Source organism: Dipodomys merriami, unplaced genomic scaffold (genome assembly GCF_024711535.1).
Source record: "Dipodomys merriami isolate MVZ:Mamm:240054 unplaced genomic scaffold, mDipMer1.0.p SCAF_4, whole genome shotgun sequence".
Taxonomy (NCBI): Eukaryota; Metazoa; Chordata; class Mammalia; order Rodentia; family Heteromyidae; genus Dipodomys; species Dipodomys merriami.
The window spans coordinates 34,345,409-34,489,587 of NW_027205603.1; the positions used below are offsets into that span (position 1 = coordinate 34,345,409).

The 144,179-nt window shown below is 40.3% G+C and overlaps 1 protein-coding gene across 1 annotated transcript; it reads left to right on the plus strand.

Moving 5' to 3' along the window:
- The first annotated feature begins 20,553 nt into the window (after positions 1 to 20,553).
- Rab2a (RAB2A, member RAS oncogene family) lies at positions 20,554 to 102,101 on the plus strand. Its single transcript, XM_069990779.1, has 8 exons — positions 20,554 to 20,832; positions 48,160 to 48,231; positions 55,635 to 55,702; positions 68,640 to 68,722; positions 69,371 to 69,463; positions 73,281 to 73,392; positions 98,302 to 98,370; positions 100,787 to 102,101. Exons 1-8 carry the CDS (start codon positions 20,787 to 20,789, stop codon positions 100,880 to 100,882), a joined length of 639 nt encoding a protein of 212 aa, XP_069846880.1. The 5' UTR covers positions 20,554 to 20,786; the 3' UTR covers positions 100,883 to 102,101.
- The last annotated feature ends 42,078 nt before the right edge of the window (positions 102,102 to 144,179 follow it).

A 144,179-nucleotide genomic window follows, 5' to 3' on the forward strand; every position in this document is an offset into this window, starting at 1 on the left:
TTAAGCAATAATTATAGGAGGCACTTCTTTTGGACTAAGCCCCTGCAGTGGGCCCCAGGAGACCAGGCTACCAACCAACATGGAGTCCCTCATGCTAAAACTGCACATTACCAACTGCTCAACACCTCTTCAGGGAAATCAGGGTTAGAAAGACAATAGCCAAATTCCCAAGCAGCCCAGCTGGAATTGTCTTGATAAGAATGTTTCCTCTACTTTAATCTTTATATAGAAGTAATCTGAAAAAAAAAAGAAACAGTTATTTTCTATTGTTCTTTCTCCTTGCTCTATGGTAAAAGGAAAGTAACTTTGAAATGATCAGTTGGTTTTTTGGGGGGGAAGAGGAGGAGGTTCTTTGATTTTATGGTGCTTTGTAAAGTTAGGTTGTCTATCACTTGAGCCATATAACCAGTTCTTTCTACTCTGGCTATTTTTGAGATAAGGTCTTGAGTTTATGCCCAGATTGACCTGGATTGTGAAACTCCTGTTTATGTCTCCTTCATAGCTGGGATGATAGGTATGTATGTACCAACGCACCCAGCTATTTCTATTAAGATGGATCTCTGTTTCCTGTAAAGTGTAAGGTCCTGTGTTCCATCCTCAGCTCTGGAAATAAAAAAAAATAGATATCTGAAATTTTCCAGGTATTTTTCTTGTTGCTTTTTGTTTAGGCTTGTCTGGAAACCCTGATCCTTCCAAGTATAGAATTGCAGGTGTGAGCCATGACACCTGGCTCTAATCAAGCCTTTGACTATCAAATCAACCTTTCATGCTTGGCTCACATTTGTGTCACCAAAACAAAGGAAATAAGGTAAATAAAACTAGGAAGTTTGAAGGAAAGATACATGATTAACTGATTGCTATATCACAAAAGACGCTTCTAGAACCACAAGCCTGCTCAGAGGACACCACAACCTTATATAAAAAGTACTTCTGCAAGAGCATCTACCCAGTCACTGTTCAACCTCAGACTACAATCATCCTTGTTAATAACCAATGTGACCAAAGATTGCTATTTCAAAATATCTGACGTTCATTGTGTCTTTAAAACCTTCCCCTAGGCTAAGGTAATGACTCAGTGGTAAAGTGTTTGCCCAGCATGCACCAGGCCCTGTATCTAATCCTCAGAAAAACACACATACACAAGTATATATATTATGCTGAGACAAAATTTTGTGTTTCTAACCTTTTGATTATTTGAATATAACTTGTCTTGTAATATTCTGGTTTTATTTGGAACCTTAATTATTCTGAGAAGATATCCAGGAACTTCACCAGATTGCCAAAGGATCTGTTGTTAAAAGGTGGGAAATGAAATAAACAAAAGTATTGCCTAGTGTTTTCTGCTTTGTGTTTTCTTTTGGTGCTGGGGGTAGAAATCAGGTCTTTGCATGATATGCTTATCTTTACCACTAGGCTACACCCAACTCTACTGCCTAATCTTTTTTTTTGGGGGGGGGGGAATCCGGTCGTGGGGCCTGAACTCTGGGCCTGGGCACTATCCCTCAGCTCTTCAGCTCAAGGCTAGCACTCTACCACTTGAGCCACAGCACCACTTCCAGCTTTTTTCTTTTTGCTTATGTGGTGCTGAGGAATCGAACCCAGGGCCTCAGGCATGCAAGGCAAGAGCCCTACCACTGAGCCACCTTCCCAGCCCCCTGCCTAATCTTTTAAAACAATGTTTTCTTGGATTACTCCTTCTCAATCCAGTGTTTGTTTTGTTGCATGTTTTGAGACAGGGTCTCATCATGTAATGAATGGGGCCTGGAGCTATTCTTATTCCTGCCTAAGCCTCTTAAGTGCTGCAATTACAAGTGTGCACCACTACACCCAACTACTTCTTCCAATTTTTAATATTTGAATATGGGACCACTTACCCCTTACCTCTCCATGGGTGTGTGTGTGTGTGTGTGTGTGTGTGTGTGTGTGTGTGTGTGTGTGTGTGTCTGTGTGTGTGTGTCAGTTCTGGGCTTGAATTCAGGGCCTTCATCTCTCACTCTAGTTTGCATTTTTTGCTTGTTAACTGGAGATAAGAATCTTTCAGGCTTGTTTACCTGGGCTGGCTTCAAACCTTGATCCTCAGATGTCAGCCTCAGATGTAGCTAGGATTACAGGTGAGAAGCATCAAGGCTGAGTTCCTCCCCATCATTTTTAAATGTTCAAAAACACCTGGGACTGATGATATAGTCATTGTATTTTACAACGATGTTTGGGCTAAGAACTTGAAAAAAGTTTGTATGCTCAGAATTAATGTTACAAAGCAGCATATGTGTATAGACATATGTGTATGTGTATACACATATGGATATTATGTAATGTCAGATATATGTGATAACTGCAGACCAGTGCTGCATGCTTCCCACATCCTGGGCAACGAATAGAAATCTTACCACTGATAGGATTTTGAAGGTTAAGAAACTGAGATACAAGCTGGGTACTGTTGGCTCATGCCTGTAATCCCACCTGCTCAGGAGGCTGAGATCTGAGGATTGCAATTTGAAGCCAGCCCAGGCAGGAAAGTCCAACTTACCAGCAAGAAGTCAAAAGTATAGGTATGGCTTATGTGTTAGGTAGAGGGCCAGCCTTAAGCAGAAAAGCCAAACAAGAGTGTGAGGCCCTGATTCAAGCCCTAGTACTGGCACCAAAACAAACCAACAAACCCTGAGGTACAGATGCATGGCAGGTCATTTGGTCAGTAATTAATGAAGTTAAGCTCTTAAAAGACAGCAAAATGAAGTTATGAGAATGACTAAGTTCCAGACTGGCTCCCAAGGCTAGAACTTGAGGGTAACTGGACTGAACTTTTTAAGATATCTTAAGTGTCCATTCAATAGTAATGAAGTTGTTCAGCCTTAGTGCTTACAAAAAAAGATCTGAAGCCAGGTGCCAGTGGCTCATACCTCTAACCCTAGCTACTCAGGAGGCTGAGAGATCTGAGGATCAGGGTACAAAGCCAGCTTGGGCAGGAAAATCCCTAAGACTCTTATCTCCAATTAACCACCAAAAAGTTGGAAGTGGAGTTGTTGCTTGTGTTCAAGAACACTCTAGCTTTGAGCTTAAGCTCAGGAAGAGTGCCCAGGCCCTGAGATCAAGCCACAGGACTGGCACTACTACTACTGCTACTGCTACTGCTACTGCTACTACTACTACTACTGCTGCTGATACCAAGAATTAGTATACTAAGAGTGTAGCTCAATATAGAGCACTTATTTAGCATGTTCAATGCCCTGAGTTCCATCCTTGGCATAGAAAAACAAAATTGGTATTACCTATTGAAACACAAGTCAGAGGAGGGCCTTTTCTCTTCCTTCTTGGCTCTGGGGATAGAAACTCTGAGCTTCACCTGTAGCTCAGGAAAGTATTTTATTCATCCACCTATTGGGTTCTGGATACATCTATAGGGCCAAAGTTATAAATGTTTTCTAAGGCCAAAAGAGTCAAAGTGAGATAATCAGGGTTACTCAATACTGATGAAATAAGAAAACAAATGAGCCAGTTAAAGGCATTGGTTTCTTAGATTTTCTTCCCTACAAAGGTCATCCCAAAAGGACAATGGAGCCAAGCATTGTGGTACATTCTTCTAATCCCTAGCACCTGGGAGGCTGAGTCAGAAGACTTGAGTTTAAGACAAGCCTGGGCTACATAGCAAGACCTAGTCGCAAAAATAAATAAACAAATAGATACATAACTCTTATTCTCTGCATTTATGTTTATTAAATATTCCATAGACTCTACTCTTCTCCAAAACAGAAAGAAAGGAAGGAAGGAAGGAAGGAAGGAAGGAAGGAAGGAAGGAAGGAAAGAAGGAAGGAAGGAAGGAAGGAAGGAAGGAAGGAAGGAAGGAAGGAAGGAAGGAAGGAAGGAAGGAAGGAAAAGAGAAAAACTGGTTTATGCATTTTGCCTATCTCTGTTTCTGGAACAGTGATTTCTTATTACAATTTGACCTTCTGTATTGAAGATGCAGTCTCATAAAATAGGCTAATGTAAGTCCATTCCTGAAAGATGGATTTGCTTCTACTGCACAGAGAAATCCAGTTTCTAAGCCTGATTTACTGCATGTACCATCCTGTGAATTCTCTTGAGAGACCCAAATACGGCCTTCTTTTCCAACACAAAGCATACATTACTTCCTTCTGGAGGACAAGTATGCTCTTCTGCACTATGTGCAGATAATCCAAATACGTCTGTGGAAGTCAGAAGTCTCATTAAACTTACAGATCCAGCCTCAAGTGCTGTCACATACTAGCTGTCCTGACATGAGAAATTATTTAACCTCCTTTAGCCTCAGTCTTTCTATACAATGAAGATTGTTTTTAATGCATTAGGTTTGCTGTGGAGATTAGATGATTTGAAGTGATTTCTTACACATTTTAAACTATATTAAATTTTTTTGGGAATTTCTGGCATGGCTCAAGTGGTAGAGCAAATTCTTAGCAGGCACAAGGCCCTGTGTGCCAAGTGTTTACCCCAGTACCACAAAGAAAAAAATCTGTACAGGGAATTTTAAGAATAATTATCAGAGAGCCGGGCGCTGGTGGCTCATGCCTGTAATCCTAGCTACTCAGGAGGCTGAGATCTGAGGATCTCGGTTCAAAGCCAGCCCGGGCAGGAAAGACCGTGAGACTCCTATCTCCAATAAACCACCAGAAAACCGGAAGTGGCGCTGTAGCTCAAGTGGTAGAACGCTCGCCTTGAGCTGAAGAGCTGAGGGACAGCGTCCAGGCCCAGAGTTCAAGCCCCATGACCAACAAAAAAAAAAAAAAAAAAAAAGAATAATTATCAGAGGCTCAATAGAATACACAAACACATAATCTGTAATTGAGGAACTGTAAACATCTACCACAAAAACAAAAACAAAAACAGCTTTCTATAGCTTCAACACTCTCTCTTGCTGCCTTTCAGCTACTTCTGAGGTCTTTCTTTTCTTTTGTTACTTCTGTGTCCTATCACATTTATTTATTTTTAATTAAAAAAATTAGGTAGGGGCTGGGAATGCGGCTTAGTTCAATTCCTCAGCACCACATAAACAGAAAAAGTTTAAGTGGTGCTGTTGCTCCAGTGGTAGAGTGCTAGCCTTGAGCAAGAAGAAGCTCAGGGATGGGGCTTAGGCCCCAGGACTGGCAAAAAAAAAAAAAAACTAAACTAAAATTAAACAAAAAGAATTAGGTAGTACCGGGATTTGAACACAGTGCCTGTGCTTTCTAAGCCTGCACTCTGCCCCTTGAGCAATATCCCCAATGGCAGAGCCAGGAAAGGTCTCACAGCTGTCAGGATGTCAAATCTGACCATATGCCAACAATCTCCATATATTTAAATGAAAATGTCGACATGAGGGTGGTTACCATAAAGACTGTCTTTCACATTGCCAGTGCGCTATGTCAGTCTTTTACAATGTTCTAACAATGTGTAACTCCAACCTTAATGCCTCAGGGAGCGTGGGGTCCTTACCACCTGTCTCAGTAGAACATAATCTAAGCAGGTGTGAGGCTCTAGCACCAAAGCCCAAACAAAAACAATAATTAACAACAACAACTAATGGGTAATGGGGCTTAAAATATTAGTGTTACCAGAAATTTGGGGCAGTTAAATTGACTTTGGTCCATGTGTCTGGTAAGAGAAGAATTCATGCAAGTCAAGAACATAGTAAAAGTGATAGAAATATAGGAATGTTTATTAGAAAAGCAATATGTCACAGAAAGAGAGCACTGGATACAGACATGCCAAAAGTCAGCACTTCTGGCCATCTCAGCCATCTTGTATCAACTTTTTGGTTACAGAGATTGGCTTTGAGTTGAACTGGAAGAACTGTGCCCTTGAAGATGGCACTCTGATTGATGGGTCTCCTTTCTGTTCCCTATAAGTACTCGGCACCAAAGCTTAGTGCTCTGTCTTTATGTAAGGAATATCTTACTTCCTTATTCTTTTGTAGTGCCCTGACCACATTTCCATAACGGGCACGACAGGTTTTGGTTTATCAGCTTATCCTGCCATCTGCAAGTCTGATAGGCCTGACTGCCTGATTGTCTACTAACTCCTATCATTTGTAAGGTCAGGTTCCTGCTGACAAAGATAATCAGCAGTGTAGATAGCAAAATACCACTGATATTATATGGCTCTGTATAAGTCAGTGTTTCTATGTGGTTGTGTTTTTTTTTGCTGTTGTTATTATTTGATTTTAAACAACAACAACAACAATAAATCCATAACTTCTTGCAATGTAGCTCAGGCTAGCTTGAAATCTATAACTCTCAGCCTCAGCCTCCTTGTAGGACAGCAAAGATGGCGCTGAGAGGAGTTGAGTGGGCAGAGCCCGAGTTGTTTATGTTAAAATCTGACTATATACTACAACCAGGCGAAGTGGCGTTAGTGCGTGAACAGCTCTCGGACAGCAGGAAAAGTATAGAAAGCTTAGGCGCATGATAGGGTGACCTCTACAATGGTTGGTTGTTTCCTTTTCCTACCCTTCCATGCCACGAGGGTTTTTTGCTTTTTAAAGTGCTTGCTGAGTGGTAATAAATGAGTTCCTACTTGACTTGACTCCCGGCTGTGCCTGACTGTCTCGGGACTAAGGGAGGCTGGGGAACTTTCCTCGGACCCCATCTGTCTTCCACAGGATGGACGGAGACCTAAGTGCTGTGAAGAAGTCTGTCTTTAATGTACGCAGATATAATTGAGAATCCTATACACTATAACTTAGTGTATATGTTTTCTCCTAGCATATAGACATCACATAATTATATTATGTAAGCCTCTAGAATTCCTATCTCTACTGAGTAGATGATAAAAAGTTTGAAGAAGATATTTTCAAGGTCAGTTAGTGGTAAGAAAGAGACTTCAATCCAGGCCTCCAAGAATCCAATATTGGGCCTTTCTTCCAATCACTTTTCCACAGAGAGCCTAGGCAAATTGTAAGAATTCAGACAAAAATAGTTTAAGAATACTTTTTTTTTTTTTTTTTGGCCTGTTCCAGAGCTTGAACTATGGGCTTGAGCACTGTCCCTGAGCTTTTGTGCTCAAGGCTAGCACTCTACCACTTGAGCCACAGCTCTACTTCTGGCTCTGTGGGGGGGGGGGGATGGGGGGAGTGATATTAATTGGAGATAAGTCTCACAGACTTTCCTGCCCAGGCTGGCTTTGAACAGAGATCATCAGATCTCTCTAGCTAACTCCTGAGTAGGTAGGATTATAGGTATCAGCCACTGACACCCAGCACAGTTCTGGTTTTTTAATTTATGTCTAAGTTTTAAAAATTATCACTTAAAAACATTTGGGCTGGGAAGGTAGCTCAATGGTAGAGTGCTTTTCTAGTATGCATGAAGCCCTGGGTTTGATTCCTCAGTACCACATAAACAGAAAAAGCTGGAAATGGCACTGTGGATCAAGTGGTAGAGCACTAGCCTTGAGCTGAAGAGCTGAGGGACAGTGCCCAGGCCCAGAGTTCAAGCCCCACAAACAAGCAAAAAAAAAAAAAAAATTGATGAGGGCTGGTGTTAGGTTTTTAATTTATGTTAGGTTTTTAAAAAGAGGTAGCCGAGTAAGAACATCACCACGCACGTGGTATTCAGGTAAGGGGTAGGTTTATTCACCGTTCTGGCTGGCACTAGGCCATGATGGCCCTTCACGTGGCTGGGAAAGAGAGAGCCAGGAAAGAGAGCTGGGACAGAGAAGACAGCTAGAAAAAGAGAGCGTCTGGGTCTGGTCTAGGCCTTATCTAGGGTATGGGCGGAGAAAGGTGTAGCCACATCAAATTCAGATGTGACCTCAGCAGATGCAGATGTGACCTCTTCCAGGTGTCCCAGTTGCCTAGGTAATGCAGGTACTGGGTGGAGACTTTGCTGGAGGAGGGTGGAGTCTGCTAGCCATCCAGGAGCAGACCTTACAGCTGGGAAGGTGGCTCAGTGGTAGAGTGCTTGCCTTGCATGCATGAGGCCCTGGGTTTGATTCCTCAGTACCACATAAGCAAAAAGCCTGGAAGTGGTGCTATGGCTCAAGTGGTAGAACACTAGCCTTGAGCTGAAGAGCTGAGGGACAGTGTCCAGGACCAAAGTTCAGGCCCTACAACTGGCAAAAAAAAAAAAAATGATGAGTTACATTTTCAAACACATTTTCATACAAGAGAGCTTCTTGTTATTATTAATTTCTCTTATTTCTCAATATTAATTTCTCTTCAGAGCACCTAAGTCCTTTTGAACAACTTTCTAATGGTTACTTTATTACAAAAAGAATAGCCAACATTGAAGTTTCTATATACTGACCAAGGACATGAATTTGCTAGCATTGATTTTTATCTCTTCAAGTAAGCTTTCAAAGGAAGAGTAGAGTGGAAAAGAGAAAAGTCTTTTCTGGCTTTGATGACAGGTCACAAATAGGTCAGGAAAAGAGATTTAAAGCATGGAATGGTGCAAATGGAATGCTGCCCAACTACAACAGAAACTGGCAGATAAGGTGGATAGTTAAGGGAAACAAAGCATACCAAGAGGGTGTTGATGTGCTTAGAAAGACTCGTGAAAGCCATTGTTATAAAAAAGAATGCTCCAGAGGCGCAGTGTAATTGGTTCTCCCTCTGTAAAACAACCCTTATTTCCCAAACAAAAATTCTTTCCTCTAAAATAATAAAGCACATCTTCAGTGATCTGCATCTGGCCCAAACTATTCACCACCCAACACAATGAAACTAATCTCCTTTAAGTTGGGGTCTTTGTTGGGCTCATTTCACTTGTCTGAGATTTTAGGAACACAGGGTGAGTGGAGGACCTGGAGTGGGGACATAAGAACAAAGGAACTGCCATCAATGTGAAAGACCCCCGACTTCGGGTGTCCCCCATATCAGGACCTCCCTGCCCCAAGCACCAGTCAGACGACACCAGATGCAAAAGGCAAGAGGGTTTTATTTGGGCATGCCCAGGTTCCCAGGTGCACGTGACCTCGAGATCCGCAAGGTTCGGGTCAGTGGCTGGGAACCCCGAGCAGTCCCGGGGATGGTCCTTTTATGGGACCCCTCTGTCCGTTACAGGAGTGCCCGCGCTTTTTCAGCCAGTAAATTTAAAGTGTTACAACCTGGTCTGCACGCAGGCAGCCAATCCTTTTAAAACAAATCATGTGTTTTGGCCAATCACTGTTCGAGGGGGTCCCTCGGTGTACGTGCCGAGTTGTGTGTCTCCGGCCCTTGGTATGAGGAAGTGACCTTTGTCCGAGTCGACGCCTAATCGTTCGCTCACACCAGGGGGCTGACTGCGGGGTGGGGTTAGTTATCAAAAGGGGGAATATGGGGGTAATATAATTTTCTTAGCAAAGCATGTTACAGAAGCCAGAAATAGCGTGGTTAGATACAAAACTCTGTTCCCCTAAAAAAAGGAGGCTCAGGGCCTGGTTGGTTAGGGAGGGGGTCTTTCATTCCCCCATTTCTTTTGTTAGTGCCTCTAACCTTAGAGGCTTTGTCCTTTTTTTTATTTTAACTACCAGTTCCCTGTTGTCTGAGGGCTTGATATTGTTGGGTCAAAACTAGGGCCTGTACTACCGATAGGCAGTCTTTTACAAATTGTATCAAGCGGTTCACAATGCAAGGGCCTAAAGTAAGGATTAGCATTAGTAGTATAAGTGGTCCCATTAAGGAGGATAATAGGGTAGTGAACCAGGAGACTTGTTCCATAATCCTTCATACCAGCTCTGTTGGGACTCAAATTCCCGCTTTCTTTTATCTAGCCTCTCTTTGAGTTTGTCTAGGGTCTCGATTATTACTCCTGTTTTGTTAGCGTAAAAACAACACTCTTCTTTTAAGGCTGCACATAGGCCCCCTTCCTTTAGAAAAAGCAAGTCTAACCCCCTTCGATTTTGGAGGACTACCTCAGCTAAGGAGCTTATGGAGTCTGTCAACGCCCGGACAGACTTTTCTAGGGTCTTTAAGTCTTTATTTACAGCCTGATGTAGGAGCATGTATTGATCTGCCTTCATCAGGGCTGTGGTTCCTGTGGCGATTCCGGCCATTATTCCTCCAAGGCCCAAAAGAACAGCTAGGGAGAGAGTTACAGGTTCTCTGTTGTCCCTGTATACAGGGTTCTCGAAATACTGGAGGACAAATTCATCGGGATGGTAGGTGATGCGGGGCCAAATTTGCACTAGTACACAATAATCCCTAGTTGGGTTAAAAACGGCTGTTGACACACACGGGGTAATTCCAGTGTTACAAGCCCAATTTTCCTTTGGCTTGCAGAACCTTTATCTTAGAACAGCCTTAAGGCACCACTGTGATGCAGAAGCTTGCTAGATTTTAAGGCTAAGAGTATTACCTCCATTGATAACACACTCAGGTTATTACCATACCAGAGCCAAACTAGGCTGTGACCATAGAGTGGATTTCCAGTCATTATGCACTGAAGTGCCTAAGACAAGCAAGCCAGTGATATCCTTGTCCCCAATATCCACTGTGGGAAGAGAAGGTTTCTGGATATCACCCAAAAGAATGTCCCACAAGATCTTAGATTTAGCAGCAGTCAACCAGGAAGCAGACTCAGGTGATGGAATCAAGCAGGAGTTCCTCCAAGTGACTGTCAGGCCGTCGTTGAACTTTACCCATTAGGGTATGCAGCAGCAGCAGCAACCGTAACAGCAGCAGCAGCAACAGCAGGATCTCTCAGTGGCTCCAAGGGACTGTCACACCTCATGCTTGGCTGTAAATTCCTACACAGACTGGTTAAGGATACATTGCATAGGCTTGGCAGGCTTTGATCCTGCTGGTTTTTAAGATCTTTTAAACAATAGCTCAGGACAATTTACCAAAATCACAACTTTTTACTAACCAGATATTTTAGTAAATAGACACAGAAGGCTTAGTCTTGTAACCATCTCTGACAAATGCAGTCTCCACACCTTGCACACCTACAAGAGTTAACACTATTTTTTATGCCCTTTTTTAAAAATTATTTTATCTATTTTGCCTCATTTTTCCAAAACTGACTCTGGACCCTTGATCTTAAAATGGGGGTAGAAGGGCGAAGGTCCATCTTCTGTAACTTCTTCAAGCTGACTTTAGGGGCGTTGATCTTACCTAGCCAGGATTAGATGTCATTAAGAACAATATTTAACTTTTGACAACTGCACAGACCTTTTCTCCAGCTATAGCAGTGTAGCTTGTTTAGCACTCTGGTTTGTAAAAGCATCTTTCTGGATGACTTAGGAATGTGATCTCTAGTGACCCTAACACAATGCCTGAGTTACCTTTGCAGGCCTTTAGACAGATATCAATAGAAACACACTCTCAGGTTTACAAACTTTTTCCTGAGAAGATGAATTTCATGTAACTGGTGTCAGCTCAATATTACTGCCAATTAGAGCTTTTGGCACATAAAGGGGTTAAGATTTAAACTACCCCCCATATTTTATAACATTAGCTTTTTTACTATCACAGAGGACTGGCAAGTTCCTGTCCCTTACAAGGTAGTCATGAACATTAGGCATGCTTCCAAACTATCTTCCTATGACCTCCCGGTTCTGATCAGTTTTGAAGGGCCACGCACAAATGACTCTAGGATCTGACATTTCTGCCATCCAAGCAGTGGCTTACTGCCTCTGGATGTTCCTCCATTGTTTTTGTCCCAGGAGTGTCTTCTCTACACTGGATAAATGCCTCATTGGCATTTTCCTTAGCTGGTTGCTGGACTTGAACTCGGGGCCTGAGCACTGTCCCTCAGCTCTACAGCTCAAGGCTAGCACTCTGCCACTTTGAGTCCCAGACTCGGGGCTTGAATGCTGTCCCTTAACTCTTCAGTCCAGGGCTAGTACTCTGCCACTGTGAGTCCCAAAGCATCTCTGCTTGCTCTTTCAGCACTCTGCTGGCTGAGTAGAGGTGACAGTCTCACAGGGACCTTTTTCTGCCCGGGCTGGCTTTGAACCAGTTTGCAGATCAATGAGTCTTATAAAAGGCCACTTTACTCCAATTGAAAGCAACAAGGTGGTCAACATAGAAGTAGCTTTTAAGCATGCTCTTACCTGAAACTTATTAAGAGTCAAAGTTACATCTGACAAACTATAGGAATCCTCTGTGCTTTGCTCTGGACTTTGCTGGAAACTCGAAAAACCTATAAGAGCAAACTAGAATAGCAATTATTTTGGTAATCCTAATTTTTCCTTTGTGCACATTGAGGCCAATGTCAAGAACAATTTTACATTTAAACTTTATATCCAAAAATCCATTCCCTATTTTTTTAAACCTCTTATTAATCACCTTTAATATTTTATACTTTAGTTATTATTTGCGTTTTGAAAAGATCCCTTGAAATCTTGAGGCCAAGTGTCACTCATTGCCTCTTGGCTTCTTGTTTTAAAACAGACATACATTAAGATTTTTAAACTCAGATGACAATTTTTCCTTAATGAGAAAATAACAATCATCATAACTGAACCAAAAAGTTAGACTTAGCGTCTTTATGACTTTTAAAAACATCCTAATTGTAAACATTAAAAGCAAGTCACATTATACAAATAACTTTTTAACCCTCTTTTTAAGGCCTTCCTAATTTTAATGTTAACACATCCAAGGGGAAGTTTTAGCAATACTAATCAGATCATCACATCACTCATTTTAATCATGTTTTCAGTGGCTATCCACAGGGAAAAGAGACAGAACAACGATGGGCCACTTGGCCCCTCCTATGGAATAGGCAGGCACACACCCAATCCGACTCTTTAGGGTTAGATGAACTGCGTTTGTGCCAGCTTGCCTCACCATGGGTGGACTCCTCCCAGGGCCTGTCCCACCATGCATGACCAGCTGAACTGCACTTCTGCTTGTTCACCCCTTACCCCTAAAGATAGGTCTTCTGTTGGCTTCTAAGTTTTTCCCCCTGTCTCTTCTCTTGGTTCTCGAATGAAATACACAGTTTTAGACAGACAGAACAGGTAACATCTTTGACAGTGTTAAACTAACTTTTACATTTAAATTTTTATTATTTTTCCCCAAATTTTAGCCAAGGGAATTAAATGCCAAACTGCCAATGCATTTTGTTAAGCCAGATAACTTGATTACAGTATAAACAGACTTATGCATTTTAAAATATTAGCTTTTAAAATACCAGATTTTTTAATTTGCAAGTTAAAGAATCTTTAAAAAGCCATTTAAAACAATGTGAAGATTCTTTAAAATTTTTGGTAATGTCCAAACCTCATAATCTTTTGAATTTTAAATTTAAACTCACCCAATTGTTACAGCATGCTGACAATTCTCATCTTTGAACACGTTCACAGACACACACAAAACACTCACACAGATCTTAAAGTGCGCAAAAATCAAAATCAGTTGTATGTACGCCTTCTAAAGTTTTTAAACAAAAATTTAAGACAGTATTTCTTTTAGAACTAGGTACCTTTGTTGGGCTTCATTTTCACAGAGCTTGCTTGTTAGCAAGGCTTTTGAATCTCTTCTGAGTTGGAGGAGGGCTGGGGGAGGGAGTCACCTAAAACAAAACTGGCCTGATTTATTTATTTATTTATTTTACCCAATTTACGCCCTCGCCTGTCCTCCAGCAGCCTCCACTGGGAGAAGGTGCAGCCTGAGGCTTGAAGGGAACCAAACTAGCCCAGTAACCTTCCATGCCTCGCAGGGAGGGTGGGCATAGCAGGTCTGTGACCAAGCCCAGTTGGAACTTTTATTCCCTCAGAGATGTTTAAATAAATAAATAACAAAAACACAGATACACACAAAAACCAAGGATCCACATTTAAAACTGGTACCAATTTTAAAACAGAACTAGACAAGAACCAAAGGCTGAGTTGGGGACTAATGGGCCCCAGTTTATCCCTACCGGAACTCTGTGCTGTTCTCACTCAGCAAGCTGAATCCAGAGTCTGCTGGGTGAGCCTGCCACACTCACCCAGAACTTTCCTACCCCAGAAAACATAAAACAAACACACTAAAGTTAACAAGACAAACAAGTGGCCACAAAGACAAAATCAGGTCTCAGTGAATGGGGCGACATCTCACCACTTACCAGGGGACTCAACACCCCCTCTACTCATTCCAGAGAAATTTTTCTATTAGATTCCTGCAGACGTTGACCCAGGGGCCTTCCAAGGCAGAGGAGAATTCCCAGTCATCTTGGGGCAAGGGAAAGAAGTCCCTAGCGGCCGTCCCCTCAGACTGACAGGTTCTCCCCCACGCTCAGACCCCCTAAGCCAAGGCCTGAGGCTGAGATCTAACTGGGGCCACTCGCAGGTGGTCAGTGGCAATTTCATAATTGACAAACAAGCAAGTTCCCAAAACCTGACAATCTCGGCTCAGGCTGTAACTTCCAGTGATCTATAGTCAGACTTAAGGGGGTTGTTAGTTGCTGCCCCATCCCTTTAAGGGCAACAAAACAGACAACAGAGACAATTAACACTAAACAGAAACAGACAAAAACAGACAGGCGCCAAACAGAAAAAGCAACTTCAGATGGGAGTGGCCGACCACGGCAAAATCCCCGGGAAGGAGAGAGATTCCACGTTCCCTCCTTTCCCGGAGAAGGAGAGAGATTCCACGTTCCCTCCTTCCTCCAGGTCACCCTGGAGTAGGACTCCAGGGCGGGGCCAGGAAGAGAGAGTTTACTTCTCCAGTGGTCTAGGGTTAAAGACAGAGGAGTAACAACAGCCTGACCCATGTTAAAAAGAATAAGAGTTAAACCAACACTGAACACAAAAAGAACCAAAAACGGACGGGTTAAGACAAACGCTGCGCGGCTCCGGTCACGAACCGAAAGCAGATTTTCAGACGGGGAAGCAAAATCCCCGGGAAGGAGAGAGATTCCACGTTCCCTCCTTTCCCCGGGAAGGAGAGAGATTCCACGTTCCCTCCTTCCTCCAGACATGAGCTTCGAAAAATCGAGCCCCTCTAATCCCTGAGGCGTCCCCCAGGGTGGCGGGGGAGAAGTCCGAGCTCGTCAGCTCCTTCTCAAGCCGCCCAGATACAGAGCTATTACGCGTAATAGTACAGACGCTGCGCGGAGACAAACACCAGACAGACAGAGACAAAGACAAAGGCCGGCTTACCTCCTGGTGGGTCCGAGCTGGAGTGGGTCAGGGGGCGATCCCGGACGAGCCCCCAAGATGAAAGACCCCCGACTTCGGGTGTCCCCCATATCAGGACCTCCCTGCCCCAAGCACCAGTCAGACGACACCAGATGCAAAAGGCAAGAGGGTTTTATTTGGGCATGCCCAGGTTCCCAGGTGCACGTGACCTCGAGATCCGCAAGGTTCGGGTCAGTGGCTGGGAACCCCGAGCAGTCCCGGGGATGGTCCTTTTATGGGACCCCTCTGTCCGTTACAGGAGTGCCCGCGCTTTTTCAGCCAGTAAATTTAAAGTGTTACAACCTGGTCTGCACGCAGGCAGCCAATCCTTTTAAAACAAATCATGTGTTTTGGCCAATCACTGTTCGAGGGGGTCCCTCGGTGTACGTGCCGAGTTGTGTGTCTCCGGCCCTTGGTATGAGGAAGTGACCTTTGTCCGAGTCGACGCCTAATCGTTCGCTCACACCAGGGGGCTGACTGCGGGGTGGGGTTAGTTATCAAAAGGGGGAATATGGGGGTAATATAATTTTCTTAGCAAAGCATGTTACAGAAGCCAGAAATAGCGTGGTTAGATACAAAACTCTGTTCCCCTAAAAAAAGGAGGCTCAGGGCCTGGTTGGTTAGGGAGGGGGTCTTTCAAATGTTTATCATCTACTGTGCACACAACACAGTGCAAGTCACTTTACATATGCATCTCATGGGGTAGACCAAAGTTTAGAGACTTTAGTGACTTATCTAAGATCATCTAACTGGTAAGGTAGAAAAGTCAGGATTTGAATGTAATTCTTTCTACAGAGCTTCGATACAGACCTTATTAAGTAGTTACTGGAAAATGAGTCCTGTCTTGGTTCTTAGAAATGGCTGAAAGAAGGCATTTCACAATGGTTCTTCGTTATTTCCGGGTTAGGATCCTTAGCAAGAATCTCTCCCATAAAATCACACATACGCAATATCAAACATCATTTTGCGTACCATTTTGGGCAGACTGGTTACAGAACCATGTAGAAGAGGTAAGAAACTCAAAATTAAAAATCTTCCAACCTGGCATTCTCTCCCCTCTCACAATCTGAGAGTAATCAAGACCAGAAAAAAAAAAAGGAAATATATGAAAGTTCAATTGGAAATAGGAAGTTAAAGACTCTAATATAGTCTTGTAGTTTTGAAAGTCATAGAGAACTTGAACAAGAAACATTAGAAAATGTAGTCTTAGCAATCTTAAACTTCACAATTCTGACCATACACGATGTAAAACTGAGATGAGGTTACTGGAATTCAACCCCAAGAGAATGAAAAGTAATTGAAAACAGAATTCAGTGGAAAATCCCAGTAGGCATACTACCACTTAAGAAAAGAGGCATTTATTTCTGTCACTTCAGCTGGGGGATTTTTCCTGAAAAGTGTATTTGAATTTTATGGACTTAATAAAATGTTTTGTTGTTGTTATTGTGTTTTTTTGTTTTGTCAGTTGTGGAGCCTGAACTCTGGGCCTGGGCGCTGTGCCTGAGCTCTTCAGCTCAAGGCTAGTGTTCTACTTGAGCACAACGCCACTCCCAGCTTCTTCTGCTTATGTGGTGATGAATCAAACCCAGGGCCTCATGCAAGCAAGGCAAGCACTCTACCACTGAGCCACCTTCCCAGCCCTAATAAAATGTTTTAAATGGTGTTTATGTTTATATCCTCTATTGTTTCTAAGAGAATTTAAGAGAGTTTATAAGTTTAGAAGAAATATTATGAATTACATATTTTAAAAAGGAGGCAAAAATAGAGCCAGGAAGGGAGATGACTTTAAAACATGAACTTATACAATGATTACACATTACTCCCTTCAAAGTAATTTCAAAAAATTGTACAGCTTCAAGTTCTATGTATTAAGTATATATCTTTCATTGTTTGTAATAGACTTTCATATACGTTTACTTTATTTGATCCTACATTTTTCAGATAAGGAAACTGCAGCTTGGAGAAGATTTGAAAATGAAGTGTTGCTGTTTTCATTACATTAAACTGTGCAATTTGCCATTCTGGGCATAAAGAAATAAATCCGTGCAAGCACAGGGCACATTTGGTGTTTTTACATGAAAAGGATTTCCACCTTTGCTATAGGTAGCTTTAGATCTGGAGGGTTAAATAGACACAAATTAAAGGGATTCAGACTTGGGATAGGCTTTGTAAGTAATTACCATCTGTGTTTTACCTATGAGTGTATATAAGTTATGAGAGGCCAAATGACTTGTCAGAATCATCCAGTAGTAGAGCCAAGACCAGAAGCCAGATTTCCTATCCTTGCAACACATTGCTTCTGTAATCTGTATATCTATTTCTCCATGTGTGTATATTTATGTATGTGCCAGTCCTGGAGCTTGAACTTAAAGACTGTCCTTGAGCTCAAGACTAGCACTATACCACTTGAGCCACAGATCCACTTCAGACTTTTTGGGTGGTTAATTGAAGAGAAAAGAGTCTCATGAACTTTCTTTCCCAGGCTGGCTTCAAACCATGATCCTCAGATCTCAGCCTTTTGAGTTGCTAGGATTTCAGGCATGACCCCCTACCACTTGGCTTGTATATCTACTGCTATGATTTCTATATTCCCAATTTTGACCTTCTTTCCCTTTGGAATTTTCCCTTTGAGTTTCTATTGGGTAAAATGTTAGGTGCATGCCAACATGGCATACAAGGCCCTGCATGGCTCACCAGAGACCTGGCCAGCTAGTCATCTCCTTAGACAACAGGGGAATGCTTCAGATCCCTACAGATGCTCAGCTTCTGTGTAATATACAGGTGTCCTGTTGAGACTGTGATGATGATCAGACCCCTGCTAGTAAGGACTTGAGTTTCTGGCCCAACGTCCAAGAAGACCTGAGTGAAGTTACTTAGGTAGAAAGGACTAAGCTGACTATTGAACCTCGATGCCTTAAGCAAAGATCTCCTCTCCCTCAAATTAAAAGTGAACCAAAATTTGCAATTCTGAAGAAATTTCCATATCATATTCTTGTGTGCTATCCTTATCATATTCTTGTGTGCTATCCCTGAACCTTGAATAAAACTGACCACAAATATTCTAGGGAAAAAAACCTTGGCAAAACCATCCAAACCATGGAGCAACCAATCATACCTAGCCTAGTATGACAGTGTCAGCAATAACACAAAGACAGGTCCCCAAAGGGAGAACATTTTAGACAGCAGGAACTAGGGCTAATAAGTCACTCCTCAACCAGCAATGAGTCTCTTTCCACTGTTATCAGTAGATGATCCAGATAGTAAAATAGCTTCCACATTGCAACCTGTATTTGCCTGAGGGGCAAATTTATATGCATGTATGAAAATGGATTAATAAAATGAGAAAATTTGAGGGCCAGGTAACATGTCCCAATGGTAGAGCACCTGCCTAGTAAGCACAAAGCCCTGAGTTCAAACCCCAGTACCACAACAATAAGAAAAATGTTTAAAGAAAGTACTATATGTATGGACTGATCAAAGTACATTGTGTACATGTATGGAAAGATCACAACGCAACCTCTTTGCATAGTTTATAGTAATTTAAAAAAGAGAAGTAATTTTCTGGACAGACCTATGACTTTTGCCTTAATTCTCCTCATACATAATCCTTATCATTTCCCCCAACTTTTGACCAATTTGTATTCATATTTCTGGTTCAAAAATCATCTTCCCTAGGTAATTTTCAGACACAAAAAATTTATCTCCTACCTTTTCCAAAACTTGAGATTAAAAAAAAATTATCACCCATTAGTTGTACAAGGGGTTTCATTGTGACATTTCCACATATGTACATAATGTATCCAACTCAACCTGTCACTCTCTCCATCCCACTACCCTTTAAACATTTTTTAAAGATTTCATTGTTTTGTTTTCATATACCCAAATAAACTCCAACCATATTCATCCTCATTCACTTCTCTGTACATTCTGTCCATCCCTACATCCCACCTTAGTCCCCCTTTAATTCTCCTGACTTGCAAAACGTGCTTCTTTAGAGTAGGGTCTGCCTCTAGTTGCAGTAACTAGCAACACATGAAACAGTTTGTATTCGATCAATGTTAGTTGAATGCATAGGTATCACTCTTTTCCTTTACTATATTGAAGTTATTTGTGAAAACAGGAAAAGTTTTTGAGCTGCACATACAAAAATTAAATTAAGAAGTAGTTTTCCCTTCATTCTTAAATCAGTTGTTGCTCATGGTATTTCAGTGTTTTCCAATTATTTTAATTTTTGGCACTATTGGTTTGTTGCTGGTTATTCTGGATATGGTAGACGTTTCTGCCTGGGGTGGCTTTGAACTGAGATAAACTGGGATCCTCTGGATCTCAGCATCCCTGAGTAGCTAGAATTAGAGGCAGAGTCACTGGTACCCAGCTTATTTTTTTTTTCCACATAGTGAACATAGACATAAAATAAGGTATGTTAGACATAAAAATAGTTTGTATGATTGTTCTATGACATATAACATGCAAGTAAATTTGAGTATTTATAAACAGAACTGTCTTTTTTTTTTAATTTTTTTTTTGGTCCAGTTGTGGGGCCTGAACTCTGGGCCTGGGTGCTGTCCCTCAGCTCTTCAGCTCAAGGCTAGCACTCTACCACTTGAGCCACAAGTGCCACTTCTGGCTTTTTTCTTTTTGCTTATGTGGTGCTGAGGAATCGAACCCAGGGCCTCAGGCATGCAAGACAAACGCTCTACCACTAAGCCACCTTCCCAGCCCCAAACAGAACTGTCTTGTTCCTCCTGTGTTGTCAGGATTATTTATCTGTTGGGACTGGTGTTTGAACCAGGGCCCTCTACCTTGCTAGGCAAAAGTTCTACTACAGGAGCCACACTTCCCTCCCCCACCCAATGCTCTTTTTGCTTTTTCTTTTAGCTTTGATCTCCTGCTGACTTCCTCCTCCCAGCCCCCACTCACTCGGAGATCCTTCTACCTACTCCTCCCACCACGTAGGCCTGGCCTTTATTTAAGAGCAGCATAGTATTCCATCGTACAGACACGCCATTATTTTTCGCCGTCCGATTCGAATTTGCAAGAAACACTCAAGACTTCTAAGAAACCACGGGCCCAGCTGCCAATGCCACAGCCCTCACTCCCACCTCCACCCCCACCAGCCACCCCCTGCATCCCGGGCCCCCGCCGCCTTCTCACGATCCCCACCCACGCCCCGGTCCCCGGTTCCCGGTTCCCCATCGCAGGGCAGAGGGCCTCGGCGCCGGCGCGTGGGGCAGCGACGTAATCGAATCCCCATTCCTCCCCCACCTCCCCACGGTCATCCGGCCGCCCGGGCCGCCCGCTCAAACGTGCTAGAAGATCGGTGTGCGCCTCGCCCAGCCGGCGAGGCTCGGGGAGCACGGGGAGGACCCGGCACGGCAGGCTCTGCGCGGGGCGGGGCTCCGGCGGGGTGGGCGGAGCTCCGGGGCAGGCGGGCGCGGCCGGCGTGCGGGGCTCCTCCCCTTTCCTCCGGCTGCGCCAGCGGCTGCAGCACTTCCGGGTCGGCGCGGAGGCGGGGCGAAGGCGCCGCGGTGGCTGTTATTGTTCGGCTGGGCTCGGCCGGGCGCTGTCTCACTGCCCTCCGCGGTTGTCAGTTTGTCGTGCTTCCTCTCGGCCTCGGACTCCCGGCGACTGACGGCGACGGCGGCGGGCGGGGCCTGGTGTTTCGCGGCTGAGCGGCGCCGGGGCGAGGGGCGCGGAGGAGGAGCAGTAGCTGGAGGAGGAGCCGTGTGCCCTGGCACGGAGCGGCCGCGGCCATGGCGTACGCCTATCTCTTCAAGTACATCATCATCGGAGACACAGGTGAGGGCCCTGTGCGCGGCCGGGCGGGTGTCGGCGGCCCTCAGGTCCCGGCTGAGGGGCAAACGGCGCCGGGCGGCGGCGCGGGCGCGGACTCCGCCCGGCGCCTCCCGCCCGCCCGCCCGCCCGCGTCGCTCCATTTCCGCAGTGCTGGAGCTGGTGACGTGGGCGCTGCGAGCGGCCGCGGCCTGGCCAGGCCCGGCCTGCCACCTCCGCCCCGGCCGGGCCTGCAGCCCAGCCCCGGGGCTGCCGCTTTCCACCCCTTGTCGGGAGCCTGTGTGTGACCGCACGGGGGACCCGGCCCAGAGCCATCAGGGCTCGGACTCCGATGGCTGGCACCCTGTCCCCGGGGCCGTCACCTGGGTCTCTCGCTGCCCCCCCCCCTCCGAAAAGGAAGAGGGAGGCCGACCTAGTAGAGCAGGTGACAGGGCTGGGGTCCTGATTTCCCTGCACGGTCTCGCCTCTTTGCGACCTGCACGAATCCGACAAAGGCCTAGACCAGGCGCACCCCGATCGATGGGGGCCAGCCAGCCGAGAGAAACCTTTGAAATTCTCATTTTTAACCCCTTCAGCTCCCAAGTCAGGATAGGTCACATCACGTGACTTGACGGCTGAGCAATCCCTTTAAACCCGCTGTAGAGTTCTTCCACTTGCCACGTGTAACCTGGGGTTATTTGATTTGGTGGTAAGGCAAGGCCGAGCCGTGCAATGCTCTAAATGTGTTCGTATGTTGTGCATGTGCAGAGGTCGTTGATATTTTTAGTTGGTCAAGGTTGTGGTCACAAGCTTGAAGCGGAAACAAAAAAACCCTCAGAGAAGTAAATAAAGCAATTGTAAAATAATTTTAATACCTGTGATTTGGACATTACTTTGAATCTAATAATAAACCTAAGGCTTGTGCAGGTGTTACAACTATTAATATACCAGAGTCTGATTTCAGTGGTGACTCTTGCACAACTTTGGACCCTTTGCACAACTTGGGAAATGTAAGCAGCGGCTTGTGGTTGCACTAATGATGAAGCATGTTCTATAAGTAACTGTGGAAGCAAGTTGACCCCCTCCTAGAAGAAAACTTTTCTGCTGCAATTTAGTGTTTTTCAGGAGGATTTTTTTCTCTGTGTGTGTATGTGTGTGTGTGTGTCTGTCTGTCTGTGTCTGTCTCTGTGTGTGTCTCTGTCTCTGTCTCTGTGTGTCGGTGTGTGTGTCTGTGTGTATCTGTGTCTGTATCTGTCTCTGAGTGTTTTGGGAATAAGTGTTTTGTGAAATCCTGGATAAAGCAATGTTTTGCAAATGTAGCAGATTTATAAACTTTTTAAAATGTACTACATTTGGAAGGAGAAGGAAGAAGCATTCTAAATTCATTTAGGTTATTAAAATGGAGTTGGATAGAGATGTTGAAAAATAGAAGAGTGATTCTGGCCACTTGGTTATATGAGCAGCAGCGACCTTAGACTTCGCAGGTTGTCTTCCAGTGTCTCTACGATGGATAAATGAAGTATTGTTAGGGAGTATCTGGGTTCCATTTTCATGAAAAGTGCCCTATGTCATTCAAATGGAAGACACTCCTTTCTTGGCATTGCTGCTGTTATGACCTAGTTCTGACACTGAATACTTGACACTGGACTGTGTAGGGTAGCACTTCCTCCACTCCAGTTCAACCAGTACTCTTCACTCAGCTTAATCTTTCTGAAGATGGGTGTCAGGGTGCAGCTCCTGACATTTGTATAGTTTGCTCACTCACATTTTTCTAGTTTGACCTTCAGCGAACTCCATATTTTAGTCCCTGTCTACTTTCCCTGCTCCTCATCTTGCTTCTGCCAGGAAAGTCTAGCCATTGGTTTCTGGGGATTCTCCGGGCCCTGTTGCTCCCTCTACTTGGAATGCCTTCTGCCACAGTTCTTCCCATAAAATATTATCAGTCCTTAGAATTCTTACCCGAGGTAGGCAGATTGAACATACATCGAGCTATTGACTATGCCAAGATTTTCCTGATTTCCTGGTTGAAAGTGACTATTTCTTTTTTGAAGTTAATGTCTTTGAAGTTGTAGCATTCTTCTGCTGTAATACCCAGACTGCTTTATTTTGTGGAGGCCTACTTGTGTAGGCCTCCATATTTGATCATAGTCCTGTTAACTCTGTGTTTCAGAAAGAGCCAAACAAAAAGTAAACCATATACATGTAGTTAAATTAATAATCCGATGCCACTGTGTTCCTATTAATATACATGAATAAGTTAGATTTCTGTAGCACATGTCTGTTGTTTTCTTGCTTATTGATTGTGCTTAAAATCTTAGACTATATTTACTTAATTCAGAGAATACCCATAGTTATAATGTGGCCCTCCCCTGTAAAGATAATATTAAGTCAGTAGTTTGTGCCTGTAAAGATGGTATTAAGTCAGTAGTTTGTGTCCCATTTTGATTTAAAAAAATTATAATGTAAAAAAGATGCATCTTAGAATTGCTAATTTCCCTGTCACTCACTTTGCCTAGCCTTTAAATCAGTCATTCTTGGCTTTTCCTGCTATCAGTTGTATGTGTTGTAAAATAATAAATGTGTGAAAGTGCTTTGATTTTTTTTTTCCTAGAAGAAACTGCATTTTTCCTTATACAAGACCCATCTTTCAAAGCAGTTTTAAAATTTACAGGAACATAATGATAACTTTTTACTGTACAACTAAATATAGTTTTAAGGTAGCTTTTATTAGTGGTGTCTTAATAATTTATGGGAATACCATTTAAATCTAGACATATAAAGTAGAAAGTTGTTAAGCCTGACCTAAAGTGTAAAAAAATAAGAGAAAAATTGTTATTTATTTATTTATTTTCAGTTTGGGGCTTGAACTCAGGCCTGGGCACTGTCCCTGAGCTCTTCAGCTCAAGGCAAGCACTATACCACTTGAGCCACTGTACCATTTCCAGTTTTCTGGTGGTTAATTGAACAGTCTCACAGACTTTCCTGCCTGGGCTGGCTTTGAACAGTGATCCTCAACTCTTAGCCTCCTGAGTATTTAGGATTACAGGTGTGAGCCAGCAGTGCCTGGCAAACCTTTTATTTTTGCTCCTAAATTTCTGGCATGTGTGCACCATTTTAACTTCACCACTAACTCTTTTGCCTCTTAGCCAGGTTATGGATAGGCACAAACTTTACTTCTATCTGAAATGCCCTTGCCCTGCCTCAAAAAAGAAGAGTGTGCTAGTGGCCAGTTCAAAGCCAGCCCTGGCAGGAAAGTCTGTGAGACTCTATTTCCAGTTAACGACCAGAAAGCCAGAAGTGGCACTGTGGCTCAAGTGGTAGAGCTCTAGCCTTGAGCTGAAGAGTTCAGGGACAGCGCCCAGGCCTAGAGTTCAAGCCCCATGACTGACAAAAAAAAAAAAAAGAAAGATTGTAAAAATTTGTTACTGTTTTATTATGTTTGTGTTCTTTGGATTTTTTTCTTTTTGTTCTGTTTTGTTTTTCTTGATCGTAGACAAGACTGTCCTTGAAGGGGAGATTTTTCCTTCCCTAAGGGATGGAATTATAAGCTCTGGCCACACTGGCTCTCTTCTTACTTTTAAGATAATGAGAAACCCCACCTTTCTCTCTTGCATTAGTTCCTTCCTCTTTACACTTCATTCTCTGTTCCAGTGCTTTTCCTCCTCTGTTTCTGCTTGGATTTTAAATAATTTTTGTTAGAAATGTTGTTGACTGTATTTTATTTTTTTATTTTGTTTTATTTTTTTGGGTCCAGTAGTGGGGCCTGAACTCTGGGCCTGGGTGCTGTCCCTCAGCTCTTCAGCTCAAGTCTAGTACTCTATCACTTGAGCCACAGTGCCACTTCTGTTTTTTTTTTTTTTCTTTTTGCTTATGTGGTACTGAGGAATGGAACCCAGGGCCTCATGCATGCAAGGCAAGCACTCTACCACTGAGCCACCTTCCCAGCCCCTTGACTGTGTTTTAGATAACAATGGTAGGCATTCAGTGAGTTTTAATAAGCCTGTGTGCCCTTGGGGGAGGTGATGCCAAGCTTTATTGAAAAGGTGATGTTTGAGCTGAAATTAGAGCCATGAGATGAATTTGCCATATGGGCATGGGAGAAATCTTTAGCTCAGAGGAAGTATGCATTTGGAGCTAGGAGAGTAACCTGGATTAGAGATTTGGGTACTAATAAAAGGGAACACTCGGCTGGGAAGGTGGCTCAGTGGTAGAGTGCTTGCCTTGCATGCATAAGGCCGTGTGTTCCATTCCTTAGCACCACATAAACAAAAAGCTGAAGTGGCGCTGTGGCTTAAGTGATAGAGTGCTAGCTTTGAGCTGAAGAGCTGAGGGATAGCCCAGGCCCAGAGTTCAAGCCCCAGGACCAACAACAACAAAAAGGGATTACTAATTATCCAAGTGTTCATCATTGGAACTGTTGGAATTACAATGTAGGGAAATATAATTGCTTATAACAAGTGTTTATTAATAAATTTCTACTCTGAGAAATTTCTTCCCAGATTTACTTCTCTATCTGTCCTCTCCCTTGCTTTGGATAGAGGCTTGTTGATTTTAACGTGTTTCAAATAGCTGCAGAGTGAAATTATATATCATACTCCCATAAAGCAAGCTCTTGTTTATTTGATGAGAATAATTATGGAGCACATGCAAAATTATTGACAAATGGAGATCTGATGGAGTTTCTGAAATGAAGTAGGTGATGAATTTTGAAAGAGAAAGCTTGAGTGTGATGGTAGGGAATATTATCAGATGAAGAGACTTAGAAATATGAATCAAATAGAAAGATCTGGAATTACAGTATTGAGTCCACAGAAGAGACAAATCTCAGAAAAGATGGGGTCACAGTGTCAAATGCTCTAGAAACCAGAAGACATTTGGTTAAAATGGCAGGAGTACCATAGTATTTTGCCACACTGTTGGATTAAGCAGTGAATGACAAACTAGTGTGGTGGTTCACTTCAGTAATCCCAGCACTCACAAGGCTGAAGCAGGGGCTCTTCAGTGTGAGGTTAGCCTGGGCTATATAAGACCCTGTTTCATAAACAAAACAGAAAGAAGTGAATAGGGCGGGGCAAAGTAAGGTCCAGAAGTGTAACATATGGTTTCCTCTGTGTTTTTAAAAGAATTATGGATTTTTAAGTATACAGTATAAATGTGTAGAAAAAAATTCATAAGCTCTACAGTTAGTTACTTTTAGGGATGAAAAAATCTACTTGTAGGACAACTGGTGTTGGTGAGATGGGCCTTTCTCTATTGTGAAGTTTTTTTTCCTTTTTGTTTTGAAGTTTTTAAGGAGTATCAGATCTTTTTATAAGAGACTGGAAAATTAATATGCAAAGCATGGGCTATTTCACTGAAGAGTTTGTGTGAAATTTTAGAGTAGGAAGTTATAACGATTTGGTTGCAACATCAGGTTAGCTAGCAGTGTGTTTGTGTATGCACGGTTTTTTTTTTCTGTTTGTTTGTTTGTTTTGTCGGTCATGGGGCCTGAACTCTTCAGCTCAAGGCTAGCGCTCTACCACTTGAGCCACAGTGCCACTTCTGGCTTTTTCTGCTTATGTGGTGTTGAGGAATCAAACCCAGGGCCCCATGCTTGCAAGGCAAGCAGCCACCTTCCCAGCCCTATATGCATGTTATTTTAAGATAGAAAAGTCTTGAGATTGAAAGTTTGAAAGTAGATGAGTTGATGGAATGGGAGTAGATTACATAGTGGAGGGTGGGTTTTTTTTTAAATTGTTGTTAGTTTTTAAAAACTCTCTCCCTCCCTCCCTCCATTTTCTTTTGGTAGATAAAAGAATCTTTTGAATTTGGCTGGAGTGCTGGTGGCTCATGCCTATAATCCTAGCTACTCATGAGACTGAGATCTGAGGATCACTGTTCAGAGCCAGCTGTGCAGGCCCTTACCTCCATTTAGCCACCAGAAAACCAGAAGCATCAAAAGTGGCAAAGTGGCGCTGTGGCTCAAGTGGTAGAATGCTGGCCTTGAGCTGAATTGCTCAGGGACAACATTCAGGCCCGGAATTAAAGCCCCATGACCGACAAAACAAACAAACAAACAAGAGTCTTTTGAATTTGTTTGCCGGGGCTGGCTTTGAACTTCTGTCTCAGGATTACAAGTGTGAATTGCTAGCACCCCCCTATAGCTCAGTAGAATTTTTAAAGAAAAAACTTCTTGTGGAAGACCCAAATTTGAAATTTTGAAGGTTTTTTTGTTTGTGTGTTTTTTTAGATTTTGTGGGTTATCTGGAAAAATAATTCTGAGGTAAATGTTGGTGATGGTTGTACAACATCCTGAAGCACATATCACTTCTGAACTGTAGTCCTAAAAGTGGTTAAGATATTTAAACTTCGTTATACATATTTAACCACAATAAAAAATGTATTTTTAGACAGTTGGAAAAAATAAACTGGGAAGTTTAGAGCTGCAAACTATCCATTTTTTGTTCTAAGATGTATCATGCATATAAAAGAACAGTATAATATGCATTCATAGTCTTAATAGTTTTATAGAATAAAAATACTATGTTTAAGGAATATATATGTGAACATACCTCTTCCTTATTTTTGCTAGTTTAAATTTTATATTAATCCATCTAGGGCTTTTTATTTATTTATTTATTGCGGGGTATGGAGCTTCAATTCGGCCTGGGCACCGTCCCTTCTGTTCTTTAGCTCAAGATGAACTCTCTACCACTCAAGCCACGGCGCCACTTCCGGTTTCTGGTGGTTAATTAGAGATAAGAGTCTCACAGACTTTCCTGCCAGGGTGGCTTGGAACAGTGGTCCTCAGATCTCAACCCCCTGAGTAAGCTAAGATTACAGGTGTGAGCTACTGTCACCGCCTTTTTTTTTTTTTTTTTTTTTTTTTTTAAGCGATGAGGTTTGGAGATTAAATTCAGTGCCTTGTTTATGCTAAGTAAGCATGCTTGCACTGAGCTACATGCTCAGCCTTTGATTTTATAGATGGGGTTTCATTAAGTAGCTGTGGATGACATGGAATTCACTATGTAGAGAAAAGCTGGCTCTGGACTCAGACATCCTGTTGCCATTGCATCCTGAATGCAGAAATTGCGTGTGTACACTGGCAGTCTTAGCTCTATGATTTCCTTTTTATAGGAATTAAAGCATGCCTAAAATTATTTAGTTTTACCTTCATTTAGTGTATTTAGTTGTTTGGTCCATAGATAAAAATTGAAACATGCATAAAACACACCTCTTAATATCATCTAGAATTTAGATGATGGGCTTCTTTTATACTTGAATTTCTACTATGTGTATGTCATATGTATGTGAGGTTTTGTTGTTGAAGGTTTTTTTTTAATTACTCAGTTGTTTTGCTGCTTCCTTTCCATAATATTTGTTGCTTCTGCCATAAGGCTGTTGGCTCTTCTCATTTCTTTTTACCTTTCCTCCCATAGTGAGCCTCATTTCAAATAATGCCCCTCCCCTTCCTTGTTGGTGCTCTTGTTCTTTGTGTCCCACCTATTTCTGCTCCAGCAAGAAATTAATTTTCTCCTTTATCTCTTTCCATTCCCTTTTTAATCTCTCTAAGCTCTCTAATTTTGTTGTTATGTTTGGGTAGACCCTGATTTTCACAACTCAGCTGTTTTTTCTTTCCTTCTGGCCCAGCTGTGCTTGCTCCATTTTGTTATTCTCTGCTCATCCTCTTGCTGTGAGGCTATGTCCTTTTCTATCAGAGGCAGCCATATGTGGATTTCCTTGACTTTTTCTTATTTTTGGACTTCTACATAAAACATTCCCATTTGATTTCATCAACTTTTCTTATTTTCAAGTTTTAAAATGCCCTACATTTTAGCTGTTATTCTTCATTTACAAGCAAAGGGTATCTGTCAAAAAGATGATTGGTTTTCTGAGATACTATATGTAACTCGTTGTCCCCTTTTAGTTCCTGCTATGTTTCTCACTACCAACAACTTTGGTCTTCTCAGAGCTGCTCTTTTTGTAGCTCTAGACATCACTATTTTAAAATACATTTTTTTAAGCAAGCGTTTTTGTAATAGTACTATAACATTCTGTTATTGTCAGGTTTTTTTAACCTGTTTTTCTAAAAGTAGTCTTCCCTTTCCTAATGTCAAATTTTCTTCTTTCTGAGATTGTATTTAAGTAATCCCTAAGGTATACCAAGGTAGATTTATATGGAATTCTCCATCACAGTAGCTCTTGGCATGGTCTCACTAGTAGATTCTCATGAGAACTTGTTCACTTTTTATAGTTCTTTATATACTGTCAATGCTGGGGAAGTATTCTACTCTGGAGCTACATCCCTAGCCCTTGTTGGTTTTATGAGTTAGTCTTGAAATACTGTAGCCCAGCGTGGCAGGGAACTCCATCCACCTTGCCACTTATGGAATCACAGACATGTGCTTCCACACCCAGTGTTAAAGGCCATTTAAAATCCATTAATACTTCATGTATGAAGTTAGAATTTCATGGGTGAAAAAATTATTCTTACAAATTGGTAGAGTGAATGAAAAGTTAGGGCTGTTCATGCCAGGGTAGCCTGGCTCTATTTCCCTTTGTCTTCCTCATCCCTGTTTCCCACCTCATAGTTTTTAGTTTTGATAGCTGTGATGAAGCTTATGTTTCTCCCAGTTCTCTCTTTAAAAGGTTCCCATTTCAGGTATGGCTGACAGTTGCTGTATTTATGGCCAAATCTGAAGGAGAAAGGAAGAAATGAGTATTAATATCTGCATGCCTCAGCTAGCTCTTTGAAAGCAGCATAGTGCCTGGCATGGTTAATGCTTCAGAATGATGAATGTGTGCTAGGTAGGCTCTGCTGAGTAGGCTTACATGGCATTGACCAATTTATTTCCTCCTTATTTCCAGAAGGATTTAAGAGAAGAAAATTACAATTTTTATGTAAATTAGGGAAGGAGACATTAATTTTCTGTTACTATAATAGCAAACTATAAGAAAATGAGCAGCTCAAATGGCACTAAAATTAAGGTTTCAATAAGGTGGATTTTCCTTCTAATAATGAGTCACTGATTTCATGTTGTCGAAAGAGTTTACTTCCATATTGCTGTAAGGCTTTGATTTCTGTTTCTTTGCTAGCTATCATTTGAGGGCTGTTCCCACATGCACACACTTTTTTGGGGGTCACTGGGCCCCTTTCTCCACCTTCAAAGGCATGGTCCACATTGTTCTTATGTTTCATCTCTAACTCCTTTTAGGTCATCATCCTATTTTTCTTTAAGAAAGGTTCACTACGTCTAAGGATTAGATTGGACTCACCTGGATAGTCCAGGATACTCTTTATCTGAAGTTGTTTTTGTTGGGTTTGTTTTGGTTTGTTTTGGTTTTATTTGGTGGTTGGTGCTAGAAATGGAAGTGGAATCCACGGCCTCACTCATGCTAATCAAGTGCTTTGCCACTGAGCTATATACCCAGCTCCTCAAAGTCTAGTCATAGGGCAACATGTACATAGGTCCCCCTCTGTACTTTTTCATCCTTTTTTTCTTTTTCCTTCCATTTTTTAACTTGATTTTGATTGGGAAATAAACATTACAGAAGTGTACCTTTCACCTCTCTTCCCAAAGATGTGTCTTGAGATATTTATCAGTTGACTCTCACTCCCATCCTGACTAATCTGCCTCTTCCCCACCTTAGGGGCCTGTGTTCTTTTCTGTTGCTATATATGGGTCTCACTATATGGCTGAGGCTGGCCTTGAACTAGCTGTGTAGCCCAGGTTGGCCTGGATCTTGTTGTCTTCCTGCCTCAGCCTGTAAGGGCTGGGATTTGGGCAAGAACCAATACTTGAAGCTTCCATTGCTGTATTTCTTAAAAAATTAAATCAGAGTTTGTTTTTTGTTTTGTTTTTGCTGGTCCTGGAGCTTGAACCTCAGGGCCTATGCACTTGTTCCTAAGCCTTTTTGAGTAGTTTATTAGGGATAAGAGTCTCACAGACTTTTCTGCCCAAATTGGATTCAAGCCAAGATCCTCAGATCTCAGCCTCCTGAGTAGCTAGGATTACAGGTGTAAGCCCTCAGCACCCAGCTCAGAGTTTGCATTTTATTGAGAAAATTGAATGCTGTTGTATGCATTGTAATTATTAATAGAATAGGATTTCTACTATCAGATGACACTGTGGTTCAGTCAGATAGTCAGGGATCAAGCCATAGATTACAGGAAGGTGAAGTAAGCACATGTTCCACAGAGAAAGCAATATGATGGTCAAATTTTCCAAGATGTGCATTGTTCCTTTTAAGTTACTGTAGAAAGATTCTAATGGTTTGTAGAATTGAACAATTAATTTAAATTCTTGAGATTTATCTTTGAAATTCAAGTGTCAGTTTTCCTTCATTTACTTACAGTATATATGTCTGTGTAAGTAGTGTATTCATGCTTGCTTTGCTGCTCTCAACATTATTAAGATAGATGAATTTTAGATTTGCTCATCTTTAACAATGAATGATAAATATCTTAGTTAAAACAATATATTATTCCAAATCCTCTATGGTTATTTTCTTAGATAATGTTCTTGGATACTTTCCAAAAGTCTAGTATTTATAATTAGACTATGCTGATGAGTGTTATGGCTCTAGTGCTTATTTATGATCAATCCTCTTCATCTTCAATTTTCTCAAAGAAAAAAAAGCAATAGTAATGCCTGCCTTGGCTTACTTCACAGAGTTTTTGATAGCCTGGTGTTAACAATGTGTGCAGATATCTTGTAAGCTGCAAAATTCTTTATTTCCTGCTAATATTTATTTTTTCTTCCTGTTGAGCATCCTGAAATTTAGTGGGATAGGTTTTTTTTTTTTTTTTTTTTGTCGGTCGTGGGGCTTGAACTCTGGGCCTGGGCGCTGTCCCTCAGCTCTTCAGCTCAAGGCGAGCGCTCTACCACTTGAGCTACAGCACCACTTCCGGTTTTCTGGTGGTTTATTTGAGATAGGAGTCTCACGGTCTCTCCTGCCCGGGCTGGCTTTGAACCGCGATCCTCAGATCTCAGCCTCCTGAGTAGCTAGGATTACAGGTGTGAGCCACCAGCGCCCGGCTAGTGGGATAGGTTTTGACTATAGAAAAAGCTATTCACTTTGCTAACTTGGAACTTATTGCTTAAAGTGAAAGAAATAAGATCATGTGTAAATTACAAAATGACCAGCTGTTTGATTCTGATCTCACCCTGGACTCGGTAAAAGAAAAAAGTCCTTTCTATCTCAGATCTCTACATGAACCAATTGAAACCGAAAGGACTGTCAAGAAAATGAAGTGGTGCAGTTTTAGAAAAAATAGGATAAGGCCAATAGTCACCTTCTACCTTGATTTTGTCTATGCCTACTGTTGCTACTGTTTGATAGATATTGCTTAAGTGATCTCTCTCTCTCTCTCTTTCTCTCTCTCTCTCTCTCTCTCTCTCTCTCTCTCCATGTCTCCTTGCCTCCCCTCCCTCTTTTTTTCTTTCCCCTCTACTCTCTCCCCTCTCCCCTCTTTTTTTTTGTTTTGTGCAGATCCTGGGGCTTGAACTCAGGGCCTGGCACTGTCCCTGATATTTTGTACTCAAGGGTAGCACTCTTATCACTTACCACAGCTCTCCTTCCTGACTTTTTTAGTGGTTAATTGGAGATAAAAGTTTCATGATGGGGCTAGGAAGGTGGCTCAGTGGTAGTTGCCTTGCATGCATGAGGCCCTTGGTTCAATTCCTCAGCACCACATAAGCAGAAAAAGCCGGAAGTGGGGCTGAGGCTCAAGTGGTAGAGCGCTAGTCTACAGCTGAAGAACTGAGGGACAACGCCCAGGCCCAGAATTCAGGCCCCACGACTGACCAAAAAAAAAAAAAAATGTCTCATGAACTTTCCTGCCTGGGCTGGCTTCAAACTGTGATCATTAGATCTCATGCTCCTAAGTAATTAGTATTATAGGAGTGAGCCACTGGTATCTGGCTTCTCTCAATTTTGAACCCCTTTGGAAAAAGATAATTTTGTAGATCTGCAAAAGACAAATTTAGGGGCTGGGAAGGTGGCTCAGTGGTAGAATGCTTGCCTTGCATGAATGAGGCCTGGGTTTGATTCCTCAGCACCGCATAAGCAGAAATAGCGGGAAGTGGCACTGTGGCTTAAGTGGTAGAGTGCTAGCCTTGAGCTGAAGAGCTGAGGGACAGCACCCAGGCCCAGAGTTCAGGCCTCACAACTGACAAAAAAATTTATAGATCAATGGTTATCTTATGACTTCGGGTAATGTCTTTTTAGTTCAGCTTCAGAGACTAAAGTTCACATGTACCAAATTACTTAATGTGCAGAGCTCTACTTGATACAAGAATTAATAAAGAATGAAGACTAGCAGTGTGGCTCAAGTGCTAGAGTCCTTTCCTAGCACATGTGAGGTCCTGAGATGAATCCAGTCCCTTGTTAGATAAATAATCATTCATAATGTAAAATAATAATGATTATATGACTGGAGAGTTGATTTACCAGTCCTGTAAGTAAAGATATTAGTTACACTCTTTCAGGGTAACCTTGGATTTACGGTGAAGAAGTTCTACTGGTTTCACAGCTAAGCAGATATTTAACTGATTTAATAACAGTAGATAGTAGGCTGCCCATATAGGCAAGCTGGAGGAAGCTAGCTGCCATATGGAGTCCCAAATTTTTGCATTTAATAATGTAAGTTGGATAAAATCCAATTTGGGTGAAAGAAATAATGCATGATGTAGATTATCCAAAATGACAATGATACTCTGACTGACTGGCTAAATTTAGCAAGGTGGAATTAAATAAAAAATGAATACAAATAAAAGATGAATGGCTCCTGTTTACATAACAGTAAGCGTCTAAAACTTATTAAGGTCTAACATACCTGGATTCATATGAATCAGATTGGTAGTAAAACCAACAAAAAAATAAATGTGGGGGCTGGGAAGATGGCTCAGTGGTAGAGCGCTTGCCTTGCATGCATGAGGCCCTGGGTTCGATTCCTCAGCACCACATAAGCAAAAAGAAAAAAGCCGGAAGTGGTGCTGTGGCTCAAGTGGTAGAGCGCTAGCCTTGAGCTGAAGAGCTGAGGAACAGCGCCCAGGCCCAGAGTTCAGGCCCACGACTGGACCCCAAAAAAATAAAAATATAAAAAAATAAATGTGATGCTCAGTGAGTAAAAGTATGTTGCACATATAAGGCAAAGTAACAGATTTATCCTGCCAGGCCTAACTGCAAGTCAGTTATAGAAACTAAAGTTTCAGAGAGAAATCTATAAACTAGAGTCTGTTCAGGAGTCCAGTAAGGATAACATGATTGTATCAAGTACGACATTGTAAAAACTTAGTCACAAGTATTCCCAGCCATACCACTCCTAGGCATCTACCCTGAGCAACAGGAACCAAGATACAAGGACACATGCACCTCCATGTTCATTGCAGCACTGTTCACAATAGCCAAGATATGGAAACAACCCAGATGCCCCACAACAGATGAATGGATCCAAAAATTGTGATACCTATATACAATCGAATATTATGCAGCCATTAGATAGGACAAAATAATGGCATTTGCAGGGAAATAGATGGAACTAGAAATAATCATTTTGAGTGAGGTAAGCCAAGAGCAAAGAGACAAATGGCACGTGGTCTCCCTGATATGTGGATGGGCACATGTCTCTCTGATATGTGGATGTTAAATATAAAACGTAAGGAGATAGGACAAGTGACCAGGACTCCAGAAACAAAGGACCTCCACTCATCTTGTCGTATCATTACTAAATGACCCCATGCCGTTGACCACATATGGTATATATGCTCATATCTGAGGGAAACTAGGAGGAGGACACAGAATTAGAGGGAAACAGAGGAAAACACTGGGCATTGATGAAAATGAACCAAGCAACTCAAGGGCAGCGATGGGAGGGAGGGAATGAGAGAGATAGAGGGAACAGCTAACACTTGATGTGGAAGAAATAGCTGTATTGTCAAAGCTCATAGACTTCACAAACTTTATAGACCATACTAATGACAATTTGCCTCATGAAGGTTAGAATGTGTTTGTGACTTTAAGTATCACTATCTCACAATACTGTGAAATTTATGTAATGACTTAATCAAAATAAAAAATTATTTTTAAAAAACGTAGTCACAAGTATCTTAAAGAAGAATAAATGGCTTTCAGATACTTGGGAAACTGTCATATTAAAGAGAGTTTAGACTTACCCTTTATGGCTTTTTGTGGGCAGAACTAGGACCATGAGTAGAAGAAAGAAAGAGTATACACCTTGCGAAATGGAAAGAGCTTGTTAAGGGGTAAATTGGTTTATAGTAGAGCTTTGCAAGCAGGGGTTTTGTTATTGCTTAGTAGGACTTAAAGGTAGCATATACAAAATGTAGAGGGCTGGATTTGATTTCTAATACTTTAAAAATAAATTTAAAATCAATTCTAAGGGCTATTCATGAAGAAAAATCTTGATGAGTAGTGAAGGAATCACAACATGGAAGTCCTTTAGTAAAAACTTACTGACTTAAAAATTAAAAGATTCCTGTGGGTTAGAAAAATGAACAAGACTATAAAGGGAGAATGTTTCTCACAATAATTACAAGCAAATATGATAGCTATTTGAACAGAGTACTAAAGGATCATGAAGGATACTATTTCTAACTGTAAATGGCTCATAGTAGATTTAGATTTTAAGTAAACATTTACTGTGCACATGGTTAGTTTGTTGGAGACAGACTCTTGGTAGGTATCCCAGGCTGGCATAAAACCTAGTCTTCCTCCTTGGTTTCAAGTGCTGGGATTATTAGTGTGTGCCACAATGTCTGAATCCATTGAATATTTTTTGTATGCTGAGTACCACATACTGCGACTGATTCATATTCCCCAAGTAATCGTACTTACCCATTAACCCATCTTACAAGTGAAACATGCAGATTTGGTCATTCTTTTTTGAATAATTCTCTACCTAATAGTGCTATATGATTAGTTTGTATTCTTGCCCCTCTTCATGTTAATTAAGTGGTAGCAATTGAGCTGAGTTCCTCACACTTATTTTTCTTTGAAATTGTAATGAATTTAACAAGGGTTGTTATACAAAATAAGTAGTAAGAGTTAAGAGTTGGGGAAGTTGGAGGAACAGAAGTACAAAGACTAAAGGAATCTTGGAACTATATTATGAAGAGCATTGTGTGACACAGGCCAATGAGTTGGGTTTATCCTCTAAAAACCTTCAAAGCTTTATTCCTCATTTTCTAGAAAAGCACTAGAAATTTGTGTAAATTTTTAGTCTTTGCTATGGGTAAGTCTTGTTAAAAAGAATGGAGTAATAGTTTTCAGGGGCTTTTGGAGGAATAAAGGAAATAAAAATCTTCTGTGTGACTAGTTATTGGCTTCTTGGTAATTTTCTTAGCAGACCACCATTTAATGTAACCATTTTTTTTTTGTCACAGAGAAGTAGATATTGGTTATTTAAATGCCATGTCCAAAGGAGGTAGTTGGATGTGGTCAGAACAAGCATTGCTAATATACTTTCGGTGATAATAGATATTTTCCTTATATTTTATGTATGTAAAATTGGTAAACCAGGGCTTGTATATGTTCTTCCAGAATTTTTCTGTGCATATATAAGCCTAGAGTGTGAGGGAGATGAGTACATGTATGCACGTGTCCTAATCCCACCAATAAATTATACAAGTAATACTGTTCCATGATTTTATTTGTTCACTTCGGTAAGTTCTAGGTGACATACTAATCAACACATATAAATCTGTCTTGTTCTTTCCAACCATTTTTTTTCCTAACTGAGTCATAAATGATCAGTTTCTTATTCTGTTTGTCTGAGTTTGTGGATACCAACATTACAGAACAATTAAAGTTAAGCTGATTTTATTGAAAATGTGTAATGGTAACAGAACTGATAGGCAGGCAGTAGAATCAAGCTTGGAAATGAACAAAGTTACTGTTAAGGCATTAAGTTTGCAGTTAAGTTACTGTGTCAATATAGCTTACTTAAGATGACCCTGGGAATGTACTGTGCCATTGGATTCTGCTAGATCTTATCTCTTGAGGGACCCTGACATTGCAGCACCCTCTCAGGATTCCAAGTTCTGAACAGGAACTTCTGATTGGCTAATCATTGGTCCATGTTTCTAAACCCAACTACCAGGCAGTTCAAAGAAGATTATTCTAGTGCTTAGTTGCCATAAACAACAAATGTCTACTTGCATCTTTGGACAGATATTTTTATATCTGCTAACCACATTATGGTTAGCATTCTTGCATGTTTATGAAAGACATCAAATTTCTGGGTCAACTCCTATTTACACTTGAATTTTGATGATGCCAAATAGCCCTTCATTAAAAAACATACAGTTCAAATATATAAGTTTAGGTTACTTTTTTTATTTCATGTGCTTCAATTTAACAGACTAACCTTATGTTAACTGATACCTACTTTGTATAATTTAGCAGTTTAGTTTTGTCACTGTTAGCATATTACTGCTTTGGCTCTTACTAATTTAATCTGCCAATTACATGAAATCATTCTTTTGCTTACAGAGTTCAACGCTGACACAAATCATTTATATCATAATATACTACTTAGAAACCATGTACAATAGACTTAGTGTATAACGATATGTATGTATCTAAACATGGAGTCATTGGGAGAAAGGAATATGCTTTCTAAGCTACTTCAGAAAAATGTATTTCTCAGGTGCTATAGTTTGGTGGATGGGTGTTTCTTGAGACAACAATGTCTTACTATGGCTCAATCTGGCCTCCTGTTCACAGGCCTCCTGTGTGATGGATTTCAGGTTTGTACCACTGCACCTAGTGGAAATATTCTTCAAAAAAAAAAATCCTCCTCTGGGCTCTGGTTGCTCATACCTCTAATCCTAGCTGCTCAGGAGGCTGAGATCTAAGAATTACAGTTTGTAGTGTATATCTGTGAGGCTAGCTACTAAAGAGGTCATAGGTAGGAGGTCCTCAGACTGGTTCCTGGGAAAAACATTAGACCTTACCTGACAGTAAAAGGGCTGGGTCCTGAGTTCAGATCTCAGTACTGCACAAACCCCTTCAAGAAAAATGCTCATCTTTATTCTTCTGTCTCCTTTACTCATCCATCTCTAATACAATCATAGGTACTGGAGATTAGGAAGATGTTATGTAGTTACTGTGCTTGTCAAAAGAAGTAGTAGTAAGGCCCTTACCTAAGGTAACTGTAGTCAAAATGAAAAGATCATAATTAAGAGTTAGAATTAATGAAGGATTTTATAGGAAGTGAGGAAGAATTGAAAGTGAAAAGTTTTCAGGTGTTTTTCACTTTTAGAGTACATACTTCAAATGCAAGCTCTTATTTCTTAAATGTTATGCATACATGTGATAATACTAAAAATATGAAGGGCTAAAGGGCATATATGGGGATAGATGATGAGTCTGTACTAAAAGTAGTCAATCAGGTTTTTATGTTAAAACATTTAAAAAGATCATTATAAATGTGAGCTGCCTTGGTAAATTTCTTCTAAAAAGTACATTATGGAATGGTGACAAGGATTCTTTGCTAGAGACCCTGAAAAAGTGATCAGTCACATTGATAGTATGTACCCTTGATATTATAAAAATAGCACTGTGCCTCTGTGTTTTCTTCCCAAACACTGATAACACCAGTCTAATCATGAAAAAGAAAAAAAAAATCAAGTCTAGCACAGAACATGCTACAAAATACCCTAGCAGTACTCCTCAAAACTGTCAAGATCAAGGACAAAGACTATCTTGAGAAACTCTCATCACAAAGGAAACTTAAGGACATGACAACTAGATGTAATAATGGTTTCCTAGACGGGATCCCAATAGCAAAAACTAAAGAAAAGAAAATAAAAACTTTGAGGATTTAAAGACAGAGTTTGTGAAAGGAATATGGGAGACAATTGAGCATGAAGCTCAGTTGTAGAGCACTTGCCTCTAACCATGTACAAGGTGTTGTGTTTGATCCACTACAAAAAGAGAAAAACAAATGTGGGGGGAGGAATAAACTGCCAAGTCTTTTCCATTCGTGAGTCTTTTATAGGGGCTTAGCACAGAGTTGCTGAATTCTTAGTATTGCTTGCAGCTCTTTACAAGGTCAGTTTTTACCTTTCAATGAAGCCTAACTTCATCTGTTAGCTAGAATATAGGTCTAAATTTGATTTCCTGATGTTCATGCTACATCCAGAATGAGCAAGGTAATTATAGAATTGTCAGTGTTCCTTCTCCAGCTTTGATAATAAAAGTACTGTTTTCTCCTGAAACAAGTCAATTATTTTATATATTCCTCCAGAAAAATCTCCATATTTAAAAATTAGAATGTCTAACTCATTTTGTGAAAGGATGTGTGTGTGTTACAGGAACTCTCCTTGAGGGTATAGCACTTGAGTTAGGTCTTCAAGATGAGTAGATATTAACTAAGTGGATGAAAAGCCACTGGCAGTTAAAGAATACTAAATGAATATGTACTATTTAGATATGGTGTAACATGCTTGTAACTAAGACCAGCAGTTGGGAGGCTGAGATAGCAGCCTTTCCAGTTTGAAGCCTACCTGTACAAAAATAGTACAAAGGCCCAGTGTGTAAGAGAGAGCTTTCAGCTGTGGTTATCCACTTATGTTCTTGGCTTTGATCATGTTCTAGAATTGTTTCAGTATTGGATAGTTCCAGTCTTGTAGAAGAAAGATACAGACATATTTGATTTACATCAAGTAAAGGAGGGATCAGTTCTCATATCATCTTACTACTTTTTCTAATTGAAACTTTAGCAATTCTTCCTGCATTATCAGCATACTTGTTTCTATACCTTCTTGTTTGTAGGGGAAAGAAGTTTTGGGCTTCTTTTGGGGAACTTCTTTTAAACCGTTTTTTTTTTGGGGGGGTCCAGTCATGGGGCCTGAACTCTGGGCCTGGACGCTGTCCCTCAGCTCTTCAGCTCAAGGCTAGCGCTCTACTACTTGAGCCACAGCGCCACTTCCGGCTTTTTTCTTTTTGCTTATGTGGTGCTGAGGAATTGAACCCAGGGCCTCAGGCATGCAAGGCAAGCACTCTACCTCTGAGCCATCTTCCCAGCCCCCTTTTAAACCCTTTCTTTGCCAACTCCAGTGCCTAGAACATAGTAGGTATGTATTCAAATGTTTTTTTCAATGACTACCTTCCCTTCCTTCGTAGCTTTCAGATGACAGGCTTCTCAGATGAATACACTATATATTCCCTATATCTTTTTCCCTTCACGACTCATTGCTTATGTTTGAATTACATTACTGGTAGCACTGGGAAATATAGAAGGAATCAGCAAGACTAAGCAGACTAACAGCATAAAAGTCTAAAGAGAAAGGAATGAAAGATAACTCTTGATTATAGTATTGGTTTCCTTTGGTCACTGAAAGAAATTACAACAATTTTGGTAGCTTAAAACTGTAGAAATGTGTTTTCTTGCTGTTAGGAAGGCCAGAACTCTGAAATTGTAAGGTCAGAGCAAGCAAGGCTCCTGAGAGCTTCAGGAAGATTTTTTCCTTGCCTCTCCCAGCTTTCTAGTGGTTCAGATATACATACCTTCATTTGCCTCTGTGGCTTTCTTCCCTGTGCCTTTTTTGTTATCTTTCTCTCTTTTCATTAGTGTATATAACTGCATAAAACAAATTTCATTATGACATTTTCACACATACATATAATGAACTTCCTTCCTCTACCCCACTCTCATTTCCTCTCCCTCCTCCCCTTGATCCTATTCTTCTTTCCTAATAGTCCCCCTTTTATTTTATGTCCTTTTTGTCCCAGTAGATTCTGCGTTTGAGAATTTTCATGTGAAACAAGTTAAATAAGTCTGGCTTTATTTCACTTAATAACGATCTCCAATTCCATCCATTCTCCTGGTAAAATTGTGGGTGTGTGTGGGTGTGAGAGAGAGAGAGAGGAGAAAGAGAGAGATTTATCCATTCATCTTTTGACCCTTTTATAAGGACACTTGTCATTAGATTTAGGTAAATTTATCTTGATCCTTAATTACATCTGCAAAGGTATTCCAAATAAAGTCACATTACAGGTTCTGGAGTTAGAATTTTACTGATCTCTTTGAGTGCCACATCTACTCTACCCACTACAGTCAGTTATCAGGGCAATGGTATACAATTAAAATATCAGCCATAAATTAATTTTAAAAAATTTTAAAGAAAGGAGAATATTGATCTTCTGGAGGTAAGGGGACAATATTATAGCTAACAACCTGAAAATAATTCTAAAATCAGTCTGTTTAAAAGAAAAATAATAAATTATAATTGATTTCTTTAATTTTTAAGTATATTAATTACTTTATTCAGGGTCAGATGAGGTTTTTTTCTTTCAGTGAATCTTGACAATCCTTAGTTTAACCTTTGTGTTAAAATTGTGAATTTGTAGAATACTTTGATATTTTACCATTTGAACCTCCAGCCACCAAGAGAAGTCCTCATATCTAGACCAGGTTGGCTTCAAACTTGAGATGCACCTATCTTAGCCTCTCAAGTGCTGGAATTTCAGGCATAGGCTACCCCACATGGATGGTAACTAGTTTGACAGATGTCTCGGGTTATGAAGTAATCCAGATGGATTTTTGAATAGTGATGTTGTACTGTAAAACCTCTATTCTTTCCAGTTTCTCATACTGAATTTATTAATATTTTATTTTACTTTATTTGGTCGGTTGTGGGGCTTGAACTCAGGGCCTGGGAGCTGTCCCTCAGCTCTTCAGCTCATGGCAAGCGTTCTACCACTTGAGCCACAGCGCCACTTCCGGTTTTCTAGTGGTTTATTGGAGACTAGACCTTTTTGCTTGGGCTGGCTTTTAACCATGATCCTCAGATCTCAGCCTCCTAAGTAGCTAGGATTACAGGTGTGAGCCACTGGTACCCAGCCTAATTTTCTATTTTAGAAGGCAGACTTTACTGTTTTTCATGCTCCATTTTTTTTTCCTCTATTTGTAATGATAGCATGACTTTACTGTTTCTCATGTTCCATTTTTTTCTCCATTTGTAATGATAGCATGAAAAAGAGTAAAATTCTGTGATATTTGTTAGGCGCAATAATGATAGCATGAAAAAGAGTAAAATTCTGTGATATTTGTTAGGTGCAAAGTCAGCAACTCAGGAGGATGAGGCAGGAGAATCATATATTTGGGTCTTGCTTTGGGCATGTTTCTTTTTCTAACTCTGTGGCAGCAAAAGGAACATAATATTTAAATCCAGGCTTGCCACCTCTCTGTCGTAAGTTCTATGTTTCAGGGCTGTCCATTCTTTGGTATGAATTTTTATTTTTTTCATTGGTACCAAGGTTTTTACTCAAGGTCTCACTCTTGCTTGGCTTGCTTCCTCTACTGGGATTCTACAACTTAAGCCACATTTCCAACCAAAAACTTAGAATTCTACATGGATTATTTATATTCCAAGACAGGAGAGGGTGTTCAGTCACAGATATTTTTCTTTCCTTTTTTTTTTTTGGGGGGGGGGGTGGGAGGGTCTGGTGGTGAGCCTGAACTCTGGGCCTGGGCGCCGTCCCTCAGCTCTTAAGCTCAAGGCTAACACTCTACCATTTGAGCCACAGCGCCACTTCCGGCTTTTTTCTTTTTGCTTATGTGGTGCTGAGGAATCGAACCCAGGGCCTCAGGCATGCAAGGCAAGCACTCTACCACTGAGCCACCTTCCCAGTCCCTTTCCTTCTTTTTAACTTCACTTTCTCCCTTTACTCACCTGTCAAGGATACCCACATAAAACTTTTCTAAGTAGTTAGGCATAAGCTCCAGCACTTATACATACTTCAAATGAAGGTGGGGTTTTTTTTTTTTTGTCTTGTGTTTGTAAAAACAGGGCTATCACAAATTTTTAACAATCTTGAAATTGGCAGAAGACAAGGAAAAGTAAACAGCACTTAATCCAGTGTTTCTTATGGGGAAAGGTCCTTTGCCTAAAAATCAGTAGAGGAATTTGCAAACATACCCTTCAAAGACTTATTGAGTCTCTGGTGTAGATCTTCAGGATTGCATTTCTAATGAGGTTGTAATTGTTTGACACAGACTACATATTTATGCCACCATTCTCAGTAACATTGTGTCCTATAGTGGGACAGTGACTTTAACCCGGAAGAAAAGTAGTATAAATAAAAGAAATAATAACAGATGTTAAAAAGCCCAGGACCATTAGCTGGGTGCCGGTGGCTCACGCCTGAGGATTGCAGTTCAAAGCCAGCCCCCCGGCAGGAAAGTCCATGAGACTCTTATCTCCAATAAACTACCAGAAAACCAGAAATGGCACTGTGGCTCAAGTGGTAGAACGCTTGCCTTGAGTTGAAGAGCTGAGAGACAGCCCCCAGGCCCAGAGTTCAAGCCCCATGACTGACAAAAACAAAACAAAACAAAACAAACCACAGCAATCTTCATGAAAAGTGATGATTCTGTAAGCTAGGGGAGAGATGGAGCCTGGGCAATAGTTTTCTTCAGGGAATCCTGAGATATCAGCCTTTGCCATCTGGATACTCCTGCAAAATCTCAAAGCAGTTGTTTGTGTTAGACCTTTTTTTTTTTTCTTAAGCCTTCTCAAACAAATTTTGATTTAAAGTTAAGGCTAATGATAGTTCTATTTGTAAAAGTTGACTGATCTTGCCTTGAAAGAAGTTGGTATGTTTTGAAGATGAGAGACTTGAGTGTACATGTCCCCTGAGGAAAAGACTCAATAAGAGGGAAGTACAAAAGATTCAGGAGGGAGAAAAGGATTTGAAAGATCTCAGAATGGTTCTAATTTTAATAGTAAAGGAATACTACTTTTTTTTTTAGTTAAGTTTTTTATTGTGAAAATGCTGTGCAGAAGGGTTACAGTTACATGAGCAAGGTAATGAGTACATTTCTTTTCCAGCATTGTTGCTTCCTCCTTTGTTTTTCCCTTACCTTCTTTCCCACCTCCTCAGCTACCCCCCCCGGCCCCCCCCTACCTAAATTGTAAAGTTCGTTTTTCGACATAGAGTCTTGTACATCTCATTGTTGCAGTGGGTCAATCTGTATCCCTATTTAAACAATTTGTTTTTTTTTCCTTCCCCTCCCCAAATTATACCAACATCAAATATAGTGAAAACGGGTTATACTGTGGGGGAGGGACATACAAAGCAACAACAAAATCACATGGAATACTACTACTTCTATAGGATTAAGAGCAGAATAGATAACATGGACATTTGGAGAAAGCTTGGGAGGAGGTAAAGAAATAAATAATTGGAAAAATGTATGTTTATTTTATCTCTTTTGTTGTTTGTTTCATAAGATAATAGTGCATGTGTGTGTGTGTGTGTGCGTGCGTGCGTGTGTGTGTGCATGTGTGTGTGTGCGTGTGTGTGTGTGTGTGTGTGTGTGTGTGTGTGTGTGTGTGTGTGTGTGTGTGTGTGTTCTGGGACTTGAACTTGGGTCCTGGGAACTGTCCCTGAGCCTTTTTGCTCAAGACTAGCACACTACCACTTGAGCCACAATTCTACTTCTGGCATTTTGGTAGTTAATTGGAGATGAGAGCCTCACACTTTCTTGCCATTGTTGGCTTTGAACCACAATCCTTAGAGCTCTGCCTCTGGAGTAGCTAGGATTACAGGCATGAAGCACCATCATCCAATATCCAGTAATTTTTTTTAAGTTACTAAGAATCAGTAACTTGCATTTGCAAGCATTCTAATCTCCAACCCTTTTTGTTCTAATTTCATTTTAAGGTTGTGTTTCACTAACTATGCCAAGATCTGGCCTCAGAATTTTGCTTCATTCCTGCCTCTGCTCTCAGTCATGTAGAGCTGGGATTAGTAGGTATACACCATAATGAATTTGTGCAGTATTTCTTACACAGTTCCTATGTGTTTTAAGTATGTTAACTGAATAAATTCTCACAGCTATGAGATTAGATATTATCCTTATTTTGAAAATGATACATAAACAGGCCAAGTGGTTTATCCATTTAGGGCTGACAATTCAACCAGAATCTCTAGAGGTATGATGTCTGAGCATAAGTTTGGGATTTTGTGATAATGATGGAAAACTAGAAGGTGATTTGGGATGGGAATTATTTCATATGGGACTGTAGGGGAAGGCATTTGTGATGTTGGAAAGTCAAGCATGGATATCTTTGCATGGAGAGAAGAGAATGGATCTATAAAGGTCTGGTCTGTGTGCAGATTAAAAGATTGAGTAGAGATAGATGTATTCACCCAGCTCACACTTGGTTTTAGTTTATCTTATCCCTGCACAAGAATTTTTAAAAGAAAACTAGATTTTTTTCCCCTTAAGTTTCATTCTTGACTTAGACAAATAATGAGTAGCAATGCGAGCATAAGTAAGAGGGATTCCTAGGCCTGGGAATGAAGCTTGATGGTAGAGCATGTGCATAGGTCGGGGGTTTGATTTGCTTCACCATGAAAATAAAATGAAAAGAGGTCCTTCTCAGAAGTTTGTTGTAAAAGTTTAAATCCTGGTTTTCAGCCCAAAGAAAAGGTTCTGAAATATTATGTCAGTCTTTGTCCAAAATGATTGCTTATAGCCAGGTGCCAGGGGCTCACGCATGCAAGCCTAGCTACTCAGGAGGGTGAGATCTGAGGATCACAGTTCAAAGCTAGCCTGAGCAGGAAAATTTGTGAGACTCTTATCTAGTAAACCACCAGAAAACTGGAGTGGCGCTGTGGCTCAAGTACTAACGCGCTTGCATTGCACTGAAGAGCTCAGGGACAGCGCCCACGCCCAGAGTTCAAGTCCCATGAATGACCAAAAAAAAAAAAGATTGCTTTTTTTTTTTTTTAATTCAGTGGTTAACAAACAAGCATGTGATTTGTCTTTATCTTTTTTTTCCCCCTGATTCCTTTCTTCCTGAAGCTTTAAGTGTAACTCTTTGCGGAGAAGTCTCAAATTTGTATCTAGTCTGAACATCCTTCCTGAAATGTACAGTATACCCATGTATTGCCTGCTTAGCTTTGCCCCTTGAATATGTAATTGACTAAAGCACCAAGGAAGAAGGTAAAGGAGGGCATGGAATTCTTGAAGGCATTTCAGAGAGAACTGATGAGATTGGTGATAAGTAAAAGGAAGAATTAGACGTGTGTTTCTGAAGTTCTTGTTAGTATGGTCCATTGAGTAACACTTCCAGGCATTAGAAAATATTGGTACAGCTGAATTTAATTTTCCTGTGTTTCTGGTAGGGTGAAGGATTGGTTGGGAGGATATTAGGCAGGAGAGTGGACACAAATGAAGTAAGTTTTCGAAGTTTTTGTTATTTTGTTGTGTTCACTTTAAACCCACCTCAAACCCATGACTCTTTTGCCTCATCTTCTCCAGTACTGGGATTGTACGTCAGCACTACCAGTGAAATCTGTGATCTCTAACTAATTTTTTCTATACCATATGGATAATTTATGGTAATTTTCCTTTCATTTTTGATTTTGTATATAGGATATATTTGTTTAGTATATAAAACAAATTCCTTTTGTATACTTGGTACCCACTCTTAGAAAAACTACCCTTTTGTCTTCTTGTACCTGAAAGACTATTAAAAGAGTTTTAAAAAATACTTTTTTTTTCCCTTTGTGGTACTAAGATTTGAACTTGGTACTTCACATTTGCTGGACAGGCAGTACTGTTTGAACCTTAGCCCCCCTAGCTCCATAATCTTCACAAACATTAGTAGAATTTTGAAAAAAAACTATTTCCTAAAACAAAATCATGTTTACAGTTTTTTAAATTTGTTACTATTGGCATTTTTAGCAATGTTTAGTGTTTGACCCTAAGTTAAATCATTCAGCAAAATTACAAGTACCTTCTCTGTGCTTAACCCCAAGGGGTAAAATGTTCATAGTCCCTTTTCTTGTTGAGTTCACTGAACATCCTAGTTTAAGTGCCACTTCACAAAGACCTCCTTTCAGGGGCCTTGGAATGTAGTTAAGTGACACAACACCTGCCTAGCATGTGTGAAGCCCTGGGTTCAATTCCCAAAACTAACACACACACACACACACACACACACACACACCTGGGTTCAATTCACACACACACACACACACACACACACACACACACACACACACACACACACACACACACACACACACACACACACACACACACACACACACACACACACACACACACACACACACACACACACACCTCTGTGGGAGAAGAGGGAGGGGCTACGACTCTGAGCCCTGGGTTCAATTCCCAAAACACACACACACACACACACACACACACACACACACACACACACACACACACACACACACACACACACACACACACACACACACACACACACACACACACACACACACACCCCTCTGTGGGAGAAGAGGGAGGGGCTACGACTCTGAGCCCTGGGTTCAATTCCCAAAACACACACACACACACCCCTCTGTGGGGGAAGAAGGAGGGGGCTACAACTCTGAGCCCTGGGTTCAATTCCCAAAACTAGCACACACACACACCCCCTGTGGGGGAAGAGGGAGGGGGCTACGACTCTCTCTTTGAGTCTTAAGTTTTTAGTGTTTCGTACAAAGGCAGGATACTTTAAGTTAAACATAGTCTAGTGAAGGAATGAGGAAGTTTTTCTTAGTGGACCTGTGTTGAAAGTAAGTATTCAATATCTAACGCCCTTAGAGGTCAAATAAGGTGATTATAAACACTTTTTCCTTTGAATTTTAGAATTTAGAAGTTATCCATGAACTTTATAAGGTCAGATTTAGTAGAGGAAAGAAATGAAATTAAGGTTGTTTTTGTTTATGAAATGAATTTGCAAGAAAAGAAAAGCATGCTACTTTTCTCCAAACCATTACTGGCTTGTCTGTAGGTATATGTGATAAACTAAACTATAAGGAGAACTTGGGGCTGGGAAGGTGGCTCAGTGATAGAGCGCTTGCCTTGCATGCATGAGGCCCTGGGTTCATTCCTCAGCACCACATAAGCAAAAAGAAAAAAGCCAGAAGTGGTGCTGTGGTTCAAGTGGTAGAGCTCTATGCTAGCCTTGAGCTGAAGAGCTGAGGGACAGTGCCCAGGCCCAGAGTTCAGGCCCCACGACTGGACCCCCCCTCCCAAAAAAAAAAAGAAAGAAAGAAGGAGAACTTGGTATTTTTAAAATATTTTCACTGTTACAGAGAAAATACTGTGGTAGAGGCTACTAGGAGAGATCTATCTCTATCACTCCTAGCTTAACCCGGGGTTAAGCTGTCACATCTGACTTTGACATTAAATGCTGAGTGAATAAGAAAAGGTAAAGAAGACATGGTGAAAAAAAAAATTAGACACTGAGAAATAGTAGTACCAGAACTCTGGCTGCCTATTTATTTGCCTTTGTAAAATAATTCTTCACTTCTGTGAGTTTTGGACCTTACTGTATGCTGTTTTTTTTCTTCCAGGTGTAGGCAAATCATGCTTGTTGCTACAGTTTACAGACAAGAGGTTTCAGCCCGTGCATGACCTCACAATTGGTAAGTTTTATGAAAGAGAAAAACATAAAAAATTTAGAGTAGTTTTGGTATGCTAGGGGATCTATTCTGTTACTATTGATTCCAAAATCAGTGAAACTACATTTATTCAGAATTTAGTCTCTTTTTAAAAAATAAGTAATATATAGTCTTGCTCTATCCTCCATTCCCTCCCACGAGGTCTTGCTCTGTAAACTCATTCCTCCTGCCTCAGCCTCCTGAGTGCAGGGATTACAGGCATGCACTGTTTCACCCAGCTTTAGAAACAAAGTGTAATAAAAATAAGTGTTATCCAACTTTTCACAAGTTGTTAGAATACAACAGACACTAATTTTGTTTAAGATTTCAGTTGTTTTTAATTAATGACAAAGCAAACTCCTCTCCTCTCTCTCCAGCAACCTACTGAGGATTGAACCCAGGGCCTCAGACATGATAGGCAAATGTTCTAACTTTACTAGCAAGTTACATTTGTGCCATACTCCCAATCTTTTGAAATTTTAAATTTTGTTTTTGGGGTTGGGTCTTGGTAACATTGTCCAGGTTGGTCTTGAACTCTTGGTCCTACTGCCTCCACCTCCAAGTGGCTGGGATTATGGGCATGTGCCACTATGTATACTGAAACTATAGATAGACAGCATGATTCATCATGAGAATAGTGATTATGGAACAGCTCATTGGAAATTGAATCAAGTTCTTGCTAACTATATGTTCAGGTCACTTTACTCCTCCATCTCTATTTTTTTTATCTGTATAATAACAGTAATGCCAAGCCCACAAAATAATTGTGAGTATAAGTAACTGAATATTAAATGTAAAGTACTGGCACTTAATAAATGTTGTAGGTTACCTATAATTATTAACTAAGAAAAACTATCATCAGGTAATTGTGAAGAATAAATAAGATAGTTACTCTAAGAAATACCCAGTAAGTAATAGCTGTTACTATTTAGAATAGTGATACTGCCTACTTTTGTTAATATACAAAGGTATAAAATTGAAATGAGTGGTACTCATTAGACAATACATTGAAAGTGAAATATACAACTTGTGGGTGGAGATGGAAGGGAAAAATTGGGAGAGAGCAAGGAAGGGGTGATATTGTCTAAAAAGAAATGTACTCTACCTGATTTATATAACTATAACCCCTTTGTACATCACGTTTTAATAACAACGAAAAATTTTAAAAATTGAGTGAAAATCTAACAGGTTTTTGTAATTGTCCTGTTTGTTTAAAACTTACATTTATATCCTGAAAGGTAAGGAATGTAAGTGGAGATTTTTCTATACCATAGACTTTTAACAACTAGAGATTTGTCAAATATCAAGAAAAACATGGGGCTGGGAAGGTGGCTCAGTGGTAGAGTACTTGCTTTGCCTGGGTTCGATTACTCAGCACCACATAAACAGAAAAAGATGAAAGTGGTGCTGTGTGTGGCTCAAGTGCTAGAGTGCTAGCCTTGAGCTGAAGAGCTCAGGGACAGCACCCATGACCCATGACCGACTCCTTTGGAGTAAAACTAGTGTGTAACTAGTTTCCAATTGTATTTAGTTTTTTCTGGTTGGAATTTGAAAAAAAAGAAAACCTAAATAAAATAGGTGGAAGTTCCCTGACTATTCAGGTGAATATACAAAAAGAAAAAGAAAAGAAAAACATAATCTTGTTTAATGACTTTTCAGTTACTATTTATTTTCTGTTGAATTTATTAGATTTATGGCATGTTGATTCTCATATGCTATGCATTTTAAAAATAGAAGATCAAAGATATACCTGGGCGCTGGTGGCTCACGCCTGTAATCCTAGCTACGCAGGAGGCTGAGATTTGAGGATCACTGTTCAAAGCCAGCTGGAGCAGGAAAGCCCGTGAGACTCTTATCTCCAATAAACCACTCAGAAAACCAGAAGTGGTGCTGTGGCTCAAGTGGTAGAGTGCTTGCCTTGAGCTGAAGAGCTGAGGGACAAGTGCCAAGGCCCAGAGTTCAAGACCCACAACCGACAAAAAAAAAAAAAAAAACCCAAAAAACAGAAAATCATAGATGGAACTCATGAATAAGATTATCATATCAATAATTTCAACCAACCACATGTACTTCATGAGTATATTGAAATCTTTAACAACTAATGTCAATAAGAAGATATATTTTCATTTTGAAAGTTTCAAATAAATATGTATAGTAATGATGGTTAAAACAGACAATAGTGTTTCATACTGGTCCTCCTAACTTTAACTTTTGTGTGTAGGGTCTACTCTTTGCTCGATAGATTTGAAACCTTTGCAACCACATTAGACAATACAAAATCCTAAGACAGCTAACAAAACTCGTGTTTTTAATGTAGAATATGAAATTAAAGTGTTCTTCCTTTTCATTGAAATGTATATATTTGCCATCCTGTGGCACACCCAATGGAGAGGATGGGCCTACGTCTGCTGTTGGAAATTGGCATAAGCTGTACTTGAGAGAGATGAGGGAATAGACTGAAGACAGTTACTAGGAAAACTGTAACCCATGTAGCTGCCAGCTGCCAGCTGCCTGGGAGCAGACACTAGGAAATAGAAAGCTTCAAGAAAAGAAAAGCTGGGTGTCTTTCTCTGTTACTGTCATCCTAAGTTGACTGCAGATTTTCTATTACTATAGTTCCAGCCCTTTGCCTGGCAGGTCCCACTGATGGTCTCCTAAGTTCAAATAACACCAATTTCTCCTCCCAACCTCTGTGTGGTAGCAGCTTCCTACTATAGTTAATCTCTGGGCTTTCTCCCCAACTCTTTTCTGAATTTCTTGGCTCTTCCTTTATTATAGCATTTCTATTAAATTCCCTTAGTACTTAAATATTTAAGTTTGGTTTCTTGTTTTCTGATTATACTCTGATGTCTCTCCTCCCTCCCCTCATCTAAATAAATAATATCCACCTAACTCATTTTAAGGAAAAGGAGAGTTTATTACTTATTAATTTATTTGTGTCTCACAGAAACTGAGGAAAGAGGGAGACAGTTAAATCAGCCTGGAACTAGAGCTTGTAGCTCTTAAGGAGGAAACAATAAGTTCTTCCTTAATCTTATATTCTTTCCTCTTATCTCATTCTTTCCTCATCTCTCCTTGAGTTCTCTCTCCTTATTAACCAGTGTTTTTGGTTTCCCTCTCTATGATGGACAGTGATCATTATCAGTAACTCCAAAGTTCATATACCTTTCAGAATAACAGAAATTCTCTTAACCCAATTCCAAGTTCCCTGGACAAGAAGTTCATTGCTTCAAGTTGGTTCAGGCCTACTCACCCCTTATTTTGTCAGCTTTGGCTATGAGTCCAGAGTCACTTTGTACAACGTGGTTACCAAATTAGTAATAGTGGGTAATGTCTGTCCTTAAGCTTCTTTCTACTATAATGATCAGTTCCTTACTCTGTTTATGAACCACTGACTCCTTAACTTACAATTCTTCTGTCTGCATTCTCCCTTTCTCTTTTACTTTTTCCCTAACACGTAAAGATAATAATACAACAATTTTTTTGTCTTTCTGATTCACAAATATTATAAATACTATAATAAGCTGAATGAAAAGCAAAAGTAGAGAAAAATGGATACTTTAGAATATCGGTAGGGGAGCTACTTGGGACATATAAGTTTGAGATGCTTACTAGACAGAGAGGAGAGATGCTGAATATGTAGTTTGATATGTCCATCTTAGGTAAGGGATTAACTAGAATAGATTCATGAAAGAGTAGATGGAGAGAAACTGGAATAGAAAATATGGACAGTTCTTTGTAAGGAATCTTGTAAAATGAGAGAAAAGGTTAGAAGCTGGAAAAGAAGTTGGAATAATGGAATAACCATCAAAATGGAAAAACTAAATTATGGCCAGAGAAAAAAAGAACTGCTAAAGTGGCATCTTGAGCCTGGTTAGGTCTTTCACAGGTAGAACCTAAGAAAGAACTCCTCTGCCTCTCCTCTGTTTCTTAGTTAAACAAAAACCATGGTTATCAACTAAGAGTAAAAATAAAGAAAGTACTGCATACTTAAAAAAATAAGAAAGGGGGCTGGGAAGTTGGCTCAGAGTGCTTGTCTCATATGCATGAGGCCCTGGGTTCAATACCTCAGTACCGCATAAGCAGAAAAGATGCCAGAAGTGGCCCTGTGGCTCAAGTGGTAGAGTGCTAGCCTTGAGCTAAAGAGCTGAGGGACAGCGTCCAGGCCCAAAGTTCAGCCCCCACGACTGACCAAAAAAAAGAGAAGGTACAGTGTAGTTTCATGAACAAATGGAATGTAAGTGCATTCCATCTAAAATAATTCTTAGGCAGCACTAAAGGTTCACTTCAAACTAGTATCCATAAATTTAAAATGAGACTAGTTAACATAACACTGTGTTTTCCTCCAGCCATGTTGAGTTGTTGGATTTGACCTGTAGTTTAACTATAAGGATATGACAAAAGACTGAGTGTATTCAGGAATGAGTATAAGCAAAAGGAAATGCATTAGTATATCTAGAGTGGTATTTAGAGCCTGCAGGAGAGGGAAGATTTGGCCTTAATTATAGGCAGAAGCAAAGCTCTTTTTAGAGGTCAGGAAGCAGGAGCTTGAAATAGCAGAAGTTTTATTAACTCTTTCATCAGCTAGAATTGAATGGTCATCAGTCAGTGATTGTCTCCTGATGATGTCAGTTCCACAGGGGTCATCTGCTTGCCCACATTGTTTTGCTCACCCACCTTTGTTATCAGTGGCATTCTTGGGGCAAATTTGACTATACATTGAAGAAGTCTTGAAGCCCACTGAGCAGTGTAGATAATTTTTGGATTATGGTTAAAAGTCACCTCTCCTTTCCCTGCCCTCTTCCTCCTTTCCTTTTCTTTTGTGAGTAGAAGGAATGGGTTTATGAAAAGGCTTCTGTGTTAGATATCTTGTTGGCACATACAATTTTGTTTATTCTTTCCTTGTAAGTATTATTTAAAAAACTTTTGTGCGTACACAGTGAGACCAAGGGAGGATAGTCTCTTTAAGAGAAGAACAGAAAGGCACAATGCCTATGTGCATCTGACCATACAAAATAATATTTATGAAAATGAACTCAAGAAATTGAAGATAAGAGGTTTTTCTCTTTTTTGCTATTTTTGTTTTCTTTTTGTCCTATTTGTTTATGTGTCTTTGGGAGTGAGGGGGGAGCACAGAAATGGAGAGACAAGGTAAACAAATGCAGCAGTGGTACTCAATGAATGCTATGTTGAAAATGAACTATGTAACTTGTGGATGGGGATGGGTGGGAGAGAGTTGGGAGAGAGCCAGTGAAGTGATGACATTGACCAAAAAGAAATGTATTCTTTTTTCCCCCCTCTTTCTTTCTTTTTTTTGTTAGTCAACTGTGGGGCTTGAACTCAGCCTGGGCACTGAGCTCTTTTCCTCAAAGGTAGCGCTCTACCACTTCCAGCCACAGCTCCACTTCCCATTTTCTGGTACTTAATTAGAGATAAGAGTCTCATGGGTTTTCTGCCCTGCTAACTTTGAACCACAATTTTGAGATCTCAGACACTTGAGTAGCTAGGATTACAAGCGTGAGGTACCAGGACCCAGCAAGAAATGTACTCTTTTTTTTTTTTTTTGGTTGGTTGTGGGGCCTGAACTCCGGGCCTGGGTACTGTCCCTCAACTCTTCAGCTCAAGACTAGTGCTATACCACTTGAGCCACAGCGCCACTTCTAGCTTTTTCCACCTATGTGGTACTGAAGAATCGAACCCAGGGCTTCATGCATGCAAGGCAAGCACTCTTACCCGTGAGCCACCTTCCCAGCTCAAGAAATGTACTCTTTACCTGACTTATGTAACTGTAACCCTTCTGTATATCACCTTTATAATAATAAAAAATTTTGTACCACACTTAGCCAGTTTTTCCCCTCAGGTATTTCATTGTTATGTTATTAGTGGTATTTTCGTGTGTGTCCCTACCCTGTGGCCTTAGATGTGAATATATTAAACACTGTAAATAGTTTTATATGACAAATTATATTTTTGCATTTTTCTTTCTAGTACATCATGACTCCTGAGTCTCTCTTCTCTAGATTTCCTGTTTCTAAGCCTCAGAAACATAACCGTCATCATCAACTTATTGGCACTGAGTGTGGTCTAGGATGGAATAAGCATTAAAATGTAGAATTTTATTTTGTGGACAGACAAATCACCTTTCTTACATGTCTAATCATAGTGGAAGGAATTATAGGAGAGGTTGAGATGGATTTTTCTTTTTCTTTTTTTCTTTTTTCTTTCTTTCTTTTTTATTTATGGTCCGGTTGTGGGGCCTGAACTCTGGGCCTGGGCGCTGTCCCTCAGCTCTTCAACTCAAGACTAGCGCTATACCACTTGAGCCACAGCACCACCTCTGGCTTTTTTTTTCTTTTTGCTTATGTGGTGCTGGGGAATCGAACCCAGGGCCTCATGCATGCAAGACAAGTGCTCTACCACTGAGCCACCTTCCCAGCCCCTCTTTCTTTCTTTATTTTATTTATTTATTTATTTATTTTATTTTTTTACCACTCATGGGGCTTGAACTGTGGGCTTGGGCTCTGTCTCTCAGGCCAAGGCAAGTTCTCTACCACTTTAGCCACAGCGCCACTGGTAGTTAATTGGAGATACAAGTCTCATGGATTTTTCTGCCTGGGCTGGCTTGGAACCATGATCCTCACATCTTAGCCTCCTGAGTAGCTAGGATTATAGGCATGAGCCACTGGCACCTGGCTGGATTTGTTTTCTTTTTGAGATAGGGTTTAACTATAGTTTAGTCTCGCCTCAAACAGGGGATCCTCCTGCTTCAGCCTATGAAGTACTGACATAACAGGTGTGAACCACCACGTCCAGTTAACTAAAAGAAAATTTGACATAGGGCAGTATGTCCTTTTTCTGAGAACTAGGAGTAGTGTTCTTCCTGGGTTACTAACATCTCTAGGGACCATATGCCTTGCCATCTTGACTTCTGATCTTCTCCTGTTTTCATAATTAAATGAGTGTTTTCTAAAGAAATGGTAAATACAAGTAAAAAGCAAAAAAGAAAAGAAACTTGTAAGTGTAAAGTCTATATTCCTTTAATCTACAGTCCTCCTATAATCATTGACATACATATTGAAAAACATGTACAGAAAATTATTCCATCATTCACTACTGAAAATTTGAAGTAATTTAAGCCTTGCTAGTGAAGACCACAGTCAATAGATATCTATTATATTTATTATAATATTTTAAAAATATTTCTAGTTTAAGTTTTATTAGTACTTCTGCTTAACTTAGTTTTTAAGGATAGCAGTTAATATTTTTCCAAATTGATCTGTATATCATATAGCATAGCATATTCTGGAAATAAACATTCTGTGCTTTAATCCTTGAATGTGAAATATATGCCAAATATCTTGTAACACATCATTTTCTGCTCTATTTAGGTGTAGAGTTTGGTGCTCGAATGATAACCATTGATGGGAAACAGATAAAACTTCAGATATGGGATACAGTAAGTATAGCAAAAATAATACTATATGACCACAATGAAAGTACCTTGGATGCTTGTCTTTAGTGTTTTTTTTTCCTACTACAACTTTTTTAGGTACTAAACCCTACAGCCATTAAATAAAATGTAGGAGAGAAGATTGTTGTTTTTTGGATTTTTTTTTTTAACTTACGTGATTCTTCTCCAAGGTATTGGAAACCAGTGTTTTTAATCTAAGGGGGTATTCATTATGATGTCTAAATGGAAATGTTCCAGAAAAAAACTTTTTAAGAAAAATAATTGAATGTCTAAAGTATATATGAAGTAAAATAAGATTTTCAGTACCATAAATAACTTACCCTGAAGTTTATTAAGTATGGCTTAATCTAACCACCACTTAAAGCCACCTTGTTCTTAATCTATTGGAATAATTTTTTTCATTACCCTGTTCAGTGAGCACCTGCTATAGGACAGGCTGTGTAGGTTTTTGTTTTTGTTTTTGTTTTTTTGTCGGTTGTGGGGCCTGAATTCTGCGCCTGGGCGCTGTCCCTCAGCTCTTCAGCTCAAGGTGAGCGCTCTACCACTTGAGCTATAGCACCACTTCAGGTTTTCTGGTGGTTTATTGGAGATAGGAGTCTCTCGGTCTTTCCTGCCCAGGCTGGCTTTGAACCGAGATCCTCAGATCTCAGCCTCCTGAGTAGCTAGGATTACAGGCATGAGCCACCAGCACCGGGCTAGGCTGTGTAGTTTTTATGGTTTTTATAGTTTTTCATCTGAAGTCCAAAATAAGAAAAATTTTTTCTGTGACTATTTTTCTTTTCTCCCACCTATGTAAAAGTGAGATTGTGGTATATTTACTATGGACACTCTAAGGCAGCAGTTTTCAAACTTGGTGATTTCAGAACTCAATAGTGATCCCAAACAGTTTACCTTGTATGGCTTACAGCTATAAGTATTTACTATACTAAAAAGCTGAGAAACAGTTTAGATATTCAATTTTGTTTTCTCCTTTGTGATTCTGGGGATCTAGCCCAAGTATATAGCTACATACATGATAGAAAAGTGCCCTACCACTAAGCTATACCCCTAGCCCTGTTCATTAAAAAAAAAAGTATTAAACTCATTACTTAATAAGGTAAACAATACGATTAACTGTATTTTTCAAAAACAAAGAACAACTATATTTTGTAGTGAGAAGAGTGGTATCATGTTACGATTTTGAAATCTCTCTACTGTCTACCTAACACAAGACACTGGATTCTCGTATCTGCTTCTGCATTGAGTCTTACATGATTTTAGTTGAAGTATATGAAGAAAATCCAGCCTCACACAAATAGGTACGTAGGAAAAAGAACCACATGGACCTTAAAGATTCTCAGGGACTCCTTGGGGTTCTGAGATCACACTTTGATCATACCACTACTCTAGGGCATCAGGACTTTTTCACAAAACCCCAGAGGAAAAAACGCAAAGGTCTTGTATCAGCAAAGATAATCTCTAATGAAATATTAAAATATGGAGTATGCAGTCATCTTGTATACCGTAGTGATTTAATTTTAGTTTCTTATTTGTTTATACAGTAGCAATTCAAAGAAGGAACTGTGGAAAATACCTAGTCTTAGAGACTGGATATTTGAGACCCAGCAAGTTCCTGAGGGCAATTGAAAGACCCTAGTTTTATAATATTTCCTGTTTCCCACAGTTGTCTTTTATTTATTTATTTATTTATTTATTTATTTATTTATTTATTTATTTATTTATTTATTTATTTATTTTTGGGTCCGGTCTTGGGGGCCTGAACTTTGGGCCTGGGCGCTGTCCCTCAGTTCTTCAGCTCAAGGCTAGCGCTCTACCACTTGAGCCACAGCACCACTTCCAGCTTTTTTCTTTTTGCTTATGTGGTGTTGAGGAATCGAACCCAGGGTCTCATGCATGCAAGGCAAGCGCTCTACCACTGAGCCAGCTTCCTAGCCCCAACACAATTGTCTTTTAAATGGTAAACTTTGCATCTCTATCCTGCTCTGGCTAGAGTTCTCTTAAACTCTTAGTTCTGTTGCTTTCTGACCTCCTCCTCCTCTCTAGTGAAGATTTTTACTATTTCTTAAGTATCCTTCCTGAGCCTAAAACACCTTAAAACTTTGATTTCCATTATCTCAGTAGGATTTCAAAACTGTTTGAAGGGTTCAGAAGTAGAGTGCTTGCCTAGCATGTTCCACGTACTAGGTTTAATCCCCAGTACTGCCAAAAAGATAAGAAAAGAAAAGATACATACAATCTTTTTCTAGAGGTTTCATATTTTGTATTTCTATATTAAGAGAGGGTTTGTTTTCAGAAGTGATTTATATAAACTAGATTGCTTTCTTCACTAACTTTGTACCCAAACACATCATTTAGGGTGGTATAGTTAGAACTAGACTACTTGGTATGCTTAACACAGTTTTCATACCTTATGTACATGAATATTTGCTTTGCTTACTTTTTTCCTTTTAATATCAGCATAGGTATTAATTCTTTCCTGAAGCCTTTTAGACACCCATGGGAATAAGATATTCTTTCCATGATACTTTATGTATATTTTTATTAAAGTTCTTAGTTTTTTGTTCATATATTTATCTTCCTTATGGTGAGGGAAGAAACTATATCTGATTTAGTTTTGCATCTTGCATTCTTTGCTCAGTGACAGATACAGTGTTTGGTAAATTTTACTATACTACTAAGTATAGAATCTCATGTTGTGTTGAAAACGGTGACTGATCGAGATATTCATAAACTGCTTTGCTAAATGGAAACTCTTGTACAACTATTTAAAGATAATTTAAAAAACTTTTAAAAAGTTAAACATAATTTATTTATTTTTTGGGTCCGGTTGTAGGGCCTGAACTCTGGGCCTGGGCGCTGTCCCTCAGCTCTTCAGCTCAAGGCTAGCGCTCTATCACTTGAGCCACAGTGCCACTGCTGGCTTTTTTCTTTTTGCTTATGTGGTGCTGAGGAATCGAACCCAGGCCTCAAGCATGCAAGGCAAGCGCTCTACCACTGAGCCACCTTCCCAGTACAACATAATTTTTTAAAATTATATTTAATTAAAATAAATTTTAATAGAATTCTCTCTAAACAAGTTGTAGCATCATTGATTATTCAGGAAACATCTACCAAGTGCATAGTTTCAGAAAAGGAAAATAATTATTACTCTGCTATACTTCAGGCACAAACTACCTCGTTTTGTAATTCTAGTTTATTTTACTGTTCTTTTCTTTGGGGGGGAGGTGCTGTCAAGGGATTTAACTCAAGGCCTCATGTTTGCTAGGTAGGCATTCTACCACTGGAGCCATGGCACTAGCCCTTTGTTCTTTTTCCTATTTTTTCTGAGAGAGACTTGCAATTTTTTTTTTTTGTCCTGGGCCAGCCTGGACCATAGATAGACCTCCTACATATTCCTCCTCCCAACTGGGATCACAGTCCCGTGCCACCAAGTCCAACTTGTCAGTTGAGATAAGGTCTTGCTAAGGTGTTTGCTTTGACTATCTGGCCTGGAACCAAGATCCTCCCAATCTCTACCTTCGGAGTAGCTGATATTGCAGGTGTATGACACTGCACCTAACCCTTGTCTATTGTTTTATTCTTAAAATACTGCGTAAACATGAGCAAGCCCTTCATTCCCCAGTTGTCTCTTTTTGTAAAATCTCCTGTTTTTAGTTTATTTTCTCCCAGGAGAAGTCTTTAAAAAGAAATCTTACTAAGCTAGACAATATGAGAGGGAAATAGAAGACAACCCCTGTTTGTACTTCTCTAGGAAGACAGAGTAGTGTTTTTCTTCCTCTGTGTCGAAAAGAGACTCTTGTGCCATTGAACACATCATAACCTCTACCAAAGAATTCCAGAGTTCATAGAATGCATGGTTTTAGGAACCAGTGACCAATTCCTGATTTTAGCTAAGCATGTTGGTCATGCTTGTAATTGTAGCACTGAGGAGGCTAAGGCAAAAGGATCATAAATTTGAGGTCAGCCTGAGATACATTTCAAGTTAAAAGCCAACCAGGGCTGAAGAAAAGGAAAGTTGTATTTTGCTTGGCCTGGTAACTCAAGGCTAGGCTCGGCCATTTGAGACATGCCTCCAGCCTGGCTTTTGCTTGTTATTTGAGGATGGAGTCTCAAAGACTTATCTGCCTGGTCTGTCTTTGAACCACAGTCCTCTGATCTTATCATCCCTAGTAGCTATAAAATTATATTTGTGAGCCACCATCCATCTGCCCAGCTAGAAAGTTATTTCTTAAAGCTTTGTTTTAGAGATTTGTATTCTTTTTTTTTTTTTTTTTAATGTATCTGCCAGTAGATAACTCTTTGGAGTTCTTCACACCATCAAGTCAGTTTTGCAGTTGAAAACAACTATAAAAATCTATCAGTGACTACCCTAAAGAGACTTTTTTTTTTAAAGCAAAGCCAAATATGTCAACCAGATAATCAGATTAAGTAAATGAAAAAAGAAGTAGAGAAGTCTGTTTTCTGTGAGGCCCTATCCACCTTTTTATATTTATAAATGTTTTGCTCATCAAATAAGAGCTAATGAAATTATTAGCAAAATTCTGTGGACACTTAAAATCTCCCCTCAAGAAGCTAGAAGGAGGGCACAGAATCAGAAGGAAACAGGGGAAAACATAAAACAGATTGGCCCATCAGCTGCACTGAACATTGATAAACTAAGCAAGGGCAGCGATGGGAGGGAGGGAATAAGAGGGAAAGAGAGAACAGCTTACACTAAGCAAAAGGAAAGAAATGTACATATCACCGAATGTGGAAGACATAGTTGTATTGTGTAATCTCATAGAATTCACAAACATTATAGAACATGATAATGACACTGCCTTATGAACAAGACACAAACACATTTGTGTCTTTAACTATCACTATTTCACAATACTGTGAAATTTGTGAATTTTATGTAATCATTTAATCTCAGTAAAAAAATATTTTTTTAAAAAAAGCTCCCCCAAGACTGATGCTCTATTACTTGAGCCACAGTTTCAAGTGTTTAATTTGAACTAAAACTTAAGGACTTTCCTGTTCCCAGCAGGCTTTGAACCTCGATTCTCAGATTTCAGCCTTTTGAGTAGCTAGGATTACAGATGTAAACCACTGGCATGTGCCTCTACAACATTTTAAAGCATTCAGCAACCACTGTTCTTTTTAGGTATTTACAGCTCTAGTTTATCCTCCCAGGATCTGCTTTAGTTTCTATCAGAAACTTTTTTCAAAGTCCAGATTTAAATAGTCCAATTAACATTGGCACCATCCTCTCTGTCAATAAAAATCAGCCTAAAAATCAGTTTGCTTCTCTGAAATCTGATTGTCATCCAAAATAGGTTTGGGTAGAAGATTTCAAAATCATTTAATGATAGCAATTTTAAGGTTTTTTTTTTTCTTTTTTCTTTTTCTTTTTTTTTTTTTTTCCAGGGCTGAGGACCAAACCCAGAGGCTTGCGTGCACCAGGCGGGCGCCCTTCCGCTGGGCTAAACCCCCAGCCCCAATGATAGCAATTTTAGAAGTATATGAGAGTTTGATGTTTAGACAGTGAATAACTTGACTACAATTTTTTATTTTGTTCTTGTTTCCTGTTTTATATAGCTCAAGTTTTGAGATAGATAACTAGAAATGAAAAAGTAAGAGTAGTATGGTAAAATTAACTCACCTACCTCTTAGTTTTCTAGCTTCATTGGCTCTTGGGGATCAATCATGATAACATATTTTACTTCCTACTATAAATGCACTCATTACTATGAATTAGACTGTCCCTCAAAGAGAACTAAAGAGGAAAAGCACATTTGAACATTATGTTCCTTTTTTCTAATCAATAGTATTAGGACTGAAAGACCACATGAAAGTACCTTTAGATTTGTGAGGAGAGAACGATAGCAGAAAAGCTAGGCAAGCTGCCTAGCTTTGTGGAAAAACAAATTAGAGGTTGAAACTAATTCTCCAAGGGAATAAAAATCATACAAGTAGAGAAAGATAGTTTTTCAGGCAGGGAGTTAAGGACATATATAAAAGCAAGAATAGTCAGGCACCAGTAGAAGGGGAAAAAAATCAACTATATGAACAAACATTTAATCTATGTACTTATTTATTGGGTGTTTAAGAGGCTCACCAGATAGTATAGATAGTATAAGGTAGCCTTAACCATGTGATTGCCTATCTCAGACTCCCACACCTGAGAGTACAGGTATATTATATCTCACCTGGCTACAAAACATTTATTGAGTAATAAAAAAACTTCTTGAAGTCAGATTCTTAAGAGCTTAGAACTTTAATCCAAGCAAGCTACTTTAAAAATTTTGGGCAGTGCCATACTATATGTAAAGTATATATTTTGTAGAGAAAAATAGAGGAAAGATGATCACGAGTTGCCAGCCTGGATTACAAAATTGACGTCAGCAGTTATGGGACGTTAGGTGAACTGATGTGACTATTGTAAGTAAGGTACTTTTTAAATTCAAAAATTATATTTGCTTTTTGAGAACTAACATCCACAAAAGAACATATTTGTTTGCATTTTCACATGACACACATTTCACATTTCACATACCTTTGCTTGGAGTCATCATGGAAGAGGAGCAGGCACTGTTTCACAGTTCCTCTCGCCTGTCCTTTCAGAACTTCTTCTTTTTTTTAATTTTGGGAGGCATTTCTTTTCTTTTTTATGTAAATAAGATTTAAACAGTGCAAATGGTCAAGTTTCTTTGATTTAATGACTCATTTGGAAAACGAAGGTCTTTCAAACTTGTTCTATCACTGATTCTAATTCAAGGTGTTTCTGAAAATATGCATGCCTATTACTTCAAGGCCAACTTATTACATGTATGTGGGTATCATACTGACATTTTGGGTATCATACTGACATTTTTATGCAGTCAACCACCCTTTTATTTTTAGATGAAAGATTCTCATGTTCCAGTCTGGCACTCCTGATTCTAGCTGGTTTGCTTCCTGGTGCTTATACAGCCATTCTTTGTTTCATTAAGTGCATTTTTCTCTTTTATATGATGAGCTACTATCAGAAATGCCTTATAAAGATTTCTGTCTCGGGGCTGGGAAGGTGGCTCAGTGGTAGAGCACTTGCCTTGCATGCATGAGGCCCTGGGTTCAATTCCTTAGCACCACATAAGCAAAACGAATAAAAGCTGGAAGTGGTGCTGTGGCTCAAGTGGTAGAGCACTAGCCTTGAGCTGAAGAGCTGAGGGACAGCGCCCAGGCCCAGAGTTCAGGCCCTATGACCGGACTCCCCCACACACACACAAAAAAAGATTTCTGTCTTGTTTGGTTTCAAGCTTCAAAACCCTTCAAATGCAACATCTATATTTAAGTTAACATTCTTTATGTTATGTAGACCAATCAGTTTAGACAGGCATGCATAAAACACTTTTCTTTCTTTTTTTTTTTTGTCAGTCGTGGGGCTTGAACTCTGGTCCTGGGCACTGTCCCTGAGCTCTTTTTTTTGGGGGGGGGGGTCATGTCGTGGGGCCTGAACTCTGGGCCTGGGCACTGTCCCTCAGCTCTTCAGCTCAAGGCTAGCGCTCTACCACTTGAACCACAACACCACTTCTGGCTTTTTTTTCCTGCTTATGAGGTGCTGAGGAATCGAACCCAGGGCCTCAAGCATGCAAGGCAACCGCTCTACCACTGAGCCACCTTCCCAGCCCTATCCCTGAGCTCTTGAGCTCAAGAATAGCGCTCTACCACTTGAGCCACAGTGCCACTTCTGGCTTTTTCTGCTTATGTGGTGCTGAGGAATTGAATCTAGGCATGATGTATGTAAGGCAAGCACTCTACCACTGAGGCACTTCCCAGCACTAAACACTTTCTTTTTTTTTTTTTTTTTTTTTTTTGGTCATGGGCTTGAACTCTGCGCCTGGGCGTTGTCCCTCAGCTCTTCAGCTCAAGGGTAGCACTCTACCACTTGAGCCACAGCACCACTTCCCTAAAACACTTTTTAAAAACAAAATTATTTTGTTTTAGTATAGCCAAGAAAATTCACCGCTGGATTGCTTTTTTGCTGTTAGTTTGGATATGATTATAGAGAAACCATAACACACTATTGTACAAGGTTGATCAAGGCTGCCAGTAGCATTACCAGAAACCAGGCCAAGGTGTCTTATTCTCATACAAGAAGTCAGGCTTTGAATCTAAAGACTTCTGAATATGGATCTTCATTTACTATAAAATAATCATAAATTTAAGATTCATGGCTAAATTTTAGTCTTTGGTTAGAATGTATATTTTTTATTTGCTTGCATTTCTGTCTGATTGTGTATTAATAAGCAAAATCCAGATTCAAGGGTGACATTGGTCAAGATACATTGTACTTATGACATGACTTAGGGGATTGTAACTCCTTGTACAGCGGCTTAATAAAACTTTTTTTTTTTTTTTGCCAGTTCTGGGGCTTGAATTTAGCGCCTGGGTGCTGTCCCTGAGCTTTTTTGGCTCAAAGCTAGCACTCTACCACTTGAGCCACAGTGCCACTTCCAGCTTTTTCATACTGAGGAATTGAGCCCTGGGCTTCACGCTTGCTAGGCAAGCACTGTATCACTAAGCCACATTCCCAGCCATAAAACTTTTTTTTTTTACAAATCCAGATTTAGCTGGGTGTTGGTGACTCATGCCTGTAATCCTAGCTACTCAGGCTGAGATCTGAGGATCATGGTTCAGAGCTAGCCCCAGCAGGAAAGTCTGTGAGACTTTTATCTCCAATAAACCAACCGAAAACTGAAAGTGGTGCTGTGGCTCAAGTAGTAGAGCACTAGCTTTGAGCTGAATTGCTGAGGGAAGCACCCAGGCCCAAAGTTCAAACCCCATGAACAGCCAAAAAAAAAAAAAAAAATTCCAGATTTAGTGGATTCAGTATGAATTGGTGCATTGTAGAAGTCATTTCCATTTTGGAACATATTTTCTGTTCTTTTCAGATTTGGGGAAGATTTATAGGAGTTTCTTTTTTTTCCTTTTCCTAAGTTTATTTCCCTTTTTGTTATTTTGTAAATACTAAAGCTTTACAGTTTTATCTATACTAATTTTTTATTATTATCAGATGATGTACAGAGGATTTCAGTTTCATAACTGTACTGATATTGGTCTAGAAATATATTTTTTATTTTGAGATTAGGTGATTACATAAATTTCACATATTTCACAGTATTGTGGAATAGTGATACTTATTAAAGTCACAACACATTTTAACCTTCACAAGGCAAATTGTCATTATCATGGTCTATAAAGTTTGTAAAGTCTATGAGCTTTGATGATACAACTATTTCACATCAGGTGATATTTACATTTCTTTCCTTTTGCTTAGTGTAAGCTGTTTCTCTTTCTCTCATTGATGGACCCCTCTGTTGTGCATGTTTTCCAGTTTCCCTCTGATTCTGTGTCCTCCTAGCTTCCTTGAGTTGCGTGCATGTATCTACCATATATGTGGTCAAGAACATGGTGTCATTTAGCAATGATACAACAAAATGAGTGGAAGTCCTTTGTTTCTCAGAGTCCTGTTTACTTCTCCTTGCATTTTGGCTGTAGCATCCACATATCAGGGAATTCATGTGCCATTTGTCTCTGCTTTTGGCTTAACCTCGCTCAAAATGATTTGCTCTAGTTCCATCAATTTCCCTGCAGATGCCATTATTTTGTCCTTTCTAATGGCTGTATAATATTCCATTGTATATAGGTACCACAATTTTGGGATCCACTCATCTATAGTGGGGTCTCTGGGTTGTTTCTATCTTGGCTGTTAGCAATGTATTCTTTTTAACTCATTTGATAGAATGTTTCAAGGAGGTATTTTTGTTTAGTTGTACTGGTCTTAGGATATGAACTCAGAGCCTTGGTGCTGCCCCTAAGCTTTTGCTCAAGACTAGTTCTCTACAGCTTGAGCTACAGCTCAATTACAACTTTTTAATGCTTAATTGGAGATGAGAGTCTCACAGACTTTCCTGCTTAGGCTGGCTTTGAACCACGATTCTCAGATCTCAGCCTCCTGAATAGCTAGTATTACAGATATGAGCCACCACACACCTAAAGAGGTTTGGTTTTTTTGTTTTTGTTTTTGTTTTTGTTTTTTTTTTTTTTTTTTTTTTTTTTGTTGGTCGTGGGGCTTGAACTCTGGGCCTGGACGCTGTCCCTCAGCTCTTTAGCTCAAGGCGAGCGCTCTACCACTTGAGCTACAGCGCCACTTCCGGTTTTCTGGTGGTTTATTGGAGATAGGAGTCTCACAGTCTCTCCTGCCCGGGCTGGCTTTGAACCGCGATCCTCAGATCTCAGCCTCCTGAGTAGCTAGGATTACAGGCGTGAGCCACCGGCGCCCGGCTTGTTTTTGTTTTTTGTCAAAGGCTTTTACCCTTTCTGGATGGTTATTAGCCAGCTGAATTGTAAGAGGTTTAAACATTTTTTATTCGAACCTATAAAGTATACATCATTTTTGTATTATTTGCCACAGAATCTCTTCTTGGTATATGTGATTAACAATAAAATGAATCACTTAAAGATTTAGTCATAAGCCAGGGGTCTGTGGCTCACGCCTATAATCCTAGCTACTCAGGAGGCTGAGATCTGAGGATTGTGGTTCAAAGCCAGACCAGGCAGGAATGTCTGTTAGACTCTTATCTCCAATAGACCACCAGAAAACCGGAAGTGGCACCTTGGCTCAAGTGGTAGAGCCCTAGCCTTGAGCTAAAGAGCTGAAGAACAGCGCCCACGCCCAGAGTTAAAGCCCTATGACCCAGGAGAGGAGAGGGGGAGTTTTTAATCTTAAGTTTTCCCATGCTAAGCAATTAGAAGAGGAAAATGAATCCCTAGTCCATTTTAAATTTATATTTTAAAGGACTGTTTAGAAAGGTATTATATACACTAGGTATCATTGATCTTTTTTTTTTTTTTTAATTTATTTTTTGGTCCTGGGGCTTGAACTCAGATCCTGGGCTCTATCCCTGAGCCTCTCTGTGCTCAAGGTTAGTGCTCTACCACTTGAGCCATAGCACCATTTCTGGCTTTTTCAGAGTAGTTTATTGGAGATGAGTCTCACAGACTTTGCTCTCCAGGCTGTCTTCAAATGATGATCCTCATCTCAACCTCCTAAGTAGCTAGGATTATAGGCATGAGCCTCCAGTGTCCTGCTAGTGTCATTGATTTTTATCCTCAAAATGTGAAATGGGTTGGTTATTTTTGCAGCTTCTTTAATGTGATGGCTTTCTCTTAATTTAGCATAAAACATTCTAAGGGCTATACTTTTTACCAAAAAAAGAGTTTTTGTTTTAAATTTCTATATAAAAGTTATTGAATTTTTAGCAAAACCACCTATTTAAGTAGAATAGAGGATTGACAATTTTGTGCATGTAGCTAAGACATTTGGTTTTCTTCTTCCATTCAGCAAGCTTTCTATGTATTAAACTGAGTCTAGGCACTAAGGATAAGTGATATTGAAGGAAATTTAGTTGGAGAGCCCAGGAATAAGCTCTTAGGGAGTATTGGGGCAAAACTAGGCTTTATATTTACATTGGAAAATCAGAACTGAGAGTATATGTAAACCTGACTGTTTTTCAAGTCAATAGACTTGGGGGAAAAAAAGTTAAAACCATCTTTATGTTTACCTAATTATTCTCAAAGATAGAAGTGATTAGAGCTGAGGATGTTAGCTCATTGGTAGGCACTTGCCTAGCATGTACTATCCCCAGCACTACAGATTAAAAATATAAAATAACTTATGATATAAGCTATCTTGGTTTTAAACTCAGAGGCAGTAGTCATATTCCTCATCAACCTATACTCTCATCAGCCTTTCTTAAAAACAATGTTAAGCCGGGCACCAGTGGCCTAGCTACTCAGGAGGCTGAGATCTGAGGATCACAGATAAAAGCCAGCCTGGGCAGGAAAGTCCAAAGACTCTTATCTCCAGTTAACCACCAGAAAACTGGAAGTGGCACTGTGGCTCAAGTGGTAGAGTACTTGCCTTGAGCTGAAGAGCTCAGGGCCAGTGCCCAGGCCCAAAGTTCAAGCACTATGATGGACAAAAAAAAACCCAGAATGTTAGTACTGTGAATTAGAAAAAAGTGTGTTTCATAAGTGGATATAAAGATGACTTACATCCTGGTGCCTTTTATCGAACATTATATATCAAATATAGGGAAATAAATATACAGAAGATAATTAAATACATTCAGAACCATTTTCTGTTTTTTATAATGATTACTCAAACAATTCCATCTTGTGACTATTGAAAGCTCACTGCAGCTTCTGATATAACTGATAAAATCTGCATCCATGGCCTTCCAACAACCTTTACACCAGCAGATGGTGGGCGTAAAGATGTCATTCATCATTTATTTACAATGGACTTTATTCTAGTGTCAACAGCTGCCCCAGGGAATTGGTTATTGAATTCAAATATGAAGCTCTGAGTTATTTGTTCCCTTTCAAATTTGTCTTCAGAGCTTAGTTGCTAGGAGTCTATTCTGTGCTCTAATAATGATTCATGTATTGTGAAGCCATTCAGTAAATTGGGATGTCAAGGATTGCCAGAAAGGGTTAAGGGTCTTGTTTGAAGGTGTGACGATGGTTGCAGGAATGACTGCTTATGCATCCTAGTGACTTTTGAGCAGTGGCATTATGTGACTTTTGCTTAAGACTGATGCTCATAAGACAGTATCTTAGAAATGAACTGTACAATTTGAGGGGGTGTTAGCAGGGAGGGAAAGTGGGAGAAAAATGAGGGAGGGGTAACAAGTTAGACAAGAAATATACTCACAACCTTACATATGTAACTGAACCCCCTATACATAATCTTGACAATACATTTTTTTTAAGACTGATGAAGTTTTCTTCTTTATTCTTTCCTTCCCTTCTTCCTCATAGACCAATGTATAAATAACATAAAAATATAGTGGATGTCATTTTAAGGAAAACTCAACCTTTTCTCTTCTCACAGGCAGGACAAGAGTCCTTTCGATCTATCACAAGGTCATATTACAGAGGGGCAGCGGGGGCTTTACTAGTGTATGATATTACAAGGTGAGTACTAGTTAGTTTTGCCAAGAAAGTACAAGAAAATATTTCTAAATAAGCATGGCTAATATTAATAAGTATAGCTTTCCTTTATTTCTATGCTACTCATCTTTAAAACTGTCTTGACTCCAATTTAAATTTACTATAAAATTCCTGCAACTGACTTCCTTTTCTCATTCATTCATTCATTATTTATGCCTGTTCTAGAGCTTGATAACTCACTCACAGCTAACAGTCTACCACTGAGCCATACCTCCAGTCTGGCTGTTTTGCTAGTTAACTGAAAATAGTCTCAGGAATTTTTCTGTGTAGGCTGGCTTCAAACTATGATCCTCCAGTCTTTCCTTACTGAGTAGGTAGGATTATAAGAGTGAGTCCCTGGTGCTTGGCCCCTGTTCTTATTTAGATAAGCATCTCAAATTAATGGCTTTGGTAATATTTATTCATTGCAATTTTCTCAATTGTGATTGCATATAATTTCTAAACTGATATGTAATCAATGTACTCTAAGCCCAGAAATGATACATAAGATCTGCTTCTCATTATGTAAGTAGATAAGACTAAAAATGGTTAATGTGAACATAATGTATACTGTTTATTGTGGACTTCTAAGGGAATGGTTTGCAAAAGTAACCACTGTTTTATGTTGTTTAGGAGAGATACGTTCAATCATTTGACAACCTGGTTAGAAGATGCCCGCCAGCATTCCAATTCCAACATGGTCATAATGCTTATTGGAAATAAAAGGTAAAAGGATGGGTTTGGAGCTTACTTGATATTAGTGATGAACATGTAGTTTACTATATATGTGAATACTTTTTTGTAAATTTGCCTACATGGAATTGATTGACTTTTTTAAAAGATTAGAGCTGGGCACTGGTGGCTCACACCTGTAATCCTAGCTATTCAGGAGGCCAAGAGTTGAGGAACATGGTTCAAAGCCAGCGGGGCAGGAAAGTCCATAGATGCTTATATCCAGTTACCCACCAGAAAACCGGAAGTGGCCCTGTGGCTCAAGTGGTAGTAGAGTGTTTGCCTTGAGCTGAAGAACTCAGGGTTAGTGCCAAGGCCCAGAGTTAAAGCCCCATGACCGACCAAAAAAAAAAAAAAAGAAAGTATTTCTTTAGATTTTTAAAATACATACAATAAACTCTGTTAGAAATGACTGTTATTGTTATTATTTGATATTTTTTGTTCAAAGGTATACTTTTTAAAATAATCTAGAGTTTTATCTGACTACTAAGATAAAGCTCATCTACCTGAGGGAGTAACTGTTAGGAATTATCTAAGTTGTTTTAAATACTTGGCAGTAGAAATAAGTCTGCAGAACTCAAAAAATTGCTACTTCTTTTTTTAAATTTAAGGTTCATTGTTTCAATTATTAATACTATGCAGTGATGAAATAAGTGAATTTTAAAGTCCTAAAACATTGTTAATGTTGTTTAGTAACTATTAGCTTTATATTAGTGTCAAACTGATGTTGTTTTTTTCAGTGTTATTTTACTTGGAGAGTTTTTTAGGCAATGATAAATATTGACAAGGTGACTTTAAAATTTGTATACAATGCCAAAGCTATACACTGCCATAACTAACAACTTTAAGGTGAACACAATTGAAGGATTTACTTATTTTAGTACTGTGGGTTTTAAGATTTATTATATAAAGCTGCTAAATCTGGTATTGACATAATTATTATCTTTCTGCTGCTATGGAAAAATAAGGAAAAAATTATTTTAAAAAGAAAAGGTTTGTTTTAGCTCATAGTTTTACATCTCAGGCCGTGGTAATTTGGCTCTGTTGCTTTTGGTTCTGTGACAAGGCAGTAGTACATCATGGCAGAAACTACTTACCTCATGGTAGTACAAAGGGTGGAGGGAGACAGGGTTCCATTATCCCCTGAAAAGCACACTCCTGCTAACCTAATTTCTGTCTAAGTAGGCCCAACCGCCTAAAGTTTTCACCACCTCCCAGTAGCACCATCTGCTGGGGGCTAAACCCTTCAACCCATGAACTTCTGTGGAGCATTAAAGATCCCACTGTATAACAGAAAATATATCACTAAGTATATCTATACCTGTATGGTCAGTCAATTTTTGATAGAGGCACTTACACAGTGAAGGAAAAGTTAATCTTTTCATTAAAAGGTCCTGAATTGTTGAAAAAGATAACTGCTAGTGGGATCTACCACTTTGGAAAAAATTGGGTAGTTCCTCTAGAAACTGAACATATATCCACTGTACTGTCTATACATTACTCCCAGATGTTTATCCATATTAACAACAAAAATCTATTTTCATATGTAAAGTATTGCACACATGGTTATATCAGATTTATTTGTCATGGCCCCAAGTTAATTGGCAGTCCAAATGCTGATTGACATACATAGATATGTATTTAATTTCAACTACTTTTCTGTCAGTTATAACTCAAGCTATTAAAAAAGATTCTAAAGTAACATTGTATATTATGATTTTAAAATTTATTATTTTAATCAAAACAGGTTTATTAAGAGATAATACTTAAGTGACATGTGCATTATAAAAATTCAAATACATAGAGGAAAAACTGAACGTAGTGTTTACATAAGAAATGTTTTACCCTCCCCCACAGTATAACCCCTGCTTCCACTTATTACATGTCAGTATAATTTGTGGAGGGGAAGGGGAAAATCAAATCATTTAAAATAGGGATACAGGTGGACCCATTGCAACAATGAGATGTACAAGTTATGTCGAAAACGAACTTTACAACTTTGGTGGGGGCGGGGGATGAGGATTGGGGGGGGGTCGGAGGGAGGATGGGAATGGATGGGAAACAAAGGAGGAGGCTACAATGCTTGATAAGAAATGTACTCATTATCTTGCCCATGTAATTGTAATCCCTCTGTACAGTATTTTCACAATAAAAAAAAGAAAAAAATGTTTTAGTACTCATAGGATCATATGTAAGAATCTAATGAAAAAGGACAGAGAAAAACAAATAAAATGTTACTGGAAAAAGTGAATTGGGATATATATCAGAATAAGGAAGAATCAAATTTCAAATTAGATGCATTAAGTAGTAGGAAGCCAGTGAAGGAATTTGAGAAGGGAAGTTACCTAGTCAGAATGACAGATGACACAAATTTTTCTTACTGTGGCACTTAAAATGGTTATATAAGCCAGGTACAGCTGGCTCACATCTGTAATCCTAGCTACTCAGGAGGCTAGATCTGAGGATCACAATTCAAAGCCAGCTTGGGCAGGAAAGTCTGTGAGACTCTTATCTCCAGTAAACTACTCAGAAAAAGCTGCAAGTGACTCTGTGGCTCAAGTGGTAGAGTGCTCACCTTGAGCAAAAGAAGCCCAGGGATAGAGCCCAGCCCCAGAGTTCCCAGGACCGGCAAAAAAAATTAAAATAAAAAAATGCTTATATAAGAAATAGGAAGCAGAATTTAAAAGGATGAAAGTTTTGGGGTTTTTGTTTTGTGGGTGGAGATGTGGGGTTTGAACTCAGGAACTGAGCACTGTCCCTGAGTGTTTTTGCCAAAGGCTACCTATCACTCTACCCCTTGTACCATAGCTCCACTACTTTGGAAGATTTTTGGTGGTTAATTGGGGATAAGAGTCTCACAGACTTTCCTACCAAGGTTGGCTTCAAACTACTATTCTCAGCTCTCAGCCTCCTAAGTAGATAGGATTACAGGCATGAGCCACCAGTGCCCAGCAAGGATGAGTTTTTAATAGAAAAAGTACTGTAATAGAATCTAAACAAAAAAGGTCAAAAACCAGTACTTTAAAAGACAGAGACATAAGTAATGGAAGCAGCTTAAATGAGATGAAAGAAATCTGAAATCTGATAAAATTATATATCAAGTATAGATGGAATTTCACAGCTATTATAAAGTAATAATAAATAATAAAGTTTTTTAAACTTTCACACACAAAAAAACAACAGTAGAAAAAGATTGCTACTTTTCCTTCTTCTGCACTAATATAATTCTGGTAAGGTGAAACTCAGTTGAATAGTTTCTTCCAAACTTTCTGCCTTGGCTTAGGCTTTGTCTTTCTGTCTCTACCGTTTTCCCATAGTTTTTGCTCTAAAGAGAAACAGAATCAAACTAAGATTAATGATCTAATTGTTTTTTGAACACTTTGGATTGAATTGAACAATTTCTTAGGACTTCTGGGAGTTGGAACCATATTTCATAGAAATGCAGGTAGAATGATCAAAAGATGAAAAGATAAGCCCTCATCTTTCAAATCATTTTCTTTGAGCAAAATGTTTTTCTTTGGTAATCCACTGCTCAGAAGCAGGATGTTGGACTGGCAGCTCCCTTCAGGTGTTTGCATTCTGTGACTCTTAACTAGGAATCTTTCTTTTGCTGGATTGTTGGTTTTTTTTTAAAGTAGACAGTGTATTCTAGACATTTTGACCTTTACAATACTATGAATATTACAGTGTCAAGTGGTAAAAGTTAATTGAAAAGAATGGTCAGCTTAACTTAGAATTCTACGGTACACTTGTCACGGAAGCCTTGTACTGTGTTGATTAATAATGTGACCCTTTTATATCCTGGGTTTAGTGATTTAGAATCTAGAAGAGAAGTAAAAAAAGAAGAAGGCGAAGCTTTTGCACGAGAACATGGACTTATCTTCATGGAAACTTCTGCCAAGACTGCTTCCAATGTAGAAGAGGTAAAAATAAGAGGCCCTTTTAAATGTGCATTATCTTTTTACTTCCAGAAATGTTTCATATATCTTAACATTTATTTACTGGTGCTCACTTCAAAAGTCTACTGGTCCATGATAACCCTTGAATGCCATAAAGTACTTTTTATCTTTCTTTTGAAATACCTTATAACATTACTGTGTTTTGTTTTTGTAGTGGTACTGGGGGTTTGAATTCAGGGTTTGAACTTGGCCTTGCTCGGTTTGTGTTCTGCTCCCTGAACCACACTTCTAGCTTTGATTCCTCTTCCCTCCCAGTTACTTTTAGCATATTTGGCTTGCTTTTGGGCTTGGCACATGCTTGAGCCAATTTTTGTCTACATTAGGCTCCCCATCATTGCTGGAATCACAAATATGCTAGCTTCCCTTTGTGTAGATAGAGTCTCAGAAAGATTTTTTTTTTTTTTTTTTTTTTTGCCCAAATTGGTCTGGAACTGTGATCCTCCCAATGTCAGCTTCCTGTGTAGCTTTAAACAACAGACTTGTGCCACTGTGCCCAGCTATGGATTGAAAAGATATCACTATCTATAGTTTCTTTCCCACCTAATCTGACCTTAAACCATTGTCCTGCCCATTTTAGTCCCCAACTAGCTGAGATTAAGAGTGGCTAGCACCTGGCTCTAACATTCATTTTCTATGAGATTGTAATCTTCTGAAGCTTTCTTGAGACCTGTATTGTGTTACTATATCTATATAATATTACTGCTGGGTAACATTATTCAAAGCCCGGAGATTCTGCCATCTTTACTAGATGAAATTCACATTATTTCAATTATTTCCACTAACCCTGCATAGTTAGTTTTTTAATGCATCATTTTTATATTGTATGTATTTCAATATAGTATTTATATATATACTACATAAGGTAAATGTATTACTGTGTTTTTATTTTAACAAAAGGAAATCAGGCTAAGAAATTATTCAAAGTATTGCTAATTTCTACTGCAGAAAATTCTAGAAAACAACACTATCTTCAACATAGTTCTACAGTCAGTACATGTTTGGTTTTTTGTTTTGCTTGTTTTGGCAATTCTGGGGATGAAACTCAGGGTTTTGTGCTTGTTAGCAGTCATTCATCCATGTAAGCCATGTTTCTAGCACCAGTCAGTAAATATTTAAGAATAATGCCTGCTGCTCTTCTAATTAACCTTTAAATCTATAGCACTTGTATTTTCACTGAAGAATTCTTTCTTAAGTAAAATATTATAATTACCTAATTCAATGAAATATCTTGTGATGATTCTAAATGCATTTTCCAATAATGACAACTTGTTGATAGATAAGAGTAACATTCCATGTTATATAACACCCAGTGAGAAATCTGCTCCACCTTTGTCCAACTTCAGATAGACATGTAAACACCTGTTTCAAAGAGAAGTTCTTCTCTTAGAAAAACTGCATTTGAAAAAATCATAAAGACCACTTTATGAGGAAGAAGGAATTCAAGACATCTGAAACATGACCTTATTAATTATTAACAATATATATCTTGATTTTAAGAACTAAAATCCAAACTTGTCTGCATTTTACTATAACAAGTAGTAGTATTTATTAAGGGGTACATTACTGCTGTCCTTTTAGCTGAATATTTAAATGAAATATATATCTGAATGCTTTGGTGGGACTTATTACAAAAAATTCAGTTGTGATTACTAAAGTGATTAAATTTGATCTGAGCAGAGATTTGCTTTATTTGTGAGAGAACAGGCTTTTAACAGTGAAAATTAATTTGCCTACCAAAAGCCAGATTTTAAGAAATTTTCTGACATGATTTTATTTGTAAAGAACTCATAAATAAGCATCACATAATTATCTATTATTATCTAAAAAAACTAAAAAATACTTTATCACTTGATAAAGTGTTTTAAAATGATGCCAGGTAGTGGCTGGGAAGGTGGCTCAGCGGTAGAGTGCATGCCTTGCAAGCATGAGGCCCTGGGTTTGAATCCTCAGCACCACATAAGCAGAAAAAGCCGGAAGTGGCACTGTGGCTCAAGTGGTAGAGCACTAGCCTTGAGCTGAAGAGCCTAGGGACAGCGCCTAGTCCCAGAGTTTAGGCCCCATGACTGACAAATAAATAAAATAAATAAATAAATAAATAAAATGATGCAAGGTATCATGGTACACCTTTAACCTCAGCACTTGCGGGGCAGAGGCAGGAGAATCACAAGTTTAGGACCAGTCTGAGCTATATAGAAAGACTTACAAAGAAACAAAAAGATGAGGGACAATTTTGTGATCTAAAACAGTAGAATTAAGGAGGGAAGAAACAGATGGGATGGGGGAAAATGACTGAAGGAGTGACTGATCAAGAAGCAGTTGATACTAAGATTGACATATAACCCTCCTTCTATAACTTTTTGAAGATCAAAAAAAGTTTTTAAATAATTTTTTTAAATGGAAAGAGTAGGATCAAACTTAAATTTTCTTTTTTCTTTTTGGCCAGTCCTGGGGCTTGAACTTAGGGTCTGGGCACTGTCCCTGAGCCTCTTTGTGCTCAAGGCTAGCTCTCTACCACTTGAACTACAGCACTACTTCCAGCTTTTTGGAGTAGTTTATTGGAGATAAGAGTCTCGTGGAGACTTTTCTGCCTAGGCTGGCTTGAAACCGCAGTCCTCACTTCAGCGTTTTTAAGTAGCTAGGATTACAGGCATGAGCCACCGGAGCCCAGATAACTTAGCTTTCTTAATATGACTGGTTATACATGAAAGTGATTGCCAAGATACTTATGCTTCTGGAAAGACAGAGCCAACTTACTTTTCCTCATTCTGTTAAGTACAAGGGGAACATTATTATGAAATAAATACAAGAATTTTCTGAAAGATGGAGTGAAACAAAGCAGACCAATTTCAGATCTTATACCTGTGAAAACAAAATACTAACTTCCGTGGTTTTCATTTTTGTTTCATACTTCATAATGCCTACTAGAGAAACTGACAAACTGCAAAAGGCCCAATGGGCACATGGGAAAAAAGCTCACTCTAGACAAAGAACCAGGAAATGGTCATCTTGCTAACACAGAGAGCTCTTAGAAAATAACCACTTTTTACAGAAAAAAAAGTGAGGCACTATATGTACTATCTCTGGACAACTAAGGAGGTTTCCCACTATTATTTAACAGTGATGAAGTGAAACCATACCCCCTTGTTATAGTACTGTCAAAGGAAGCCATTAGAACGGGAGTTTAAATAAGATGTAGACTCTCATAATTTAGCCTACAGAATGTCCAAGATTCCAATGAAAATCTCTCTCCTAAAACCAGGAAGCTCTCAAATCAAATGAAAACAGCTGTAGATGCCAATACCAAGATGAGAAAGATACTAGATTAAGATTATGCTTTTAACTTTATAAAGAAAGGTTTGTTTTAGCTCATGGTTCTAGAGGTTCAAAATTGAGGGGCCACAGTCCTAAGATAGTAGGTAGTGAGATACTGGGAGAGAATATATGTGTGTATTCTTGAGCTAAGATTTTTAAATGCCTCAATTAGGAACGTGCTTGAAACAAATGAAAAATAATCTCAGCAAAAGTAGAAGGTTTCAGCAAAAGAAATGGTGTACACATGGCCAAGATCAAGAGCTATATCATATACATCCAGTCCTGAGAATAGTCCAGAACTAGCATAAGAAATCCTGATGGTGAAGATATGACACATAGGATTACAGGTAAGACCAGCCCAGGCAAAAGGTAGTTAGACACTATGTCAAAGTTAACAATACAGGAATGATGCTACATGCCTGTAGTCCTGGCTATGCTGGAGGCTGGAGGCAAAGGTAGGATTCTGGGCTGAAGCCAGTCCAGGCTAAATATATGGTTCAAGTTGTAGAGCACTTACTGAGCAGACACAGGCCTAAAATGTGTAGTTACTAGACATAGCTGTAAGATATTTAAAGCAAAAAACTGATAGAATTTTTATCTGAGGTGCACACAGGGTATACTCCAAGATGGACCACATGGGAGGCCATAAAATAAACCTCAGTAGGTTTCAAAGTATTTAGTCGTACCAACTATATTCTCTGATCACAATGGTACTAAACTAGCAATGAATAAAAGATAACTGGAAAAACCTACAAACACATAGAAATCAAATGTACTTCTAATGTATAGTATTAAAAGCACACAGTAGAAAAGAAAAGTCTCAAATTAATCTTTTTTTTTTTTTTTTTTTTTTTTTGCTATTCATGGGGCTTGAACTGTGGGCCTGGGTGCTGTTCCTCAGCTCTTCAGCTCAAGGCGAGCACTCTACCACTTGAGCCACAGCACCACTTCTGGTTTTCTGGTGGTTTATCAGAGATAAGAATCTCACAGACTTTCCTGCATGGGCTGGTTTTGAACCATGATCCTCAGATCTCACCCTCCTGAGTAGCTAGGATTGTTGGCATGAGCCACCAGCGCCTGGCAATTAAAAACTGAAAAGGAAAATAAAACTTAGGGAAATAGAAGGAAAGAAATAAAAACAGATTTTAGTGAAATTGAGAACAAAACCAGTGCAACGAAAAGCTGGATTTTTTTTTAACATCAGTTAAATCAACAAATATAGCAAGACTGACAGGAAAGACAGTGCAAATTATCAACATCAATAACAAACTAAAAGTTTACTATAAGTCTTGCAGACACAAAAGGATAAGAGAGAATACTGTAAATGGATCAGTTTCTCAAAAGAAGAAAAATCAGCCTTACCCAGTGTGAAATAACCAAGTTGTATTTTTTTTTTTTTTTTTTTGGTCAGCCAGTAAGACTATCTACAAGTTCCAATATAAGGATTCAAGGGTTTTGCAGCTCATACTTTTTTTTTTTTATTGTCGGTCATGGGGCCTGAACTGTGGACCTGGGTGCTGTCCCTGAACTCTTCAACTCAAGGCTAGTGCTCTACCACTTGAGCCACCGCTCATACTATCTTTTAAGGACCCATTTTATCTTCATCCTCTCCTTTTATGTTCAACTTTTCGTTTTTTATATACCTATAATCACTGCAAGGTGGATTCAACTTCTTAGGCATCCCATAATCCTACAGTAACATAAGAAGCTTATGTATGGTTTTGTAAAATCCAGTGAGTCAATGCAGACTTCTAACTTCCTAGTGGAATTACTCAGATCTGATGAAGACTTGTTAAATAGTGGGTGTTTTGGCCTCATCTGGAATTACTTAACTGTATCTTTCATATGATTAACCTCACAAGATGAAATATAGATGAGATGTTAGGAAAATAAGTGGCTAGGTAGATGAAGAAACAGATAGATTGAGTATGGGAGAAGGAGTCCTAGGGACTCTGCCCTGTCTGGGCTTACCCATCCTCTAGGATCTTCAATGTGTTCAGCTGTCTGCATGCTCTTGAAATAATTTGAATAGCCTATGATCTATTAAGGAAGTTGAATTTATAGTTTTGAAACTTCCCTGAAAGAAATCTCTAAGACCAGATGGTTTCACCAGAGAACAGTACTAAACATTTGTTTAATGAAGGAATGAACACCAATTCCAGACCATATTTTTTAAGAAAATAAGATAATAGAATACTTTTTATTTCATGAAATTAATACTGTCCCAACACTAAAATTAAAAACAATATTAAAAAAAGAGAGAAAAGTACAGGCTGATAGTTTTTAATAGATTCTTTAACAAAAATTTTGAGCAAAATCCCAACAGAGTTTCAATGTATATATGTGGATGTTTATGTAAAATTACTATACACAGTTCTATTTGTGGCTTTTTGGTGGTTCCACAGTTCTACTTCTGGCTTTTTGGTAATTTGTCTTGACTGGCTTTGAACCATGATCCTAAAATTTCATCCTCCTGAAGAGTTGGGATTACAGATCTGAGCCACTGGCACCTGGCCACTTTTTCAGTCAAGATCAAGAAAAATATCATGACTTCATCTCAACAAATTGTGTGCTTGTGCAAAACTAGGACATCTATAACCCTTTCTAGGCTAGAGGCAAAGGTAGGAGGGTCAAGTCCAAGGCTGGTCCTAAGCAAAAATGCAAGCCTCTACTTGAAAAACATCTAAAGCAAAACGGTCTGGGCATGTGGCTCCAGTAGTGTAGAGCATTTGACTAGCAGGCCCGACATCATGTTCAAACCCCAGTACTGCCATAAAAAACCATGTAACTCAAAGGAAGAAATAAAACTGTCCTAGTGGATGGCATATTGTTTCAGTAGAAAATCTCAGGAATAAAGCTAAGACAGTTCAGCAAAGTTAATAGATACAAGATACAAAAATTGTATTTATGTGTGCTAGTGATATATGAATACCATAATACAATTTATAATCACAAAAATAAAATAAATATGTAGGTGTAACTCTAAGAACACATACAAAATATAAATATATTGGTAATTAGAAAACACTGATGAAAAAAGTAGGAAAGTCCCAAACAGAAAGATATACTATGTTCATTGTTTTGTATATTAAAGCTTAAAAAGATGATACTTCTTTACAAATTGACAAAGTTTTAAAGTGCTTCTACTCAAACAAAATTCCAATTTGTGGCAACAGGCAATATTATAAAATGTATGTGGAAAGGCAAAAGACTATGGGAGTTGAAACAACTCAGAAATTAAAAAAAAAAAAAAAAGTAAAATGGGATGAATCAGTCTCCTAGCTTTCAGTGTAATAATTGGTAAAGGGTTAGCAACTTGAGTCTCACATGTGACATAAAAGCTAACTCAAAAATGGATTGTGAACTTAAATGTGAAACAGTCATCATTCAGAGGGAAAAAATTAGGGGAAAGCCTTTAAGATCTGGTTGTAGGCATTCTTGTCACCAAAAAAATGATTCAACGACAATTGATTTTAGCCTTCAAAAATTTGTGTTTTTTGAAAGACTATTGTGTAACAAAATCTACAGGTTGAAAGAAAATACATGCAAGCCACGTATCAACACAGGTCTAGTATCTAGAATATAAAACTCCCAAAACTCAGTGGTTTAGTTTTTTAAAATAATGACTAGAAGTCGAGCAAAAGACATGGGCAGATATTGCATCGAAGAGGATGTACACATGGCAGATGAACACTTGAAAAGATAATTGGCATCACTAGTCATTCATTAAGGAAATAGGAATTAAAACCTCAGTGAAAATTGGCAACAAATAAGTTGAGGAAATAGATGAGCTTGGGAGAGATGGAGGAAAATAATGAAAGGGGTAACTGATAAAAATGCATTGAAAAAAATGCATTGTGCTCACAAACTGACAAGTTGAATTTGACATATCTTTGTACAACTACTGAAAAGCAATAAATAGTAAATAAATCCTCAGTGAGATAACACTAAGCGCCTGTCAGAATTGCTAAAATATTTTTTTAAGTGACAGCATCAAATGGCTGGTGAGGATGTGCAGAATCACTCATTCATTGCTGATGGGAATGTAAAATTATATAGCCACTGTGAAAACAGTTTATTTAGCAGTGCTTAAACAATAAAAATGCAGCTACCCTACTGCAACCTAGAAGTTGTGCCCAGGGCACTTCAGAGAAATAAAGACTTACTGTTTATACAAAAACCTGTAAATGTCCAAATTAGAGACATGAACCCAGGGCTAAGGTGTCCAATAGGAGGGAAGTAGTGGATGCTCCAAAAAGACAAGCAGGATCCTGTGGTGAAAGCATTTAACAATTTATAACAGTGTACTTTAGTTTTGTAAATCCAAGTGTTCACACAGAATCTTTTGTATTATTTCTTAGACCTGCGTTAAGAATCTGTAATTCCTTTAAAAAGTTTAGTAATAATAACCATGTGCAAGCAACTTGATTTGGATTTGATTCTTTTTTAACACCACAATAGCAATTTATAATATAAAATTTCATAAAATGGAGCCTTCTAGCCACAATTAGATATTAATGTAGGACAGTGGCTATAAAGATGAAGCTGTTTTGTGACTTCATGAGTAGTATAGCATTTTTATAAGTATCTGTTAATAGATTTTTGTTAAGTGTAATTTTCATGAGCTTTCCTGTCATATTTTTGCAACAGCACATTTCATACAATAAGGTCTCTCTTAAATGTTAAGGGTTTAGCATATATGCGAAATGAAGACAACTAGAGCATATAGAGACACCTGGTTAGATGATAAAACAAACTACACATTCACAATGTTTATGCATGTCAGGTGTTTATGCACAATTACTGATATCGTTAAGTAAAAATTGTTTTGTGACAATATATTTCAATTCAAAAGCTTGTTTTTCTATATTATTTGTATAAGAAAGCATTTGGTAAGCTCACAGCTCTTTAACCAGTGTTATCATGTACATTTTTTGTTTTTGTTTTTTTAAATGCATTTTATTGTTTTTTTGTTTTTGTTTTTGTTTTTTTTTGGGGGGGTCAGGTCGTGGGGCTTGAACTCTGGGCCTGGGCGCTGTCCCTCAGCTCTTCAGCTCAAGGCTAGCGCTCTACCACTTGAGCCACAGCGCCACTTCTGGCTTTTTTCGTTTTGCTTATGTGGTGCTGAGGAACCAAACCCAGGGCCTCAGGCATGCAAGGCAAGCGCTCTACCACTGACCCACCTTCCTAGCCCCTTGTTTTTGTTTTTTTAAAAAGGCATTTGTCTAGCATGAGCAATGCTCTGAATTTAATCCCCAACTCAGTAAATAACTCAGTAAATAAACAAACTCACACATCTAGCTCTGCTGATTTTTATTTAACCCTAGCTTTCCAAACATGATTTAGCTATTGCCTCCCTACCTATGCCATGATCATCCCCAGATGAAAAGGGGAAATTCTTTGACACCTGTTAACATACTCTAGATTGATATCTCTAATTTTGTTTATTCGTGTACTTCATAGTTGCATCTAGGTTATGCTAAGAGTCATGAAGACGACATTAGCTTTTTTTTTAATTGGTTGTCTTTTAGAAGAGTGCTTCTCAAATGTTAACATATAATCAGATTACCTAAGAATCCTGTTTTATAATTCAGTCTGATTCAGGAAGTGTGTGGTGTGGACTGGGAGCCTGAATATGAAACAGCCCTTCATTAATGCTGATGCTGCTGACCTGGAATCACTTTGCGGAATGGTAGAAACTATAGAAATCCAGAGGGTTCTACTACCTAGCAGGAAAATCTAGTGTAATGCTCCTCTGTGCAGTCCCTCAGAAACATTTTATAAACCTTATGACCTCCACCTTTTCCTTTTCTACTACTCTTGGCACCTAATGTGTAACTATCCAATCAAGTTTTGACCATCTTAAAAATAAAAACCTTCTGGGACTCCTCTTGGGTTCTCTCTCCAAATGGCAAATCTCTTTACTTTCTTTTCACAGCTTTCCTTTCACTTTCAAATAAACTTTCTCTGTTTACCTTAAAAATAAATAAAAACCTGCCACTCCAGTTCTGGGTATGTTTCTTTTCAGCTTCCTACAGTTCAGTCTTAATTAACTTCCTGCCCCATGGCCATGGTCATTCTGGACTTGCTCATTCCTACACCTAACAAATACTTTTTTTTTTTCTTTTAAAAGTCCATCAGAGGCCACGATAAAAAAATTTTTTTTAAACAAAACTGCTTTTTTGCTTTACAAAACTAATTTTAAATGGGAGTATAGTAGAAGTAAGAAAAATAAATCACTATTATTCTAAAAAAAAAAAAGTTCATCAGAGGGGATTTTTGATACTTTTGACATCTCTTTTTAAGTGAAAGAAAAAAATATGGTGGGTACTAGGATTTGAACTCAGGGCCTCATGCAATGCTACCACTGGAGCCTCACTCCCAGCCATTTTGGCTTTAGTTATTTTTAGTATATTTTATATGATTATATATATATTGTATATTGTAGACTAGTATAGAATCTCATCTAGGCAGAGTATAGATGACATGTGTGTGCCACCCTACCAGTTTTTATTAGTTGAGATGGAATCTCACTTTCTGCCCAGGGATGGCCTTGAATTGTGATTGTACTTATCTCAGCCTCTGTAATAGCTAGAATTACAAGCATAAGCCCTATGCCCAGCACTATTGACTGTGGCCTTATAAACTTCTTTAGCTCAAATACCATTTTTTAATAGCTCTCTGGATTTCTCAAGACTTCTTTACTGGCTCTTTTTTTTTTTCCTTTTATGTGCCATATGAATCCATGTCTTTAAGATATCCTTTTATTTTTTTTTTTTTGTCTTAGAGGTGATATACAGCAAGCTTAACTTTACATATATCAGGTGATACATACATTTCATTCTTTTTGCTTAGAATCAGCTGTTCCCGCCTCTTTCATTCCCTTCTTCCCATCATTACGCTTGGGTTGCATAGTTCACTTTCATCAGTGTTCAGTGCAGCTGATGGGCCCCTCTGCTATACTTTTCACTCACTTTCCACTGGTTCTGTGCTCTCCTCCCACCTTCCCTCAGATGTGAACATGTATACACCATTTATAAGATAAAGAATATAGTAATCTAAAAACAATAACAAATTAAGAAAGTCCTTTGTTTCCCTGTCTTTACAGTCCTTTTCAGTTTGTATATTATTTTATATACATATGAGGAGATACATTACATTTGGATGCTTTTCTCCTAAGACTATCCTCTTTTGGTCTCACTGTGTATGGGTATCTTGAGTCCTGTTTACTTTGTCATATCTCATTGCATTTGAGATCTAATATCCTCATATCAGGGAGAATATGCACCTTTTGTTTCTCTGATCTTGGCTTATCTCACTCAAAATGATTTGTTCTAGTTCCATCCATTTCCCTGAGAAAGCCGTTATTTTATCTAATGGCTTTGTAAAATTCCATTGTACATAAGTGCATTTTTTAAATCCATTCATCTGTAGTGAGCATCTGGCTATTGTGAACAGTGCAGCAATGAACAGGTACCCGTGTCATATCCTGGTTTCTGTTGCTCAGGGTAGATGCCTAGGCATGGTATGGCTGGGTCATAGAGTATGTCTATGTTTACTTTTTTGAGGAACCTCCACACTGCTTTCCAGAGTGGTTGTATTAGTTTACATTCCCACCAGCAGTGCAGTAGAGTTCCTCTTTCTCTGCATCCCTGCCAGCATTGGTTGTCCAAATTTATTTTATTGGCCATTCTGACTGGGGTGAGTTGGTATCTCAGGGTTGTTTTTATTTGCATTTACTTTACGGCAATGATGATGGACATTTCCTCATATGTTTGCCATTTTTACCTCTTCTGAGAAATCTCTCTAATTTAGCTCCCTTGCCCATTTAGTAATTGGTTTATTAGATTTGGGAGGGATTAGTTTCTTGAGCTCCCTGTGTATAATGGTATTTAATGAATATTAGGCCTTTTTCTGATGTATTTCTGGTAAATATATTTTCCTAACTGGTTGGCTATCTTTCTGGTTTAGTAGCTATATCTTTAGCTGTGCAGAAACTTTATTTTTATGTGGCCTCATTTGTCAAGTCTCTCTCTGATCTGTTGTGACCCTGGGATTCTGTTCAGGAAGTTCCTGCCTGTGCCTGTAAGTTCTAGTGTTGCTCCTACTCTTGTCTTGCACTAGTTTCAGAATTTCAGGACTGATGTTGAGGTTTTTAATCCATTTTGAGTTACTGTATGGTGACAGACTGGAATCCACTTTGTTTTCTGCAAATGGCTGCCCAGATTTCCCAGCAGTAATAGTTGAAGAGCCTATGTTTTCCCACTGTATTTCTTTAGCTCCTTTGTCAACTATCAGCTGACTGTAAGTATGTGGTTTTATTTCTGGGTCTCCTAGTCTGCTCCATTGATCTTCAGGTCTATTTTTGTACCAATACCAAGCTATTTTTTGTTATTACGGCTCTATAATAGAGCTTGAAATCTGGTGTGATACCACCTGCGTTGCTTTTCTTGCATTGCTTTGGCTATTCTAGGTCTTTTGTTGTTCCATATGAATTTTTGGATTGTCTTCTCTATTTCAGTAAAGAATGTCATTGGGATTTTGATGGGTATTGTGTTGATTTTGTGTATCATTTTTGGCAGTATGGCCATTTTTGCAATATTAATTCTACCTATCTATGAACATGGAAGGTCTTTCCATTTACTGATGCCTCTTTAATTTCTTTCTTTAGTTTTTTTTATAGTTTTCACTAAATACTTTTTACACTGAAATCCTTTATATCTTTGGTTAGGTTGTTTTCATCGTTTCCCTTTCTGATTGTACATTGTTGGCATACAGAAAGACTACTGGTTTTTGAGAGTTACTTTTGATCCTGCTACTTGGATGAAGTGGTTTATTAGTTCTAAGAATTTGAGAGTGGAATTTTTTGGATCATTCAGGTATAAGATCATGTCATCTGCATGATCTTTCTTTGTGTGTATCCCTATAATGTCCTTTTCTTGCCTTATTGCTCTGGCTAAGGATTCCAGAACTATATTGAAGAAAAGTGGAGAGAGTGGGCATCCTTGCCTTGTTCCTGATTTTAGGGGAAATGGTTTTAGTATGTCCTCATTTAATATGATATTGGCTGATAGTGTGTCATATATGGCTTTTATTGTTTTAAAGAATGTTCCTTATATTCCCGATTTCTCCAGAGCTTTTAACATGAATGGATGGTGTATTTTGTCGAAGGCTTTTTCTGCATCATTGAAATGATCATGTTGTTCTTGACCTTGGCTCTGTTAACGTGTTATTGATTTGTATATGTTAAACCAGCCTTGCATCTGTGGGATTCTATAAGACTTTAAAGAGGAACAAATACCCATACTCCTCAAGCTTCTCTGTGAAATAGAAGCAGAGGGAGCAATCCCAAACTCATTCTTTGAAGCCAGTGTCACACTCATCCCAAAACCAGGTAAGGATCCAACAAAAAAAAAAAGAGAGAGAGAACTACAGACCAATCTCAATGATAAACACAGATGTAAAGCTCCTCAATAAAATATTATCCAAAAATAAATAAATAAAAATAAAAAATAAAATACTATCCAACAGAATCCAGAAACATTTAAAAAAGCATACATTAGCCAGGTACCAGTGGCTCACACCTGTAATCCCAGCTACTCAGGCTGAGATCTGAGAATCACGGTTCAAAGTCAGCCCAGGCAGGAAAGTCTGAGACTCTTATCTCCAATTAATCACCAGGCAGTGTGGCTGTGGCTCAAGTAGTAGAGCGCTTGCCTTGAACTGAAGAGCTCAAGGACAGCACCCAGGCCCAGAGTTCAAGCCCCATGACCACCACCCCCCCAAAAAGTCATACATTATGACCAAGTAGATACCCTTTTAGACTATATGTTCAGTTCCATGCTGACAGCCTGCCACACAGCAAGCTCTATGAATATTCTTCAGACCTATCTACTTTAACATATCCAAACTGAACCCAGAGCTCTGTTTTAATCTAGTCTACAAGTTGGTATCCTGTGTGTTCCCTTTTCCTTATCCCTTTACATTGATTTATTCAATTTGCATCACTTTTAACCTTATTGTTTCTACCTGTTAAATATCTTTCCCAGTTGTCCGCTATCAGAATTGCTTCCCAGTTGGACTTCCTGTCTACACTGTTGGCTATTAGTTTTTTCAAAAATTAAAATTGAATGTCACTGTCCGGTGTTATTTAAATTCTTGCCCACAGCTTCAGCATCATACACTTCGTGTTGGCTGATAAGGCCCTTTGATTGCCAGCCTCCTACAATGTGCTCTGCATAGTAAACTAAGAATTGATAAGCTGTGTAGTGCTTTACCCCGTCTATACAAACTGTTCTCTGCTCTTGAAATGGCCTTTTTTTCCTGCCTGATCTTCAAGGATTTGGTCAAGTCTGAACCTGCTCTGGAGTGGCTTTCAGTGAAATCTTTTCTGTATTTCACCTCTGCTGCCAGCCACCGTACATATCATATACATTCTGAATTGGTAGAATCGTTCCTCTGAAAAGACAGCTTTTCTTCGTCTCTACATCCCAAACACTGAGGGCAGCACCTCTCACATACTGGATAACAGAAGTATTCATGGTCAGGTGTTTTGTTGTTAGGTTACTTGTTTGATTTATACCAATACTGGGGCTTTGAACTCAAGGCCTAGCATTCTCACTTGGCTTTTCCTCTCAAGGCTGGCACCTTAGCACTTGAGCCATACCTATATGTCTAGCTTTTGCTAACTAATTGGAGATGAGAGTCTCAGAGTCCTTTCTATCCAGGCTAGCTTTGAACCGCAATCCTTAGATCTCAGCCTCCTAAGTAGCTAGGACTGAAACATGAGAGCTGGGAATGTGGCTTAGTGCTGGGAATGCTTGCTTAGCATGGATAAAGCCCTGGGTTCGATTCCTCATACCACATAAGCAGAAAATATTGGAAGTGATGCTGTAGTTCAAGTGGTAGAGTGCTATCTTTGAGCAAAAGAAGCTCAAATACAGTGCCCATGCCCTGAGTTCAAGTATCAGGACTAACAACAACAACAAAAAAAAGTGAAACATGAGCCATCAGTTCCCAGCTTTGTTGTTTGTTTGCTTCTCTTCAGTTTCTAGTTGGGTAATGATTTGGCCCTACAAGTGGAAGGAAGTCTATCGCAACATTATCTTTGTTTTCAGCATTCTAAAACAGGAGATTTGAGAAAATTTAGGTAAGTATATTGGCTCCTCCTTTGAACAGATGATCTTCAAGCTGTGGGAGATGATTAGCAAAGGTTATGGAAGGCTTGCACAAACACCCTTGCCATAAGCCTCATGCCACCTATTTGAATATACTAAAAATAGCCTAGAATTATATATTTCCTTCTGTAATTCTGCCTTTGGTCTTCTTTGTGCATTTTCCCTCTAAGTTAATGTACATTCAGTTTTATATTCACTTTGAAGACCTCAGAAGTCTCAATATAAACAATTAGTACAAATTGGTATAAATAATGATTAAGTGCGACATTTGATCAACAGTGTAATTCTGATACTCTGTGTGTGGGGGGGGGGGGTTGTTTTGTCTTTGCTGGTCCTGGGGATTAAACTCAGGGCCTTGGCATTGTCTGTGAGCATTTTTGCTCAAGGCTATAGTGCTGTACCACTTGAGCCACAGTTATACTTCTGGCTCTTTGAGGGGGTGGGGGGGCATTAATTGAAGGTAACAATCAAGAATCTCATGGACTTTACTGCCTGGGCTGGCTCCTGAGTAGCTAAGATTACAGATGTGAACCACCAGTACCTGGCTCTCAACCTTTCAGCCATTTGATCTTCTCCTGGGATCTTCTCCTTTATTCAGGAATTTTACCTAGAAATTCGCATGAAATCATAAAAATACCGAAACATTTAAAAAATAAAACTTCTGACATAGGTCCCACTTGGTGGCTCAGTTTGCCCTAGAACTCAAAATCCTCATGTCTTCCAAGTATTGAGATTGTAGGCATTCACTATCACACCTGGCTCTTTTATATGCAGGGATGTGCTAATGAGCACACATGCGCAGTAGGGATTAAACCCAGGGTCTTGCCCATGTCATGCCAGTCAAGTGCTCTACCACAAACTGCATTCCCCGACAATACCAAAAACTATATCAAAATTCATGAAGATTTGGGAAAGGATGCCTTCTCTAGTGCACTGAAATCTTTGGTTATCTTGTAGCAAGTTCTGGTAAGGATGTGAAGACAAGGAAACACTTCTGCTATATATACAAATGCTATTATGGAGGTTCCTCGGAAAACTAAAGTAGAACTACCATGTAATCTAACAATCACACTACTGGGCACATAGCCAAAATGAATGAATTCAGTATATCAGCAAGACATCTGCATTTTCACATTTATTGTCTCATTGTGCACAATAGCCAAGTTTAAAATAAAACAGCCTAAGTGCTTACCAACTGATGAATGGATAAAGAAAACATGCTACATATGCACAATGAAATGCTATTAGACCATTACAAAGAGAGAAATTCTATCATTTGCAATAACATGAGTGAAATTGATGATTGTTATGTTATATGAAATAAACCAGGCACAAAAAGACAAATACCACATCATTTCACTCATATAGAATCTAAAAGATCTGATTTCATAGAAATGAAGTTGAGAGAGGTCTGTTTGCCAGACACTAGGGAGAATACTGGAGAAGGAAAGGTTCTACTTGAATAACAGGAGGTTTGGTGTACAGTTGAAGAATAATGTAGATGATAATATAGTATATACTTCATAAAAGTAGAGTTAATTTTAATGTGTTCACCATAAATAAATAATAAAGTATGTTGGTGCATCCAAGCACACAGGGGCAAAGGTAGGAAGTTCTGGAGCTGTGGCTAACCTAGACTTCATAGCCCCTGTTGGAAAAAAAAAAAAAGATAAATGGTAGATTCAACCTGATTTAATAAATTTTAAACAATATAAATGTATCAAAATTTCACAAGGTAACCCACAAACATAATTTTTGTTTTAATGTATTGCTTAAAAATTTAAAAAAAATTAAAAACATGCCTTTGAAGTCCAGTGTAGAAAGTTGTTTGTGATCCCAAAAGTAAACTTAATTAAAATATCTCAAGCTATTGGAAATCAGGTATAGAAATTGCTGGCTTACTTACTAAAGTACTGAAGATAAAGCCAAGATGTAATGAAAATACATCTTGCCAATCCTTGCACTGTCAGGCTACTTAACTGACAGCATAGGTGATGTCTAAGGGGAAACGTATGACTTAATAAGATGTTACTAAGTAGAAGAAGGCTCATTTCAACATCCCTTGCTTATACTTGTGTTCTTTCCCAGGACTTGGATGTCTACAGACTTAATATGCATTGAGAAGTCATCTTTCTTGGGCTTTGTTGTAAGTGGTAGAACAAGTATTTTTAGATAGCTGGAATATAATTGTAAACTGCTGAAGGCTTTGTGTTCCCTTAAAAGACACTGCTTGACTGGCCTTAGCGTCTTCACCTCTACTTGGGCCAGCATTCTTGGGAGCTTTATTAGTGACCTAAACTGAACTCTCAAAAGTTGCATCTATTTTCTCTACCCAACCCAAAGCAGCTAATACGTATATAACAACTCACACATAAACCCACAGTGTACACATGTAGTTACATATAGATTGCCAACTGCCAAGACCATCCTACATGAAGATGTCATAAGCATTAGAATTTTATTTAGAACTTTTCATTCCTTCTTTAAAACCAACTTTTTTCTTTCTTAATTTACCTCAATTCCTTCCATCTCAATCATTTAAACAAAAAGTGGAGTAATAAGCACCTTACCATTTTCACCTGTAATTGACCAACTCTTGTAAATTTCTTGAAAGTACATGTTTGATCCTTGCCACCATCCTAATTCCTCAGATAGTTGTTTCTTACCTGAATTATTGTTCTAGAGTGCTCATTGGTCTCCATTTTGCCAGCCTTGCCTCCTTACTATTCATCTCCAAAACTGTCCTCCATTTTGCCTCTTGGTTGCTTTTTTTTCCAGAGTTCCTTATTGCTTATAGGGCCACCTCTAATGGTAGCTCACGTATTTGCCTGTTTCCTGCTTCCAGTGGAATTGAGCTTAAAATCGCAGTTTTTCCTAACTTGAGTTGTCCTAAAATGAGTGGGAGCTTGTTATCTTTCAGGCCTTCTCACACAGGCTTCACTTTCTCAGTAGTGGTCATGCAGGTTTCTATGCTGTGTTCCAAACATGCATCTGTCCTAAACTACCATACCCTTTAGGTTTGGGATATTCCTACACCTGAGTATCCTCAATACCCAATACGAAACAAGCACTTGGTAAGTGATTACTGAATGGAAGAACTAGATTAATAAGGAAGCGAACATATCTTTCAGTAGTCTCTGACAGGGACAACAGGAAATCCTTAAATACTATGGTATTCCCAAGCCCCTTTGTTGTTGTTGTTGTTGGTCGTGGGGGCTTGAACTCTGGGCCTGAGCGCTGTCCCTCAGCTCTTCAGCTCAAGGCTAGTGCTCTACCACTTGAGCTACAGCGCCACTTCCAGTTTTCTGGTGGTTTATTGGAGACAAGAGTTTCACGGATTTTCCTGCCAGGGCTGGCTTTGAACCTCGATCCTCAGATCTCAGCATCCTGAGTAGCTAGGATTACAGGCATGAGCCACGGGCTCCCAAGCCCTTTTAATCTAGTAGTTTTATATCTTGTTCTTCTGCTAAGATTACATATATTTTTTGTAGGTATAGAAGGTTTCCTGGATTGAACCCAGGGTCTCACACATGCTAATGAACACATGCTTTACCACTGGGTTGTACATACTTACAAAGGTAATGCTAGAAATCTAAAATAACTTCATTAGGAGGATTTTTATTTTTTTAATGTTTACTTTTTTATTGTTGTTATAAAGGTAATGTACAGAGACGTTGCAGTCACATAAGTCAGGTAATAGGTGCATTTTTGTGTTGTTGTTGTTGTTGTTTTGCCAGTCCTGGAGCTTGAACTCTGGGCCTGTGTGCAGTCCCTGAGCCTTTGTGCACAAGGCTAGCATACTACCACTTGAGCCACAGCACCACATCCATCTTTTTCTGAGTAGTTTATTGGAGATAAGGATAATGGACTTTTCTGCCCGGGCTGGCTTGGAACTGTGATCCTCATAGCTCAGACTTCTGAATAGCAGGTGGGAGCCACCAGCATCCAGCTATGAGTACATCTTTTTTACACAATGTCTCTCCTCTCGTGCTCTTGTATTTTTATTTTTAAATTATATGTACTGCATAATAGTTGTGCAAATTAATAGATTTAATGTGACTTTTACATATGTACATATATTTTCATTGTGCCTACCTCCTCCCTTCTCTTGCCCCACCCCCATTTCTTTTCCCTTTCCTAAGAGTTCCACTTAGCTAGAGGGTTTGTTCAGGATGTGGACAGTATATGCTTTTTATGTCCAGTTTAAACTTGAACATATATGAAAATTTCCTTTGTCTTGTATTATTCAAAGATAAGTAGTCCTAATAAAAGAAAAATAAATGTGGTGAGAAGAATAACAGATTCTACTCCTGCTTCTGATACAATTGTGTGTGGTCTCAGGCAAGTCAATTCTCTTTGTACTCAGTCCATGTATTAAATAAGACAGTATTATTATGGATCAGCAAGATAAGCAGTGACCCTCTTTTTCAGTGAAATTCAAGGAAACTATGAAAGAAGTAAAAGCAGAACAACTCCACTGTAGATTACAGATTCTGTGGAGAATGAAAGGGACAAGGAAGAGGTCTCTTTACTGAGCTGTTCCTACTCCCTGCCTCATCCCCAGAAGGCAGCCCCAGCAGAAGTGTGCCTGGAAATACAACCTGAAAAACCTTGTGTTACAAGTCTTCTTCCACTAAAATTAGCTATATTATAATGATGAGATCCAAACATATGAATGTCACAAAATTTGGAGTGTTTGCTTAAGGTCCCTAATTTTTTTTTAATATTTCATAGGGCTTACCCTCCTTGCATAATGGTCTTATCTCAGTCTATCTTATTCTTTAGGGCTCATGCTGCATATGATTTGTAGTTGATTCACTCTATTAATATTTTGGCTTACTTAATCAAAGTATTTGAATTGAATAAAGACCACAGTGTTTGTAGGACATTTAAGCACCTATGTCCACTACTGTTGCTCCCCAGTGACATAGTCCTAAAACATTCATGAGAGCTGACCCACACTGAGTATTCAGTGCTTCACACTAAGCCAGCCGCCCTGTGGAACAGGTACCATTAGTTCCCTCATTTTACAGACAGGTGAAGCAGTAGGCTTGTGTAACACAGCTAGCCCATGGTGAAACTGATGTTTGAATCAGGAAAGACTGGGTTCACTCTTAGCCATCCAGTTCATTTTACAGCTATAAGTTTTCTTGAAAGAATGTTTAATTTCTAGTATTTATATACAGCATTTTAATTTTTTTAGAAATCATTAAAGCTATGGGCACTTAGTATAGTGATTAATGCATAGTAATTACTTGATAAATATTTGTTCGCTTAGACACCTGTTGCTTTCAGGCACTGATAAAACTGAAAAGTCACTTTGCAAGATACCTTACTTTCTAGTAACTGTTCAAGATATTTAAGTAATTGTCTAGCAAGTCCAAGTCTCTGAGTTCAAACCCAGTACCACGACAGAAAGAGACAGAGAGAAAAGGGAGGGGGGAAGGAGAGGGAGAGGGAGAGGGAGAGGGAGAGGGAAAGAATTAAATGAAATTGTCCAAGAACTTCCAGGAGTCTTACCTAACAGATGCCATTGTTCTTAATCTTGCCACCAGGTGGCAGTATGTTGACTCCATTGAAAACAGTTTTTCAGATTAAGAATTGTTAAACCCTAAAGAGTGCTCCATGTTCCCTCCAGTCAGTTGGTTTTTGGTTTTTGGGGGTTTTGCAGGGGTCGGGGTCGGTGATGGGGCCTGAACTCAGCCTGGGCGCTGTCCCTCAGTTCTTCAGCTCAAGGCTAGTTCTCTACCACTCGAGTCACAACACCACTTCCGGCTTTTCTACTTATGTGGTACTGAGGAATCGAGCCCAGGGCTTCATGTATGCTAGGCAAGCACTCTACCACTGAGCCACCTTCCCAGCCCCTCATCCCAGTCAGTTTTGAAGGTCTTTTATTTCCCTCTGATAGCTAATAAAGTCTTTTTTCCTGTGTCTTGAACTGACATCTGAACTGGTATGCTTAGATTCTCCCAATGGTTTTGTTCAGCAACAGTAGGAACTGTGTTCTCTTGTTTGTATCTTCCATGACATCTAGAGGAGTTCTGAATATGTGGTAACAGTAAATGTCCAGGCCTAAATGTCAGTGATACCTAAGATGCACAGAAGCATGTGAATTCACTGACTCTGTTTGAATCACAGCCCATTTACTGTGTTTTGTGCTTATATTAATTTTAATTTTTGCTGTAGAACTCCCAGGAATTTTATCTTAGGTTAGATATTATTAGTACCATTCAGGTAATTGCTGTCAAGGGTTCAAGCATCATTTGTCAGAGATGAAAAGCAAGAGAATTGATGGCTAATAAAATAAAGGTAAAGCACTAAACATGGCAGTTAATTTAAGGGTGGTAAAGGAGGAGGACTGGTAGTAAAATGAAGACAGGCAGACTGCTAGCGCTGAGAGGCGCACTCACTACACAGGAAGCAAGAAGACTACCAAGGTTAGCTGCTGCACATGACCAGGAGTCTGTTCCTACTTAATCATGGGTCTTCCCAGTGTTTCACAGTGCTTATAATGAAATAATTTGACATCCGTTTCTCAGCAGTTTTTGTCATACACTAAACCTATTAATTTTACCTAGTGGTTGCCATTAGTAACATCTTAAGAAATGTATACATAAACAGGGAAATTACCAGCATTTCATAGAAGCCAAGTGTGCCTGTTACGTACTTAATTAAAAAAAAAAAAAAAACAGCAAAATACCAAACTAGAGACATGTCTAAAGTAGTAGAACAGGAGCTATGAGAAAGAAACACTAATGAGAGCCCAAGGCCTTGAGGTCAAGCCCCAGTACCGGCACAAAAATAAAATGTTTAACAATCTCCAGATAAACTGTTTTTGAGGAAACAGCTCAACCACTCAATTCTGTGAGAAACAGTAGGACCTCAGATATTTGCCAAGCAATACTTATATTTTTGTATATTATGTATGTCCATAAAGAACTCAGTGGTTATTCCATGCATGGTGATCCACTCCTGTAACCCCAGTGCTCAGGAAAGTGTGGTATGAGGATCTCAGGTTCAAAGCCAGCCCTGGGCTACACAGTGAAGACCTGCCTCCAAATAAATTTTAAGGATGAATTAAAACACCTACACCTTGAAAAATATGGAGATTGATCCTAAATGAAGAGAGTGAAATTATCCATTTTTATGTCCCAGCAAATTTATTATAAAATAATATTTTTAAAATTGTTTTTAGATCTCAACCAATTTTTCATCATTATCAAAATATATTGCAACATTAGTGGGAAGATAACTGTGACATTCAGCAGCACTACCTAGAAATTATATTTAGCCGGGCGCCAGTGGCTCTCGCTTATAATCCTAGCTACTTAGGAGTCTGAGATCTGAGGATCATGGTTCAAAGCCAGCCAGGGCAGGAAAGTCCATGAGACTCTTTATCTCCAATAAACCACTAGAAAACCAAAAGTGGAACTGTGGCTCAAGCGATAGAGCACTCACGTTGAGCTGAAGAGCGCAGGGACAGCAGTCCGAGTTCAAGCCCCACACCTGACCAAAAAAAAAAAAGAGAAAGAAAATAAGAAAAATTATATTTAATCAATATAATGCTTATTAGTATTAGGCTCATGTTCCTATGAACCAGTTATTTGGGAACTCAACAATTTAAGTCAAAAGTCATACACTTAAAAAAAAAACATAGTCATAATATACATATTTGTCAATGGTAGATGGTTTTGTACTCTTACATTTAGTTCCTAAGTATAAATATTAAATGCATACTTTTCATGGTAAAGAATCCAAGATAATCCATTTACAAGTTATTCTCTATAATATACTCAGAAGGATAAGGAATATTTTAATTTGGTATTAGAGCTCCAAAGTAGAAAGGAAGCATTATCCAAAAATACTCAATTGAGATAATAAAAAATTATAATGAAAAAATAGTTGTTACTGAGGTACCAGTGGCTCACACCTATAATCCTAACTACCCAGGAGGGTGAGGTCCAAGGATCGCGGTTCAAAGCCAGCGTAGGCAGGAAAGTTCATGACACTCTTATCTCCAATTAACTACCAAAAGGCTGGAAATAATGCTGTGGCTCAAAATGGTAGAGCATTAGCCCTGAGCACAGAAACTCAGGGACAGCACCAAAGCCCTGAGTTAAACCCTAGGACATACACCAAAAAAAAAAAAAAATTAATTTCATGTCTTTCAAATGTAAAGTACATCTTAAGTCCTTCAACTATGTTTTTGTTTTTTGTTGGCTTTTTAAATTTTATTTATTTATTTATTTATTGTTAGTTGTGGCACTTGAACACAGGGCCTGAGCACTTTTGCTCAAGGCTTGTGCTTTACCACTTTGAGCCACAGCACCTCTTCTGGTTTTCTGGTGGTTAAAAGTGCTTATAAAAAAACATTAAGTGGTATGTAGGTAATTTAGTATTTTGATAAATTTTATATACCATAGCTCTGTGGGGGGGGGGGGCATGCATGCGTGCTGGTTCTGGGGCTTGAATTCGAGGCTGGGCGCTATCCTTGAGCATTTTTGCTCAATGTTAGCACTGTTACCAGTTGAACCACAGCTCCAGTTCTGGCTTCTTTGGTGGTTAATTGGAAATAAGAGTCTCACAGACTTATCCTGCTGTGCTAGCTTTGAGCCGTGATCCTCAAATCTCAGCCTCTTGAGATTTCAGGCATGAGGCACTGGTACCTGGCTATTACTGTAGCTTTTTGTGCCCATTTTTAAAGAGATTCATCAGTGGTTAAGAATAAAAGACCATTTATGTCCATGTATTAGCACTTTTAATAATGACCTTGCCATATAGAACTACTTGTTTATATGAAGTTGTAGCTCATTTCTAGGACCTTGTAGTTCTGGTCAACATTGTAGTGGAATGTGCACACGTGGGTGCCCCTACAAGGAATTCCAGCATTTTATGGAGACATTTATGTCTGGAGATTTATGTCTGTTGACTTCAGTATTTACTTAGCCCGGTTTCTAGGCCATCACAGTAATTGACATGTTATTGGAAATAAAGCTAAATTTTTTCCTTATTTATAGGGATAAGTTCAGTTTTGAAGAATGTGAATCAATTCATAGTTGGCTGAGAGCCAATTTCCCCTTTAAAGCCTGCATACACATGAAAAGTGTACTCCCATCCTAAGTGCCTTCTGAATCTGCAGTGATTAATTCTTCTCATTATTTTGCTGCGGATTCTCATGACCCTCTGTGATGATTCGATCAGCCACTTAGACTTTATGCATATTCATGTTTCTGTGCTCCCGCTGCAGTCATTCAAGTCTCCTGCACTGACTGGTGTGTGCTTGGTGCAGTAATTGAGCTGCAATAGATTGATTACTCTAGGGAGCTGTAAGGACTTTAAAGGTGAAAACATATCAGTCCTGTTAATTAGGAAACAAAAGCTCTGATAGCAAGTTCAATAGTCAAATATTACCAATGTAAAAGAGATGACAGATATTATTTGTTCCTCTGTAAGTACTATTTATGTCTTTAAATTTGAATTAGGTCTTTATCAGTGGTATAAGAGAGTAACTTTCTTTTTTGTTACCATCCAAAAAAGCTAGTCTCACCATGGAGGGTACATAAGCTACCTAGGTGGCATGCATAGTTTTCATGTGTACTGTGTTTGCATTGTGATATTCATCCCCCCTCCTTGGTCATGATTTTTCCTTTTACTAATTATAATTAATACGTCATAAAAGTTCACCAGTTTACACTGTACAATTCAGCGAGCTTTAGTTTATTTACAAAACTGTGAAACCATCACTACAATCTTACTTTCAGAACATTTTCATGACTCCTGAAGAAATCCCACAGTTATTAGAAGTCCCATTTCCTTTTTCTAACTCCAAGTAACTAGTAATCTGCTTCTGATCTCTGTGAATTGGTCTGTTCTAGACATTTCATATGCATGGAGTATGTGGCCTTTTTGGTTTTATTTCATTTTGCATGCTGTCAAGATTTGTAGCCTGAATCAGCACCTCCTTTCTTTTTAAGACTGAATAATACTCCATTTGTTATCATTAGCTTACATCTTTGTTTTCATTTATTGGTATATGAATGTATTTCTACATTTTTGGCTATTGTGAATAATGCTGCTAACAGAGCTCAGTTTCCATATATCATTGCTCTATACTTTACCTTAGGAAGAAAGCATTCAGTCTTCATGATAGAGTATGATATTAGGTGTGATTTTCTTTGTTGCTGTTTATCAAGCTGAGAAAATTTCTCCTCTGTCCTAATTTGTTGAGATGAAACGTTGGATTTTTTTTGCATCTGTTGAAATGATCATGTGGTTGTCTTTTATTGAGTGCCTTTACATTTTTATGTGCTGAACATTATGATACTCTAGAACTTTTATATAAAATGTTTATTTACTCTTGTGATTTCTGTTCTTTATATTTCAGGCATTTATTAATACAGCAAAAGAAATTTATGAAAAAATCCAGGAAGGAGTTTTTGACATCAACAATGAGGTATATACATACGAAAATTATTGGGTAATACTGATTTAGAATTGGCTTTTACTATTATTTGGAGTCATCACTTTATGCTTTTTAAATTTCTAAAGTGGATCAATGATAGTCCCCTAACACATTCCAGCTGGAACTACTGTACTTCAGTAGTTAAATGTTTGTGTTCTGTTGTGTTCTAGTAGGGTGGCCCTAAGAGCAAAGAAAACTCCCTTTTACCCACGTGTCCATATGGTGACATCTGCTTTGGGGAATAATATTCTGATGTAGAAATGTATATAGTATGTCACAATGCAAAATGCTCCCTTTTTTAGATGAAAGAAGGAAATTCCCAATTTAAACTTATTCCCAGTATAGCAGAGCATGTTTTCAGGAGACTAAATTAATGTGCATAATTGGCAAAGATGCATATTTTTAATGTTACTTTGAGCCCATTTTGTTCAACACAATTAGGCTAATAAAACTTTGGAAAATATAATTCAGAAAGTTTACAAGCTAAAGGTTTGGGTTTTGTTTTGCTTTTTTTTATTGTTGGTGGTGGTGGTATTTTGTTTTTGTCGATTTTGGTGCTTGAACTCAGGGCCTTGAGCTCTTTCACTCAAGGCTAGCACTCTACCATTTTGAGCCACAATGACACTTCCAGTTTTCTGGTAATTGGTTGGAGATGAAGAGTCTCACAGACTTTTCCTGTCCAGGTTGGCTTTGAACCGCGATCCTCAGATCCCCAGCCTCCTCCTGAGTAGCTAGGTAGGATTACAGATGTGTGCCACTGGCGCCTGGCACCTAAGGGATTTTTACCTAAATTCCTACTCTACATTTATCCTTAATTTCAAGTATTTTTAAATATTTATGTGGATAGAATGTATTCTTTCTTATGCATAAATATTTTTGCCAATCTGTGTTAAGACTTGTGGCTTTTTTTTTTTTTTTTTGCTTATGTGGTGCTGAGGAATTGAACCCAGGGCCTCATGCACGCAAAGCAAGCGCTCTATCACTGAGCCACCTTCCCAGCCCAAGACTTGTGGCTTTCAAGAGAGAAGCCCTTGTTCAGAGTGTAGTTGCAGCTGGAAGTGTTTTTTACATGGGGGCCGTGACAGTAGTGATACATCTCCTGGCCTGCACACAGATGAGGCTCAGCTCCCTGCCTCAGGTTCTCACTAAAATAAGCAGCATTTGCCTAAGGTTTCCAAAGAAAGTACTTGACTTAGACTCATTCATATCCCTTCTTCCCTAACCCCCTTTCTCTCTCCTGCTCTCACTGAGGTTTGAACTTCTAGCCTCAGGCTTATTAAGGAGGCGCTCTACCACTCACACCATGTTCCCAGCCCTCTCAGTCCTTTTCCTTTGAAATAATACAGTCCTAAATCCTACCTTCTTGACTTAGATGGTGGTACTTCTTGAGTTAATTTAGTGGTAACACCATTCAGATACTCTTGCCCTGTAATTTGAACAGTAATCGAGCCTCTGTTTAAGAGAGAGCACGTTTTGTTCCGTCTGGTTTCATATAGTATCTGACTGCTTTACCATGCCATTTGCAGCTTTGATTGTAATCTGCTGTCAGGAGCCAACAGGCCGTGCTATTTATTTGGCCTGATGCCAAGTCTGACTCCCTGATTCCTCAAGAAGTTGCTACCAGCCCAGAGGGGGCAAAACCAATGAGCCATAGGGCATGCTTTTTATTAAAGAGGAGTCAAAAGAGCGAAAAGAAACCACATCAGCTGCTGTCAATACTGAGCCAGTGCCAGAAACCCCAAGGCTACTACTGTTGCAGAACAACTGCCAAGCACTATAAATCTGAGATTTACTGTGACGTAAAGTTTCCTTAAGAGCTTAATTTCTGAAGCTACTGTATTACTTTTCTCAAAGTGTTGTATTTTTAGGTAAAATCCACTTGAGGGAGTGAGGGTTAAGACATAAGTGTGAGTTTGATGAATGAAAGAACTACTCTGTGTGTGGGTTCTTGGCAACCTGCCATGTCTTTGGGGATCATAGAAATTATTGATGACACAGAACACTCATATGCCCTTAGCCTGTACAGCTGATTCAACACGGAACAGAAATGCTGTCTAGAGAAAAGATTTTACGTCGTCTTAGAGCAGCAGGGGCTTTGGGTATTTTTGCCCTTTAAAGGTTTCTTGTAATAACTGTTTTAAGCAGTTTTTTCATTCTGAGGATTCCCTGAAAAAAGCAGCATTAGACCATTTCTGTTTGCCTACTATGATAAAGAATTATTTTCAGTAACATCTCACAGCGTCCTATTTTAAAAGAAGGAACAGATTGTTGCCGTTGTTTATAAAATCCACTTATTTTGCAGAGTTGTTTGATACAATTATGTCATTAAGAATGATTTTTTAACGTAATTTGTTTACTGTCCAGTCAGGTCCCCTGGTATTTATTATTCTATTCTCTTGTGTCTCAGGCAAATGGCATTAAAATTGGCCCTCAGCATGCTGCTACTAACGCAACCCACGCAGGCAGCCAGGGAGGACAGCAGGCTGGCGGAGGCTGCTGCTGAGTCTGTTTTTACCGTCTAGCTGCCCAGTGGAGCTCCTCCTTCACCCTCTCTCCTCATGCTCAGCTGAGACATGAAACTGTTTGAAATGGCTTTATGTCACAGAAGACTTTAATCCTTCAAATTCTTGTATAACTTTGAATAAATGGTTAATGTTCACTTAAAAGACAGATTTTGGAGATTGTATTCCTATCTATTTGCATTTGATTTCTAGGTCAATCGATGTGATTATTTTTGTTAAATGTTGTCTTGTGCCCTTAACTAAGAACTGAGTTGTATTGAACACTACAAAGTCATCTTGAGTATTTAAATCAGTTTGTGTAGTTAGGTTTCCCAACCCCAGTGGTTACCTAATGTTTAATATTACAGAACTGTCCTCAAAAAGTTTGTCAATTTTCACAGCTATAAGGAGAACCAGAAGGACTTTTAATTCTGTATTTATCATTTACTTTGTGTATATATAGTTTAATAACCTGCTTGGGTGTAATTTGCCAAGCTTGACTTCTTTAATGCATTTGCATAAAATCTATACTGTTTAAAGCTTGAAGCTACAGAAACATTGTTAGGAATTGCTTGGACACCGAATTTTAAACTTTTTGACATTGTTAACAAGCATGTTCATCTTTTCTTGTCACTAGTCCAAGAAAAATATGCTTAATGTATATTACTAAAGGCTATGTCTGTGTTAACCTGTTTTAATGCCAAAAGTTTGCTATTTGTCCACAATTTCCTTAAGACCTCTTCAGAAAAGGATTTGTTTGCCTTAATGAGTACTGTTGGGTAGAAACACAGTATGATGAGTGAAAGGGCAGAAGCAAGAAATCCCACCCTCAGGCGACCCTGAGGGGAGTGAGCACCCACATGTAGATGGCACATTATGAGGACTTTAATCTTTCTTTAACCACAATAATGTTTTCCTTTTATTCACATGATTTCTAAGTATATTTTTCATGCAGGACAGTTTTTCAACCTTGATGTACAGTGACTGTAAAATTTTTCTTTCAGTGGCAACTTAATAATCTTTAAAATATGGTAAGCATCTTGTCTGTTTTGAAAGGGATATGACAATAAATCTACCAGTTGGAAATTCCTGTTGAAAAGTAGAAAAGCTTTAGTAATTTACTCAATGTGGTGGTTTTATCCTTCTTTTTCCTTTTTCTCCCTTGGTCTATAATGAAATTGTTATAGCAGTGCAAAATAAAATCCTCTGTATAAAAGTGTTCCTTTTTTTTCTGACATATCTTGTTTTTTTAAGGTATATACATTTATATACATTTTTAATCTATTTACAGCTTTTCCTTGTGTTTGAATGTGTTCTTTTCTACAAGTCAGAATGCTTAAAATACTTTAAAAAGTTTTACTAAAACATAAAACCTCCACAGTGTGAAATTCTTACTGACGTGATGCAAACAGGTGCTTCCCACTCAGCCAGTACAAGAACATTCCTGCCGTACGGACACATAAAGAAGGCTCCCATGATGATGCTCACCACTACTCGATGTGCTCAGTCCTCCTGATAAATATACAAAGTTAAGACAGCTAGGAAATAATATCTGCTGTATATCAAGTTGAAGAATGATTCTTTAGAAATTTTTTAACTGTTAACTTTTCCAGAAATGTAATGCATTTTTTCATGCTCTATTCCCTAATTCTTTTCTGAATCAAGTAAAAGAAAAATCAGTGCTAAGAACAAGCAACAAATTGGCACCCTGAGAAAATGGCAGCCTACGGTTCAGTCCCCACTGCAGCCCTAATGTGCCTTGTGGGGAGCTAAGACTCCCTGTGGCTGGTTACCACTTTCTACACAGAGTCCTTCTACCTCGGGGAAGTATGGTAGGAGTCCATGAATTGACCAGGCAGTATTTTATTCACCCTGTCATAAATAGTGTAATTTTAGGACCTACAATTGCCTTGTGCTATAATTGGGGGAGGGGGTGCGTGGGCCCTGTCCCTGAGCATATTTGTCAGGGCTAGTGCTCTACCACTTTAGCCACAACTCTACTTCTGACTTAATGGTAATTAATTGGAAATCAGAGTCTCAAAGACATTCATGCCCAGGCTAGCTTTGAACTGTGATCCTTAGATCTCAGCCCCCTGATTAGCTAGGATTACAGACAAGAGCCACCAGCACCAAACTATAATGAGTTTCTAATATTTGATCATTTTGTGTTAGAGTGCTTTTCCTGGGACTTGAACTCAGGGCTTAAGTATGGTCGCTAGCTTTTGTGCTCAAGGATAGTATGCTTACCACTTGAGCCACAGCTCCACTTCCAGCTTTTTGGTGGTTAATTGGAGATAGAGTCTCACAGACTTCTCAATCTGGCTTTGACTGTGATCCTTAAATCTTAGCTTACTGCATACCTAGGTTTGAGCCACTGATGCCCAGCATTGATCAATGTTTTTAATATCTCCGTGCATTGGATAACTTGAAAATCAGTCACAGGAAAAATAAATGCAGCTTTTAATGTCTCAGCATGTAATACTCCAGATTTGCAGTTTTCATAAAGACTCTTATTTCTCATCTCTGAGACTAGAAAAACCTAACCGCAGTATGACAACACCCCACGTTCTGATGAGGCTCTTTGGAGTATAAATTGGAAGTGTTTTGCTGGACAGGAGATGGGGTAGTGTTTTATACACATATATTTGCTACTGACCCAGAAATCTCCATTGCAAGACCCTAGTGGCACCCCAACAGTGCAGAAGTTCAAGGTCTTGTCCCTTGTTGCAGCATTGGTCGTATGTGCAAAACACTTGAAGTTACCTCAGTGTCTGCATAGGAGTGTGATTCAGTGACCAGTGCCTCGCCACACAATAGGCTCTTAACACACCCTTATAAAACAGGAGGATCACTATGAACTGATGTGACTTTCAAGATAGAAAAGCAACATGCAAGAACATCAGTGGTTTACCATACTTAGTACAAGGCAGTTTAAGAACATGTACTTCTCTGTGCAGAAGAAACGAACTAGAAGCTGATTACCTACAGAGGCTGGATATACAAGGGTGAGAGTAAGATCTGGTTACAATGAGAAGGGGACACCAATCTCAATATACAGTTTTGTGCAGCCCTGACTCGAGTCTTGGCATGTCTCACATACTCCATAATAAAAGTCAGCTGTGATGCCAGAAATAGGGATTCTAAAGTAATGCATGTACCTAACTTCAAAGAACAATACCACAGTAAAGGGAGTAGGGATAAAAACCAACATATGTAACTGGAAAATAGTGTGAACACTTAAGTTGTAAGGATAAAGACAAAAGGAACTATACACAAATGGCTGCCACAGAAAAAGGAGGTGGATTAACAATTCCTAAACTGCCTTTTACTAATATTATATATAAAATACTAATATTGAGCACATAAACTGTAGTATAGTTTGTGTGTGTGTGCGCGCACCTGTGTACATGTGTCTAGGGCTGGGAATGTGGCTTAGTGGTAGAATGCTTAACATGCATGAAGCCCTGGGTTCAACTCAGTACCACATAAACAGAAAGCCAGAAGTGGCTCTGTGGCTCAAGTAGTAAGAGTGCTAGCCTTGAACAAAAGAAGCTGAACTCAGTCCAGGCCCTGAGTTCAAGCCCCAGGACTGGCCAAAAAAAAAAAAAAAAGTTGATGTCTAAAATGTACCCTGTGATGTCAAATCAAAGTAGAGATGGTGCATGCTTGTGGGTTTTGTAATATGTACAGATACAGATGTAGGTATACACTGTAGGTGAATTGAATACACATTTCCCAACTCTGACCTTATAGAATGCCCAGAAACAAAACCTAGAATCAATAAGTATACATATTGCCCAGATACTGGTTTCTAAATAACCACTTGCTAATAAAGAGAATGAAGAATCCTTGGAGAAGTATGTTAATTCCTGTACTGAGACAGAGAAATTAGAAGATAAGCCAGAAAGGGAAAGTTGGAAAATAACCGAAGAAAAAGATTTGTCAAGGGAGAGGCCATCTTATTGCCAATTCAGACAATTTAAGAAGTAATGGGTTGCAAATCATGGGGTGAAACAGAATTAGTGGGCACATGACAAAAATATTGCATACTTGAGGTATCCTCAAGATACAGAAGGAAAACAAGTAAATGTAGGAAAACCTGACATCCCCTTCATTGAGTGATCAATAAAACCTAAGGACCAGCTGGGTATGAATGGCTCATTCCTGTAATTCTAACCACTCAGTCTGAGATCTGGAGGGTCGTGGTAAAAAGCCATTCCAGGCAGAAGTGTCTGAGAGATTTTGCCTCCAAGTAATTCACCAAAAAGCTAGACTGGATGCATGGTTTAAGTGGTAGAGCACCAAGCAAGGACAAGGCCCTGAGTTCAAGCTGAAGTATGGGCAGGGGAAGGGAAATCCACTTGAGGATTACAAGTACCTTCTTATGGTATGTGCTGAGTAGGGAGTGTTTGTTTTTGTTTTTTGTTAAAGTGATGTACGTAAGTTACATAAGTAAGGTAGTGGTTACATTTCTTGTCCAACTTGTTATCCCTTCCCTCCTGAATTCTGGACCCATGTTAATGATATTTAATCAATGTTAATTCCTTGGCTTTGATGACAGTCCTATGGTTACTTACACAAGAGGCTAACATTGAGTAAGCTGCGTTGTAAGTATATAGAAACAGCTGCTTTTGCAATCTTGTAGGTCTATTTGAAAATATTGGGCTAAATGTCGTGAGGCCTACAAAAAACCAATGCATTACAATAAAATTGCAGTGACTTTTTTTTTTCCTAATGTTAATTGCTTTCCTGTCTTTAATTATTTCCTCCAAAATAGAAAGGGGAAGTACACACACACACACTCAAAAGCACTCTTTAAGTAGTTGTACAAAGAAGTTCCCATCCTACAAAACAGTATATGAATGCAAGGTGTCCGACAACATTGTCACCCCTCGCTCCTAACCTCTTCCAAATGCTTTTAAAATATTCTAGAACCAAAGTACCAATTCTCCTAGGGGTTAAAAGCCAGTGTTTATTTGCCTGGATGTTAAAACATGGATGTTCTGAGGGCTTACTCTCATCCTATTTTACAAAGCTTCTCGGTTTGTTTTTATCCAATGTGTCTCTTATCTACTGATGCTGACACAAGGTACCTTAAATACAACTTGGACACAACTTTCTAACCTTGACGTTAGAAGTACTATCTACCTAAGACCCAGGTATGGGTAATACTGTTCCTTTCTTAGGTTCTATGCGATTATCCATTTTCTTGCCTTCTCCAGCCTTTAGAAGTAACACATTGCTTGGCTTGCGTGCTTTTCCTCCAGTTTCAAACCACCAATGACCATTTGAGTTTCTCTCAGCGTATCATTCTGGCATGTTTTCTCCTCACTCCCTCTTCCACTTTTAAATCCTTTATACTTTATACTTTTAATATCCAGCCACATAGATCTGGGAAGTGGCAGAGTGCTTGCCTTGCATGCATGATGCCCTGGGTTCAGTTTCTCAGCACCACATAAGCAGGAAAAGCTAGAAGTGACACTGGCTCAAGTGGTAGAGTGCTAGCCTTGTGCTGAAGAGCTGAGGGTCAGCACCCAGGCCTAGAGTTCAAGCCACAGCACCACTTCCGGTTTTCTGAATGGTTTATTGGAGATAAGAGTCTCATGGACTTTTCCTGCCTGGGCTGGCTTTGAAACATGATCCCCAGATCTCAGCCTCCTGAGTAGCTAGGATTACAGGTGTGAGACACTGGCGCCCAGCTCCCAGTTTTTTATTAATCATATTTTTAAGGAAAAAATTATACTATCACAAATAATACACAGTACATTTTCCTGCCTTGACAACCTTTCATTTGATCAATAAATTTCTGCCAGGTGCCAATGGCTCACACCTGTAATCCTAGCTACTCAGGAGGCTGAGATCTGAGGATCATGGTTTGAATTCAGCCCAGGCAGGAAACTCCATAAGACTTTTATCTCCAATTAACTCAAAAACTGCAAGTGGAGCTGGGGCTCAAAGTGGTAGAGCACTAGCCCTGAGCAAAAGAGCTTAGGAACAGCACTCAGGCCCTGAATTCAAGCCCCACAACCACCAAAAAAAGAAAATTCATTTTCTCATAAAGAATTATGTAGCTATATGTGTGCAGATTAGCATAAATAATTTTTTAGTATTTAAAGTTCATTCAATGGAAGATTCATGTTTGAGTCCCTTTGATTTCTGTTGTTGTTTTTTTTTGTGAACATACTGTACAGAGGGGTTACAATTACATGGGCAGGATAATGCGTACATTTCTTATCAAGCATTGCAGCCTCCTCCTTTGTTTACCCTTCACATCCCTTCCCAGCCTCCCCGCCCCCCCTCCTCCCCCCCCCCCTTGATTTCTGTTTTTTAAAAAAGGATAAAAATAATAATAAAAGAAGCTGGACAGGAGGCTGAAATCTGAGTATCACAATTTGAAGCCAGATGGAACAGGAAAGTGTGACAGCAAATGAGGGGAAAGCAGAGAATACAGGTCACGTGATGGGTTAGTTCCCTGTGCAAACTAGAGCTCACCTTCCGCTGGCCTCTGCTGATACTATAGAAGAGGACCTGCCATTAATGGGGAAAGGGCAAAGTGGAAGACAGACTGTGAGAAGGAAATGGAGACTCAGGCTGGTGGCTACAACTGGCAACATGATGAATGAAAAGCTAATGTTCAGACTATAAAATAGAAATGAGGGGTTGGTGGAGAAAGTAGGTCTGGGTGAGTCCTGAGAGCATGTGACATCTGTGTCTGCGTGGGTGGTAGGGGAAAACTAGTTCACAGATGGTTGTTTGCATGTCAATAGCTCCTGACAATACTGTGGCACCCAGCTTCAAGACCCCAGTGCAACACAATGAAGGTAGGTATCCCAAGGAATCAGCTCTAATATTCCTGTCAGAAAAAAAAAAAAATGTAGTCGATGGTTTTATTAGGGTTTTTGTTTGGTTGGTTTTGGGTTTTTTTGCAGTGGTAGAGATTGAATCCAGGGCCTTATGCATGCTAAGCAAGCACTCTGCCACTAGCTACACCTGTAGCTCTGTTAAACTTTACAAAGGAGTGAATAACTTCAGCTTGGTTATAAGAAAAATGAGCACAAAGTATTTTAGTAGATCTCCATAATTAAATAATTCAATGGCTTGCTACACAGGACTTTGCATTTATTTACCTAATTTAAAAAGTAAACTTGGATTTGGGCTCTGGTAACTCAGGCTTGTAATCCTGGGTACTCAGGCTGAGATCTGACCATCCCAATTCAAAGCCAACTGAGGCAGGAAAGTCCAGGAGACTCTTATCTCCAATTACCACCAAAAAACTGGAAGTGGAGATATGCTCAAGTGGTAGAGCCTTGAGCAAAAAAAGCTAATGGACAATGCTCAGGCCCTGAGTTCAAGCCCCAATACTTGCATATGAAGAAAAAGAAGTGAGTATCTGTGGCTTATGCCCATAATCCTAACTACTCAGGAAGTTGAGATCCAGACCTGGCAAGAAAGTCTGTAAGATTCTTACCTCCAATTAACCACCAAAAAAAAACAGAAAAGGAGCTGTGGCCCGAGTGGTAGATCACTAGCCTTGAGCACAAAAAGGTCAAAGACAGTGTCCAAGCCCTGAGTTCAAGCCCCAAGACTGGCACCAAAAGAGGGGATGGAGGAGAGAGATGGATCAGAAAACCTGTAAGACTTCATCTCCAAAATAACCAGAAAAACTTGAGCTGAAGACATGGCTCCAGCCATGAATGAGCACCAGCTGAGTGAGCAAGCTGAGCCACTACGTGAGTCCCTGAGCTCAAATCTCAGTACCTAAAGAAAAAGTGGTGGAGAGCCTGTCTAGCAAGCATGAGGCCATGAGTTCAAACCTCAGCACCATTAAAAAAAAAAGGAGGGCTGGGAGGAAGGCAAAGTGAAACAGAGACAGGAGGATCACCTTTGGAGACTAAGGCAGCTGTGAGTGAAAGGATACTAAAGGTTACTGGATGTTGACCATTTGTCAGGTTGAATATTTAAGAGGGAGCAAGGCCCTGTAGATACTTTGACTTCCTGCTACTGGCTTCCAGAACGAGCAAAGAATCCATGTCTTGTTATTTTTAGCCGTGCATTTTCCCTGTGTAAAGGCAGCTCCAGAACATGAGGAGCTGGGCGAGTAATGCATAATACACAAGCAATAATAGCACAACCTGTGCATCTAGCATGAAAGGTGGTGTCAAAGCCAAGCTGGTAAGAGCTGCCTTGCTGCTTGACATGTGTAGAACGTATCTTGACAGAGGCAAAATTAATCTCTTGGGGTAGTCTTTTTGCTTCTTCCTGATGCACAAGAATTTAATTTACATACCAAGATGCTATTGAGAAGATTAGTATCTAAGAGACTTTTATGAAAAACCATGGATACTACCCATAGGGCTTTGGTGTGAAAGGTAGAGCTTTTGGTGTTACTTGTGCCCAGAATCCAGTTTCAGATGGAAGCAAGGGTCAGATGTGACATGGTGGCATCTATGATGGTGACAGTGGCTATAATGGCTGGAAGAAATCAGGCAAATCTGGAAAAGACGTCAATGCTGTGGAGCACAAGTGGGAAAGGCTGGTGTGGGGCTGAGCTGACGAGATGGTGTCGGTGTTGTGTTTGAGATTCTGCAATCATCATTTAGGATGATTTGAATATTCTAACTAGGTGCCAGCATCAAGTCCAAGAGTGGAGATGATAGCTGCAGGGCGAGGCAATCACTCGGGAGAAAACCACACAGTGTCGGATTTGACAATTAATTTTGCATTAAAATAGCCAGATTACAACTCCCTTCCCCCATCTCGAGACTGCAGAGATCTCACATTAGGAAACAAAACAGGCAGGGACCACAACAAAGCCAGACTCCATCTGCTGCGTCCTTGTGTACGTGGCCAGCATGAGCCCAGAGCTGCCCAGGTTCCCACTGTCAATCATGTGGGGTTTGTGCTGGTGTGTGTGTGTGTGTGTGTGTGTGTGTGTGTGTGTGTGTGTGTGTGTGTGTGTGTGTGTGTGTGTGTGTGTGTGTGTGTGTGTGTGTGCGTGTGCATTCACATGCTGGTCCTGGGGCTTGAACTCAGGGCCTGGGCACTGTCCCTTAGCTTCTTTTGCTCAAGGCTAGTGCTTTACAACTTGCACCACTGCTCTACTTTTGGCTTTTTTTGTAGCTAACTGGAGATCGGAGTCTCACATACTTTTCTGCTGTGCTGGCTTCGAACCTTGATCTTCAGATTCAGCCTCCTGAGTAGCTAGGAGAATGAGCCACCAGCACACAGCCATATGTAATATTTGAAAAAATATTTCCATCTATAGTTGAATAGTTGATTCCAAGGACACACAACCACACATACAGAGGCCAAGTCCAAGTCTATGAATTTGCACATGAATGTGTTTAACCAAAATACAAGCCGATCCCACATATAATCTTCTTCACTTTTTTTCCCTTTTTTTTTTTTTTTTTTTTTTTTTGTCAGTTGTGGGTCTGGGCGCTGTCCCTGAGCTCTTCAGCTCAAGGCAAGCCCTCTACCACTTGAGCCACAGCACCATTTCCATTTTTCCAGTGGTTAACTGGAGATAGAGTCTCACAGGGAATTTCCTGCCTGGGCTGGCTTGGAAGTATGATCCTCAGATCTGAGCCTCCTGTATAGCTAGGATTACAGGCATGAGCCACCAGTGCCTGGCTACTTCACGTTTTATACTATAATATATAACTCTCTCCACATCATTGCCAATTATCTTTACTTGTACTGGTTAGGAATGTAGGTCATGAGCACATCTCATGGTTCAAATACTGGCTCTACCACCTAATTAGCAGGAGATTGAGTCCTGTCCTCGGGTTCCTGGAGTAAGGGGTGAAATTAATATCACCCCACACCTCATGGGTCACTGGGAGGTGAGTTATGTCATGTTCTCAAAAGTTGGTTTGTCACAGAAAGTGCTCAATAAATGCCAGCTTCCGTGATTTTTCTAATTTTGATGCCTGGGTGGTATTCATGTTGTTATGTGAGCGTGTTGTAATTTACTTCACCATTTCTTGCCGGTGGCTGTAAATTCCTTAGGCAAAGAAATCAATGCTCAGTTAACATCCCTATTGTGAAATCTATGAGCACATCAATAATAATTTCTTTTTGTAAGTCCACAATGCATTTACTACACATAACATAAAACACATTGTGGTATAGCCGTGTGGAGAATCAGCTGTCACAATACCCATGATCCTAGCTGACTAGGCACCATGATCTAACCACAACATTCGCCTCTACTATGGCTGGTAAAGTATAATCTCTTTGGTAGAGTCGGTTTAAGAATTTACTATTCAGCTAGACACTAGGGGTTCGTGCCTGTATTCTTAGCTACTTTGAACATGGAGGTTCAAAGCTGACCCAGGCACTTAAGTCTGTGAGACTCTTCTCTCCAATTAATCAGCAAAAAGCTAGAAGTGGAGCTGTGGCTCAAATGATGCAGGACCAGCCTTGAGTGAAAAAGCCAAATGAGAGCATGAGGCTCCAAGTTCCAGCCACAGTACCAACAGAGAGAGAGACAGAGACAGAGAGAGAGAGAGAGAGAGAGAGAGAGAGAGAGAGAGAGAGAGAGAACATGTATGTGTGTGTGTTCGATGTACATTACGTTTCTTAATATTTAGAGAGGATATATCATGGTATATACTTTTTGCTTTCTATATATCCTGTGGGACTTAACACACGAGGCAATGACAATAATAATTTCCATTACAAAAAAAAGGATATTTGAGATTTTTAACAGCTTGCATACTTAAGAAAGTCTACATTGCTAGTAAGTAACCAGGGGTATCAATAGAACTTGAGATAAGTTCCATACTAGGTTTTTGCCAGGCACAAGTGGTTCACACCTCTAATCCTAGCTATTCAGAAGTCAAATTTTATGAACAATTCACAAAAGGAGAAACTCAAGTATCTCACAAGCAGATGGAAGAAGCACTAGCCAGTAAAATATAAATTCAAACAAGACACCAATTTTGTCTATGAAATTGGCAAAAAATATAGGATATAGATATTATTTATTCATATATTGCTGATGGGGTTTAAGGAGGTGAATTTTAATCTATGAATATGTATGTGCATGCAAGTGTGTATGTAGAAAATGACCCCATGATTGCAATTCTATGCTGCTGTTTTATACTATAGAAACTGTAGCACAAAGCTGAGCAGTGTAGCTCATATCTGTAATCCTAGATACTCAGAGGCTGGGATCTAATGATCTTGGTTCAAAGCCATCTTAGACAGACAAATTCTAGAGGCTTTCATTTGCAATTATTTAGCCAGCAAAAAGCTGGAAGTAGAGGTATGGCTCAAGTGATAGAGGACAAGCCTTGAACAGAAAAAGCTTAATGAAAAATAGATGCCCTGAGTACTTGTGTTAAAAGAAAAAAAGACATTTTAGCAAAAATGGATGAATTATGGAGTACTATGTAATCATTTAAAAGGATATGTTTTTTATGTAATAAGCTAGAGCAGTCTTTATATTATTTAAAGAAAGTATAAAACAAACTTTCTGATAAAATCCCATTTGTAAAAACAATAATAAAAAAGAAAACGTGTATAAATATTCTTTATAAGCATAAAATGAAATCTATCCCTTTACACCTAGAACTAAGTGGCAATGGTACAAAGAAATGTGGAGCGAGAAGGAGCAGGAGAAGCAGGAGACAGTGGCCTGCGCATCACACAGCCTCGCATTGTTCCTATGTTTCTGAGGGTTTTTTTTTTTATTACTTTTATGTTTCTTTTTTCTTTTTCAACACTTTTATTAAGAAACCAACCTGCAACTTATTTCCATAAACCAAAAGCCTTAAAAAGTAAATGTAGGGTTAGGCATGGTACTGCTTGCCTTTAATCTCACCTACTCTGGAAGCAGAGAGGCAGAGCAATAGTCCAGGGCCACCTCAGATAAAGACTTAGTCCCTGCCTGGAAAACAAACCAAAAGCAAACGGACTTGGGATAAGGCTCCAGGGGCAATAGGAATCTTACAGGATTTTCTTTCAGTTTTGCTAGGAACTGAAAAATCTCTAAAAACAGCTAATATTTTAAAATAAAAAGTGAAAACTTTGCTGGACAACACAGTTTTAGCTTTGTATTACAATATCAAATATAAGAGTTTTAAACGGAAAAACTTTCAACAAAAAGAATACCTTCTCAGGGGATAGGCAAGGTACCACATGCCTATAATCTCAGCTACTCAGGAAACAGAGAGGGACGAACAAGGTTCAAGTCCAGCCCAGGAAAAATATTAGCAAGTCCCATCCCAATCAATAAACAGAATATGTGGTACATGTCTTTCATACAAGCTGTGTGGGAGGCTCTAGATAGGAGGATTGCTGTCTGAAAATAGCCCAGGCAAAAATGCAAGACCCTACTCTAAAAATAACTAAAGCAGTTGGGTGCTGGTGGCTCACTCCTGTAAAACTAGCTACTCAGGAGGCTGAGATGGTTCATAGTTCAAAGCAAGCCCAGGCAGGAAAGTCCATGAGACTCCTATCCAATAAAGCTACTCAGAAAAGGGCTGAAGTGGCATTGTGGCTCAAGTGGTAGAGTGCTAGCCTTGAGCACAGAGAGGCTCAGGGTCAGAGCCTAGGCCCTGAGTTCAAGCTCCAGGACTGGAAAAATAAATAAGTAAAATAACTAAAGCAAAAAAAAGAAAAAGACTAGGGGAATGGCACAAATAGTAGAGCATAAGCTTAGCAAGCATGAGGCCCTGAATACAACCCTAGTAGAACCACACACACACACACACACACACACACACACACACACAAATGCTACCAAGCACTGGTGGCTCACCCCTGTAATCCTAGCTACTCAGGAGGCTGAGATCTGAGGATTGTAGCCAACCCAGGCAGGAAGGTCCCTGAGACTCTGATCTCCAATTAAGCACCAAACATGCCAGAAATGAAGCTGTGGCTCAAGTGGTAGAACACTAGCCTTGAGCACAAAAGTTCAGGACAGCACCTAGACCCCAGGACAGGCACTAGTGTGCGCCTGTATGTGTGTGTGTGTGTGTGTGTGTGTGTGTGTGTGAGAGAGAGAGAGAAAGAGAGAGAGAGAGAGAGAGAGAGAGAGAGAGAGAGAGAGAGAGAGAGAGAGAGAGAGAGAGAGAGAGAGAGAGAGAGAGAGAGCTGGATTCCTTTTTTTTTTTTTTTTTGGTCTGTTGTGGGGCCTGAACTCTGGGCCTGGGCGCTGTCCCTCAGCTCTTCAGTTCAAAGCAAGTACTCTGCCACTTGAGCCATAGCACCACTTCAAGACTTTTCTGTTTATGTGGTGCTGAGGAATAGAACCTAGGACCTCATGCATGCAAAGTAAGCACTGTACCACTGAGCCACCTTCCCAGCCCTTGCATTCCAATTTTTACAGTTACAATTTTACAAGTTAAATTGATTCTTAAAATATGATCCTACAATGGGGTTCTTTAGGATCTATCTGAAAACTTATGCTCAGGGCTAGATTCCAGTAGCTCACACCTATACTCCTATCCTAGCTTCTTTCTTTCTCTCTCTCTCTCTCTCTCTCTCTCTCTCTCTCTCTCTCTCTCTCTCTCTCTCTCTCTCTCTCTCTCTTTCTCTCTCTCTCTCTCTGTCTTTCTTTGTCTCTGTCTCTGCCTCTCTCTCTCTCTCTCTCTCTCTCTCTCTCTCTCTCTCTCTCTCTCTCTCTCTGTCCCCCTGTCTCCATCTCTATCTGTCTCTTCCCTCTTCTTCTCTTTCTATCTCTTGATTTTTTGAGATAGAATTTCATTAAGTACCCCTAGCTGGACTTAAACTCGGCGATTATAGGCATGTACCACCATGCTCGGCATCAAGAGATTTCTCGATTGGATATCCATAGGCAGAGTCCCAGTGATTTATTCCAGTTCAATGATTTATTCCACCTCCCCGGCACTCTGATGCCAGTGGTGGATGACAAGGGCAGCTGTTTTCCCTTCCCTCTGTCACAGTCATTGCCTACAAACCAGGGAATCTGAATGGGAGGAGGGTCCCCTGGAGCCTGCTTATAAAAAGAGAGACTGAGCCCAGTGCCAGTGGCTCACACCTGTAACTCTAGCTACCCAAGAGGCTAAGGGCTAAGGATCATGGTTCAAAGCCAACTTGGGCAAGGAAGGCTGGAAGATTCTTTTCTCCAATAAACCACAAAAAAAAGTAAAACTGTAGCTCCAGTGGTAGAGGACGAGCCTTGAGCACAAAAACTCAGGGACCGCATTGAGGCCCTGAGTTCAAGCCACACACACAAACAAAATAATAATAATTGTTATATAATTGTTATGTATAACAATTGTATATGTATAATGATTATTACATTATCTTATTATATTATAACAGTATATGATAGTCAATGGATAATGTATAATATATCATATATGAATTATAATAATTATTAATATTGATTAAAAGAGTATACGTGAAACTGCTAAGTCCTACTCTGGTCCTGTTGTCCCTCCCTCCAAGCTGGACCTCCTGGGAAGCAGAGGCCGGGTACCTCCCACTGGGACTTTAGTGGCAGAAAGATCCTTGAGGATGAAGTCTTACTGGGATGGGAGCTGGGGACCTCAGCCGAGGCCACTGGCTTCCCCATAGGAAGAAGGGACAGGTAGCAAGATGCCATGTGACACTAAAGGCAGAGCCTGCGGTGCTAGATGGACACACAAAGGCCCAGTAAAGATATCTTGAAGGGCCAGAAGCTAGAAGGGCCAGGTGGGATTCTGTCCCGCCTCCCAGCTTCCTGGGTATCAAACTTGAGGATCCAGACTTGGAGAGAGAATTTGTTCTTATGGCTTGAAGCCACAAAGTCTGTGGTGCTTTGTTATGGCAGTCCTCGGGGACAGAGTCTTGAAATGTAGCATTCAAACAACGCCCCATGCCAGATGACCACAGCACTGGAGCTACGTGCAATGATGGCGCGCAGCCAGGCCCCTCCGCCCCACATCTTCCTGCCAGTAGCATGCACAACAGCAGACTCAACATCTACCGGAGCCTCACTGTTCCCACTGTGGGGCGTCGGGCTGTGGGACTTGGTTGTCACCAGCCAACTGTACTTCCTTCAGATGAACACTTGGATTCAGAGGGTCCGGGGGAGACCAGAAACTCCAGGAATGTGGGTGCGGCTGGCCCTCTAACCACACGTGTCACAGCATGTTGAGGTCCTGGGAAGAGAGTGGGCTAACTTGAGATGGACTTGGAAAACGAAGGAAGAGCTTTTCCCAGTAAGGTGTGAATCAGAAGATAGATTCCTGCTGACTCTGGAATTCAAACTCTTGACAGCAACAAAAGAAGAGTCCCTTCATTAGCGATATTATTTTTATTGGGCTCCGATTTACTGATGAAGAAACAGTTAAAAGCCCTTGACCAAATCACCGAGATTAGTTGGTGTCACAGTTCCCAGCTTGTCAGCTGCCTCGTACCTCTCTGTGGGATTTCAGTGTTCTTCCTAAATCCAAATGACTTGAACCCATAGGGAGGCTTTAGTAATAATATCGAAACGGGGGTGCTGTGGCTTAAGCCTGTAATCCTACCTACTTGAGAGGCAGAGATCCATGAGATTGTGATTTGGGGCCAGCCCACTCATAAACGTTTGAGAGATTCTTCCTCAGCCAGTGGCTGGGTGAGGTGGATGTGACTATCATCCCAGCTGTGGGGAAAGCATTATGGCTGGGCAAAGACTCACATGTTTGTCATCTTAGTGACCTGGAGAAACGTAAGTAGGAGGATTTCAGCCAGGCCAGATTGGGCACAAAGCAAGACCCTACCTTGGAATTAATCAATGCAAAAATGGAAGAGAAGGGTGATCAAGTGGTAGAGTCCCCGTCTGGCAAGTGCGTGGCCCTAACTGGACCCCACTACTGCCAAAGAAACAACAGCAGTAATGATCATAATTTTGAAATGAGCAAATTTGTAAAGAAAGCCTAACTGCCTTCACTTATCAAAACATCTAATCATTAAAGCACAGAAATGTATTGCTGAAACAAGAAATATGATGGCACTGGTGCTGTTCTAGGGTGCTGATGGGGTAGGGAAAAAAAACATAAAATTGCTTTGCTCTATTAACATTCGACAGTGTAAAAAATGTATTGCATCAAACGAAGAACTCGCCTTGTGACTCAGCAGATGCTAAGCTTTTGTTTCTCAGGTCCCAGCAGTATGTGTAATGACTTACATCACGAAGAGAAGAGCGAGACTCTAGGATGGCCCCACCAAAGCGCGAGTGTTTTCCGTGGAGTCCCCTGTGCCCCTGCTAGCCTCTGCTGACAGTCCTCCCCGCCCAGCCCTGCACGAGTCACACTGATGGCAACTCTTTGGTGTTATTACTGTGAAGAAAGCATTTTTCAATTTCTACCACACCTGATTCAATGCTTAAAAAAAAATCCATATTAAAAAGAACTTAACAAAATCAAAGCCATAACCTCCCTGCAAAACCCAATGTGTTGTGTATCATTTTTATTCTTGGGACTAGTTTTATTAGTTTTGGATCTATTACAAGACTTCTGTAAAACATGTTGAAAGTTAAGAGGAAACAGACTCTTGGCAAGTGTGGAAAGCCAGTTACAGAAGACACTCTGCTAGAGGTAGAGCCACACAGGGAGATGGGGGGGGGAGAGTCTGCCCTCCCTTCCCCCACTGCTCAAAACACAGACTGCCGAGCACGGAGAGGAGAAAACAAAAAACAAAAACTAGCGCTCACTCACGGTGCTTAGCTTCCTAAAACATACAGTAAAACATGCATTTTGTGTACTGTTAAATCCTACAATGAAGTTCTAAGAGGACATGCCTTTTTAAGTCTGGTTTAGAGAGGACTATCTCGAAATAAGTGATTTGGAGAATGGTTATGTACTATACAAAAAAAAAAAAGAAAGAAAAAATTGCTGCTAATGAAATGAAATTACATTAAATGTTACAATGCTTGACTTTTAAATATTAATTTGCTGAGCTTTCAGGGACACAGCTGCTACATTCAGCATGGCTAAAGCATGTTGTCATTTAACACAGATTGAAGTTTTGTCTACTTAAATACTGACAAGATTGAAATAAAGGAAATTTCAGTTTTGAATTGGCTACATTGTGAAAAGGGAGAAAGCAGATCTAAAGAAAGAATTACTGGAGGAAACAAAACTGATTTTCAGCTAACATCCAATAATTCCTTCATGATGCTCTACCATTCGTGAGCCCACTCTTGGTCCCAAACAAATACCAAACATATGCCCAGCAGGGCCTCAGGGAACTTCAATTTTAGAAAGGCAAAAGAACATTGAGATATGTATTTAAAAAATAAAATAAAAAAGCTGGGTACTGATGGCTCACGCCTGTAATCCTAGCTACTCAGGAGGCTGAGTTCTGAGGATGGAGGTTCAAAGCCAGCCGGGGCAAGAAAGTCCACATGAGACTTATCTACAATTAACCACTCAAAAACCAGAAGTGGCACTGTAGCTCAAGTGGTAGAGTGCTAGCCTTGAGTACAAAGAGGCTCAGGCCATGAGTTCAAGCCCTACAACTGACAAAAAAAGAAAAAAGAAAAAGTATGCTTTGGTAAATGCCAACTCCTTTGTACAACAAAAAATTTAAAATATGATTCATCAAGAAAAAAAGAAAGAAGGTCTGAAATGTAAGATCCACCCTGGGAAGGTGGCAGACTCCTCCCTCCTCTTCGATAAGTTTCTGCCCAGTACCTGCATCACCTAGGTAACTGGCATGCCTGGAAGCAGTCACTTCCTCCACCTCCTCCTCTGAGGTCACATCCTGGGCCACCCCTGGTCACATCTCCCATTAGACTGAAGGAGAGTTCCAGACTCTGAGGTCACATCTCCATACCCCTGGCCTAGATAAGTCCTGGCCTGGGAATGGCCTCGCCCCTTTGGGCCATATGCATCTCCACCATGCCCAGCCCGGCAGCAGTTCTGAAATAAAATTCTTCCTGCCTGACTACTGTGTGGTGTTCTCTTCATTGGCTAACTATTTAAGCCTACTTATTTAATTTGCCTTACATAAAATTTCAAAAAAAATACAACAAAGTAAATGTAGTAAGAGAGGCAGCCTATGAGGAACTTGAAGACGTTTCATGGCGTTTTCTAGTCAGAAAGAACTGCATACACCAAGTTCAGAGTGCAGGAGTGGAGAAGGTTGTGAAGGTCATTTGAAGTGTTAGAGAAGAGGATGCAGACAGGAAAGCCTGAAGGTTGAACCAGAAGTACTTGAAGTAGCAGGACCAAGATGGATGTCTGGCTCAGGCACTATCTGAAGAGAAAAGAAAGACATACTAATCTGGGGTTTGCAAAAAGACTTTTCACTAAGTTAGAGACATAGGAAATCCCCAAGGGAAAGCTTCACAGGACCACAACAATGACATCTTCATTCCCCTACTCTGAGGGGGTTAGTCTTCCAGAATATTCCAGAATCTTGTCATGCACTAGGGCCAAGGAAGAGCAGCTACCTGTTAAGCAGGTAGGTGATAACTAGGGCCAGGCACACAGTGGCTCACACCTGTAATCCTAGCTACTAAGGAGGCTAAGATCTGAGGACAGTTCAAAGCCAACCTGGGCAAGGTAAGTTCATGAGACTCTTATCTCCAATAAACCACCAGGAAAGAGTAAGTGGTATTATGGCTCAAGTGGTAGAGCACTCACCTTGAGCTGAAGAGCTCAGGGACAGTGCCCAGGTCCAGAGTCCAAGCCACAACTGATGAAAGAGAGAGAGAGAGAGAGAGAGAGAGAGAGAGAGAGAGAGAGAGAGAGAGAGAGAGAGAGAGAGAGAGAAGCAAGGAAGCAAGGAGGGAGGGAAGGAGGGAAGGGAAGAAGGGAGAGAGGGAAGGAAGGAAAGAAGAAAGACAGAAAGAAAGAAAGAAAGAAAGAAAGAAAGAAAGAAAGAAAGAAAGAAAGAAAGAAAGAAAGAAAGAAAGAAAGAAGGAAAGAAAGAAAGAAAGAAAGATTAAGAAGAAAAAAAGGAAGGAAGCAGGGAGGGAAGGAGGAAAGGGAAGAAGGAAGGGAGGGAAGGAAGGAAAGAAGAAAGAAAGAAAGAAAGAAAGAAGGAAGGAAGGAAGGAAGGAAGGAAGGAAGATTAAGAAGAAGGAAGGAAGGAAGGAAGGAAGGAAGGAAGGAAGGAAGGAAGGAAGGAAGGCAGGCAGGCAGGCAAACAGGCAGGCAGACTGGGGTAGCCAGGAACCGGTGGCTCATGCCTGTAATCCTAGCTACTTAGGAGGCTGAGATCTGAGGATTGCTGTTCAAAGCCAGCCAGGGCAAGAATGTCTGTGAGACTCTTATCTACGATTAGCCACCAGAAAACGAAGTGGTGCAGTGTCTCAAGTTGTAGAGCACTTGCCTTGAGCTGAAGACAGAGTTCAAGACCCACAACCGAAAAAAAAGAAAGAAAGGGGGAGGGGGAGAGAGAGAGAGAGAGAGAGAGAGAGAGAGAGAGAGAGTGGAAAGGAAGGAAGGAGAAAGAAAGAGAGACAGAGAGAAAGAAAGAGAGAGAGAGAAAGAAAGAAAGAAAGAAACAAACAAACAAACAAAGAGGGGCTGGGAAGGTAGCTCAGCGGTAGAGTGCATGCCTTGCAAGCATGAGGCCCTGGGTTCGAATCCTCAGCACCACATAAACAGAAAAGGCCGGAAGTGGCGCTGTGGCTCCAGTGGTAGAGCATTAGCCTTGAGCTGAAGAGCTGAGGGAGAGTGCCCAGACCCAGAGTTCAGGCCCCATGACCGGCAAAAAAAAAAAAAAAAAAAGGAAGGAAGGAAGGAAGGAAGAAAGAAAGAAAGGAAAGAGAAAGAAAGAAAGAAAGAAAGAAAGAAAGAAAGAAAGAAAGAAAGAAAGAAGAAGGAAGGAAGGAAGGAAGGAAGGAAGGAAGGAGGGAAGGAGGGAAGGAAGGAACTCTAGGACAAAGATAAAACTAGGTTCTTATTAGATTTTAAATGTTTTATACAATTTTGAGACTTTAAATATAGTTCCAAACTTAACCATGGTCCAACTTGCTGTCTTTCAACTTGATGAGGGGGCAAAAACATACACACCTAACTATTCTGTGTTACTTTCAGTATGGCATCCAATAAATCTTAGGAGCTGTTCTTCTACTTTATTATAAAGTAGGTTTTGAATATGAAGAGTCTGTCACACTGTATGCTGACACATGCTTTCCAGGCATAACTAAAGGAGGCTAGGCTAAGCTGGCATGTTCAGTAGAGCTGGGTATTAAATATAATTAGAACTTAACAGTTTTTTCTTCCTACAGAGTTATGGGAACAAAATCCAATTGTAAGTATAGGGGTAACTAGGTGCTGGTGGCACACACCTGTAATCCTAGCTACTCAGGAAAGAGATGTAAGAATTGTGGTTCAAAGGCAGCCCAAGTAGACAAATCCAAATTGGCTTTTTATGTACAATTAATTAACAAAAAAAGGGCCAGAACGGGAGGCATGGTTCAAGTGGAAGAGTATCAGCTGTGAGTGAAAACTTCAAGCAAGAGCTTAAAGCCCTGAGTTCGAGACTTAGTTCTGGAAACAAATAATAAAGCAGAGGAACTATTTGAATTTAAGAAATATTACATAGTGAAAGCTTAATTATGTAATTTAGCTTTAGAAAAAAGAGAGAAAGAAAGAAAGCCGGGCACCGGTCGCTCATACCTATAATCCTAGCTACTCAGGAGGCTGAGAACTGAGGATCACAGTTCAAAGCCAGCCTGGCAGGAAAGTCCGTGAGACTCTTATCTCCAATAAACCACTAGAAAACTGGAAGTGGCGCTGTGGCTCAAGCGGTAGAGCACTCGCCTTGAGCTGAAGAGCACAGGGACAGCACCCAAGCCCAGAGTTCAAGTCCCACGACTGACCAAAAAAAAGAAAAAAAAAAAGATGCCACCACTAGCTAATAAGAGGCAGGTGGTTGTTTATATTTGGGCCTGCACCTGGAGTGCTTCAGACACCGCACACCTGCTGGTGTCAGCATGACTCTGTGGCTCAGGTTGACAGCTCTGTCTCTTTCTCCACACAGCTGGGTGTGCTCCCTGTCAGTGCTTCACAGGGCCTGCATGGCCACTTGTTAGCCAGGGATAGAGAGAGATTTGAGTGGCATGGGGGCAGGTGGGAGGGGCGCCAGGTGTAGAGAGTCCTTTAGTCCCCCTTTGACTCCAGAACATCAAATCCTAACTTGATCCTTAATCACAAAAGTCCAACACACCTCGCCAGCTCAATTTCCAGTGATAATGAGCCTCAGAAATCACATGAATTAATGAGTCACAAATGATCCCCCTCAGAATAATTTTATTTCTAACTTTTCAACCCTCCTTATGCCCTTCAAGCATGTAACAGCTGGGAATGAGGTGGCATTAACTACCGCCTGTCTATTTTTTTTGGCAGAACTACAGATTAGCACCAGAATGGTCATATACCATAGACCCAGTGCCTAAACAGACTGAGGGAGCCGAGAACTTGTGTCTCACACCTGAAATCATAGTTACTTAGAAAGTTGAGATCAGGAGGATTTCAGTTCTAAGCCAGACTGGGCATAAATGTAGGACAACTATCTCAAACAACAGCTGGACTCAGTGGTGTGTAACTGCCACCCTAGATACATAGGAAGCGAAAGTAGCAGAATTGTGGTCCAGACTGGTCTGGGCATACTGTGAGACCCTACTTTTTTTTTTTTTTTTTGTCGGCCGTGGGGCTTGAACTCTGGGCCTGGGCACTGTCCCTCAGCTCTTCAGCTCAAGGCAAGCACTCTACCACTTGAGCTACAGCGCCACTTCTGGTTTTCTGGTGGTTTATTGGAGATTGGAGTCTCATGGTCTCTCCTGCCCGGGCTGGCTTTGAACCGCGATCCTCAGATCTCAGCCTCCTGAGTAGCTAGGATTACAGGCGTGAGGCACCAGCGCCCAGCGAGACCCTACTTTTTAAAAGAAGGAACTAAGGGTAGGGCATTGGGTCATAGGGTACTGGCCTAAGAAATGCAAGGCCCTGATTACAAACTCCAGTACCACCATAGGGGGTGTGGGAGAAAGGGAGGGTAAGGGACACAGAGAGATATCAAGGAAATGCAGGGCACAACCCATCAGCCTTGATTGTCGCATGCCACTTAGGCAAAGGCACAGACCAAATAAAAAAGGTGAAAAAATAAGTCTCAAAGAAACACTGTATCTCATCTTCTGCTACTGAGAACTCTGCCATCCTTGAATCCTTCGCTGTTCTCATTTTCTAGGGAAATAGACCCTAGACCAAATAATAGAATGATGGAGAAGGCCAAGACTGCTTTTAGACTGACCCACAGGTACAGGGGTGCTCTGAAGCAGAACCAGGGTCTCACATGTGCTAGGCAAGTGCTTTACCACTGAGCTACACCTCCAGCTCTTGCTATTCTTTTATTTGACCTTTTGAAACATTTATTAAGTGTGTGTGTGTGTATGTGTGTGTGTGTGTGTGTGTGTGTGTGTGTGTATGTGTGTGTGTGCCAGTCCCAGGGCTTGAACTCAACCTGGGTGCTATCTTTGAGGTTTTTTTTGCTCAAGGATAGTATCCTACCACTTGAGCTTGAGCCACAATATCATTATTGTCTTTTGGGAAGTTTATTAGAAATCAGAGTCTCACGGGCTTTCCTGCCTAGGCTGGCTTGGGACAGTGGTCCTGGGATCTCAGGCTCCTCCATACTTAGGATTTCAGGCATGAGCTGCTCTGTTCCTTTGCAAATGACCCTATATTTCTGTGCAAATAGACCTTGGCCATGAATAGTGGCACATGGGTGAGTCTTCCCATCCTGGCTATCCATTCTCTTTCCCTTTTGATTTTACTTCTTCCATAGGCCCTGTGTGCATGTTCAACTTTCAGTACCAAAACAAGAGAATAATTTCTAAACAGTAGGTCTGCACATCTACAGAAAGAAATCTGTTCAGAAGTAATTGGAAATACATGCCACACAGCTATAATCCTAGCTACTGAGGAGGCTGAGATCTGAGGATCATGGTTCAAAGCCAGCCCAGGCAGAAAAGTCCGTAAGACTCTTAACTCCAGGGGCTGGGAAGGTGGCTCAGTGGTAGAGCACTTGCCTTGCGTGCATGAAGCCCTGGGTTTGATTCTTCAGCACCACATAAGAAAAGAAAAAAGCCAGAAGTGGCGCTGTGCCTTAAGTGGTAGAGCGCTAGCCTTGAGCTGAAGAGCTGAGGGACAGCGCCCAGGCCTAGAGTTCAGGCACCATAACTGGACCCCCCCTCCCCCCACACCAAAAAAAAAAAAAAAAAAAAAAAAAAAAGACTCTTAACTCCAATAAACCACCAAAACCCAGAAGTGGTGCTATGGCTCAAGTGATAGAGTGCTATAGCCCTGAGCTAAAGAGGTGAGGGACAGTACCCAGGCCCAGAGTTCAAGCCCCACGACCGACCAAAAACAAACAAACAAACAAATAGGACCTAGGACAGAATCCTGCCAACCAAGGAACTTTGAGCAAGAGACTAAAGCGTAGAGTTTCAAGCACCTTGTTTAAAATATATAGTTACACCTATGCCCTTTATGAAGATTAAGACTCTTAGAATTGTGTTTGGCATATAGGAAGTGTTCCATAAATAAATGTTACTGTATCTAAATAAATTTGTTATAAATGGGATACAGAAAAAATATCATAAAGGATCCCAGGCTTATTTTGTGAGGCCCCATATATTTGTATTGTGTTACCTGCTGCTGTGTTTATTATAAACAACCAAGACTTATTTCACTCAGCTTAATCTCTAAATTTTAATCATTTACTAGCAGATAATAAAATCAGCTTAATTACAAAATACAAACTAAATTTGCTTCTCATACACAGTTATTCATATTTCACTTCTTGGGAGAGTTACAATCTTTGTCCTGATAATTTCTGCTTTTTTATTCTGGCATTGTGATGATGGTTTAGTGAGTCCAAAGAGCCCATAATAACTATAATTTGAGGAAACCTGAAACAATGCTTGACTTTTTTTGTATCTATTCCCCTTTCCATATCTTAAAAAGGGGAAGGTTGAGATCTGAGGATCACAGTTCAAAGCCAGCTTTGGCAGGAAAGTCTGTGAAACTCTGATTTCCAGTTTACCACCCAAAAGCTGTAGTGGAGTTGCGATTCAAGTAGTACAGCATAACCTTTGAGCAAAAAGTCAGGTACAGTTCCCAGGCCCTGAGTTCAAGCCCCAGATCTCCCTGTCCCCTCCCCCCCAACACAATCTCTAATAAGAAATGAGGTCCTATCTCTTGCAATGAATCCTAAGTCATTAAATTTACCCTCTTTTTTGAATGCTTCTGCCCCTGCATTTGTCATTTCTGAGCTTTTAATTCTAGTTGATTACTCATTTAAATATTACTACTAGGAGAATTAAAGCAAGAAACAGATGCTTTAAAAAAAAAACACAAAACATCTCCTTATCAACATGTTGCCTCTAACTTTACAGTAGTTCACCACCCAGTTTTCTTAAAAAGCAAATTACTGTTTATTCAAAGTTCTCAACAATTTCAATTTGTGTATCTCTTATTCTGTGTATTTCCTCTTTTTGCTGCCCTTCTACTTCTTTAGAAATATAATTGTTAATCTATTCTTTCATACTGGGAACAAAATAGGAAAGTCAACCCTTCTTTATTATGTTTCATTTCCTAGAAAATGTGGTTAGGAGGGAAAAGTCCTCCTCCTCGCATTCGCTGATAACCCCGACCTCTTCTATGCATTTATCTACTGTTCTAATTTTCCCTTACTCCCAAATTACACTCTACGAGATTATAAATCCACTTAAACAGCTCCCATATAAGTCCTCAAGTATTCCTTAGAAAAGAACCCCCCCCCCCATTTCACGGCCTGGAGACAACATCCACACACAGGACAGACCAAGGTTTGAAGAGACTGGACTCAGGATCAACAGTATCTTAACCACAGAAGCAAACTTGCAAATCTTCCAGGGTACTGTCCTCACTTTACATAGGGAGAGACTAAGACCCAACAAGCACGGACTGCGCCCCCTGCAAGTAGAGAAACGCAGGCTTTGTGGATACATTGTTGATTTTACGAGGGGGCATTCAGAGGAGCCGTCACCGGTCTGGATGAGAGAACTCGTGCCTGTGAGCGGAGCTGGTTTCATACCTCTGTCCGACTCCCTTAACAGTATCCATTTTAGAGGAAACCTTTATGTCCGACACAATGACTTTGCTTCCCTGTGGGAGAGGATGCTGCTGCTTTCAACAGCGCTTCGAGGCCATTCACTGCGATCTCAATAAAAAAGTTCCGTGTTTTCCCTCCAAGGTGCTCCCACCCTCGCGGGCACCCCCAGGGCGGCCGCGGCGCCGCGCGCGCCCCGCACCCACCGAGCGCGGCGCGCGCGGCGCGGCGGGGACAGAGACGGCCGCCACCAGACAATGTCCTGCATTCACCACCTCCTCGACCAATCACAGGCCGGCGCCTCCGGGCTCCGTGCGGCGCCACCGGCCACGGCCGCGGCCCCAGGAAAGCCCGGGCTCGGGGCGGCCATCTGCGGCCATCCGGGGCAGAGGCGCCCGAGCTCCCACCGCAGCGGGCGTGGAGGAGGGGTGCGGGTGGCGGGCGCCACGACGGTCCCCCCGGGGACGGAGTTGGCGCACAGAGGGCAGGACGCGCCCTCTCTCCGGCTCGAACGCGGCGCTGTCCCTTTAAGACGATCCTCCTCCCGAGGCTGTGAAACGCGTCGGCGGCCCCGCCGCGGGGGGCCGTGACATCCGGGCTACCGGGCTGGCGACGGCCCTCCGGTCAGCTCGGGGTCTTCGCGGAGCACCACTGCAGTCAGGGGGTGTCACGAGGCTGGAGGGGACTTTCGGGACACGCGGGCCTCAAGCTAACGGCTTAGCAGGCTGCAATCACTCCCCATCCCGGACAACCAGACCGGGACGCCCGGGATCGCACGCGGGTCACGGACGCTCAGCCCGCGGGGCCGCGCGGCGCGCGCCAGCCTCCGACCCGCCCCACCTCCTGCGCGTGCCTGGGGGGGCGGGGCCTTCCGGAGACAACCAATCAGAGCCTGGCAGCTCGGGCCCGCCCCTGAAGTCCGCGCGGGGCGGGGGGATTGCGCGGGAGGGAGAACTTCGTGGGGGGCGCGGTGGAGAAGGGCGGACCGTACGGAGCCGGGCCGTGGGGCGAGGCGGGAGGATGCGGGCTGAGCCGACGGGCTTCGCCTCCCGGGGAGGTGGGGGGGCCGCGCGTGAGAGCCCGCGCGAGCCGGAGGCCGGGGGAGGCGCGGGAGAGCAGGTGGTGCGGACGGTGCGGGGTGGGGGTGGGGGGAGCGCGGGACGGATCGCCGGGGCGGTGCGGGGAGGGGGCACCCGCCGGTGCGTCCTGGGGGTGGGAAGATGGGGATGGACGTCCTGAGCTGCTGAGCGAACAGCCAGAAGCTGTCGGGGTTGGTTCGTGCAGGACGGAGACTCCGGGGAAGTTGGGGGGATTGTCCCCCCTTTCAGGCTACGGGGCTGCGTCGTGTCCGCGTGGATGTTTATTAACATCGGACTATTTCATCGTGGGGGTTGGGAGAAAGCACAACCCATTCCCGTGATCTAGGTTACCGTCAGAAAAAGGGGGTGTGGGGGCCCCATCGGGCGGGGGCCTTGGGGTGATGTAGGGTAGGGGCAGGAAGATTACTGCCGGGTTTTACCGTCAAGTCACGAACCAGCCCTCCTCCCGAATCTCGTATCTCCTCCCTGCCCGATTCACAGCCGTGCCGCTCACCCCTGACCTAGCTCACCACGCGTTCTGAGGTTCGTGTGTATCTGAAGAAATACAAGCCCCGGCGGGTCTCCTGCGGCGCGGGGTTCCTGGGGGAGCCACTTTCTCCCGCGTGTGCTGCGTCGGTGGTCCCCTCTGCTCTCCGAGCATCACCCTGCTTCCGGACCACCCTTGTCTTGAAAGTCCAGGCGTATTTAACTTACATCCGACAGACATCTTAGAGCGCTGTTTGTCTTCCCCACAGTCTGGTCGATCACCAGCCCCCACTCGCAACTCACTGAGCCACAGACATCCACGACGCACGTCGGGCTTGGTTAGCACCCCAGCCGCATTCTGCCCCAGTGCAGACGGTGGGGAGTCTCCCACCTGGACGGCCTCGGCGAGCCGCTCTCGGCGCTTTCTGCCTTCGCCCCGGCCTCGCCCCACCTCCACAGGGCAAACAGAAGCTCCATTTTTAATCCGATCGTGTTAGTTCCGTTTTACATCTTTTAATGGCTCTCCGATGCCCTGGGGATAAATCTTTTCTCCTAAAATGTGCTTTAGAAGGGCCACCGAATGTTGTTTTCCCCTTTCACCCTCAGCTACATCTTTTTTTCCTGGGTACACTTTTCCCTTCCTGCCTCGGGTTAACCTGAGCTGCTTTCCCATGTCTCCTTGCCTTGTTTGACGACTTCCCTTGGCTCAAGGTCTTCCCTCAAAGGAGGATTCGGGTGCCACGCAGCCCGGCCTCAAGTACACCCAGGGCCTTACATGGAGTTCACCTGACATGAGGGGTCCCATACCAGGTCAGCCCCCTGCAGTTCCTCCTTTCCTAGGATGGTCCTGGCAGTTCGTCGTCAGAGGCCAACAACCTTTTTAGAATATCTAGTAATGACTGCACAAAACAAAAAAATGAGCACCCCTGGATATCTGCAGACATTCTTTTTTTCCAGTATTTTTATCTTGAATCCTTTCTTACTTAAGTTTCTCTTAAGAATCAACATGATTTAAAAGATGATACAAATTGTCAAACAAATGAGGTTTCGTTACAACTCTAAATCTTCTTTAGCTATAGGGTGAGTGGGTTTGTGAAATGAAATTTGACAACATGGCTGGCTGTTCAGAAAAGAGGCAGAAGTGTTCACTTTAAAATTGAGCTGAAACATTTCCAAAGGAAAAGAATACAAGAAACTTCTAATTCCTTGCTTATTATTAACTGTTAAGGGAGCAATTACCAACATGTTAAGAAATTATCCTGGCACTGGGTTGATTTTGTTTTTAGTGCTGGTTCGTTTACCATTTTTCTTTTGTTTATATGAGATGTCAGTGCAACAAATTGAGATTTCCATTTTCCTGTGTTTACTCCAGCTAGCAATGCTAACATATGTACTTTTGGTCTGTAGCATGTTTAAACACGGCTCTGCTACACCCTTTCCTATAAGGTTAAACAAGAAATCTTTGTTGAGCAGTGTAATATGCAGAGGAGAGGATAGGGGAATAAATCTTAACTACTACAAACTATTTCCCTTTAGCCTAACACTGAAGGAGATCCTTGTTGGGTTTTCTAACTGCTATGCAACTAGTCTGTTGCCACTGATACACTGGTGGGAAGGAGGATTTTTTTTTTTTTAAGAAAGAAAATGAAAGGGAGGAAAGTATCTTATTTAGAGTAAATAAGATACAAAGGTTAAGCAACAATGTACTTTACAGTAAGGAAAAGAAAAATAATTTGCTTCAGTACTTTTGTGCTAGAATTCACATATGACCCATTAATTTAGTGAAAACAGTATTTAAAGCAGAAGCATGAATTATAATTATTTACTGTTTCTTCGGGGAAAAAAATTCTCCAAGTATGTATGTTATCTGTTTTCAGGACATACAACGTAAGTAAATAAGTAAATGTTAGAGGAAAAGTTTCTCTTTTGGATGTGGGTTTGCATAATTTTGAGTTTGGAAAGCATTTTTAGGCGTTCTTATTTGGTAAAAGTCTTGTATGCACTTTAGTTACATTTTAGCTGGCTACATCTTCCACTTTTTATACTGATTGAACATGTTTTTTTCCAACCTTGGTGAAATGGTAAAAGATTTTTTTAAAAACGTTTGATTAAAAGTTTTTATCATCTAGTTTTAACAGTATCTATACAATGGAAACACATTTCAGCCTTATTAAAAACCTGCCAAACTCAATTAGGTGACCAAACTCCATTAAGGGGAGAACTAAGATCACCATTTGCCACATTTGTTGGTTTTAGCAGAGATTTCCAGCTAATTGGGAATTAAAAAGAAACTGGTAAAGATATGCAGAGTGAGGTAGAGCATGGGAGAGTGGGAGAGGGTGTGATAGGGAACAGACTCAGGTGTGAGTCCTCCAGTCTCATATTTCTAAAGTTAAATCTGGTACTTAGTTTCCACCTTTAGCATGGGAGCAGACCTTTGCCCTCTTGAGCATCTCACAGTACAGATGTAAGGCTTGAATCAGGGCAATGTGTATTATAAGCCTTAAAATGTTAGACTGTTACTTTCCTATATATTCCACGTTGGACTTAGAGGCATTTGGTTTGCATAAAAATAATAAAATAAATAAACATGCCTACCTATCCAGTCACTCATTACATAATGATGTTTTAGTGAACAATGAAACATATATATATATATATAGTGTGTGTGTGTACAAAGTGTTGGGTCTTAGTTTATATAAACTCACTTTGATGTTCACATAAGGACAAAATCACCAACAGTGTAGTTTTTGAAATGTTTCCCTTCATCAAATGGTGTAGGACAAAATATATACCATATCTAATTCAAACAGTATAAAAAATCATAAAGAGGAAATAAATTACCTTCACATAAACTCTGATAATCTAAAGGGATTTTCATGTATTTACATTTTCTCATAGGTAAGAGCTCAATTGAAGTATTCTAACAAAAAATAATCACAATAAGTTTACAGTTGCTCCTAGAATAGTCTAGATTTTGTTGTGTTCAGGTATTAAACAATAAGCAAAGGAATATTCATAATGAAAGGAAACAATAAAAATAAAACAATAAGGCAAATTTTTGATCAAGTGTATCTTATTCAGTGATCACCACCAAATATTGAGAAGGGAAAATATAGCCAGGCATTGGTGCCTCACTCCTGTAATCCTAGGTACTCAGGAGGCTGAGATCTGGGGATGGCTATTCAAAACTAGGCTGGGCAGGGAAATCTGTGAGACTCTTATCTCCAATTACACACACACACACACACACACACACACACACACATGAAAAAAGAAAAAGAAGATATTCTCATTGATAGTATTTATTATTTATTTGCATCTTTTGACCCAGAATAAATCTGAGGGCTAGAGTAGCTAAGTATCAATAATAAGAGCTGGTTTTCGACTAGCCTTACTTAACACCTTCACTCAACTTCAAAATATTTGGCCAGTGGTTAATCCCTTCAAGGTTTGACTGAGAACCTGTATGTGCAAATGCCATAACACACTCTGTATAGATGGCCAACATAAAGACAAGATATGTTTTCTCAAAGGAAATTAAAATACAGTTGTGAAAAAGATTAGAACATTTCAGACCTAACACATTTGTAAGTGATGTTCTCTTTTGCAAGGGAAGGGGAGCAGAAGGATGGGCAGTTCACCTAGTTGCTTGTCTTTGCAGCCTTCCAGTGTTCGCTTGGCAAGCAGCAGAGCAGAGTAGGTCATGCCTGAGCCACTCAGTATCCTCCCAGCAAGAAGCAGAGGGGGCTAGGCCTAGGCCCTTCCCCCCAACCCCGCCCCGCAGTGAGCTGCCAAGATGGGGACTCATCTTGGAGCCCCTAACCCTGACCTGCCACCATCTGCCATCACAGCCCTGTTGTGATCCTAACAGTTACTTTTCTGAAGTTGCCCTGGGGATTGAGCACTGGGCCTGGGTGTTGTCCCTGAGCTTTTGTGCTGAAGGCATGCAGGTGTGCATTCTACCAGTTGAGCCACAGCTCCACCTCTGGTGTTTTTGTTTTGTTTTGTTTGTTTGTTTGGAAGGTAATTGGAGTTGAGTCTTCAACTTTCCTGTCTAGGCTGGCTTCAAACCATGAACCTCAGATCTCAGCCTCCTGAGTATCTAGAATTACAGGTGTGAGCTACCAGAACTGGGGCTTTTTGCCTGCTTAGAGCAGATACTGTCCTTCCGCTGATTAGATCAAAAGGAGTGAGATTGGATTTGTAGGAGAGACTGTGCACAGCAAAGGTACAGGTACAGAAAGGCTTAAGGACCAAGGGGACCAGAGACACTTGGATGGTCTCACTTAAGAACAATCTCTTTAGTCTCTCTGACCTCCAGGGTCTGTTCCTGTAGCCCTATCCATGTTCCTTGCCTGCCATGGAATTCAAGCACATTCTAGCTTGACAGTAAACTTGGGTACTAGAAGAAAAGCATACGGAAGAAGGCGTGAATTCTCTGTGATTCTGAGCCATTTACATCTTGTATGAATTTCAATCTCTGTTTGTGCAAGAAACCAAGCAGTGGATGGCCTTCCTTTTCTACTCTGTTTCTCATTTTCCCTGCTAACTTCTCCTCGCTTCTGGCTCTTGTCCACTAATTAAGCCTCTACCACTGGTAGCCAAATACCTTGCAAGTTTCAGATATGGAAACAACCCAAATGTCCATTAATGGGTGGATAAACAAAATATCATATGTCCACTCCACACCGTGAAGTATTATTTAGCCTTAAAAAGGAATAAAATTCTGGCAATATAACGTGCATAAACTCTGAAGACCTCAAGCTAAATGAAAATAGCTGGACACACACATATTGTAGGATTCCATTTAGGTGAGGGACATAGAACAAGACAATTCCCTGAAACTGGAGGCAGAATAAAATTACCTAAGGCTGGAGAGAGGGAGGGGGAATAATGAGTTTAATAGGTGCAAGGTTTTAGTTGGAGAGGTTGAAACTGTAGAAATAGTAATGATGGTTACACAATATTGTGAGTGTAATGAATGCTACTTAACTGAATACTTGAAATAGCTAAAATTGCAAGTGTTATGTTATGTGCATTTTACTACAATAAAAAATATCAGATAAACCTTTAGTGGTCCCCTGGCTGTAGACCTGTTTTGTGTAATCTGCAAAATGTACTTCTTTTTTCTGGGTAGCTGTTTGAGGTTCACCCTCTTAGTCATAGAGCCTCCTCCAAACCTCTCTCCAGGGATTGTCTTCATTCTCCCTCCCTTCCATTCCTAGACCTGATCAGGTATCCACATTTCCCAAACCTTCCCAAGCAAAACTCTGCATTGGTCTCCATCAAAGCTGTCTTCCAGCCTGCATCCCTGTCTCTGGAGTTCACCAGAGACATGGCTGTGAACTGTTCCATTTCGGAAAGGCATGTATTGGCAGTAAATAACCACAGCTCTCCATCTTTCTTTGTGTGACTGGTTTTACTACTCCTGCTCTTGAATCTCACAAAGATTCCTTTCTTCCCCTATATCCTTCATCTATCCATTCTCTTCTGAATGGGTTCTTGAACATAGCTGAACATTCACAGTATTGTGTCCAAAACATGTTGCTTCATTGCCACTCAACGTGAAATTCATCAGTCCTCTGCTGTGAATCCATTGGTGACTTCCTGTCCCACTCTTTGACACTTTATTCTCTGTAAGTCTCGATCTCTAACACCATAGCAGCTACTAATGTCATGTAATAGAGCACTGCTTTGTGAGGTTCCGGCATGGATGGATCCATATGGACAAAATTTCTGTGATTCTCTATCTCCCCCTCTTCCTCTTCCTTCTCACCCCCTCCTCCTCCTTTTCTTCCTCCTCCTTCTCCTCCTACTCCTCTTCCTTCTTTTTTTTGCTGGAATGGACCCCAGGACCTCTTCTCTTCTCTTTTGTCTGATAAACTCTTTTGTTCTTCAAGTCTCAATGGAGACCTCACATTTGAGAAACCGTTCCCTGGTCCCTATCTCTGGGTCCAAGAGGAAGGAAATCCCTATAGCCCCTCTGTGTATTCCCACCATAACTATGTTATCATTTCCCCAGATGTGAGACTTAGGAAGGAAGGGATGATGTCTTACTCACTTTGGCAAACCCAGATGATGATCTGAGACAGTTAAATAAGTCAATGAAAATATTAGTATATATAGCTGTACGAAGTATGTTTGTTGTGACATTTTCACAGATGCATGCAATGAATCCTGATCAAATTTATTTTGTTTGTTGCTTGCCCTTACACTTTTCCTTCCTTCTTAAAACAATTTCAACACATTTCATCATTCTGTTATCTACATGCAAATTTCAAACTACTTCAACCATATTTATACTTCACAGAAAAGACTGTGTTAGAGATATGGTCTAGTTGATGATAATTTGGCTGATCATTTTGTTTCTTTGATTTTATTATGTTGCAAATATAACTCATTAACTTTTACATTCCTTTTCCCCCAATGGCTAGCTAATTTTAATATTCTGTATATCAGTTTGGCTTCAAATAGCAGTGAACATTAGCACAAACAAAACAAGTTTTGTTTTTGTTTTGCTTTGAGATGCGGCCTGCTATGTTGCCTAGCAACTTCCTGGGTCATATTGATCCTTTGATATCACTCTTTGAAGTAAACTGGGACTATAAGTATGTACTTCCACAGCTGGCAAAGTAAAAGGTTAGACAATGCCAGTCTGATAGAAGTCTCTACTTCAACCTATTCTCTTCCAGTTACCATAACTATGCTATGCTGCTGTTCTTGTGGCCTAAGATGGGGGCTGGGCTGGAATTCTAGGCAATAAGATAGAGGAAGAAATATAAAAGGAGTAGAGAGCAAGTATCAAGTCTCCAGAAAGCTACAGCCATTTTTCCTTTCCTTTCCCCTTTTCCCTTTTCTCTTTCTGCTTCCTCTTTTCCCTTTCCACTTCCCCTTTTCCTTTCTCCCTTCTCCCTTCCCCTTTCTTGCCCTTTTCTTCACATTTTCTTTCCTTTCATTTTTCTCTGTTACTCTATTTCCTTTTCTCTTTTTCTTTTGTTTCTATGTTTAATTTTTTTGAGACAGGATTTACTGTGTAGTCTAGGTTAGCAATCCTAGCAATCTTCCTTGCCTATTCTTTTCAAGCATTGGGAATTCAGGTGGGTACCACCATATCTGGCTACTACTACTACTACTACCACCACCACCACCACCACCATCACTACTATGATTATTATTGGATCAATTTAATTCACATCTAGCTGTAGAATGAGATATATAGCCTTGTCTTGAAAAGACATATATCCCTCTAAACACTCTATTATTATGGAAGAAGAGGAGCAATAAATATTGGAGAGAAGGGTAGGAGGAGTAGATCATATATTTATTCTAAATAAATCTAAATATGACATTTTATGCAGGTACATTTATACTTCAAATGTATTCTTCCCAAATCCTAATTTTGTTTATCAGAGATTATGACATTTAGACTCAGTAGTTTTTCAAGTAACAAGTTAATGAGCTTCCAGGTCTCTCCCCCCTCTGAAGAGGTAAAGTAAGGAGTTGTCATTATGAACTTATCATTTAGATGTAGTACAAAGATGGAGTAAGGGGTTTGGGGGTAAATAGAATTAAGGTACTCAATAGTTACAAAAGGATTTTACATATTTCTTTTTTTGTTGGTCGTGGGTCTTGAACTCTGGGACTGGACGCTTCAGCTCAAGACTAGCACTTTACCACTTGAGCCACAGCACCACTTCCAGTTTTCTGGTGATGAATAGGAGATAAGAGTCTCTTCCCCGGGCTGACTTTGAACCTTGATCCTCAGATTTCAGCCTCCTGAGTAGCTAGGATTTCAGGCATGAGCCATAGGCTCCTGGTAGGATTTTACATCTTAAAACTTTTGTGTGGGGGGGGGAGGGGACGGGCAGTCCTGGGGCTTGAACTCTGGGCCTGGGCACTGTCCCAGAGCTTTTGTGCTCAAGGCTAGTACTCTCTAGCCTTTTGGCTCCACTTTCGGCTTTCTGCTGGTTAATTGAAGATAAGAGTCTCCTACTTTCCTGCCCAAGCTGGCTTCAAACCCTAATCCTCGGATCTTAGCCTCCTGAGTAGCTAGGATTATAGGCATGAGCAACTGGTGCCAGCTTACATTTAAACACATTTATTGTGACTTTGGAATCTCACTGATCTTCCTTGTTTTCTTCCCAACTTCCCTGGCCTGTTCCTCCCTACCTCTGCTTTATCAGGACCTGCAGTTCCACTCGGGGCAGCTGGGAGGCTCTGTTTCACCATGGGCTACTGTGGACACAGATTTATTCTCGGGTGTCAGTTAACAACCTTTTCCAATCACCCAACAAGAGGTGCCTTCAACGGCCATAACAACATCTCCTCATCAGGCCGGAGTGTAGGTGAGCACTGCTCAGTTATCTGGCACTAGAGGTGATCCCTGCCTGAACTTGAGTGTCTGTACCTCCTCCTTACCAGGCTCAGCAGAGGTGCTATTCCTACACCCATTTCTCTGTTCATCTTTCCCCTCTCCCCTCATTTCCATACTTTGTTCTTCCTTCTTCCCCTCTGACCATTTCTTCTCATCTTTTTCTTCCCTTACAATCCCTTTCAGTGTCTTTGGAAATTCTGATTCCTCTCTTGATGTTGTCCTCTTTTGCCAAATCTATTCCACTGTGAACCAACTTATAGGAACCTCTGGGCTTACTGCTGGACCAATCCTCTCTGCCTCCTCCTCGGCTGAGGACATACTGCTCCAGCCCCCATCTTCTGTTACTCTGTAAGCTGCTTCCTTCCTTCCTGCAGGCTTGTGAGAGTGTCTCTCCTTTGAAAAAGGGCTCTCTTGTCTTCTCTGCCCTGTTCTGTCATCACCAAATAAGGAAATCCACAGTATCCTCTGCTCCATTACTCCACCACAACTTCTTGCTTAATTCCTGGTCATCTGGTTGCACCCAGCACATCTTTATGAAACTAACATGATGATGTCATCCTTGGCCTCCAAATGACCTCATCTGATGAAGGCATCGGATTCCTTGATTCTAGCATGGCATCCTTGCCACTGCCCTTCCATCAGTTTCCTCTCCCCTTGGTTACACTGCACATCCTGTTCACCCTTACTTCTTATGACCATTCTATTTAGTAATGAAAACAATGCTAAGAAAGAATATTTGATGAACATTTATTTTGTATGGGGCAGAATATAAGATGATTTACACGCATGATACCATCTAGTTCTCATGATGAATTTTACAAGAGGAATGCAATTACTATCCCCACTTGCAGATGAGAAAATAAAAGACTTGGAGGTTTTCAGAGGTTACTGAGGTGCTGAAGGAAATAGAGCTAATAGATTAGAGCAACATTCAAGCTCAGGCTCAAAGAATCCCAAAGCAATGACCTTTTGCCAGGGATGTTTTCTCCTGTTTCTATTCTGGGAAAAAACAAAACTGTTGTCTCTCTGTTTTTTATTTCACTTTAAATGTGGTGCTGTCTTGGGACTCCTGAGAGGCTGCCGGTATCACTTATCTATGCTCACATACTTTCCTAAAGAAGTGCTTAACCTTCATAAGATGAACTCTTCCTTTTGCTTGTGTGTGTGCGTGTGTGTGTGTGTGTGTGTCTGTGTCTGTGTCTGTGTGTGTGTCTGTGTGTCTGTCTGTCTGTCTGTTTGTACTGGAGCTTGAACTTAGGGGATAGGTGATATCCCTGAGATTTTTTTTCTCAAGGCTGGAACTCTACTGCTTGAGCTACAGCTCAACTTCTGGCTTTTTGGTGATTAATTAGACATAGGAGTCTCGTGGTGTTTTCTTCCCTGGGCCAGCTTTGAATCTTCTCAGATCCTTGCCTTCTGAGTAGCTAGGGTTACAGATGTAATCCACTGGTACACAGATCTCTTTTAATTTAATTAATTAATTTTTTTGGTCAGTTGTGGCTAGCACTCTACTACTTTAAGCCAAAGTTTCACTTCTGATTTCCTGGTAGTTAATTAGAAATAGGAGTCTCATGGACTTTCCTGCTTGGGCTGGCTTTGAACTGCGATTCTCAAATCTCAGCCACCTGAGTAGCTAGGATTACAGATGTGAACCACCAGCGTCCTGCCACTTTTTTTTTGTTGTTCCTGTACTACGCATTTGAACTCAGAGCCTAGTGCCCTGCCACTTGAGCCATACCTCCACTTCCAGCTCCTTGGTGGTTAACTGCTGATAAAAGTCTCATGAAGCTGGGTGCTAGTGGCTCTCATCTGTAATCCTAGCCATTCTGGAGGCTAAGATCTGAGGATCATGGTTCAAAGCTAGTCTGGGCAGGAAAGTCTGTGAGACTCTTATCTCCAATTAATCACCCCAAAACTGAAAGTGGCGCTGTGGTTCAAAGTGGTATAGCACTAGCCTGGAGCACAAAACCTCAGGGACAACACCCAGACCCTGAGTTCAAGCCCCATGACTGACCAAAAAAGAAAAAAATAAAAGAGTCTCATAGACTTTCTTGCCTGGGCAGGCTTTGAACCATGATCTTCAGATCTCAGCCTCCTGAGTAGCTAGAATTACAAGCAGACATGAGCCACTGGCTCCCACATCCTTTTCATTATTTTTAATGGGAACCATTTAAACAATACACATCAACTGTACAGTTCTCCTTAGGTACTATCATACAAGCCTAACAAAAACCATCATTCTCCTTCTGTACCTGCTCTGATTATTTCAACAGTCTTGGAGTTTGAACTTATGTTTGCTATGTAGATGTTCTACAGTTGTGCTATACTTCCAGCTCTTTCACTGTAAGTACAGTCATATATACCATAATGACATGCTAGTCAAGGACAGTCAACAAATATCATGGCTATCCCATGGGATTATAATGGAAAGTCCCTATTACATATAGTGTTGCAGCCTTCTGAATTCCATCACATAAGGCATTGCTCAGGTGTGTGTGGTGATGCTGGGCATCAACCATTACAACCCACTGCCCTGGCAGGCACCCAGCATGTACAGTACACACTTGATAATGACAATACATCACTATGAGAACTGGGTTATTCATTTGCCTTTTAATTATTCTATAGTCAATAATGCAGGTGACATCAACAACACCCATTTCATGTTTGTCCTGTCTCGTACTGCATCAAGCAGCCATGTCAAGTGATTGTTCTCAACCATCTAGGTCAGTGGAGATTCATGCTGATGTCCTTTCAGTGAAGAAATAGCTTAATGACGCACTTAATAATTGTAATAATTAATTAATTGTAGATAAAAGATGCATGTGCTTTTCTGCCCAAGCTGGCTTTGAACCACTATCCTCAGACATGAGTGACCAAAAGAAGGGGAGGTGTGCTGGCTTACAAAAAGGACTAATTTAAAAAGACTGAATCACAAAATATTAATGTGTCCAATAGTTAAACAGAAGTTCTTTTTTTTCTTTTTTTTAAATTTTATTTTATTTTATTTGAGAACATACTGTACAGAGGGGCTACAATTACATAGGCAGGATAATGCATACATTTCTTACCAAGCATTGCAGCCTCCTCCTTTGTTTACCCTTCACCTCCCTTCCCAGCCTCCCCCCTCCCCCCAACCAATTATACCCCCCTCCCCCCCCACACCGACATTGTAAAGTTGGTTTTGACATGACATTTTGTACTTCTCATTGTTGCAACAGGTCCACCTGAATCCTTAAACGACTTGTTTGTCCCCATCTCCTCCACATGTTATACTGACATCAAATATAGTGAAAGCGGGGGTTACACTGTGGGGGAGGGACATACAAAGCAACAAAGAAATAATCTTATAAATGCGTTAGAAACACATGCATGAAAGAAACAAAAACATTAAAATACATATTTAAGGGTTCATTTTCCTAACATCACATATCTGACCTTTTCCGCTTGACTCATACCTATACTAGGTATTGCAAATAAGGGAAACCATGGGACCTATGCTTCTTTGGGCCTGGCTTACTTCACTTAATATAATTTTTTCCAAACCTTTCCATTTCCTAACAAATGGGGAAATGTCATTCTTTCTGATGGAGGCATAGAATTCCATTGTGTATATATACCACATTTTCTTGATCCATTCATCTACTGAGGGGCATCTGGGTTGGTTCTATGTCTTAGCTATGGTAAATAATGCTGCAATAAACATAGTTGTGCTGGTAGGTTTAGTGTGGTCTTGTTTGTAAACATTTGGATAAATGCCCAAAAGTGGGATTGCTGGATCATAGGGGAGATCTATGTGAAGTCTTTTGAGGAACCTCCATACTGCTTTCCAAAGTGGTTGAACAAGTTTACATTCCCACCAACAATGAAGTAAGGTTCCTTTCTGTCCACATCCCCTCCAGCATCTGTTGTTGTTAGAGTTCTTGATTTTTGCTGTTCTAACTGGAGTGAGGTGATATCTCAATGTTGTTTTGATTTGCATTTCTTTTATGGCTAGGGATGTTGAACATTTCTTCATGTGTCTATTGGCCATCCTTCTTTCTTCTTCAGAGAAGCTTCTCTTTAAGTCTTTCGCCCACTTATTTATTGGGCAGTTGTTTCTTTGAGGATTTGTTGTTGGGTGGTTTAATTTTTTGAGTTCCAAGTATATTTTAGATATGAGACCCTTGTCCGTTGTATGGCTAGTAAAGATCTTCTCCCAATCGGTGGACTTTCTATTGATCTTGCTAGCTATGTCATTTGCCCTGCAGAAGCTCTGCAACCTTATGCAATCCCATTTGTCCAACCTTTCTTTGATTTGTTGTGCTTCCGGGTCTCTATTCAGAAAATTTCGGCCTGAGCCAAGGAGACCTAGGGTTTCTCCTATTCCATCCTGTAATGTTTTCAGAGTGTCTGCTTTGAGTTCAAGGTCTTTGATCCATTTGGAGTTGATTCTGGTGCAGGGCGATATATAAGGATCTAGCTTTAGTTTTCTACATGTAGTTAACCAATTTTGCCAGCACCATTTACTGAAGAGGCTGTCTTTTTTCCATTCTATTGTTTTAGCTTCCTTATCGAAGATTAGATGGCTATAGGTCTGTAGGTTCATTTCTGGGTTTTCAATTCTATTCCATTGGTCCTGAGGTCTAAACAGAAGTTCTTTAGGCACCATTTATGTTAGGTTTTAAAAAAGAGGTAGCCAAGTAAGAACAGCACCAGCACACACGTGGTATTCAGGTTAGGGGTAGGTTTATTCAGTAGACCTGCTGGGACCAAGCAAGGTTGGCACTCCACGCGGCTGGGAAAAGAGAGAGGAAAGAAAGGAAAGAGAGAGGAAAGAGAGAGAAAAGAGCTAGAAAAGAGCAGAGAGAGCAGAGAGAGAAAGACAAGAACAGAGAGAGAGCTAGGTAGCAGAGAGAGCTAGAATAGAACAGAGAGAGCAGAGGTAAGAACAGAGCAGCAAGAGTAAACAGAAGTTCTTAATATTAGCAAATATCTAGCTAGATCAAATTTCCTCAATTGTCTCATAAATCTATTTCTCTTTGAGTTTGTCTCTGCAGATTTTGACTCAAATAAATTACATTTTTTTTTTGGGGGGGGGTCTGGTCGTGGGGCCTGAACTCTGAGCCTGGGTACTGTCCCTCAGCTCTTCAGCTCAAGGCGAGTGCTCTACCACTTGAGCCACAGCGCCACTTCCGGTTTTCTGGTCGTTTATTGGAGATAAGAGTCTCATGGTCTCTCCTGCCTGGGCTGGCTTTGAACCGCGATCCTCAGATCTCAGCCTCCTGAGTAGCTAGGATTACAGGCGTGAGCCACCAGCGCTGGGCTCAAATAAATTACATTTTATTATGCGGTTCTTTAAGTCTTGTTTAATCTCCAGACTCTCTTTTCCTTCTTTTTCTTTTTCCCATCCACTTGTTGGTAACAACACTTTTGTTCTGTGAAATAACTCACATTCTAAATTTTGCTGATGACTATCTACTATGATTATCTCCCCATAAAATACATGAAACTTAGGGTAAGCTCTGGGGGCCTGACCTGGTTCAAATTCATTTTTTTGTAAGACAGCTTCATCAGCAATACATATGGAAATTACATAGATAATTTCCATGAGAAATCTTATCTACATAATTGATTATCAGCTTGATTCTTTTTTTTTTTGGGGTCCGGTCGTGGGGCCTGAACTCTGGGCCTGGGCGCTGTCCCTCAGCTCTTCAGCTCAGGGCTAGCACTCTACCACTTGAGCCGCAGCGCCACTTCTGGCTTTTTTTTCTTTATGTGGTGCTGAGGAATCGAACCCAGGGCCTCATTCATGCAAGGCAAGCGTTCTACCACTGAGCCACCTTCCCAGCCACAGCTTGATTCTTTTATCTGGCCAACTTGTATATAATTTCATTCCATATAGATAGTCAACCATCACCTCAAATTCAACCTGCACAGAAATCCTTTGCCTGAGACAAATACTCAACACCTCTCTTCTGTCATTTCTTTTGTCCTTTTAAATCACTTAATCTCTAAGTCTCAGTCACCTTCCCCTTCTTCACATTCTAATACTCCTTTGATTTTATTGTTTTTTTTTTTTCTTTTCTTGCTCTCTTTTTTTTAGTTGTAGGGCTTGAACTTAGGGCCTACGCATTGTCCTTGAGCTCTTTCACTGAAGGCTTTCATTCTACTATTTTGAGCCACAGCTCCATTTCTCGTTTTCTGGTGGCAAATTGGAGATAAGATCTCTCTGACTTTCCTGCCCTGGCTGGCTTTGAACTGAGATCCTCAAATCTCAGCCTCCTGAGTAGCTAGAATTACAAGTGTGAGCCACCAGAGCCTAGCCCTTTGTCTCTATTTTAGAGATAGGGTCTTGCTACATTGTCCAGCCTGGCATGAAACTCTTGGACTCAAGTGATCCTATTTCCTTAAGTCTCCTTAAGCTGGGTGCTGGTGGCTCACGCCTGTAATCCTAGTTACTCAGGAGACTAAGATCTGAGGATCCCGGGTTCAAAGCCAGCCCAGTCAGGAAAGTCCGTGAGACTCTTATTTCCAATAAACCACTAGAAAACTGGAAGTGGTGCTGTGGCTCAAGCAGTAGAGCGCTCGCCTTGAGCTGAAGAGCTGAGGGACACCACCCAAGCCCAGAGTTCAAGCCCCATGACTGGCAAAAAAAAAAAATAAATAAAAGCCTCCTGACTGAATAGCTGGGATTACAGACATGAGCCACAGCACCCAATACTCCAGTATTCAATTCTGAAAACCTGGCAGGTCTTCTTTGGTAGTTTCAGAATCTTTTCTTTTTGAATGTTATACCCATTATCCTAGTACAAGCTACTGATCTACTCCACAAACTGCCACTTGACAAATCACCTATAACATCTTGCACTCTTTTTATGTACTTGCTTACTCACCAAACTTCAAAGACTCCCTATTACTTTGGAAGAAATTGTAAACCACTGAGATTAAATCCACGCAATCTGGTTCCAACCCATGTTTCCACGGTACATGTTGCTCAACAATAGATTTTTTCCCCATTGCTAAGGAAATCAATGGAGTTGGGTATATTTAGAACTAGATATCACTTGTTTAATATTAGATACTCAAATAAACTCTCCAAATCAAGTCCTGGGATATGGCAAAACTTCCCTTTAAGGATAATTCTGGATTTGTCTCAGGGGATACTAGAGAAAGAAAGGGAAGGCCCTGACAAAACATTGGTTGCTAGCTTTCTTAATTTTCATAAAAGAACGTGCATCCTTCCACCTGTTTGATTTCCAGGACACATGATTTACCATGGCTCAACAGTACAGAATACCAGCCACCTAGCTCTGACCACCTATCACCTGCTGTGTGCCTTTTAGTACAAACCAAATACATAAGCACCCAATACAAATAAGTGCCAGCTGAGGGGAAAATGTCTGGGAAATTTCTCTAGGAGACATGATTATCGTTATCTTTTCCAAGAACTTCAATAAATCAGTGAACATCCTTATCCTGCAGGACCTTTAAACAAGGTGCCCTTGTACATTATCCTGGCTTCCACTGTTCTTGACCTGCCACAACTCACTGTCCTCTGATGATGAATCCCTGTGACACTTCCTTATAAAGTTCAGGAACAGAAAACACTGGCGTAAAAGCTGGTATACATATCATCTTTCTGTGATAAAAGCTGTTTACTTTGGATTTTGTTTTTGGGCTTTGGGGTCCCCCCCCTGGTTGTCAGGAGACTACATTTGTGATGCTCAATACCTTTTGGTTAGAAATGTTATACTTGGGGCTGGGAAGGTAGCTCAGTGGTAGAACGCTTGCCTTGCATGCTCGAGGCCCTGGGTTCGATTCCTCAGCACCACATAAGCAAAAAGAAAAAAGCTGGAAGTGGCGCTGTGGCTCAAGTGGTAGAGTGCTAGCCTTGAGCTGAAGAGCTGAGGGACAGTGCCCAGGCCCAGAGTTCAAGCCCCACGACCGGACCAAAAAAAAAAAAAAAAGAAATGTTATACTTTTCCCCTAGGTTCCAATTCAGTTCTCATTTTTTGCTTCCTGACTTTTCTTTCCTCCCTCCCTCCCTCCCTCCCTCCTTCCTTCCTTCCTTCCTTCCTTTCTTCCTTCCTTTCTGTCTTTCTGTCTTTCTTTTTTTCTTTCTTTTTTCTTCTTTCTTTTTTTTGGTGCCAATCCTAGAGCTTGAACTCAAGGTCTGAGTGCTGTCCCTGAGCTTTGTTGCTCAAGGCTAGCTACCACTTGAGCCACAGCTTCATTCTGGCTCCCCCCCCTTCGCCCCCATTTATTGGAAATAAGAGTCTCATGGCCCTTCCTACCTGGACTAGCTTGGAACCATGATCCTCAAGTCGT

Excerpts from the sequence above, each read along its gene's own strand:
- Rab2a (XM_069990779.1), top strand. The coding sequence starts at position 20,787 with ATGGCGTACGCCTATCTCTTCAAGTACATCATCATCGGAGACACAG. Across the intron at positions 20,833-48,159 it reads CATCATCATCGGAGACACAG|GTGTAGGCAAATCATGCTTG; the intron begins GTGAGGGCCCTG and ends TTTTTCTTCCAG. Across the intron at positions 69,464-73,280 it reads ATGCTTATTGGAAATAAAAG|TGATTTAGAATCTAGAAGAG; the intron begins GTAAAAGGATGG and ends TCCTGGGTTTAG.